The sequence below is a fragment of the Tasmannia lanceolata genome, unplaced genomic scaffold (genome assembly GCF_043159265.1).
Source record: "Tasmannia lanceolata isolate RefF3 unplaced genomic scaffold, GAP_Taslan_0.1 ptg000006l, whole genome shotgun sequence".
NCBI lineage: Eukaryota > Viridiplantae > Streptophyta > Magnoliopsida > Canellales > Winteraceae > Tasmannia > Tasmannia lanceolata.
In genome coordinates this window covers 18,364,889-18,509,067 of record NW_027518683.1, presented here as the reverse complement: position 1 = coordinate 18,509,067, position 144,179 = coordinate 18,364,889, and the positions used below count along the sequence as shown (strand labels likewise).

Below are 144,179 nucleotides of genomic sequence, written 5' to 3'. Positions count from 1 at the left end.
CATTGATAGGGTGTGCCCAAAAAATCAGCTCTATTGGATGATCCCAACCCTTCAAACTGTGGAGGCAAAAATGGATAGATTTGTGAAGGCTTTTACACGTCCATTTTTGCCTCCACAAATCGTAGGGTTGGGATGATCCTATGGAGCTGATTTTTTGGGCACACCCTATCTATGTGAGGGCCCATCAAATGAATGGTTTGCATCACCAAAACAATGTGGGGCCTACTGTATTTTAAGGCGTCGGTGTAGCTAAGTTAGCTACACGTATGTGTAGCTACACTTTTCTCATATATATATAAGAGAGAGAGAGAGAGAGAGAGAGAGAGAGAGCATCATTCCCAAGAAATCCAAGCAAATTCCACCCTTTTAGTGGATTTTGGCTTGGATATCATAGGGAGGGGACAAGGGTGACACATCACCACACATGCAATTAATAGCCAAGAGGCATCCCTGGGAGTCTCTTGGGATGTCAATGCTATATTGACAGCCGAACAAGAGGTTTCGCTGATGTGGCACTCAAATGCTAAGTAAAACCCCTAAGTCATCCCGGCTTTTGTGCAACTGACATCGGGGAGAATAGCGGAAGTTCTCATACTAATTGATGCGCGGAAGAAGGGTATTCTCACGTAGTTAAAGGAGGGATCTTGGTTGGTTAAAAGAAGAAGTTCTAGGTGGTTTTAAAGAATCAGTTAATCATAAGATGGAGGGTAGTTGGGTGAAGCAAACAATTTGTTCATAATCAAGCAGATGCAAGAAAGGTGGTAGGTGCTAACCGGTTATATGCTAAAGAGTGGCTGTGGGTGAAGCAAAATAATGGGCAAGAATCGATTGAAAAAATGTGGTTTAGAATAATAGAGAAAGGTGGTCGGTTAAGGATTAGAGGATTGTGGGAGGCTTTTAAAGAAAGGAAAGATGGTGTACAGAACACCTAAATTATGGGATGTAGGGTCTCTTTTGAAGGTGCTAAATCAGGGGGAAGTGACGGGTTGACAAAACACCTAATTGTTCTCAATTCTCACCTTTAATGCTTATCAGATCAACTGACGATCACAACTCACTAGATGACCTCCAAGAAATGTTGTTGAAAAAAAATCTAAGGATTGTTTTTTGAGGCTCTGATCTTGAAGTGGGAAAACATGGAAAACTTAAAAATCAAATGATATGTTGGGTCCTTGAAAAGAATTCCCTCCATAGTTATACTACTAGGAAAAACTGAAAAAGAGAAGACACATGTGTTGGGCCCTAGGGATCTCGCACTCTCCAATGTGAATCTTTAGGGAGTATTTCCGGAGGATAAACCCTAGAGATGAAGTCTATCATATGAACTTTTGCTTGATTTTAATTTGAAATGAGAAAGTTATGTTACTGTTACCTTTCAAAAAAATAAATGAGAAAGTTATGCAAACTTATGAGTTCCTAAATCATAGGGGAAAGGTGTCAGTTTTACCCTATGGCAGATGAGAGTGAAGGATATCCTAGTTCAAGAGGGCTTGGCTAAGGCGTTGAAGAGAAAGGAGGAGAAGCCAGAGGAGATGATAGATGCTGAGTGGGAAAACATGGAGTTGAAGGCAGTCAGCATAATTCGATTATGTCTGACAGATAACGTTATGTTTATCAGTGCCTAGGTCATGGGAGAAGTTGGAAAAGCTTTAAATCTCAAAAAGCTTGGCCCAACCGATTGTATTTGAAACGACAATTATACGGGCTGAAGATGCAGGAAGGTAGAGATCTTCTAGAATACATGACTGTGTTCAATGGGCCTGTGGATCAGCTTCATAAGGTTGAAGAAAAGATGAAGGAAGAAGAGGAGGCCCTTTTGCTTCTTACTTTACTTCATGATTTGTATGACAATTTGGTGACTACGTTATTATTTGGTAACGATACCATGAAGATGGAAGAAGCCTCAAAGGCGCTCTTATCAAATGAAACTAAGAGGGGGCCTAATAAAGATGTTGGTCAAGAGCAAGGGTTGATTGTTCGTGGGGAGAATCAAGGAGGAAGGTCGTCTGATGGGGATTAGTAAAACGTAGGTCAAGATCCAGGCTCCACATAAAGGACATGCAACTTGCAAGGAATACGACTGCATCAAGCTAGATTGTTTGATGCTAGTTGACAAGTCGGACATTGGTGCTACAAATATGGTGGTGGCCGTAATAGATGAGCAAGGCGAAGAGGTTGACGACATTCTCACAAGTAATCTCCTTATGATGAGTGGATTCTAGATTCATGATGCTCTATTCATGTATACCCTGGGAGGGAATATTTTGATATGTTCCAGGAGACAAGGGCATGTGTAGTGTTCTTGAATGACAGGTCTACTTGTGACATCATGGGAGTTGGAACGGTGAAGATCAAGATGTTCAACGGAGTGATTCGTACTTTAGGTTGTGTGGCGTATGCCGCAGAGATGTGAAAGAATTTTTCACTTGGTCTGTTGGACTCCAAGAGTTGCAGGTATTCAGCTGCAGGCGGAGCCATGAAAATCACAAGTGATTGTATGGTTCTGATGAAAGGTGAGAAGTGTGACATATTATACCGTCTGGTCAAGGACATGTTGACTAGTGTTCCTAAGATCTCGATGGCTAGTTAGAAATGAAGTGGTAGCGTGTGCACACATAGGTCTCTTTCGTAGTTGGTGCAGAGATAGGTCTGCAGGTTACAAATGATGGTGAGAAGGTGTTGGAAATTTTAAAGAATTTGAAAAGTCAAAAGTGCTTTTTGCCTTGTCTTTAAAATTTAGAGGGAAAGATTTAAAATTTGGTTTCCCTCTTATTTCAAAAGCTAGTGACTTTTGAGTATTTTTTTTAGGACTTGAACCTAAAATCTTGGAGTGTGTGTGTTTGTTGTGTTCTCTAAACCAAAGACAAATTAATAGTCCCACATTGCTTTGGAAGAAAATGCTTCACATCCATATAAGATGGAGAGTTGGAGAAAGGCTTGGATCTTCGCTTTAGAATTTGTTAGATCCTTGGGATATATATGAACACAAGCCCAAGTGTAAAAACACACGCGCGGGTCGGGCCGTGGCCGAGGTCCGGGTCCGGGTTTGGGTTTGGGTTTGGGTTTAAATGAAAAAAGATTCTTTTTAATGCCCAAAACGGTTTCCATTTTACCCCCACGTTTTTTTTATGGACACCCCTATTAATTGCTAAAACGTTTTTTTATATTGACACCCCAAACGGTTATGATAATAATACCCATTAAAGTAGCAAAACCATTTCATCTCCAACGGTCACAAATGTGAGTGTTGGAAGAGAAACGTTCAAGGCTCTTAATGGTGGCTTTTCTCAACATTAATACCCATAAATTGTGGCTCTTTCCAACAGACACTTTGGTGTCTATAAAAGGGAGAACAGAATACAATTTGGGTAGATCTTTGGACAGACGTTTGGGGTGGCTTTTGCCAACAGAAAAAGAAAAGAGATTTACACAGAAAAGGGGTTTTGTTTTCTGGTTTTGCTTCATATCCTTCCTTCCGTGTCTGAGCACAGTTCTAAGGTGGTTCTGAGCGGACCAGTCAGCGAGTGCACGTGGACTGGAGCCATATTTGGTTGTTTTATCTTGGAGTGTCGATTCGCGGATTCCGGTTGCACTTGTAGGGGGCGGATACGATTCTTAAGGAGAGTGACCATGTGGCACGACTCAGCCTTCTCTCTTCGAATCTGATATTTTTCAAACGGTTTTCATCAAAAGAAATAAGTGTAGTCTGTTTTCCATTTTTTATTTCAATTATAGTTTGATTTACAGTCATGGATTTGTGCCTTCGAGTTGCACTATTTTGAGGTCGAGTAACATGTTTTGGGTTCAAATAACTTGTTTTGATTTCAACTTTATGTTTTGGGTTCGACTAAGCCATATATCATTTTTTCATTATTTGTTTATAAGATTTGTAGAAATCTTATCCATCCATTTTATCAAACAATCTTAAGAATCATAATATTTGGGCTTCTTAAGATATGGATATTTTATCCAACAATCTTAAGAATCATAATATTTGGGCTTCTTAATATATGGATATTTTTCCAACAGAAGGTGACAGTATTTGCATCGGGGAGGATGGATCAAGATCCCTCTCCAAGGTTGACTGAGTTAACGGGTTGGCAACTACACATGTGCACTGGCAGGGTGATTCGATGGTATGTAGCAGGTACTTTAGAAGGCCAATGGTGGTTTGTAGGGACAGCAAACCAGTGGCGACATCAATGGGAAATCCTCAGGCGGTTCAGAAACAAGCGAAGGTGGAGATTGTTGGGAAAGTTTTGTTTCCCAAATTGGTGTGATTACCTAGTTTAGGTGAGAAACCATAATATATAAGTTCATTTTTATACTTTTGGAAAGGGAAATGATTTCTGTGCTCTAGTGTTTTGATAAACATGCACTCCACTTGTTTGTCGTGTAGTATTTAAAGGGATGTCAGAGGATATTACGGTTCTCAAAAAGCTCTTAAAACCTTTTAAATACTACACGACAAACAAGTGAGCGCATGTTTATCAAAACATTGGAGTGCTAAAATCATTTCCCTTTTGGAAAACCTACGGTATAAAAATCCCTTATTTGCACGACCATAGTTGAGTGGACGACGGCTAGGACTTGGGGCTACAGAGAGAGAGAGAGAGAGAGAGAGAGAGAGAGAGTTTTCTCTAGTGGGCTTTTCTCGGGCTTCTCTTGGGTATGATATTGGTTGAGAAGCAAGGGAAAGGGTTGTGGGTTTGGGTATTGTAACCCTTGTAATTTTGATTTCTCATAGTGAAAGATCGTGTTCTCGCCGATGGATGTTGGCATCTTGGTCGAACCACATAAAATCTCGGTGTTCATCCTGTGGCTTGATTTTCTTGTGTACCTTTCGGTTTACATGTACACAATCTCGAATTTGTCTTCCGGATTTTCTCAATAGCTACCAATCACGCTTGCCCTCTTCTGAGAATTTAACTGTGCAAAATGTAAGTATGACCTATTAGGACACTCTAATGGACGGTCCAATTTGAAATGGATTGTGACCGAGACACGGGAAGTAGGATCTGTAGAACACTCTGAATCCAATATGACCTATAAGAGATTTGAATGGATCGTGGCTAAGACATATAGGTCCATCTGTTGTCATCCCTACATTAACCTTTGGAGATTGTGAGTAGACATTCGGCACAATTATCCTGCTCACCCACCACTTCAAGTGTAGTACTCCCTGAATCATCGCCAACCTTGTTGTCAGCCTACTAAAGTCAATTACAGTTCATGTGACTATATTCCTTACAACGATAATATTACATGCCCTTTCTGCTGACCCTAGATCTTGACCTGATTTTACCTATCCCTTGTCGACAATCATTCTCTTTGATATTCAACACAAATAACTAACTCATGCTCTTAACTCCAATCAAGAACTGACTTCTTTCACGTCTCATTAGATAGGAGTGACGCCATGACCTCTTCTAACTTCACAGTATCCTTACCATATAATATAGTCACAAGGTATCAATCACACACACAAAAAAAAAAGAGTAGTCAGAAGGTTGTAAGATGAATCCGGAAGCAAGGTAAGAAGCATAAGGGTCTTGTCTTTTTCCTTCAACTTTTCATCAATCTTGAGAAGCTAGTCAACAAGTTTGTTGAACACAACTATGTGTTCTAGAAGAGAATGAAATCAAATCAAGATCAAATATTCTGAGATTAGAAGATTTGATTTGATTAGGCTATATTGGTTGGTCGGGTTAGATTAGGCAAGTGAATTAGATTAGGATAGTGTCTTTCCATTATTATCTTATTCTCTTGCTATGTTTATCATTTGAGTGTTCTATAAAAACACTCCTTGTGCTTAATGTAAATCATCCAAGATTAATATAATTTTCTATTATTTTACAGATTTTCACCTTGTAGCATCTTTAGCTCGTAAAATTGTTGCTTTAGATACAATCAATTGTCCAATCCAATCTTTTTGATATGTAAAGCATCTCCAACTTCTCACATAATTTGGCATCGATTCTTCTTCTCCAATGATTACTGTAACCATGATGCAAACACGGCACCCACGATTTTACTTGGTTCAGCAATGATGCCAGCAACTACGGTGAGAGCACGATCTTCCACCATGAGAAAGAAATAAATAAGGATTACAATGGGTTAACCCGAAACCTATAGACTGTAACCATCTGGATCCGTTGTCTTGTCACCCAAGATCACATACAAAACAAGAAACTCACAATTTCTCACCACAAAACTATCTCTTTGTTTTCTCTTACCACAACACCTCTATGTCGTTTAGTTTTGCCCTCTTAAAAGTCCGAAACCTATTCCTAGTCTAATTAGGAGAGCTAACCTAACTCTCTCTCTCTCTCTCATGGTTAAACTAGGATGGGCCCACTCCACCTGACTTAAAAGGAAGACACTAAAGTCCACAACTAACCAGTATAAGACACTAAACCCACCTCACACGGGAATACTGTAATATCTGTTGCCCTCTCGCCTCTCGGTGGATGTGCAATGGCCTGAAAATTCATGCCGTGCAAAATGGAAGTAAACATCGAGCAATAGGGAACTAAAGACCAAATACAGGCCACGAGTTTTTTGCGTTTAAACACAAAATAGTAAACTTCCGCTTAGCAATTCAAACAATGCATGGCTTGATGGGTGTCCAATCTAGAAAATTCCTGCAAGAAAAAAAAAAAAACGCATGTGGGGCAGGCCTTACATCCCATCACTTGTCCCATCTGTGTTTTTCATGGGTTAATTCCTAGATAGAAATTAACTTTTAGGCCTTTTAATGGTAACAAGTCAACAAAGCAACACAGTGATATTATAATGATTTTAGAGTTTAAAGTTCTCAGTCAACAAATAATTAAAGACCCCAAAAAGGCACTTCAACACACAGTTAAAGGGCACTTAGACAAACAGTTCTAATCGGTGTTAGGTACTTACTATAGTTTGAGAGCACCATCTTATCAAACATTGTCTTGAAAATGATTGTATAAAGAAGAAGGGTGAAAGGGATTTGTGATATTGGTCAAAGGGCAGTTTTAAAGTGACGGAAGGCACATAGTCAATGTCCAGATTCTCAAAGAACATATCCAAACAAACCTCTCTACATTTCCCGTGAATCAATGCGACATCTCACTCCATTGAACAAGGGTTTCCTCTCTTAGTAGTTTCAGTAAATAAGAGTGGGTGTCCACATCTTGGACCTTTCCTTATCTTTCTTTTAAATATTTCTCATCTTAGATAGACTCAACTCACATTTCTTTTGGCATTTTGCAATGCTACTTGATCTTCCAATATGCCTTTCCCTCCAATTCTCCAAAATAGACATCATCACTATTCCATTTTGTTTTCAATCTAATCAAGAGACTATAAACTACAGGAAAAGGACAGAAATCCAGTGGCGACTGTTTTCCAATTGCTAACAGCATGTTTGTTTTAGATTATGACAACGGATTGTGGAGTCCCCACCAATTATTGGACTCAAATTTAGTGCAATTTTCGGTCCAATAATAGGTTGAGGACTCCACAATCGGTTGTCATAATCTAAAACAAGGTTGAATCGAATCAAAAACTGATTGTTGGGGTCAAATTTAAACACAATTCAAATAACCTTTTTTTCGGACCGATTGGGGTCCAAACTGATTTATTGGACTCAAATCCATTTTGGACTGACAACCGATTGTGGGCTCCAATCCAATAATCGGTTTTGGCCCTTAATCAGTTGTCACATTCTAAAAAAAAGGGGGGGAAATCTAAAACAAATAGAGCCTAATATGGTAAGGAGCCTCACATCTGAGGAAATAGCATCCACAAAATGATAGGCCTTGCCGTGGATACCAGAAAATCTCATAAGTTGGACAATGCTGGCCATCATCAAATTACCTACGACGATTAAAACAAGAATCACCAATTGATTACATTCAATAATGTCAATGTGTGTCTTCAATTACAAGAGAATGACTATGACAATAAGTTTCCAGTCCGGACATGTATGTACAATCATGACCATTGATCCGGTAAACCCTCTCACCTCCATGGTCTTGCTTCCATTCCAAATGGACATCCTATTAATGGAAAGATACAAGATCTATTGGAAATTTAGAAAGGACTGATCTTCATTTGCAAACTTAGCTTAGATTTGTAGATTACTGGACTAATAGATCTTAGAGATGGCATGGCTTATACACCGAATCATGCATGCTCATATTTTTCCTTGAAAACTTATGAACAGGGAAAAGTTTAAGACCAGCTTGTTCAATGATCTAAACCATTAATCTATCAGGCCTTGCAAATAGGGGTGTAAATGGATATTCGGAAATTCGATTACCGTCCGCATCCGAATCCGTTTAAAGCGAATATTATTTGAATCCGTTTCAAGCGGATATTATCTAAATCCGTTTATGAGATATCCGGCTCTTAGCGGATGCAAATATGGTAAATGGTATATCCGATCCGTTTAACATCCGAATCCGAGAAGTAAATCCTTTTTATTTATTATTAATAATATCATTAATATTTATTTTTAGTAATGACACACTATCTTTTGTTTCTAAAAGAAAAGTGAATTTTTTTTTTAGAAAAAAAAAACAAAAACAAAAATGGCCCAAACCCATTCCATCATATATATTAAAAAAAAAAAAAAAAAAAAAAAAAAAAAAAAAAAAAAACCCAAAAACCACTACCAACACTATCATCCATCCCTCTCTCTCTCTCTCTCTCTCTCTCTCTCTCTCTGCCTTTGTTTTAAAAGGAAGAAGAGGATCTCATATATTTTAGGGTTTGAGAGTTAATTTTGTGAAGAGAATGTAGAAGTCTAGTTTTAGGGTTTGAAATATTCATTCGAGTAAGAAGGAGAAAAAAGATAAAGTGCCGCAATAAAATGTTCGAATTTACCGAATAAACGGATACGGATAATATCCGAATTCGAACAATATCCGGCGGATACGAATTCGGTAATAGATATTAAATATCCGTCGAATCCGAATTCGGATAGTGTATACTGTAATCGAATTCGGATATAGCCATATCCGCTCCGAATTCGATCCGTTTACACCCCTACTTGCAAATGGATGGGCCATGCACCAAAACTCACCCCATTGAATGATTCTATGAGACAGTTTTCACGCATTGATTGGATGATAGCTATAGCTTATAGACCGAGCTTCCTTGTAGAGCTTGTACACATTATCATTCCCCCTCCTGTATAGTATGACTTTCAAATATTAGAGATTTTTGTTTTGTTTTCTTCTCTCCTGTCTCCTGGGTTCATATTTCTTTTCACAAAGAGCACTACAACCAAATCAACTGCTGGTGAGATATTAAACAAACAAGGGGATGGAGGACCCAACAACCATCATTACTAAGTACTAGTTAGTGATGAAGTTCATGTGGGACATGGTCACCACTACAATCTCATCTCTGTTCTAAAATGAGAAAAACTTCTATAGTTCCAGTGAGTTTTTGGCCCATTATACTGAAATTTATTTGGGCCCACAAAACCCTATTTGAAAAGAAAAAAAGAAGAGAGGAGGGAAACCTGAAATATGAGTAGAGCATTGAAATGGAAAAAGCTGACCTTCCTTTTTCTTTTTGTATTTCATAATTCATGAGTAAAAAACAAAAAAGAAAAAGAAAAGGTGTGGAAGGTATAATGCAAGCTTAAGGTTCACTCAAACCCTAAATAATTAGAGCAACACATTCTCATTGTGCCCCCCTATAAAAAACAATTCGATTTCATCATTTCATTTTCCTCTTCATATACTATATCTGAATCAAAGAGGTCCTTAAACTTTATTGGAAAAAGATATAGGCAAGGGAGCAATTAGGTCCATCAACTGACTGAGCAATTGGGTCCACAAGCTGACATTCACATGACCCAGTATTTATTCATTGGATCCCATTACGAAGATATCACAGCTCAAAATTCACATGACCCAGTAAAACAAATTCTGCACCCCTGTCTAAAAGGGAAATGATATATTCGCCCCTTTTTTATCCACGGGCCACCCCCTTGTAGTGAAAAAGAGTACTCATAAATACATTAGAGTGGGTGGCCTAGGGAAGAAAAGGGGGTGAATATATCACTTCCTTTTTTTAAAATTATTTTAGGCTTTGCCTCTTCCACCATAAAGTGGGAGCAAAACAAATTTTACACTCATTTTTAAGGGGAAAATAGGAGTAAATAGCTACCTAACCAATACGTCAAAAGGCTCCTAAGCTAATGGACCACGTTAGTGTAGGTCCTTTAAACTAGTCTCATACCCGTCTAGGCCCCACACAGTCTCATACCTAGGCAAGCCCCACCCAGGACCCTAACACTCCACCACACTTCTATATATGTTGTTCTCGACGTCCGACTCTGTGCGGCTTTCACTCTAGCCTTTTTATCAAGTAGCCCTTCCCACAAGTCACCTCTTCCATGAAGACTCACTTTGTAATAACTTCACAATTTTATCAGGTAGTCCTTTCCAAGTAGTTGATCCTTTCTGCTGTGTTCTTTTGATTTTATTTCCCCCGGTTTTCTGCGGAAACACTGGTTTTTTTCCGCAGAAACCTCATTTTTGTGTGTTCTTTTAGTTTCTATGGAAACTTTTTTTATATTACATGGAAAACAAAAATAAATACGTGGAAAATACCTTTCCACGACTTTGCTCGAGGTTCGTTTACGAGCCCTAATATCGGAAACACCTCTTTTCCTTCACTTTTCCCCGACTCTTGCTGTGCCAAAAAAAAAAAGGCGACTTCGTCTTCAACCTCCGAATGCTTGTCTCCACGCATCCTCGTCATCTCCACCCTCTCCAAGCTTCTAACCATGTACGAATCTCTCTCTCTATTTCTCTTCTTTCTTCTCAATGTTTTTTTTTCCTTTTTTCATCTTCTAAAATCTCAGAAAATAGGGTTTATAAAAACCTGAACAAGGGTTTTTGTGGTTCTATGTTTGTTTTGGGGTCTGTAGAGTACTCATTTTTTGTTGTTCTTATGTCTGTATAGTACGCATTTGTTGTTGTTCTTGTGTTTTTTATTGGGTTGATTTTGTGGTAGTCATGCTTTGATGGGTTTTCATATAACTCTTTGATTCGATCGGTTTCTTCAATACCCATTTGTGGATTGTTGCTCATTGTGATGGATTGTTGCTGTTTGTGGATTGTAGGGTTTATCATTTTCATTTTTAGGGTTGGGGTTTCTATCAACAGATTAGTGGGTTTTTATGGGTGAGATTCTCGGGTCAAGATTTCGTGGGTATCATTTTTGTGTTTAGGGTTTTGAGTATCTTTTTCGTGTTTAATGTTCAACGGTAATTGTAAGCTAATAGTAATAGGTATAATTTTTTTTTGGGAGAAATTTGCTATTGTGTTTCTCATCTATGAAATTTGGGGCTTCTTCCTCTTGTTGTTGAGCACTATCCGCCTGATTTATATCTTGGCAATTCTATCTTGGCAACTCCATATTTGTGACAATTTGATTGTCATTGTTATTGTTCAGTTTCTGTTTGTCATGGTTTTCTTATTTTGATTGAATTCAAAGGGTTGGACCCACTTATTTTAGACTAGGTTCTATGTTGGCATCATTCTGCATGTTAGTTTGTCACAGTTTCTGTTTAACATGTTTCTATTGAGTTTCCCTGCAACGAAACGCATATTTTTGTAGTTTATGTTAGTTTCTGTGAGATCTCTGTCAGGTTTCTGTGCAACGAAACGCTCATCTGACAGGTTTTTTATCAGGTTTCTTTTCCTTCACTTTCCTTTCTGCCATGTCAGTTTCCTTCCCTTCACTTCCCTTTCCTTTCCTTTCCCGACAAGAGAACTGAGCATTCATGATTCGAACACGGGATATGGTGGCTACTCTGACACCAAATGTTACGTACCCAACTAATATGTCAAAGGTTCCAAAGTTGTTGTGAAGCATTAGGTTAGGCCCCTTTAAACGTGTCCCGTATCAGGCTAGGTCTCATCTTGGTCCATACTTGGTAGGCCCTCACTCAGGACCTTAGCACCCACTTTATGTCGAAAGAAATAGAGCCTAATTGTGTGGTTAGTAATTTGGAATAGTTTGGCTCGAGTGATCTTTTATGTAGGGGATCTCTATGAAAACACCCGCATGATAATCAATTCGAACTATGTTGATGTTGTTAAGGGTGGGGCCCAATTATTTATTTCTTAGGATTCTAATCTTATCGCTCATTTTTCGTTTGGCTTTTAACACTGGCATTTTAAATCATTTTCTTATTTCTTCTTTTTGTTTTTTGGTTTAAATTTAATGTTAGCTGAATATATGTTCTTTTTAAGCAAACTTCATCCCACCACCACCACCACCAACATCGGTAGTAACTGTAAGAGAACGAAAGTCACTTTTACGGCCGAACCGCTGATAGAAGGAAATTTTTGTGTCCTATAGGAGGGAGGGACTCACATGATCTTGGTTTGACCTTTTTTTCTTTTGCACAACCCTAAGTAATACTTCATTGATGAAGGGCCTAGGATCATCCAATCATGGTGTTCTCGTTGGCATTTGGTTATACTTATATACTTATAGAGTTATAGTTATTGTTTGGGTCAACATATCTGATCATGTAAACTTAGCAAGTGGACTCAATAAGATTAGGAAGGACCATAAAAGTGACTTTCTTTTCAGCATTTGCCCAATGAGATTTGTAACTCCCAAAGTCAAAAAATTGGGAAGAGGGTGTTATTTTAAAACATTACTTTAGTGATCCCTTTGGATCTTTGGCATTGAAAACAAAGAAAAACTTGAAATTAAACGAGATGGGTTTGTAGTGCCTTGTGCCATGGCTTGTTCTTGAAGGCGTGTAATCCGACGATCCTCGTAGCTTTTTCGAGCACGGCGAGAGGCTCAGAAACGCCCTTTGATTCTTCTCTTACCTTCACACCAAATGGTCTATGGGAAACCTCTCAAAGAAGAACTCTCTCTTTATGAGATCTCAAGGTCAAGGTGTGTTGTAAGAGGGACCAAAGCTCTCCTTATATAGGTAAAAAGTCCCCATAGAACTTCCTAAATTTACCCAATTCGTTTTGGCTCTTTCCCATGAATATAGAAAGTATATTTTGAGTTACTTTCCTTTCTAAACATTGCTAAACATGAAGGGTTGCCAAAACATGATGAAAGGTTGCTTGAATGCAAAGCCACAACCTTAGTTTGGCAACTCTAGAACTTTCATTGATATTCTAGAATTCCAATCTTAAATGGAAACTTTATATTTGGAAACCCAAATATGAGGAAACATCCAATAGTCTCCCAATTGGCTTGCATGGGCTTTACACATTTCTCATTAACCAACTTTACATTCTGTTCAATTAGTTATACTAACAACGGATCATGTAATCATTGGATTCATTATCCAATAACCTCCCCATGGTCACAAAGTTAGCAAACTTATCAACATGAATAAGGTCCACTTTATGTCATTACCGACATTCTGCTTTCAAAATATCGATTCAATGTGCACAATACAAATAATGGAAAAACAGATAACTTTATTTTATCATGATCAAAATCTCAAAAGTGATTACAATACTATGTCTATAAACTTTATGCAGACTCTCACTAATCAACACAATCGGACTTACTCACCAACCCCATACGCGCTACATGGTCATTAAAGACCTTAGATGGTAAGCCTTTCGTCATCAGATCTGCCTACATAAGTCTACTTATGTACTCAATAAACACTAATTGATCCTAAATCCTTTCTCTAACAACAAGATACTTCAATCTAATATGCTTCGAACCGTTTGATAACTTGTTGTTTTTGGAAAAGAAAACCGCGGCGGAACTATCACAGTACATCTTCAACGGCTTCCTAATGGTATCAACAACCTGAAGCCCGGAGATAAAGTTCCGCAACCATAAGGCCTGTGCCGAAGCTTCCCAGCATGCGATAAACTCCGCTTTCATCGTAGATGAAGCTCTCATTCCTTGCTTTACGCTTCTCCAGGATATTGGTCATGCTGAAAGCATAAAGATATAACCTGATGTGGATATCATGGTGTCCCGACAACCAGCAAAGTCGGAGTCAGAATATCCAACCACCTCAAGGCTATTTGTCTTTCTAAATGTGAGCATATAGTCCTTTGTTCTTTGCAGATAATGCATAACTTTCTTAACAGCTTTCCAATGATCCATTCCAGGATCACTTTGATATCTTCCAAGCATGCCGACCACGTAGGCTAAATCTGGATGGGTACAAACTTGAGCATACATGAGACTTCCTAGTGCCGATGCATAATGAATACTCTTCATTTCTTCCCGTTCCAAATTGTTCCTGGGACTCTGTGAACCACTAAACATATCTCCCTTAATCACAAGAGCAATGCCAGCTGCGCACTTATCCATGTTGAACCTTTTCAGGACTTTCTCAACATAGGCCTTCTGAGATAATCCCAGCAATCCTTGAGTCCTATCTCTGTAAATCTCTATTCCTATAACATAGGAAGCTTTACCGAGATCCTTCATGTCAAAATTCCTAGAAAGGAATTTCTTGGTTTCCATCAACATGCCTAAATTGCTACTGGCAAGTAAGATGTCATCAACATACAAAACTAGAATGATGAACTTGCTCCCACTGTCCACATCATTTTCCTTGAATCCGAATTCTTTGATAATTGTGTGAAGCTTTAAGTACCACTGCCGAGAGGCTTGTTTCAAACCATAGATGGATCGGTCAAGCTTGCACACTAAATGTTTCTTGCCTTCAACCTGAAAACCTTCAGGTTGTTTCATATAAACAATCTCATGCAAATGTCCATTTAGAAAAGCAGTCTTGACATCGATCTGATGTAGCTCTAAATCATAATGAGCTACTAAAGCCATGACTATCCTCAAAGAATCTTTCTTGGAAACAGGAGAGAAAGTCTCTTTGAAGTCTATTCCTTCCTTTTGAGTGTAACCTCTTGCAACCAGTCTTGCTTTATGTCTATCAATGCCGCCCTTGGAGTCACGTTTGGTCTTAAAGACCCATTTGCAGCCAACTGGTTTGACTCCATTTGGTAACTCAGTGAGTTTCCAAACTTGGTTCTTCTCCATTGAGAGTAGCTCTTCCTTCATGGCTTGAAGCCATTTAGCCAACTGATTACTTTCCATAGCTTGATGGAAAGAGACGGGATCATCATCCATCTCTCCTTCATATTCACACTCATTAAGATAGACCTCATAGTCATTTGGAATGGCCGATCTCTTTTCTCTCTGCGACCTGTGCAAAGGCTGATCAGTAGGAACTTCTACTGTGCCCTCATCCGTAGGGGGTGTTATGTCTGGAATGCCTTCAGGTTCGACTATGTCCTCATGAATGGGGACAGACACCACTTTTTCTTGGAAAACTGGCAATGGAATTGTAACACGGTTTTCCTCAAAAGTGATCTTCCTAGGCACAACACTCCCACTGGAGTCGCCGTCTTCCAAAAACTTGGCGTATCTAGTCTCTATGATACGGGTATTATGACTAGGACAATAAAATCTAAAACCCTTAGACCTATCAGGATAACCAATGAAATGACAAGTAACAGTTTTAGGATCTAATTTCCTTATTTGGGGATTGTAAATTTTAGCCTCTGCCAAGCACCCGCATATGTGCAAGTATCCTAAACTCAGTTTCCTACCAACCCATAGTTCATAAAGAGTTTTTGAAACTGCCTTTGTAGGAACCCGATTTAGTATGTGCACTGCCGTCTTTAAGGCTTCTCCCCAAAGAAACTCAGGCAAGGAAGAATTACACAACATGCTTCTTACCATATCCATAAGAGTATGGTTTCACCTCTCAGCCACACCATTCTGCTCAGGTGTTCCTGGCATTGTGTATTGAGCAACGATACCGTTCTCTTGTAGATACACAGCAAAAGCCCCTAGATTGCAGCTCGTTTCGAAGTATTTACCATAGTATTATCCGCCTCTATCGGACCTCACAACTTTAATTTTTAAATCAAGTTGATTTTCAACTTCGGTTTTATAAATCTTAAACATATCCAGGGCTTCTGATTTTTCATTGATAAGACATATATAGCCATAGCGAGAAAAATCATCAATAAAGGTAATAAAATATCTTTGTCCACCAACTGTCGGAGTTGGAAAAGATCCACAGATATCAGTGTGAATGATCTCTAGTAGACTCATACTCTTGGTTGCCCATTTCTTACTAGTTTTAGTGTATTTTCCTTTTATGCAATCAGTACATACACCAAAATCGAAAAAGTCAAGTGGTTCAAGAACTCCTTCCTTTACAAGTCGTTTCATTCTATCTTTCAATATATGACCCAACCATTTATGCCATAGAACTGAGGAGTTGTTGTCCATTTGATTTCGTTTATTACCAACATTTCCAATTTTATCATTCATATGAAGAGAAAATAAATTTTGAGCATAAGAGAAATATAATTTATTCTTATATAGATCTCCATCAAAACACCAGATCCAACCATATGGGATTCACGGAATAGAGTAAATTGTCCATTACTAAACTTAAATTCAAAACCATAGGAATCAAGTCTTGCAACAGAAATTAAATTCCTAGTAATCCTCGGAACATAAAGAGTATCTACTAAATCTAAGCAAAAGCCCTTATCCAAAATGAGACGAAATGTCCCTACGGCTTCCGCATCAATCTCTATTCAGTTCCCTACTTTAATGGTCCATTGTCTTTCGCTCAGTTTCCGACTTTGCACGTAACCCTGCATAGAATTTGTAATGTGAACAGATGCACCAGTATCAACCCACTAAGTATCTTTAGGTGCGTCAATCAAATTGGATTCAAAATATATAAAAACTAAATTATTACCTTTCTTTTCAAGCCATGACTTGTACTTGGCACATTCAATCTTTATGTGTCATCTTTTCCTGCAAAAGTAGCATTTGATACCCAATTTGCCCTGAGGGGTGGTGCCATCTGCAGGTTCACCTTCTTTGCCTTTGTTTCCACCTTTCTTGCCCTTCTTCTTAAAATTGGTCTTTGTGGGACCCAATGCGATATAGTGAGCACTATCTTGCCTTTCTGCTTTCAACATTTTCTCTTCTTGGACACACATGGCAATTAACTCGCCCATAGTCCACTTCTCTTTCTGCGTATTATAGTTAATTTTAAAATGTCCAAATTGTACAGGAAGAGAAGTCATTATAAAGTGGACAAGGAAACCTTCAGAAATTTCCATTTCCATCTTTTTAAGCTGAGAGACCATGTCGCACATTTTCATTATGTGTTCACGCACGACTCTGTCCGTCATACCTGAGAGTCAGCATCCGCATCATAAGGGTGCTAGCAAGTGCTTTGGAAGTCCCCTTGAATTGCTCCACAATTGATGCTAAGTATTCCTTGGCGGTCAATTCCTTTTTGTCTTTAGTGTCAGAAATTGCACCCCTAATGGTCGTACTTATGGTACTTTTCATTATCATAAGAATCATGCGGTTTGATCGCTCCCACTTGGCACGAAGTACCTTAGCCTCGGGTGTACTTGTAGTCGAGTCCTTAGGTGGTTCATCAATCAAAAGCGCACAATCAAGTTCCATGCGACCGAGGGCAATATACAAGTGTTCCTTCCACTTCCCATAGTTTGTCCTAGTTAAGTGTTCAATACAAGACAAATATCCAGCAACAGCTCCAAGTGAAATCATTGTCATTAGAACATCGTTATCAATTTGCTCAGTAAATACAACACTTGATCCACAATCGAGTATATTTTGCATTCATCAAAATTAATCTAACTCTTTCCAAAATGTTAGAATTTATATCACCGACAATTTCTTAGTGTGATACTTCAAGACACCCTTCGTGTCATTGTGACCCTTCGGTTGGGCTAAGCCGCGACACACAGTGGTTTCTTAACATGAGACAAACCGAAATCGAACAACTTAGCACTAGAGATTCTATCACCGTTGGGCTGAAAAGAATCCCAAGCCCAGTTATTCAATTCCAACCTTCTCATTCCACCCAATCAAACGGGACAATGATTTTCCATTGGGCCAATCACTTCCCTGTTCAAGTGGGCGCCAAACAATTATAATTTTATGTCACATACAACCATATGAAAGAGATTATAATATCCTCATTCCATCATACAAGAGAATATTTGATTAAAATTTATAACTATTATCCAAAATCACAAACCTGATATGATGCAATCTAAAACTTAAAATAACATAAGGGTTAGGATCTTCCGTTGGGCCGATCGAAACCCATTGCAAGTCCCTTTGTATGCTTTCTAAAAGTCTCTAATGTGTCTTAAAGCCAGCAGGGATCCTTTTAAAACCTTGTTACATGAATCCAAGAGGCCCTCCCATAACATACACAAATAAAAGATAATCAAAATATTTGAAAAACTTGCTTTCTTCAGATTTGTCTTGAAAAACAAAGCCAAATATGGTCAATATGAGATTTGTAACCTAAACCCGAAAGAGGAGCAAAGATGGGTTTATTAAGGGTTAATGCTCAGAAACAGGGTACCGAGCTCAAGTTACTGGATTTTGGCCTAAGAGCCAGAGTCTAAACCCAAAACAATAAAAATACCCATTTAAATTTAAGGTTAAGTAACATGGGCATACTAGGAAATAGCCCTCCAATATGTCACTTTTATTTTATTTCAAAAGCAAACGGAAATTTACTAACATCGCTTGCAAAAGAACTTTATGCAGGCAAAAATTACCATATCGCCCTTGATAGTGAAAAATACACATTACGATAAAATAAAACACTAAAGTGGCAAAATTGTAATTACAAACTAAACAACCCCCTTTTCTTATAGATATAATGATATTGCCTCCTGATTTAACTTGGACTACTTTTTTTGAAAAAAATAAAATAAAGTATCATACAGGGTGCTGTCCCATGAAAAAAATAAAGGGCGCAAAAATTAAAACAAGTCATCTTCCCCACGAGACTTGTTCTGAAACCAGAAGGAGTTTACAAAATTGCATAATCTGCCACTTGAACTTTGAGGGGCTCGATCTCATAATCTGACTGTCAAAACTCGTTGAAATTTTAGGGTGTGATCTTCAGATTAGGGAGAACAAACCGGCATCATCGGTTTGCCGGAAAATGGCGGCAATAAGCCTTTTCCGGCAGCCAAGAAGAAAACTTGCCGGAAAACGGCGGCAATAAGAGTTGGTTTTCCATTCTTTTGGCTATAAGCGGTCCGCTATCAAGAAGAAGACAATGAGTGGATGCGCTTCCAAAGTAACGAAACCTGTTACAGAAGGAAACCACAAATTGAGCGACGGCAAAATGAACAATGTGATTTTCGGTCCAATCCACAAAAAAAGGAATGGGTTGGATTGTGTGGATTATAGGAAACAAACGACATTTGAAGAAGAAAAATTAGGTTCCACAACTCCCCCATAACCACATGAGCCCTTGATTCGATCATCTAAAGTATGGAGTATGGACTACACCATCTTGAGTTTTATATGGTATCAGCTCCTAACTGTTAGTATTTTTAATAAAATAAGTAGTCGATGATTCAAACCATTCATTTGTTAAGGTCCAACTTAAATAGGCATTGCCCACAAAAATTATCTTCATAAGATGATCCTAACCTTCTGATTTATAGAGTGATGGCACATTATAGAAACCAACTAACATTTGAGGGTTGGATCTTCCTAACCTTCTATTTATAAAGTGATGGGACAACAAATGAGTAGGTTGGATCATAGAATGTAATTTAGGCCCCACTGTATTTATTTTCTTTAAAATACTTGCACGAATGACGAACCCTTCTGCATCAAGAATACGACCGTTAGCTTCTTCTTTTTTCATTTCGGCGGGTAATTCGAAATTTCTTTTGGTACCTACCTTCCTTCCACAGTCCCCCCCTGTATGGCTGTATCTGTATTTTAGTACTCTTTCCCCAAGCCTCGTACGACTCGAATGCAAAAGAAGAGTGGAAGTACCAAAACAAAGGGGTAAAAATTAGCGGTAAAATCTTCTCGGCTTTCTCTTTCATTCTTCTCTCGTGCAGTACGGTTGGGCAGGTGAGCTGGTACCCACCATTACTGTCTTTTTTTTTAATTTTGGGCGATCATATTTTCACCCCCTCTGCAGTACCCATTCGCCCACTGTAACGTGATTTGACGTCAAAAAGCGTTACAGGAGGTGAATACGTACTGGAGAGGGGTGAAAATATCCCTTTATTTTTTTTCGATTTTTAACTGAATTTAATAGTGGGGCTTGCGTCCAGGAAACGGAAGAGCGGGGCCTCGTTTCGTGGTTACATGGTTTGTTGCTGTCTTTCGAGGAAAGCGATTAAGCCGTCAAGTGTCGGCCGTTAAAATAGACGGAGTACTGACGGTTATTTGTAGAATCTGCACCACAGACACGTCACCCAGATTCAGATTCTGCAAGACGGGATATATGGAAAAAATAACGGAGAACGGTTTTGAACGTATTGTCTCACTACAAAAACCCAAAAAAAAAAAAAAACAGAATTGAGAATCTTCTATTTCTTTTAACGGGCCACGTTTCATTTCTAGTGTTTGTGTTAGGGCTGCAACTTGAGCCGGGTTTTACCCGACCCGCATCGACCCGACCCGAAAATAACCTGGGTTGGGTTCAAGTTTCATGGGTTTCGGGTCGAGCCGGGTTGAATATTCAAAAGCCCGCATGAATCTCGGGTCGAGCCGGGTTTGAAGGGGCCCGACCGACCCGACGCGAGTTACATAAGTTATAGTATGTACATTTTTTTCTATTGTTAGTTAAAAGTTAAAAGTGAAAACCCACACGCACCCACTGTTATTGTATGTGAGTGTAATTTCTGCTTCTATGAGTTGAGTTGATTCAAGTGTTTGATTCAGCATTGTTTGATTACAGCATTGTTTGATTCCAGTGTAATGTGAGTGTAATTACATCACACTGTTTGATTCAAGTGTACTGTAAGTGTAATTTCTACTTCTATGAGTTGAGTTGCCTTGCCAAATAAGAATTTTCCTTAAAAAATTGCGTCAACGTGAAAAAACCCGACCCGACCCGACCCGAGATATTTCTCGGGTTGGGTTGGGTTCTCCAAAACCCGACCCGCCCGACCCGAGTTGCAGCCCTAGTTTGTGTGAGAAATAAAGAAGTAAACCATCTTACCCTAAAGAAAAATGCTATGAAATAACTATTTTTATTCTTACCATTCTTCCTTTGGTTACCTTTTACTTAGGGCGTGTTTGGCAACCATTAAAAAATCTTCCATGAAATATTTGTGGGGCTAGTTGTTTGTGTGAGATGGGTGGGTGGGTGATAGGGTGGGTGTCAGGGCAGCATGAAAAGCATCCTAAAAAACAGGAAAAAAACCCAAAATTAAGTACGTTGTTTCTTTCATCATTTTAGGGATTTACCATGCTCTCTCCACTTGGGCCCTCTTAACTCTCTCTCTCTCTCTCTCTCTCCCTCCTTCTCCTCCTATCTCTTACAATTGTGCCTACAAATATTCCATGAAAAAATTTTCATGGCGTGGAACACATTTGGCTACCATGAATTTTTTTTTTCCCTAGAGTATTGGCTTAGAGTGAGGAGAGGGTAAGAAAAGACTGAAAAATGAGCAAACAAAAAACTCTACCCAAAATATGAAAGAATATTTCCTTGTTTTTTAGCCACTTCTCACCCTCTACTCATTTGTGCCCTCTCAGGTCTGTCCTCCTCCGACATTACTCCTCTCTCACCATTTGGAGAAACTAATTTATTATGAAAAAAAAATTCATGGTCGACAGACATGGGCTTAGATGAAAATAAATAGGAAAATTGAAGAGGAGGAAAACCTCGTGAAACAAGAAAATAAAGAAGATGAGCCATGTGAGACATTCACACCTTGTCTTGCTATCATGATTCATATATAGGGGTGCAAGTTTGGCCCTGTCAGCCCTGACCCGCCCTGAGCCCGAATAGGGTCAGGGCTGGATTTTCCAACCCTGAGGGCGGGTCAGGGTTCATTTTTTTTAGACCCTGACTCAGGTCGGGTCGGGTTCTGGGTTAATGCCTCGGGTACCCTGACCCCGCCCGACCCTAAGTTTTCTACTATATAATTGAACCATCTGTGCATGTTTATTTTACTAATGTTTTCTATTATCTTGGATTGGTGTTTCTTTATATTATTATTATTATTAATTGTCTCTGTTGCCCGTCATGTTGTTGAATTCATATTGTCTTATTTTGTTCCCTTTCTCTGTTTATTGATCATTTTATTCTATATGATAAGTGGTTGCTTTATTTTTGGCACTCTTAACAGGTATTTGCACTAGGGTCAATTAGGGCCGGCCCGGCCCTGCCCAATCAGGGCGGGCTAGGGCCGGCCCGGCCCTGCCCAATCAGGGCGGGCTAGGGCCAGCACTGACCCTGTAGGGCGGGCCATGGGTTGAGGTTTTTCGGCCCTGACTCAGGATCAGGGCAGGTCAGGGCCGAGATAGATAATGGGATCCAGGGTTGGGGTAGGGTTTTGAAAAACCCGACCCAACCCGAACCTGTTGCAGCCCTATTCATATCTCTTCCCTGGTGGGTGATTCAATGTTACAATATGCTGCGACCATGAATGATCAATTCTACCCGGATGTTTTGTGCTTCTTAGTAGGGCTGTCAATGGATCCCCTTCCCATCGGGTGCTGGGTCGGATCCTTTTCAGAGTGCTTTTCGGATTCTACCTTTTGAGTCTAGGTTGTAAAGAGTTTTCATTTATTTATGTCTATTCATGAGAGCATAATTCCTCTGGTTGTCTAGGTTGTAAAGAGTTTTCATTTATTTATTTTGTGGCTATGTTGGATTACGACCCTAAATAATTGTAGACCTTAGGATATGAATTCAATGGATGTGGGTCTATTGACACCCCTACTTCTTAGGTCTACCATGCACTAGAGTCGGTAGGGGTGTAAACGGATCGAATTCGAATCGGATAGTGCTATATTCGAATTCGAATTCGTTTAAAATTGTCAGTATCCGTATCCGTATCCGAATTCGACGGATAATTAAAATTTGTTACCGAATTCGCATCCGACGGATATTATTCGAATTCGGATATTATCCCTATCCATTTATCCGGATTCAAATCTGAATTCGAATTCATAAACGGATATCCGAATTCGAGTTCAGTATCCAAATCCATATCCGAATCCGAATAAATCACATCCAAATCATATCCGAATAAACCCCAAAGTGATACCCCAAAAACCAAAATTTTGATCGTTGGTCATACCTTTCCTATCCACAAATCCATTTATAACAATAAGAGAATCCAAATGAAGAGATCTGCCACGCACACCAAATACCATGTAGGAGGAAAAACAGAAATTCCTCTACACAAAAAAACATAAGGAATATTAGAAGGAACACAAGAAAACAAAGAAACATCAAAAGAAATGGCAAAAAAGGAAGAAAAAAGGGGAAATAAAGCCATACCTGTAAAAACCCTCTTTGTTTGCAAGCTTTAAGTCGGCATTGGACTGATATGTAAGCATTCACTTTTGGGCCTTTGGTTGCCCCCACGCCAAAACCAACCACTTCACACGTACATGTCGATTTTTTTACTCTCTAATCTGGATTATTGCATGCTTATATTTCTAATATGGATATTTTTGGAAGATGAATGCTAAACTGAAGGGTGGCCTTGCAAAGTGCATTTATAATAACACAGAAAAAATATTAAATTAGATGATTAATAAATGCGCAGTGGTGAGGTGGTCCAAATGGGGCACCCTTGCAGCTGATATTTTGCAAGGGCACCTTTTATTTTAGCATTCCTCTTTTTTGAATTAAGGTCTGTCAATCTTAATAATTTCTTAGGCAATGAACCTAAAAAGGTGAGGTTTTTTATGTGAATTGTGTAGATCATGTTACATGGAAGATTAATCGCTCCACTCATTAGGATCCCTTCCATTTACACATAGAACGAGATCCATAAGTGGATACCAAGCGAATAGTAGTGTCCCTCACTCTTACCCGATTACGTAAGTTTTCTAGCTTTGTTCTAGGTTCATATCCTTAATTAATTTATACAGAGCTTGAGGAGAGTCAGAAGCTTTAGCAATCATTGTTAAATTTTATTTAGACATCCTTGCACAATCACTATTAAGGGTGTGTTCGAAAAGCTTTAGATTTGTGAACGCAACCAATTACTCCAAAAGCTTAAGCTGTTCGAGACGGCGTTATTCAATTTTTATACTTTAACACTCCTCATCACATGTGGTTCCTCTCTTTAGGGTTGTCTGACTCGTGGAACATGTGGCCTCTCTTTTAGATTGGCCATTACATGTGGATTTTTAACATCGAGGTGATTTGTACCTACAACCTTGGCTATGATACCATGTGAAAACAACCAATTACTTCAAAAGCTTAAGCGGTTAGAGACGGCGTTATTTATTTTTTTATACTCGAACAACATTCTCCCCCGACAAAATTGCCAAAAATATGACAATGGGAATCTTTGGAAGAGTCGCTTCGGAAAATCACATCTTTTCTCATTTTTAGGCATACTAATGGCGGAAAAGGGAGATTCGAGCATGGCGGATCCAGGTTATCGATTCGCCTTCTTTCTATTTTTTATTTTGATTTTCTAATCTACCGCGCCTAAATAAGCGGGTGGAGATTGTTTGCCGAACGTAACCAATCAGATCAACGGTTCAGGATCATCTTATTAAGATTGGATCAAAGGCCATCGCAGTCTTATTACAATGGTCCAGATCAACGGAACCGATCAGATACACGTGTCCCAAGGAAAGCAATAAGACAAGAATCCCAACAATGATTCTTGTGATAACACTTTCCCTCTAGAACCAAAACCTAATAAATTCATAGATACTTACAAAATCTATTACACCACGATAAAATCCCTTTACAAGGATACTTTATAGCCTATACTTAGACAACCGTTCTGTCTTTTCATTGTTTTTTCTCTGACTGTAATGCCATTTTAACACTTGATATCTTTTCCATAGTTAGCCCATCAGGCATAGATTTAGTGATAAACAAGGGGTAACTTAGTCCGAATTAAAAAATAGTTTAACAAGCCCAACCCTAACCCTAACCTTAACCTTATAAATTTGTTACTATATAAAGATAGGCAGGAGTCTAAGTTACAGTGAGTCCTCTGTTATCCCAACACATGGCAGGTGAGTTGCAGAGAAGGACAAAGGTCTTCTCCAACCACTAAGAAGGAAGAAGAGGCGGGGGCTCCCAATTCTTTCATGTTTTGAGGGTTTCTCTCTCCTTTTCTTTTCTAAAGAGATATAAAGCAAGAGTGTTTGACAATCTAGACCCCATTCAAATCTCTCTGTTTCTATCTTTCTCTGTTCTTTTTATTTGGGTTTTTGAGATGGCTGAGAATTTGGTTGATGGGGAGTTTTGGCTACCTTCAGAGTTTTTGGCTGAGGGTGTTGTGAAAAAAAATGGAGGAAATGAAAAGGAAACAAGGGTTTGTTTTCCCTCTGAGTTTCCATATGATTTTGAGTCCTATGGATCAATCCTTAGCTCTCCTACTGAGACTGAGAGTGATGAAGGTGATTACATGGCCGGGTTGACTCAGCAGATGACTCACTTCACAGTTCAAAACCAGGAGAAAATCGATGATTCTTTTGCAAACGAGAAGAACCACAAGGTAAGAGTAAAAGCTGGTTTTTCCATTTTGGGTTTTTTTTTTTTCCTTTTCTTTTCAAGTCTCTGATTTTTTGGTGTTTTTGAAGACAAGGGTTTTGGCCTCTTCTCCTGAATCTACCCTCTATTGGTCAACTCACCGGAGCTCGGCCGGTCCTTCGCCGCCGGCGAATCCATTGGAACAGAAAGACTATGCTTTGGATTTACTCTATGCTGCTGCAGGAGAGGTTGTGAAGATGAAGAAGATGAATGAAGGGCAGAGTTTTGATGGGCGTGGAATTTTGGGTCCCCCTATAAAACCTACTAGTCATTATACTGTGAACCCAAATCAGGGTTTTTGTCAGCAAAGATTGCAGACTAATCAAGTAAGATTTTGTTGGGTTTTTCTTATTATTTTGTGAGTAGAGAAGGTAAAAGACTGGTTTTTTTTAACTGGGTTTTTTTTTCCCTTATGTTTTGCAGTTGAAACAGAGTCCAATGGTGAAACAACAATGGCAGAATAGAGTAAGGCCTGGTGGATTTGGAAATGGAAGGAAAAACAGACCCATGGGTTTGTCTTATTCGACATGGCCTTTGCAAGACCAGCATCAAAACAATTTGGGAATGAGAGCAGTTTTTCTTGGTGGTTCTGGTTCCAAAAAAGAGTCTGGTGGAACAGGAGTTTTCCTCCCTAGAAGAGCTGGGAGTCCCACTGATTTGTGCAAAAAACCAGGTAATGTTTTACCCTTTTTAGTCTCAATTTTTGGGTTTTTCTTTTCATGGAATTTCTAAAGGGTTCATGTTTCCTTGTTAGGATTTTTGGGTTCTTGTTTTTTAACTTTAATTTAGATTTTTGTTTTGCCCAGCTTGTGCTACTGTTCTTCTACCAGCTAGATTGGTACAGACACTCAACTTGAATTTGGATGAAATGGGCAATGCTCTTCCACGTTTTAGTGGAAGCTTTAATCATGATAATGGTACTTCTCTCACTTCTAACAACTTAATTCCCTTCTAATTTTAATTTAGTTCATAAACCAAAACATACTAATGAAAAGTTCCTTCTTTTTTACAGAACCCAAGCGCCATAATCTTCGCCCTCCACCTTCATCAAGTAATGAAATTCGCCTACCTAAGGAATGGATTTACTGAGAACCTTCATTGAACTAATTACTGACTGAACAGGGTTACAAATTCTATATTCGATTTGGGAAAAGAAAAAATTTGGAATATGTTATTGGTAGTGTTAGGAGAGAGATGAAATAAGTAGTCCTATTTTGTGGAGAAAGCTAAGATAGAAATCATTAAATCTGTTGGGTAATAAATCAGTATCTCATGTAGTAACTAGTAAGTAGTTCTTTCTCTATTTTGATGCTCTTGTTTTTGAAAAACAGGAACCCCCGTTGTCTGAAGAATAAGAAAAGTCTCTGATTTTTTTGGGTTAAGAAGGGAAAAGCTTTTCATGTTTGTACTGTTTCTGTTGTATTTGAAATGGAATAGAAGCTTTGTTGTTTAATACTGGTGGTATTTTTGTAAGTTTGAGTGGTTTTGGTTTGGATTGATTGTGTTATTTTTAGTGAAATTTTTTATGAATATCTAGCTGGAGACTCACTGCCCCAAAAGGAATCAACCTTCCTGTGTGTTTTTTCCTCCTTCCCTCTTAGAAAGGGAAAAGAAGGGCCTGGGTCAGTGGTTGCTTAGGCGTGAAGTGTTCTTCTGTGGGTCCATTCTGACTTTGGTACAGATCAGTGTGGTCCCACTTTGGATTCGGTATCAGAAATAGTTACTGGTCAAGGTTTCTTGACCTGGTCAAACCGGTTATTTTTTTAATCTTCTTTTTGTCAGGTGATATCTGTTCTATGGCTTACTTTGTTTGATATTGGAAATGATATCACCACAACTATATTTTAACAAACCATCTTGTTTAGGATTCAAAGAGCTTTCAAAGGTTATTGCATGTTTACATCTACCGAAAAAAAAAAAAAAAAAAAACTCTCACAAGCCAATTAGAGAAGAAAAGACAGCTTGGTTTGTGTGCAAATATCAAAATATGGTTGTGCTGATAACGTATTCTAATACACGTCAAAAGGGTATCATGTTATTCACTCACCCATTTCTTCTCCGTGCCACCCCCCTCTGTTTGGTTGCTTATTTTGGGGGGATTGTAGGAGTTTCAAATGCATGAGATCTCCCAGAGATTTTTCCAAAACATGTTTGGTTGTCATTTACACCTTTGACCACTAGACAATTTCTGGACATCATTATTGGTTTTTATACTAGGTGGCATCTACGTGGCGGAGATGTTCCCCCCCCCCATAATCTTCTCCCCTTTTTCACTAAAATGGAGAAATTTGTTAAGGGAATTAGGAGAAATTCTTGTCCTATTCTTTTTTTTCTCTCTCTCTCTTACTTTTCTCTCTCTTCCACCTATATTTTGATAGTGACACCCTACATCTTATGCTAATTTTCTCGCGTAACCAAACACTACTCGCAAATCTCCCTCCTAATAATCTCCCCATCTTCCATTCTTGTCTAATTCTCTTTGACTTATTTTTCTCCTCCCAGCCATCTACAAGCAACCAAACATAGCATAAAGGATGCGGCCGGGGAAGCAATGGAGGGAAAGATTTTGCTTCCCCAATCATTACTTTTCTACTCTATGGGTCCCATTGATTTTTAGACGTTTTGCCCTCTGTCTTAACCATAGTTAGCAAAACGTGATAATACGGGACGGGAAAAATTCGGGTTTAATACGGCATGGGTTAAAAAAAACATAGTAAAAAAACGGTAAAAAAAACGGAATCGTTTAAAAAAAGTTTAATGAATAAAACATGTTTAATACGTTTTGGTTTGAAAAAAAATGGATTAAACGAAAAAAATCCCAAAATGGGTTGTTATGAAGAGTTCCATCACATGAATGATTCTTTTCATGGAAATTGGAATGATATGAGTTCTATCCGAAACTTCACTTCTTTCATAAAACTAAGTTCCAGCATGATTAACATGTTTATTTTTATTTTTTCAGAGCATTTTGGTTGATAGATTGATGCGTGGAATATTAATGCTTCAGCCGAAAAAATGTGAAAAACTATGTATGGCAAGGGTAAAGTCGGAAAAAAGGTAAAAAACGCGTTTAATTTGCGTTTTAAACGTTTTACCCAATCTGCCGTTTAAAACGGCGCCCACGTTTTAAACGCCGTTTTATGGCAAATCAATAACCCGTGTTTTTTTCAAAAAAAGTAACGGCGTTTTGCTAACTATGATCTCAACACAGTAATAGATCAGTAAAAGGGGTGGGCGGGGACGGGGGAGGATGATATTTTCACCCCCCGGCATTACACATGCACTCCGCACCCCCACCCTATAACGTGATTTGAAGTCCCAAAGTGTTAAAGTTGCCCACTTTTCACGTCAAATCACGTTACGGGAGCGCATGCGTAATGCAGGCGGAGTGAAAATATCATCTCCTGTTATTTGGCTAATAGGCACTCCATGTAGGCCCTAATTTATTAAATGTAAGGTATTATTTTTGGCTATGAGGCACTCCATGTGGGCCCTAATCTATTAAATGTAAGGTATTATTTTTGGCTATTAGGCACTCCATGTGGGCTCTATTAACCATAACATACAATTTAGTCTCAATGAAATATTCATTTTCATTTTCCCCGTAGCATCACGAGTACCTTCTTAGAAAAATTTCTTCTTTCAGGCAATGATATTCCTCTGACGGATAAGAAATTGGCAATGGGGGATACCAAAATACGAGAATTGCCCACGGGCGACACTCTTTTGAAAAATTATAAAGGGGGATCGAAAACGGGTTATCAAGTCTAAAGAGGAGTTATCAAGTACGTAAACAGTGAAAACTTGACCAAAATGCCCCTGGGCGTTATCAAGTCTAAAAAGGGGTTATCAGGTACGTAAACATGGATTATCAAGTTCATAAAGACTTGATAAACCCTATCTAGACTTGAAAACCCCTTGTGAGACTCAATAACCCTGTTGAGAACTTGATATCCCCGGGCGAGATTTGAAAACCCTGTTTATGTTAGAGTTGTTAAATCATATTTAGACTTGTTAACCAGTTGATAACCCTCTTTTAGACTTGATGACCCCTAGGGGCATTTTGGTCAGGTTTTCCCACAAATTCCGTTTTCGACCCCCATTTATAATTTTTCAAAAGTGTCCCCCATTGGAATTCTCTTATTTTGGTGTCCCCATTTACAATTTTTCCAAGTTTTAAAAGCAAAGAAAAACGTTGGGGTGAATTTATCCTCAAGCAGTGAACCGTTTTTATCCGATTAAAGGTGTGTGTGTGGGGGGGGGGGGGATATCATTTCCCTTTTATTTCTTTTCTTCCTTTTTTGAATCCTTGGGGATTCTTTTTGGTTGGTGCACTAGGCTAGGCCCCTGCTTTAGGCACTGGCTTTTGTTTAACCAAACAATCAAAAGAGTTTTTTATGAAAGTGATGGAAAGATAAGGCTTTCTAGGAAAGCCCTTGGTGAAAAGATCATTCATCCCAACCAAACATACTCGTGATATATTTAAGTCATTGATTTTAATTCTGAGATCTCCAATCAGCAACACTACATGCCATGTGTGCACTAAGCAGTAAGCAATGTTCATTTTGGTTTATCAGGACCAGATCAGCTTGCTAGTTGATGCCATTGTAAAATAAGATTATTATGAGTTTGTATTAGAGAATAATTAAGGGAGGCAACTGTTCAAAAAAAAAGAAAAAGAGAGAGATTATGTTGGGAAGAGTTTGACACCACATGCACTTCTTATATGCATACCTGTTTTTCGAAATATGAAAATTAAAAATGTTCATGTCTTTTGTAAATTTGTTCTCAGAGTTCAATTTTTACTAATATCTGCAATAGTTTCAAATTTCTTAGTAGATTTACGAATAATGAGGGCCCATTTGGATCCCTCATATTTTGTATTTGGATTTGGAATTGAGTTTTGAATACCAAATGAGTAGATCCGCCAGCTCATGTCAAGGGAGACAGAGAGGGAAAGGGGTACTTCCTACTGTTGCGGAGAGGTTGAGGAGCAAAGAGGGTGAAGGAAACTGCCAATCTGTGGATTTCCAATTACTTATTTCCACAGTATATTTGGAAATCTGATTTTTTTCACTACTGTCAGTCGCTGATTTGGAAATCTTGATCCAGATCCAAATCACAACGCAAAAAGGGCTGCAAATGTGAGAAATCCAAATCAAAATCTTCTCGGCACCCAAATGAGCCCTAAGGGAAATTAATAATTTATTAGACAAATTCATGTCCAATTCAAAAGTCGTATTAATTAGAAAAAAAATATGAGTTTTATGAATTAGATGGGATATTTTATGTTTAAAATAGTGAATGTAAGTATTAATCGAAGAATTTTGTAACCATACTATGTAGGGTAGTCTTGACCATTCACAAAACAAAAAAAAATTAAGGGCATGTTTGGCAACCATGGAAAATTGTTCCTTGGACTATTGGTGGACCCAACTATAAAAGATGAGCTGAGAAGAAGGGAGGGAGAGAATTGATAGGGCATACGTGGTGGGTGCATTGATAGAGAAAAAGAAACCCCTAAAAATAGTGAAACATAGTATGCTACTTCAAACTGGGTTTTTTTATCCCTATTTTTAGCCCCTTTTTATGCTCCCCTCACCCCATCACAAGTAGCCGCACTAAATATTTCCACGGAATATTTTTTCATGGTTGCCATACACATCCTAACTGTATGGCAACCATGTTTTTCGCTCCACGTTTTTATTCATAGTTGGAAGTTCCCACGTTTTTCGCTCCACAAGGATCAAGATCAAGTGAATATTCATTCTCTTTCTGTTGAACATAGAGAGTTTTGACCTCTCAGTGAGTAAGGACTGAATGAGACAAAATTTGTTTAACATGAAACCATTCTGTTTCATTAGAGGTACGGGAATTCTGATTCTTCAAGTAAAACATGTGACACCATAAAATTATATGACTTTGTAACTGTAGAAAGGGATGCATTCTGGGGATTTATGTGCAAAATTTGATTTTTAATCAGTCTTATAAAGGGATGTAATGTTAGTTACAGTTTTTTCTTCCTAAAACACTTGTAGGTTGAATACCAACTTAGTTCTTATATTAGTGTATTTTTGTCATTTTACACTGACCGAGCAGCCCATGAAACATAGGGGTGCAACCCATGTGATTTTGGGGAATCTGGGTTGAGCTTTGACCTAAAGGCACATTTGGCTACCATTAATTTTGTTTTTTCATGATAAATCAGTGTCTCCAAGTGGAGATGAGGATGAAGTGGCTAAAAAAAAAAAAAAAAAAAATTCCTGGCACCCATACATGGCCTAAAATCTGGTCGGGTTTGGGTTGATTCCAATTCATTCTATAGCAAAAGCTCAGCCCCACCTGACCCAAGCTGCACCCCTTTGAAACATAAATGGAGGTGGTTATTAAGACTTAGACAGTGTCGGGCAATCATTTTTTTCTGTGCAGTGAATAAGAAAAAAGGTAAAGATAAGCATTTGGTGAACTCATCTAGCAGTAAACTAGAGTGAGGCATCAGATGGTGACAAGCCATGTATCCTCACAAATGACTGAAGTGGTCCTCTTAAATTTAAAAATTCGTTGCCTCCCAACATTTGGGGACCTCATAAATGAAATGCTCAGGTGGATGGGCCCACACATGTTCCCTTTAAATCATAGAAATCAAAAACTTCCCATCTTTTTCAATTTCCCTTTCCTTTTTATATCTTTATAAGGTGTGGCAGAAGAGAATGCTGTGGTAGAGTTTCATTCCTTTTTATCGACTAAGAAAGAAGATGGGGAAATCCAATGTTAGGTGAACCAACCCTCTTACTTTTGTCACTTGTGTACAACATTATGATTGGTATTGGTGCCATATTATAAGATAATATGTGGGTGTCAAATGGCAAGAATAAGGTATATAAACCCGGAAGGGTGTGGCTCTTTAGCGTACAGCCATGGGTTTGCTCCCCAGTGACGAGCGTTCGAATCCCCCCTTCTTACCTGATGCGCATGGTGTCCGGGTGATTGCGCGCATCTGTAGGGAAATAGTGGGGACACCCTTCGTTACCAAAAAAAAGAAAGAATAAGGTATATATTTAAGTAGTCTAAATTCACCTGAAATGACCTTAGAAAGAATAAGATGTGTTTTTATTAGATAATACACGGGTGCCATTTGGCAAGAATAGGGTATTTGAGTAGTCTAAATTCACATGAAATGACCTTAGAAAGAATAAAAATATTACAATAGTATATTAAGCGGCCATGTTTGACAACCATGAATTTTGTTTTCCATGAAATATTAGCATGCCCAACGGTGGAGTGAGGGCCCGAGAGGGAGAGACCTGAGAGGGACTAAGTGAAGAGAGGGTAAGAAAAAGGCTGTAAAGCATGGAAACAAAAAACTCCATTCAAAATTCAATATCCGATGGTTAAATCATCCTTAAGGTTAGATGCAAGCTGATCGGATAGTTAGATCATCACTTCGGTTATGCCAATTTCATGGTGGAGCCCCATTAGATCAACGGTCCAGCTCATGTCGACATGATGTCTGTGGACCCGATAAGGATCATCTTGATAGTGTTGCACAGTAATACCTCTCGAATCAGCATAGGATATGACGGTAGGAGGGTCTGGGAGGGCATTGACATCTTTATAAAAATAACAAAAATCAAAGAAGCCTCTCCCTATGTGAAATGAGAAGCTTTATCTTTATATAAGCATTTTATTCTTAATTAATTAGTTGAAAATCATTTACTTGCTCGGATGATTTGCAACTTCCGCGGATAACTTAAAGAAGAAAATAATAATCAAGGAAACTTCCCAATCTCACCTACCTGAGAAATTCTAAGAGAAGGCTTAGTATTAAGTATTTTATTCTGAGATTAGGTTTATTTTGTTTGGTGTAGGTAAATTAGATCGATCTATTTATCATTATAAATTGGATTTGAGACGTGATTTCTTATATTAGGTTTCTTTAGAGAATTATATGAGGAAGTAAGTTGTATAAAATTGGGGGGGAGTTTGGACTTTGGGCTTCCTCTCGTCATCTTGGGTTCAAAACTCAACAACTCCTTGACATTAAAAAGCCACGTGTACGGCAAACCCAAAACAGTGGCCACATGTGCCACGTGTACGGCTAACCCAGAAAAGGAGGGCTACACGTGAGGGGGAGTGGTGAAATATAAATTATTAAATAATGCCAACTCCTACAGCTTAAGCTTTTGGAGTAATTAGTTGTTTCGAATGTGTTTCTTTGAATTCAATAGCTTAGGAACTCATTAATTAATGAAAATTATCCCCATCCATAATTTAATGATTTATAACCGGATCAACTTTATTGCATAAAGATCAATCTTACCATACATGCTTAATTGTAATGTATGAAATAAAGCTTAGTTGATTCTCCTCAACTGATTATTTTGATGGAGTTCAGACTGTCTTAATGTTATTCAATCTCCACTTCATGTGGAAATCCTATTCAAATTAGGACCTAAACACCATTAGAGGTTCTGTTAGAAAAAAGTCAAACCATGAAAATAAAATTCATGGAATATTTGTTTACCCAAGGTGAATGAGGAGGAGAAAGGGCTGGTGAGAGAAACACTTGGGAAGGCAGTGACTGAGGAGAGTATACGATGGAGCTGGGAAACAGAGAGAAAAACTGTTTTAAACAAGATCAATTTTCTTCTCTGTTTTCCAACCCAAACTCATGCTCTCCTCACTCACCACTTCCCCATTCCTATCATTCTCTCACATATCTATATCTCTTACACTGGTTAAACAAATATTCCATGAAATATTTTTTCATGTTTGCCAAATTCTGGTTGATGAATTGTGGAGCTCCACACAATAGGCATGGACTATGGGGTGTACGGGTCTATCACATGTCGTCCCTTCTTTTACTTTCAGGTCACAAGTGAGCCCCACAATAGATGCGTAGATAGCTGCATGTGTGCCCCAAATTATGTAGGTGTCTCAATGCATGCTCTTAATTTTACATCTACTCTACCTTTCAATCCAACAAACAGTCTTCCTTGACAACCAAATACCCTCATTCTCCCTATTCTTCACCTTCACTCTTCCACTTCGCTCAGGGTCCTTTTGGAGATGCACCAAAAAGTTGGAAAAGCAAAGTAAAAGGACACTCTTTCCATTTCGTTGTATTGTTTGGGAGAGCCATTTACTGTTGACATGGCAGTCCTTGTGGCTGAAAATTTTCCAAAATGCAAGCGAGTTTGCACTGTTTGACTTTCCATTCAAATCAAGCGAAGAACGACAGTTAAGAAATGAGTCTATTTTCTTTCCATTTACCTCTATATTTCGTGCGACTCTTGATGCCATTAGACCTGGCAAACGCAACCCGTGCCCACCCGCAAATTTGTGGGCACAGGTCTGAGTTTTAGTGACCCGTCAAAATTGACCCGCGGGTCATCTGGCTTTTTTAAGGGTGGTGATTTTGTCATGCTAATCTAGTTAGATGGCTTTTTTTTCTAATGCAAAGGATGGTGATTTTGTCATGCTAATCTATTTTTTAAGGGTTTGATGCCTGAATAGGTTATGACTGGCACCATAGAATATAAATAGGTTGTGGCATGCACCATAGGTTGATCCCAACCCTCCGATCTGAATATTAGAGGGTTGATCACTTGATCCTAACCCTCTATAGATCGGATGGTTAGGATCAACCTATTGAAATGAGTTTTGGGGCACAACCTATTTAGGCTGTTGGCCATCTAATGGACAGTTTGGATCATCCCACGGTGCCGGCCATACCGCCCTCATAAAAAACCAGTGATTACATTTCCCAAAATAAACGACTGTTTGAATTTGCGGGTGACCCGCGGGTTGACCTGGCCCACCCACGGGCCACGCGGGTCACCTTAATTCTGACCCGACGCGTATGACCCACACCCGCATCACCCGTGGGTTGACCTGGCCCACCCGTTTGCTAGGTCTAGATGCCATGGTGGGAATGCAACTAGATGTAGCTATACACCAATACCTTCTACTTAAGATTATCTTCGGATTTTGTGTCAAGGATAGGGATGATGGGTTTCTTTCTTAAACTTATCATCTTTCTTTTCATTTAATAAACCAGTAGGGGTTCTGCCAAACCCTAGCTTACCTACCAAAAAAAAAAGATTCTCATCTGATAGGAGACTAAAGGTGCACCTTGGGCGCGGTTGAACCCGATTTCAGCTCTCACACTTGGAAAGGGTGGACAATTAACTAGACCAGCAGGTGCTGTAGCGAAATTGATAGTTAAAGAGGGTAAATCGGCCACATTAAGATTATCATCTGGGGAGGTCCATTTGATATACAAAAACTGCTTAGCAACAATCGAACAAGTTGGTAATGTTGGGGTGAACCAGAAAAATTTGAGTAGAGCCGGATCTAAGTGTTGGCTAGGTAAGTTTAAATTGGATTATGACCTAACGCTATTTGATGAACCAATCCAATTCCAATGAATACGCTTGTAACAAGGTCCTATATGATTTCTGGTAGAATTGGGAAGCATTAAGCTGGGTTGGAAATTCCAAGGGATAGATAGGCCCCACCTTGCCTTTTGAACACTAGAAAAAACTACGCGCGGACACAGACAGCAAGCAAAACGCGCTTCGATTTCTACGACTTGTCCATTACAGTGTCGTTCATGACAAATACACCCTTCTCTGTTGCGAGACAAAAAGAGATCAGGTATTTCTCGCCCAATCCCCCTTTGTCATGTAATTAGGGTTTTTTTAGATTCTTCATTTTTATTACGGAATTAGGGTTTTCAGAAGGTCTTCTCACACCATATAACCCTAATTTCTTCTGTTATGGAATCAGCTTATTTTTCTACGAGTTTCGATTTTGAGAGGAATTTGTAGAGGTCTTCTATTTTCCTGTTTTCGAGTAGAGATAAATGGCGGTGGAAGAGAAAGCAGAGCAGGAATATGTCCCTCCAAAGAAGAAACCTTCCAGTGCTGAAGAGAAAAGGTACTTTTTTTCTTCTTATTTTTATTTATCTCATTGTTTTGAAAATCTTAAGATTTACAATTCAAATCTTATGATTCAAATTAAATGTTATGGATTTTGATTTGAATCCCATGATTGAATCTAAATTTGTATAAATGTTGTGATTTTCGATTGAAACGATTCGATCATAAATTGTATGATTCATGTTATTTATCTTATTTAAGTTTTGTAAAAATGAAAATGAGTCTTTGTTTAGAAAGACCCCTTTCTTTCTTGCGTTGAAAGAAGCCTGATACGTATATGTTATGATGTATGGGAGGAGTTGCAAGGTAGTTATTGTAGGGATTTGCATTTTAGGTTTGTGATTATGTGGTTTAGAGTCATGGGTGTTAGTTTTTATTATGTGTCATGCTAGTGGTAAGTAGGTTGATGATGTGGCATTCTCATTGTACTTGTATTTAAGTTTATGTATTTCAATGAAAGGAGAAAAGAAGAGAAATTTTACAGCACAAAGGAAACTTTGTTCTTAGAGAGTTATGGTTCCTCTCGATTTGCACCACTAGGAGGTCCGGTTGCCTCGAATCAACCTCTCTCCCCCTCTTTTTCTATTTTCCGTTTGTTTATTTCCGTTACGGCCAATTAGGCACGTAACAACTATGTCACAAATGTTGGCTTCTTGGTGGTTCATTTGGAAAGAAAGAAATTCCCGAGTATTTGAATGAGTGGCAAAATCGTCTTACTGGATATTTATCAAGATCATTGCAGCAGTCATTTCTTGGGCTAGAAGCCTTCCTCTGTTTCATTTCGTCTCAGCGTATGATCTATGAGAAGGTTGGCAGATTATTTGCAAGGAGGGGGTTGGCAAAGTCAAAATTACTCAATCCTGGCTCCTTCCTCCTGATGGGATGTTAAAGATGAATTTCGATGGATCATCTCTTGGCAATCCTGGTGATGCAGGGATTGGGGGTTTATGCAAGAGATTCCAAGGGAGATGTTCTCTGGGCCTTCTCGGGCCCCATTGGTGTGGCGGACTCTAATGAAGCGGAAGTGAGAGCAGTTCATTGTGGGATCAAGTTTTTGGATAATTCTGTGTTAGATAAGGTGATAGTGGAAGGGACTCCTCTAATGTTGTTCTCTGGCTTTTGGGTGCGGCTTCTCCTCAGTGGCGGTTTTTATCTTTTTTCGAGGAAATTGATGATATAGTTCTTGACTCGTCTATATTGTTTACGCATGTGAGGAGATCTGCTAATTTAGATGCCGACTCCCTAGCAAGGGGTGGTGTTTTTAGGTTTAGTCTGGAGCGGTTTGATTATCACCCGCCATGATTTTGTATTTTCGTTTCTTTCTCCTTCTGTAATTTGTTTTGAACCTTCTCGGTTCGCCTTTTAATATATTCTCATTTTACCGTCTAAAAAAAAAAACAACTACGTCACAAATGTCGTTCTTGGGAATTTCTCGGCAAGGGAAAGTCTCGGGATATATTAATTTTATTCTTTTTTTTTTCGGGTTTATATCGGGAAATAAACGGTAAAAATAAAATTATTTAAAAATATATAAAAATATTAAATTTAAGAAAAAAATATAAAATAAAAATACCGTAAAAATATTGGGATAATATCGTGATATTATCGGGATATTTTATGATAAGAACAAAAATATCGCTATATTTTTAAAATCTCGGGATTAGTTCGGAATTTTGTCGTTTTATCAAAATCTCGCAATAAAAACGCTATATTTTGAAAATATCGGAGATATTTGTGACATAGCATAACAAAGCCCTCTAAAGCCCTCATGTGAGAAGGCAAGGAGAAAGAGAAGGATGAGGAGGAGTTTGAACGAATCGAAACAGTTAAACAATTCTGCAACCGTTTCGAACAATTTTAAAAAAATGAAGAAGACAACGACAAAGAAGAAAGAGAACTTATTTGGTGACCATATCTTGTTACTATTATTAAAGAGCTTCCATGGAAATATTTTAGAAGGGTTGCATTTTGGTGTCTGATGTTTTGAACAAACCTTTTGAATTATGGGATTGCCATTCCAAATGAAATTGTAAACTTTTTGTAAACTTTTCGATCCTATGCTGGATAATAGTGGAGACTCTAAACATAGATAGGTAGTAGGTAGGATGGTTAGATAGAGACGCCTTTCGAAGGGCAATGCTGCCAGGGAGGGACAGGTATCTACATTTCCAACTGTCAATTCCAACACTGGGTCCTAACTGGGATTCAGATTGCAGTCCTTAAAGAGAAGGCCGATATACTTCAGATGGCAACAATATCATCAACAATTGGGTCATCGACATTGATGCCACAAAACTATCTTTTTCTGTTGCTCTTGTGACTTGCGGTCTCCACAATAATGGTGATTATGGAAAGTGATGCCTCATATAGGTTGATGCTATCATCCACATAGGGAAGAATGGAAGATGGGATATGATGCCTGACCATTAAGAAACCCAGTTTTTGCACCGTTGGATAGACTATAACCAATGCTCTCTGCAATAGTTGTAAGCGGAAAAGGAGAGAGGGGGTTTCCTTGTCTAAGAGCTCTGGTGGCATCAAAGTGGCCCACTTGGCTCTTGTTAATAAGGACAATGCAGCAAACATTGGACATGCAACAATGGACCCATTGTCTCTTCTTAATGCCAAAGCCTGCCTTTTTCAGAATCCACATCAGTAGAGGTCACTCCATCCTATCATAAGTTTTCTCGAGGTCAAGTTTAACAAGCATACCATGAGCCCTAGACACTTTGGGTTTTTGACATGACCAATAATTTTGTTTGCCACCACGATACCATCAAGAATTTGTCTAGCGTCACAAAAAAACTTTGGCTGGAAGCAATTAATGACAGCTTACGTCTTTGATTCCGTTAGAAAGTATTTTGGCTATAATTTTGTAAATCCTACCAATAAGACAACATTCCTAGCTTTTGGGACCATTGCAATAAAGGAAGCATTAAAAGCCTTATTGGTGCTGTGACAAAGGAAGAATTCATTCAGGACATTTATGACATCCCTCACTATGGTCTCCAGAATTCTTGGAAGAAGCAAAATGAGAATCCATACAGATCGAGGGCTTTATCCTTGTTTAAGGTGAAGACCACTTTGTTGGTGTAATCAACAATTCCTTCCTACTAAGGTGCAAAGTGGCGAACGAAGAAGAATTACGATCGTCAACCGCAAGTCATAAAGCTCTAGATCCCTGCCTTGCCTGCAAAGTGTTGCTTCTTGATACATTTTTTTTTTGAATTAAAAGAAAAAGGGGGAAGGCCCGATGACCGAGAAGGTCGATACAAGGAATAAGAAGCCAAAAACAAAACATTAAAAAAAGAAGCAAAAAAAAAGAAAAGAAGAAGAAGAACGAATGAACAAAAAGCAGCCCTCAAGGAGGGAGGAAGTAAAAAAATCTCAAGCATGCCCCTGGAAACCCCAGCTTTGGCAAGCCTGACTGCCTCAGAATTAGCCTCTCTCTTTATATGGTTGTAGGATATGGATCATCCTTCAATCTCATCCTGGATCTCATCAATCTAGTGCATAAACCTCCACGGATGAGATAGGCTACCATTCAGCCACCCGATCACATTCAAGGAGTCTCCTTCACCTATCAAGTTATATAAAGACCTGGCGTTGATGAGCCTTAGTCCCTGTAGGACCGCTCTTATCTCTGCCTCATTGGAATCTTCCATCCCTATAGGGCCAAAGAAGGCTAGAGATGTTGCCTCTCTATCGTCTCTATTAAGACCCTCACTCCAACGGGGCCTGGGTTACCAATACTCGATCCGTCAAAGTTGAGCTTTAGTTTGCTCGACTCAGGCAGCTCCCATGCTATAGATGGATCCTCAACCTGCTCTCTGATGTTGCAGATTTCTCTCCAATAGTACTACATATCAGGAGCTGAGACGAACCTGAAAGAGGGGAGGACTTTTACCCATGCAATGGTCAGGGTAATAACCTTGGTGAAGATGTATTGAGAGCTCTTAACAAAGCCCTTAAAAACCAGGGTGTTACTTTCCTTCCAAAGGATCCAAATTGTATCTAGAAGGACCACTCTCCAAAGAGTTGTACCTTTCTTTTGCCATAGGGCAAAAAACCATCTGTCCAATATATCCCACATGCTTGACGGGAATACCCATAGAAAATAGAATCTCCTGATTACTCGGCACCAAACATCCCTAGCCAAACGACAGTGCAAAAACATATGGTCTACTGATTCACTATGCATAAGGCGCAATGATCAGTAATCCAAGTGGCGGCTACACAGTTGATCCACGGTGAGGATTTTGTAGAGAAAGGTTGTCCATCCAAATGTGCAGACTGTGGGAGGAGCCGGAATGAACCATATCCCGGAGAGGGGCAAAGGTGCATGACCAGGAGCCAGATTGTCGTAGAATGATTTGATGGTGAAGGAACCTGAGCACTTGATGCAATCCTTATATCTTCCCCTGTCCTCTTGACGTAGCAAGACTGACTTGTCTCCAACAATCTAGCTACCAAATTGATCTCTTTGTCAAAGAAGTTCCTTTTTTTTGTTTTTGTCAAAGAAGTTCCTCATAATTGCCATTCTGCATGATATCCTGTTCTCCTCCCTGTCAAAACAATCCTTGAAAGAGCTTCTTTGTCAGAGGCCACTGCAAAATGGCTAGAGAAAGCCTCCTTCAGGGCCCCCCTTGACACCAACTGTTTCTGAACTTGTCATCTGAACACCGGTCACCTGGAAGCAGCCCGTATTTTCTAGCAATGACAAGTCTAGAGGTGGTGGCTTTCATTCCCAAACCACCAGAGCCATTTTCCAAGCAGTGCATTGTTCATTTCTTTTAATTTTTTGATATTGCTTCTTGATACTTTATTGTCACTAACTCATTTCTTAGACCAATCTAGACCAATGCAGGGTCATCAAATACCTAGATGGAAAGATTGGAACGGCCCAGAATTTTTTTAACAAGATTGATAGTCCAAATCGTTTAACAATTTCCCAAACAACACTTTTAGTTTGCATAGGAAGTAATCGAGAAAAGTAGCAGAAAAATCAGCACCAGATCTGTTTGTGGGGGTTGAACTAAGCCTAGGCACTTTGTGGGTTTGAAAATTCCTTTGAAAAGAGTCCAAGACTACTTAGTAATGAAAGCTGGAAATCAATCAGGGTTGGAATCGAAGGGAGAAGATACTGAAATTTTAACAAAAACTCAAATTCCTTTAGCTGGAAGAAATAGATTAATAGATCACCAAGGGGCATTGCCATAAAAAAAAAAAAAAAGATAACGAGAATTTTCCACGGCAAGAAAAAATCGTGGCGCTATATTCTGTTGGAAGTGAAATTATCTATTATTGCATGGGCTTGAAGAAATAGGGGGATCCCGTACTCGGTTGGAACAATTTTAAGACAGTGGATCACGGTAACTCGGGAGAGAAGGAGTTCAAATCCGATTACACCGACATGGAATCCACCGCCAGAGGGTTTGGTTTAAGTTGAATTTTGATGGTGGCTCTCTTGGAAACCCGGATCCGGCGGGCGTCGGTGGAATTCTCCGGAATAGTGCCGGAAACATAGTCATGACATATTATGGGCTGGCTGGAGATTGTGACGTGAATGAGGCCGAGGCAAAATCTATTTTGGCTGGCCTAAAATGGTATTGAAAAAACCATTTAGGTCCGCTGGTAATTGAAGGAGACTCTAGTAACGTTGTCGGATGGGCATTGGGCAAAGGGGCGGGCCATGGTGTATTCACGTAATATTAGACGAGATTCGGGACCTGGTTTGGGAATTGCACCCTCCGGTCCAACATCGAAGGAGATCGGCTAACTCCGAAGCAGATGCGTTGGCTAAGGAGGGTATCAATCCACCCGACCGACATCTGTTTTGTCTCTTTGATCAAATTGGGCAATTTACCTCAATTGGGGCCCCTCTAAAATTGTATTTTATCTTTTCTTGGGAACACCTTGTCCCCACTCTGATATAATGGGTTCTCTCTATCAATAAAAGTTATTAAAAAAAAAAAAAAGGGGGCATCACACGGATGGTCTTCCTTGGGCATCACATTATAGGGTTTCAAGAGTTCAATGGCCTTTCAATTTAAGCATGTTCGGAGATCGGGGAATGAGGTGGCCAACAGTTTGGCTAGGTTGGGGTGACAATAGAATCCATGGCCTTATTTGACTCACTGCCACCGTGGTCCCGGCTGTTTTCTGTATTTGGTTTTATTCTCATCCTTCTCCTTCTACTAGCTATGCTCTCTCTTGTATTTTGAACAGCCCAGTCTTTTTCTAATATACACAACGATCATTCAAAAAAGCAAAAAAATCTACTCGATGGCCTTAAGCTTAAGGCCTACACTATCTAGACTTCCTTCACAACATCTAGAGACTTCTCCTAAACAACTTAAAACTCCAAAATGTGGACACTCTTGACTTAAGCAAATAAAATCGTAAGTCTAGAAGTTCCTCACTCAATACTAAAGAAACTAAAAACTTACAAAAAAATACTAACATGTGGGTAAATAGTGGTATGGCTAGTGAACTAATTTGAAGGGAAAAAACAGGTTGTATGTAGTGAAATAGATGGAATCCAAGATGAGATCATGGAGGATTTGAAGTCAGGTTCAATTTAGACTGATATAGGGTTATCCAATGCCTTTGGAAAAGTTGAAAAGGCCCATATTTTTGACCCATCTATTTGTTAGAAAACCTAACAGAATGAGTGGATTTTGGAGAAGTAACTTTCACGTACTGCTCATGCATTTTGCAAAAGTCCACAAAAATTTGATTGGTTTATTGAGAATTGTTGTGTTTCATGATTGCATGATAGTTTTTTTTTTTTTGTTTTTTTGATTTTCTCAAAATAACAGATTTTACATATAACCCTACTTGAGCTTTAATGGATTAGAGGTTGATTTTCTTAGTTTTTGAAGTACCGGTCAAGTTTATGGACTGATGGCCATGTACTTCACGGTGGCCTAATCATGATTCAACTATAATCTCCCTCTTGGCCATCTAAATGGAAACAAGTGCAAACTAAATCATACTAAATACTGACTGTGCAATAATTGTGGCATAAATCATAATAATTACTAATTTAAAGAGCCAACATAAATAAAATGCCAATACACTGATACAAACTTTTTGTTCCACATGTACTGTTGCATTTAGATTTTATACTATGGAGAAGTGAAAGCTTGTGGACCTTTTTATGTTAAAGCTTCATGATCACTACCGCCAGTACCAGCTAGCAGTGAATTTCAAGACTTTCTCTAGGTCCTTTACGTGGTCTCGACTCTTGGAAAAAATTGACCTTTATGGTTGAATTCTTCAAAGGATTGCCCTCATCCTAATTTAAATTTGTGAAGCATTGGAGCGGCTCACAAATTCCCTTGATAACTTCGTGAAAGATACATAAAATGACAAAGGGAAATGTTATGAAGGGTAGAAAGAAATAAGTCGATAGTAAGATAACTTATTTCCATTGTCTGTTTCCTAATTTTTTCCCTCTAAGATGCAGATGCTTCTTGCCAATCAGCTAGCCATCATCCAGTGTATGGTATTGATGGACTGATTATATTTTGGCGGAGGCCATGCTACACTAGTGTGGATTTAAATTTTATTATTAAGATTGAAGGAATGCTAGACTTAGGGGTGCCCTTGCAAAAATGGGATGCAAGGGCGCCCCCATTGGTTGCACGTCACCAAAGTGCAATTAATGTGCTTTGAGTTTTACAGATTATATATGCACTTTGGTGACAACAACCAATGGGGGCACTGTTTCATCCCATTTTTGCAAGAGCGCCCTTGAGTTTAGCATCCCTCTTAAGATAGAGCTTCATGTGTTATGCTTTAATTGCTTAAGTGCCGCTACTTTTTATTTAAAAGTCATGACATATCGGCAATATCCTTCTAACTTGTTACTTATATTGAAGTAAATTTACTGGTGATATCTGTATATCAGTATATCAAATCTTAGATTTCTCTTGTAAATTGATGTCATTATATTGAAGTAAATTTAGTGGTGATATCTGTATATCAAGACTTGATTTCTCTTGAAAATTGATTTACATTGTAAATGGTTCTCCTTCTATTTTTTTGATGATTAGGAGAAAGAATATTACACCGGGAAGTCTGATGAAAGCTATCATAAGACCCGGAGGGGGCACTCTGCAACCTGTAGACGGTGACCAGGTCTCTTTCTTGAAGTTTTTGCCATGAATTAAAAAAAAAAATTCTTTCCCCCTTGAAATGGGGAGGTTTTCCAGTGCTATTATCTTAAAGTCTGGATGTATTCTTAAGAAGCAGTTTTTGCATTTGCTCACAACCACGCACTTGGAGAATCAAAAGTTAATTTATGTATGTGTCATATGTGCTTCTTGTTTAGACTAGAGTTACGTTACTTATGTATTGGGCAATCTCTTATTATATCTTAGTGTCATTACTTGTGTTTCTGTTTGATAAAATGTTTCTTAGATCAAAAGAGAAAATGTTTCTTTTGGAAGATCTTGTGATGCTCTATTTTTTTGGTTTTTTATTTTTCACATTAAATATTTTTACACTGTTTCTCTTTTGGATATATTTTATTTTGAAAATTCCATTGGATTTTGGGACACCACGCTGCTGGGTAAGCAGCAATTTGCTAGGACTACATTGATACTTGTAGTTGAGAAGGTTTTGGCCTCTGGATTTTATTTGTTAATCTACAGTAAGTAATCCATTTGATAAAATGTGAGACAATTGAAAAAGCATATCAAAATCACCATAAAGAAAATAACCTATAGGGTGGTAGTTCTTTACCTGATGTCATGGTTGGCCTAACTCCCTGCTTGCCAGACTCTGCTTGCAAGAGTTTTGAGCAAGTATAGGACATTATACTGAGGATATAAGTCGTAGGTGCCAAGGAAAGGAAAGAAACTAAATCCCTAATAAATTAGCAGAATGATTAGAGGCTGGAGCATCATGCTATCTGAGGATTCTCATACTGAACGTGCTAATTTTGCATTGAAATGGAGCATCTTATTATGTCCACCTACCTTTCTTCGCACATTGACAGGATCATGCTTGGAAAATTTCCTGTTCCTAATGCCACGCATTTTGGTGATGTGGTGCAGGTTTGGAACATTAAAAGAATGATACCAGAACCACCGGCATAAAAAAATAGTGGGGCTGAAGCAATTCTAGAAAATAAATTTTCAATACTAATATTTATGTTGAGGAAGAGAATGAGAGAAATTGTGAGTTGGGAAAATCTCCCCCTCACTTATGTATTTATATAGAGAAATATACAAAAGACAAATATACCCATAGGCATATACATTCACTAACACTCCCCCTCAAGCTGGAATGCATATGTCAAACATTCCTAACTTTCTACAATTCACTCAATTTTGCTTTGTTCAATTGCTTGGTACACATATCCGCTAATTGGTCCACCGATCTAGTGAACAATGTGCATATTTCTCCTTTTTGAATCCGATGCCGGATGAAGTGGCAATCAACCTTGATATGTTTAGTTCTCTTATTAAAGACTGGATTTGTGCAATGTGAATCGCTGCCTTGTTGTCACAATATAACTGAGAAGGAGATGAAGGAGAAAAACTGATCTCTGACAAGAGAGCGTAACCAAATGAGCTCTCCACTTTTGTGTGCTATAGCTCTATATTCCGCCTCTGCACTAGATTTGGAGATAACATCATGTTTCTTACTCCGCCATGACACAAGGTTACCTCCCACAAATGTGCAGTATCTTGTGGTAGATCTCCTATCAGCTGGAGATCTGGCCCAATCTGCATCTGTGTACCCTTCTATCTTCTGATGCCCATGTTTCTTGAATAACAACCCTCTACCTGGAGCACTTTTTAAATACCGAAGAATCTGAAGAACTGTTGCCCAGTGTGAAGTACGAGGTGAACTCATATGTTGGCTGACATCACCAACAACAAAGGAGATATCTGGGTGTGTGACTGTAAGGTAGATAAGTTTACCAACCAACCTCCTGTATCTGCCTGAGTCATCTAACAAGTCTCCCTCTTCAGGTAGTAACTTCACATTTGAGTCCATAGGAATTGAGGCAGGTTTCACTCCAAGATAACCTGTCTCCTCAAGTAAGTCTAAGACATATTTCCTCTGTGAGAGAAATCCCCTTTGTCGAATGTGCAACTTCATACTCAAGAAGTATCTAAGACGACCCCAATCTTTGGTAGAGCTCATTTTGCAAGAAGGTCTTCAATTTCTAGATCCCAGGTGTATCACTGCCAGTGATGATGATGTCATCGACATAGACTATCAAGAGTACACACCCAACTGTAGATTGATAGTTGAAGGCAGAATGATCAACCGCACACTGCTTCATACCAAAACGCATAATGGCATCACTGAACCTTCCAAACCATGCTCTAGGAGACTACTTGAGACCGTAAATGGATTTCTTCAATCGACACACAGAGGATGACATCTCCCTGAGCAACATACCCAGGAGGTTGCTCCATGTAAACTTCCTCTGTGAGCTCACCATGTAGAAATGCATTTTTGACATCCAACTAATGTAGAGGCCAACCTTGATTGACTCATTGACAGCAAGAGAAAGTAGAACACTCACTGATGGAATCTTTGCCACAGGAGAAAAGGTCTCACCATAGTCCACCCCAAACGTCTGAGTGTGCCATTTGGCAACCAAGCACGCCTTAAGGTGCTCAACAGATCCATCAGGCAAATATTTGACCATATAGACCCAACGACACCCAACATGGCGTGCACCAGGAGGCAGAGGAACTAAATCCCAAGTCTGATTGGCATGAAGGGCATTCATCTCAAGGTCCATAGTAGCGTGCCACCCCGGGTCATCAAGTGTTGCAGCCAAGGACTCTGGCAAAGAAACAGAAGATATAGAGGATACAAAACTGCGGAAAGTAGGCGTGAGAGCATCATATGAAAGAACGGAATAAATATGATGAGCAGTACTATGAGAACGAGTGCGGGAGGCAATAGGAGAGTTGATAGATACCTCGGATGTGGAAGGAATGAGCTCTTAATGGGCTGGTGATGGCGCTGCCGGAGATAGATGAGCTGCAGAGGTATGACGGCTTTGATAGGTCTTCTTAATGACTGGAGCTGGAGGACGAGCAAGTACCTGTAAGGGAAGAGAGGTCTCTAGAACAGGAACCACAGAAGGGGAAGGTAAGAGAGACGATGGAGATGGACGGACTACCGGGTCAGGAAGAACGGGAATCGGTAGAGGAAGATCTGAAGAATGAGAGAGAGGGGTCGTATCCGGAGATCTCAAAAAGAAGGGTTCAGTCTAAAAAAAGGTAACATCTGCCGAGACATAGGATCAACACAACCGAGGCTTTTAACAGCGATAACCTTTCTGGGTCCGTGAGTAGCCGAGAAAAAGGCATCGTTCAGATTTAGGATCTAATTTATCCAATCCAGGCCCAAGGTTGTGGACAAAGCAAACACACCCGAATACCTGATGAGTAAGAGGAAATGGCTCATGATGAGGACGTGAAATGGAGAAAAGGGAAGAGCCGCCTAAAACTGAAGAAGTCTATTGGCCAGATAGTTAGCAGTCAGAACTGCATCACTCCAATAAGACTTTGGAACTCACATTTGGACGAGAAGAGTGCGAGCTCCATCCAATAATGATCACATCCTCTGTTTGGCAACACCATTCTGTTGAGAGGTGTGAGCACTGGAAGATTTATGAAGGATACCACAAGTAGAAAGGAACTCCCCAAAACCATTGGATTTTGAGAAATATTCCCTGGCATTATCAGTGCAAAGGCATTTATGAGTACAATTAAATTGGTTAGTAACTTCTGAATGAAAAGTACGAAAAACAGAGAACACTTCTGAGCGATCTTTTAATAAATAAAGGCAACACATACGTGAATAATCATAAAAAATGACAAAATAGCGATGTAAAAAAACAGAGGTAGTCCGCGAGGGACCCCATACATTGGAACGCACTAAATCAAAAGGGTGCGAGACTCGACTATTATGCCTAGACAGGAAGGACACCCTATGGTGTTTCCCAAGTTCACAGGCCTCGCACGAAAAGGGGTAACAAAAGAAGAAACGATAGATATCCGCTGCAGACGATCAAGGCTGGGATGTCCAAGACGGCAGTGCCACTGATATGCGTCGCTGGAGCTGTGTAAAACGGTACGAGGAGGGCTACAGTCCAGACGGTAAGAGGGATAAATGAGATAAAACAATTGAAATTTTTAGTAATCTGACTAACTGAGAGTAAACTAAAGGGTGACTTTGGCACACATAGAACATAGGATAATGTTAGACCAACACGAGGAGAAATATCACCAACACCAGAGATAGGAGTGGAGCTCCCATCGACAAGTGTGATGGACTGATCAGAAAGTGGACGAAAGGAACTAAGGGAGGAAGAAGTACCTATCATATGATTGGAGGCTCCAGAATCTATGATCCAGGAGCTGGAGCTAGTAAGAAGAGATGCATGGGAGCTACCTGGCTGAGCAAAAGTCGCAGTCGGGGGATGACTGGTAGACCTGAGACGCCGTAACTCATCATAGTCTGCACGAGACATAAAGACCCTATCAGCCTGAGGCCCAGTGCTGGGTGGAACTGAAGCAGAGGGGGGCTCAGAAGATTCTTGTGTTGCGAGATGTGCAGAGCGGCCAAAACGAGTCTTAGAGGAAGGACGAAGCTCAGGGTGCAGTACATAACAAGTCTCCATATAGCGTCCCTCATGACGACAGTGCAAGCAATATGGACCTGGACGACCACTACGCCCTGCAGGAAGATCACGTGGACGACCACCACGACCAGAGTCACGGCCACGACCAGAGTCACTGCTACGACCAGAGTCACGGCCATGGCCAAATGTGCCCCCACCACGTGTAGCACGATCACCGACGCTATAGGCCGCAATGGCAGTAATATCGACCGAATGAGCGGGCACAGAGTCAGTAAGAGCACATTGTTGGGCACGCAAGTAAACCTCTTGAAGAGAGGGCATCGTGCCAGACCCAAATATCTGCTGACAAATGTGCATGAACTCATAACCCAAAGTCTTGAGAAACTGAACAACACGTATCTGATCACCCTGCTGAGCGGCTGTAGTCAAATCAGTGGTAAGAGGCATAAGGACATCTAGCTGCTGGCAATGGGAAACAAACTGACTGTAGTAGGTCGAGAGAAGAGTGTCTCTGTGGCGAAGGTTCATCCACTGAGAATAGGTGTGTTAGATTCGAGATAGGTTACCTTTTCCGGAGAAGGTAGTAGCAGTATGATCCCAAACCTGGGGAGAAGTGGGAAGGTGTATCATGGTCCCTGCAATCTCAGGAGACAAACTCTGCCAGAGAGAGTACGAATAAGGGCATCATCCTGTTCTCACTTCTCATAAGTGGGATTATTGGAAGGAGGGGGGTCACGACGAAGAATAGAGATCTTCCCCCTAGCAATCAGATAGGTCTCCACACCCACTTTCCAATTCAGGTACAGAGGAGAGTACGAATAAGGGCATCATCCTATTCTCACTTCTCATAAGTGGGATCACTGGAAGGAGGGGGTCACGACGAAGAATAGAGATCTTCCCCCAAGCAATCAGATAGGTCTCCACAACCACTTTCCAATTCAGGTAATTGGAACCATCATGGGAGGAAAAGAACCATCCATCGAAGAGGGCGAGGGAAGGTATGAGGAAGAGGACGGACGAGTCGGAGGAGCAGTCGCCACAGAGGGTTGCACGCAAGAGGGATCCTCAATAACTGGACTATCCATGAGGAAATAATCGAAGAGAGAAAATCAACTGACAAAAAGGAATAACGCCGTGGCGGAGATCAGAGAAATCAATAATGGAGATCGCGGATCCGGAGAGAGAAATGAGAAATGGGGCATGAGAGAAACCCTGGATGACATGAAGAAGACAACGGATATAGAGATATGAAATCGAAGGTGCGGAGGAAAAATAGAGAGGAGAATATTGTTTGAGATTTAAGCCATTTGGGAAGGGAAGGGGGTTAGGGTTGTCACAAAATAGGGCAAAATTAAGTAAAAAAATATGGTTTTGGAGGGCCACGAGTGGGAAGGGAGGGAACGGGAGTGGAGTAATGAAGATGGGGAGGGAGGGTGGAGGTGTGGGTGATATGGGAGAAGGGGGATGGAAACAAAATGGGGCGGGGGAGGGGGTCGCTGGAGAGGGAGGGGGGTAATGGAGGAGGGAGATGGGGCCCGCGCGGGGGGGGGGGGGGCAGGAGAGAGGGGCGGGCGGGGGGTAATGGAGAGAAGGGGGGTGGGGTGGGGGGGGGGGCTGGAGAAGAAGGAGGGTGGTGGGGGCTAGGTGTAGGGTTAGGGTTAGGTGAGAGAAGAAGAAGAAGAAGGGATGGGGTTAGGGTTTCTATGGGAGGTCCCTAGAGATTCAAAACCCCAGGGCTCTGATACGATGTTGAGGAAGAGAATGAGAGAAATTGTGAGCTGGGAAAATCTCCCCCTCACTTATGTATTTATATAAAGAGGATTATACAAAAGAAAAATATGCCCATAGGCATATACATTCACTAACAATTTATATATCAGAATTAACAGTTGTAGAACTACTCCTAAAAGTGATGTTAGGCATTTGTGGTACATTAGAAAATAAATTTTGCAAATCTAATATTTATATATCAGAATTAACAGTTGTAGAAGTAATCCTAAAAGTGATGTTATCAAGGCATTTGTGGTACATCCTTAGTATTGGTCAGAATATATGATATATCATCAATCTCCTTCATCCAAAGGATCACAGAGCTTAATTACATTCTTGTTTGGGATAGATCGGATGCTCTTATACTGTAGCATAATAGCTTAATAATGCTTGAATATCTTATCCTTCTCAAGCCATCCAAGATACCTGGAATGGAAATAGAATACTGAGTAACACTTCTGAATCTGGTTTTATGTTTGCAGGTTATATTTCATTGTACAATTCGAACTCTAGATGGAGTTATGGTTGAGTCAACAAGACTGGAACATGGAGGTAACTGATTCCCTGTATTCTAGGGCATTCTCTTCAGAATCAGGGCCATAGTTCGTGAGATATATCTGATGGTTAGCAATTGGATTATTATGTTTGTTTGATCAGAGATATTGGATGCTTTTAATTTTCTTTAAAAGTATGAAACTGAGACATCGTCACATTAATAAACAGAAAGGGAGGTGACCCCATGTTTATCCTGTCCTATTCCCTGGAATTCTTTTTCTACCCAGTTACATGTCAAAATGTCTTGTGAACCTTCAACACATCAAGTGGATTTTTTTTTGTTTTTTTGTATTTGCTTGCCCTTTGGTCATGCTTTCTATGAAATGTTTGTTAGAAATAGTGGTACATTTGATACTACCCTTCATTCAAGGTAATACCACCTTCTTGTATCCCAGTAACATATACCTCATTTTGTACTCTTTTTTACATCATTGAATGAATTGATTCTCTCCCTTCACGGACTCTATCTTTGCTTTCATCTTATCTTCCATGCTTGCTTTATCTTTCTAGCATTAATCATAGAGGGGTGCGTAATATGAATCGACTGAGTCACAGCTTAACTTGTGGATTCGATTCTTTGACTTTGATCCATTGCCAAAGAAGAAATGTGAACATTTTTCCAATATATATCAGGAAAGGCTCATCATTTAACATAGATATCAAGAAAAACTTGACCTTTTTTGATGCTGTCTATTAGGGAATATTTAATGACATTTATGTTTTCCTAGGAACTGATATGATTGCTTGAACATTGAATTTATGTAACAGGGAAGGGAAATCCTATAAAATGTGTCATGGGAAAAAGCAAAATGATACTTGGATTCTGTGAGGGAATTCCCACCATGTTGAAGGGTGAAGTGGCAATGGTATATTCTCCCAAAATGTAGAGGCTGATTAATATGTTCTATATGAAAATAAAATGCTCTTGGATTGGATTTTTTTTTTATCATATCTAGAATATTTGTATGTCATTTATTTTCTTGTTAGATGGAAATCTATTGAGTAATTTTGTGATTATGTTAATTCAATTTAGTCTTATCCCTATTGAATATATTGTTTTCTTGAGATAAAAAATCTGGCTTGGAGTAGAACTTGGCTATTTCATGTTTGGTGCTATAGGAAATAAGGGTTATTTCTTGCAGGGGAATTAGATAATATTTGGGGAGTATTATGTCTTTTCCGCGTCAGGTAAGGTTTTATCATCAATATATAGGAATAGCCTAGAGAGGGAACTATCCCATTGACTTCGTCTCTTCTTTCGCTCTCTTTCTCTTCTAGCCTCTCTCCCTCTACTAATCTAACCTCCAACAACTCCGACTTCGATATCAGAGCAAGGGTTTTTTCACATTTTCCCCCAAGAGAATCAATGCCCTTGACTGCTCAACATGTTGGTGACTTCATCATGCCATTTGACTAATGTCAACAGTCGTACAACCATGGAGTAGGACTATTAATTTTTTAATTTCATTTATTTATGTCACCGTCAAACTACAACTTGGACAGTATGGGACTTCGGATAAGAAAAATTAACTCCGATACTTTTGATGATGATTACTTGTGTTTCTTTGGTGCTGCACATTAGTGATGAAGCCGGTATCATTGTTGATCATGATTATCCTAGGAAAACATGGCCTCTTTACTAGAATCTTTCGATCTAATGATAAGCAATTTTCGATGGTTCTGTTTCTAAGTTTTGGGATTCGGTTTTTTATTTCAGTTCAATATGAAACCTGAGCTGGATCTATTTCAATGTTTCGGTATTCATTTCTTATTTCAGTTCAAGATGAAGCCTGAGTTGCACTATGCCGAGGTTGATTGTCCAGTTGCAGCTCCGGAGGCCTTCCCCAAAGATGATGAACTTCATTTTGAGATTGAGCTGATTGATTTCTTTAAAGTGAAGGTAAGGATTATTTCCTTTTCTTATACGCAACATTTTTTTTTACCCTAAGAAACTGATTTGGTAAAACTTCGTCTTACAAATACTACTTCACCTGTTTTTTTTGGCCGGTCACTTTATGTCACGCATTATAGACTTATAGTTTGTTCAAGATCCATGAGGTTCCACCACTGGTTGAAAGTTGTGATCACATCATTGGCATTTCCTTTGTCATAATATGTTGAATTTTTCTGTTCTAGGCTATGATTTGGCTGACACTTCTAATTTATTGCCGACTCACGTGTCCGACACGACACACGTGTCCACACGTGTCGACACTCCTTTGGACACTTTTACTTTTATTGTTGGAAGTGTTAGACTTAATGTGGGCGTGTTGACATGTTTTTGTACAGTGTCAAGTGTGACATTCCGTTTTTTTTAATTGAAATTGTGTTTACCTCATTTAGACAACTCATATCCATGTCGAAACTGGACACACGAATCCATATCTACAAATCATGATTACATATACTTTCTATTTTGGCCGTGTCCCTGTTTCTAAAGTTTGGGGGTTTGCCGTGTCCAACACTCTGTGTTCGTGTCGACACGCGACACTCGTGTCCGTGTCCACAAATCATAGGTTCTAGGTGGTTAAATAGATGCTAATATTCAGGTCATTGACGTAAATCAAGATTGCCTACCCCCGCACCGCCAACCAACCAAGGATTGGGTGAGCGTCATTAGTGGTTGGAGGGCTCTTCCATTACAGTTGGGAAATGATAGCTTTTTTTCTTCTTCTACGTATTGTTTTTTGTTTCTTGTATTGTTTTGTGGTCATCTTAGATATTTCTCTGTACTTTCTCCTTTTGTGAGTAAATTACTTTATCGTTCAAAAAGAAACCTTTTGTGTTTACTTTTGCTTCTTGATGATAATACAAAGAAAAAAAAGATCTTGCTTTCATGTTATATGAGTTTTCCTGTTTTCACTACCTTTGACTTTGTTATCCATGAACCAAACATTAAGGTAATCGAGCCTCTTGAATGATGTTAATTGATTTGTTTCTGTGGCTTTTCAGGTCATCAGCGAGGATTTCGGAGTTCTGAAGAAGGTATTTCGTGCTTTGTTTTGTTATTGAATGCTTTGTTTAATTCTATTTGGGAACACACACCCACATATGTGTGTTATCCCTAAAGATCCACAAATGGTGACACACCCATACACATACCTACATATAAAATTACTAATTACTAATCATAGTTGGCTACTAGATAACTATGATATTTATTTAAGAAACTAATAAATCTTACGATTAAGCAACTAAAAATCAAGCAAACATGATATAATCAAATAACAATTCATTTATTAATCTAATTTAGTTCTCCTTAGTCTCCAATATGCAGCGATAAAGAGAGAACTATAGGATACAGTGAATGTATTATTAGAAGAGGAGTTTGTTTAGTTTTAGATTTAGGGAAGAGTTAAAGAAAAGTGAATAGAAGGATTAATAATAAAATAAAAGTTAATAATAAAAGAGGATGTAAATACACTATTAAAAAATAAAACAGTATGTCACACGGTACAAAAATGTGTTGACGTGCCCACATGAGGTTTGACTATTCTAGCAATACGTTAACAAGTGTCGAGAGGACTCCAGATATCATTACGTATTAGAGGTTACTATTGATGATTAAGTCTGCAAACAATGACTTCCATTGTTTAGCCACTTCATTCAACTGGGGCCTTATGCTCAGCAATTGTTATTGGATTTTGATCGCCCATCAGATAGGAAAAATAAAATAAAAAGACCTCTTGTTGAGCTAAGAAATTATGAAGATGTCATTGTTTTTATTTACCTAGAATAGTTCCATTAATTTTAAAATGGCAATAATTAGTTTTTGAATGATTTATTTTACCTCTACAATATCCATATTAAAAAAACATAGTGATGTAGGACGGTGAAGAGAAATTGAGAAAAGGGGAGAGAAATAGAAGAATAGGGGAAGAAGAGACGAATTTAGGGAGAAGTAGAAGAAGAAGAGAAGAATAGACGAATTTAGGGAGAGGAGAAGAAATCAGAAGAGGGAAGAAGAAAACCAGAATTAGAGGGAGAAGAATCTTTATTCAATATCAATCAAAGTTAACAATAAAGCTCTAAAGAGGCCTATATATAGGTAAATAAGCAACCTAAGAAATAGAAACCTTCTAAAATAAGAATTCCCTAAAAGACAAAACTTCCTAATTCTAAATAATATGGAAAATAAAATCCTAGAAACTAATAACATGGAAATAAAAATACTAGAAACTAAATAATACAAAAATAAATCCTAATATCTGCATCATTCTCCCATGCTTGAAAAAAGAACTCGCCTTCGAGTTCTAGTCCACCTGGGTCAAAGATGTATACAATCCGCTGAAGTAATAGAACACGTAAGCCGGCGGGAGCAATCATCATTTCTAACGCTCGAAACAATCGAGAGAAGCATCTGTAAGGTCGGCGGAAGAAGAGGAAAGAAAGGGCCCATGTAGACTCATGCGAACAGAATCTGCGCTGGAGAAGTAAACTAACTGGGAAGATCGCAACGTACTCCTCCTGGATCGGTGGGATCGGCATAACAGCAATGGGCAGTACCAATCCATAACTAGCCTCAACAAGGTCATCATCTACTGGTATCACATCGGGCGCAATGGAATCAACAACAAAATCATCTACTAGAATCGTATCCGGTATAGTGATATCAAACGGGTAATCCTCCTAATCAATCTGCATAACAAGTACCTCTGTGTCAGCACAAATCTCGACAATCTGCTCAACTGGCTCAAAAATAGTGCAATCCTCCATAATATATTCTCGATCATCTGTCTCAAGTAATGGCTCGTCAAGCAAGGCACTTGCCTCTGACTCATGGTGGTGCTCGGTCGACTCTGCCAATGGATCAACCTCATGCGGCTCTGCCAAAATATCTGTCTCGACTGTAGAAGTGGCAAAATCTCTCTCTAGATGCTCGGCAATCGATGCGGCATAAATCTCATAAGCATCATGTGCAACGATGTCGATATCGGCAATCAACTGAGTCTCTAACTCTGGATCGTCCATCTCAGAGCCTGAATCTGAATCTGATGGAATCAAAGGCTCAACGTCGATGATCTCATCAATACTAGCATCGTGCTCTGTAAGAATAGCCGCAACGTTAGGTGGGATGGATGAAGTAGTGAAGTGGCTCTGCAAATATGACTCGCGCATGCGACGCCGACATATCGCTTTTCAGCTACAATTTCAGCATCTCGTGCACGACGTGCTGCGGCTTGTTGTTCACGGCGAGCTGCTTCTTCCCGTCGAGCGGCTTTTTCATGTATCAATCTTTGGTCATACGCTGCTCGCTCACGTTTCAATCTCTGTTGATTTTGATAGTGGTATGTAAACCCATAACGAACATCCTCCCATCGACGAAATGGAGGCTTACAAAACTCACGACGCTCGTTAACGAAGAAATTCCATCTCGACTTGGCTTTGCGGCACACTGTATCCGTAACTTTGCGAATTGTGATTTGATGATCATAACCACAGTACCTATGGTATGCATTAAGTGCCTGGATCCAATCTAGACACGCATTCTCAACATCTCCATAGGGATAGGTGCAGTCATCATAACCATAGAAATATGGAACCTGTGGTGCAGAAGAATATCGATGATCATATCTATCAAAATATGGAGCAGCTGGAGGAGCCATAGGGATCGGCGTCAAAAACTGAAATCAACTGTCGGATTTGTTTGTCATGTCGAAAGGAACAAAAGGTCGACCGCGGATCTGAAATCGGATGAGTGAAAGATACTGATCGGATGATGGCACGTAATCGACGACGGAGATTCCTCCTGAAACTGTGCTGAAAGTCACTGTCCGCTGCTGAAAATAGGCTGAATGCGCTCTAAAAGTTGTCACGAATAACTTTCGAGTTGAGGTCGAGGGCCAATTTTGAGCAGAAATAGCTCGGGTGAGGAGAGAGAAAATGCAATGGGGTAGAGAGAGAAAGTAGAGAGAAGGGAGAGAGAAAAGAAAATTCTAATTTTTTTTTTTTTTTTTTTTGTGTTTTTTTTTTTATAGAAGGGGGGGTGCCTGAGGTAAAACAGGGGGGGGTTAAATCTAGTAATACTAATATGAAGGGTGTCCAAGGAGGAAAGGGGGTTGGTAAATAGGTACTTGTTAATGTAAGGGGCTGTGGGGAGAGACACTAGAGAGAGAAGAAAGAGGAGTGTCCAAGGTAACTAAAGAGGAGGTATAAAGATTGTATTGTTTTGCTTTTGTGCTCCGTGCCTCACTCACGTGATTGAAAAGTCACATGACAATTAAAGTAAGCAAGAGGGGGTGCCTGGGAATAAAAGGGGTTGAGAAATAGCCTATTTTTAGTGGCCGCATGAGCTAATTGAATCATAAAGTGAATGTGCTGGTGAAGGAAATAAACTCACGAACTGTATGCTTGTATTAAATGGGCAAAAGAGCAGTATAGGCTGGGTCCCACATGAGAGTGATAATAGCCTTTGACCAAGTCAGTTACTTTATTGGGAAGGAAATAAAGGTAAGGTAACTTACCTTTTTTTTTTTTAATTCTAGCTTCTCTAGCAAGTTATTTATTGACAAGGAGACTTCACACTTTATCTTTACTTCTTTACAGCTGTCACGTGACCACTTAAAGAAGGTTTCATCTATTCTACATCCTCGATTCCTTCAAGGAAAGAAACCTCCTTAGTACCAATCGTGACTTTCCAAATGAGTCTAACAAATTGCCTTCAATATAGGAACTTGTGGGTTTCCTATTACCTTACCCAATCGAAGGGCTGGAGAAGGAGATGTGAGGATGGAAGCAACGGCTGCTTCTTCCAAGGGCGAGAGTTCTGCTGGGGCTAAAATTTGATGTAGGACAGGTCTTGGCTGGGGCTAAAAACTATGGCAAATGACTGTGAAAGCATGAGTTTTAGGGGGCTGAGTTTATCTAAAGTCAAGGAAGAAGGTGGTGTAACGATGGGTTGACAGAGGATAAACAAAGATAGGTTTCAAGGGCTGATATGAAAAGGGCCATGGGTTGCAGATTTTCAAAAGGCAGCAAGGTGTGAAAATCATAAGAGGAAGGATGTTATGGCTGATATTTAGGGTGCAAGTTGCAGGTTATCTACTTGGAATCCTGCAGGATAATAGCTCACCACGGACGGTCTCCTTGATTGGCAACAAACTTGCTGTTGGTGAAGCTTGGGCCTGATAAAACAATGACCTTGAAACTTGGATCCTTCGCTTTAATCGTCGGAAGAAATCTTGGATCTTTAGCTATGATACCAAATTGATGTAGGACCGTGAAGAGAAATTGAGAAAAGGGGAGAGAAATAGAAGAATAGGGAAAGAAGAGACGAAAATAACCTGAAGAAGAGACGAATTTAGGGAGAAGTAGAAGAAGAAGAGAAGAATAGACGAATTTAGGGAGAGGAGAAGAAATCAGAAGAGGGAAGAAGAAAACCAGAATTAGAGGGAGAAGAATCTTTATTCAATATCAATCAAAGTTAACAATAAAGCTCTAAAGAGGCCTATTTATAGGCAAATAAGCAACCTAAGAAATAGAAACCTTCTAAAATAAGAATTCCCTAAAATACTAAACTTCCTAATTCTAAATAACAGGGAAAATAAAATCCTAGAAACTAATAACATGGAAATAAAAATACTAGAAACTAAATAATACAAAAATAAATCCTAATATCTGTATCACATAGTGGTTTACCTCTGATAATTGAAAAATTCAATTGCAATTTCTGGTTGCTTTGCTCTAGATTTCACATGGACTCTGGTGAGTAGATATTCACTAACAAGGGCTAAGCTATGATGGCTTACCCTTTCTTCCTTCCCCGGAGGGTCTACTTTTGGTAGCTAGTTGGGTGTGTTGTCTGGTTAATTACAGCTTACATCAGAAAGTTTTCGTCTCATGTTTTATGGCTTTTTATTAGAGGTTAGTGCTTGCTCCTTCCTGATTGATTTGTGGCAGGGATGTCGCCTTTTCTGCATTGTATGTGAGGGTGAGGGTTTCTTGACAAATCACTTTTTTCTTGATGATATGGAGGCACCTGAGCGCACGTTATCACGTTTTTGAGTGTGGCCTTTGGGGGAATCAGATATGATTAGGATATCCTAGGGGTTCGATGAATTGAGTCAAACTGCTCAGCAGATATGGACAACCTTTTAGAGCCATTGGATCTTAATCAGAACCCTCTCTGACGTATGGAATGTTTGTGGTCTGGTTTATGATGCTAATAGTGTAGTTGAGAACCGGTCTATGATAGTGTTCTTCTATGATTGTTATGGAGGAGTGTAATGGTAATTTTTTCAGCATGATGTGGCTAATTTTTTGGATGTGTTTTGAATGTTTATTTTGGACGTAACCAAACATGTGGTGTTATTGCAATGTTTTAAGGGATCTGTTTATTAGTTTTTTCTACTGGTTGGGATTCTTCATTGAACTCTTGGGTTAGATGTATGAAGTTATGTGAGTTTTTATATGGTGTTCTCACCATATATATATATATATATGTATATTCTTTAATGTCTTTTATATTATTTAACATTTATTTTTTAACTACCATTTCCAAGTGTTGCCATTTGTAGATTGTAGTATTCTAATACTTTTATGTAATAGACTGACACTGTTGTACTTACTGTCTACTAGTACCCCTTTGTTGTGTCACTCGTGATTGTTTTAGTGTATTATCTCCTTATATTTCTCATATCTTTATTTTTTCACTTGTTCCTGTTCTTTTCATTCAAGTAGTAGTAAAAATATTGGCATGCAAGCATGCATGACAGTACCATCAGTGCACTAGAAAATGTACACTTTCTAACAACAAATTTATAAGTCTTTGTAAATATTGGCATACAAGGATTTTTTGTTCCTGTTTTCACTAGATCCCCTTCATCTGTCTTTCTAAATACTACAACTAAAAATGTACACTTATCATATGTTTTGAGTTTTATCTATCTTAATAGTAAGTGTTTATATGAAAATAAATCTATATCTACTTAAAATACTAAAAGTCCTAATATATTGCCTGTTATAACCATATTATCATGTAAAAAAATAAAATTAAAATTAGAATTTGTTGGATAGAGTTGGATATATGTAATAAGGCCGAGGGCATAGATGTAATTATGCTTCTCCATTATTAATAAACATATTAGTGAGGGGGAGATCATCTCTCTAAGTCACTTTCTCTTCTCTAATTCTTTCTCTCAACATGGTATCAGAGCCCTATGGTTTTTGATCCCTAGGGAAACCCCTTAGCCTCCATCTTCTCCATTCCTCAACCCTAACCCTAACCCCTATGAAGCACGGGTACGGGGTGCGGGTATGACACGACACGGGTACATGATTTTCCAAAAAAACCGGGTGCGGGTACGTTCGGGTACGCCGAATATAATAATATATTTTAATATTTTATTATATATTTATAAAAAAATAAAAAAATAATTGGAGAGCAATCAAATAACAATAACATCACCAAAATAGAAAATTCTAATATTACTCTTCATTTCATAAGTGATTAAGTTCCATATTTCATAACATGAGGCATCAATACATCATTCATTTGAAAAAAGTCTGTCGCCAGTGTGTTGACCAGTGCCTGACAAGATAAATAATTTTTAGAGACCAAATTATGAGATTTTTTTTCTGGACTTTTGGGATTCAATAATGTTTGGACATGATAGATTTTATGAATTTTTAAAATTTGAAAAATACCCCACCGTTTGGAAGTTAAGAAAGTTAAAATTTTGACCTGACCATTTTTCTGGGAATTTTGTACTAGAACAGGAGAGTTGACTTTTTTTCCTTTTAGATTTGAGTCTTGAAACTATTTTTAATAAATCCAAATGGGGGGTATTCCGTTATTTACATGTAAATCTTAAGTAAATGGCATTTACTTAAATGGTTTACATGTAAATACTAAGTACATGAAAGGAGAGAGAAGAAGCAGGAAGGGTTTACAAACTAGGTAAGAGAAGCAGGACGTGTCGGGTACGAGTGGGTGCGCACCCCTAACGCACCCGACACGCACCCAATACAAGCAAAATGCTTTTTATTTTTTTAATTATGGGGGTACGTACCCGGGATGTACCCAGAGCGTACCCGAACGTACCCGCACCCCATACGTGTCGGGTACTGGTACGGGAGGCCCGGGAGAGTACCCGTGCTTTCTAGCCTAACCCTAACCCCTTTCCTCATCCTCATCTTTATCTCTCCCTAACCCCTTCCTCATTCTCATCTTCATCTCTCCCACGCCCTAAACCTAACCCTAACCTTCCCCATATCCAAAACAGATTTCATCTTTTTGCCCCCCTCAAACCCACTCGCGCCCCTAGAAACCCAAGCACGTTCAGCGTTTTGTCCCCCTCAAACCCACTCGCGCCCCCTGAAAACCCAAGCAGTGTTTGGATTTCTTTGTTAAAAGCCTTATTTCTTACCATCTTTCTTTGATGTGTTAGATTTCTCTCATCTTACTACGTCTTCGGCATCTTCCTAGTCTCTATATGGGTCTCTCTATGCACTTGGTCCTTTCTTGTGAGCTTTTTCTATGAGCTTCTTGGTGGATTAGTTACTTCTTATTCATCTTCTCTACGTCTCCTCGTTGGAGCCCTTGGTTATGGTTTCTATGTTTCTTGATCTTTGTTGTCTTGATGGAGCCTCCTGTCATCGTTGATCCATCTCTTGGCAGATCCAGGCTGTTCACTATCTTGAGAGCTTAGGCCCTGAGTTTGCTTCCTTCCGTCAGCAGGTCCTTGGCTCGGGCACTATTCCCTCATTACGGGAGACTTATTTACGAGCACAACAGTGTCTTGATGATCCATCTCCCAGCCTTCCGTATGAGAGTGCAGCTCTAGTTTCTTCTGACAGTTCTGGTGGGTCTCGACCACCTAGAGGAGGTGGCTACTCTACTCGGGCTCGTGGCTGTGGCCGTGGCAGGGTTGGTGCTGGCCGTGGTCATCCTTATTGTACTCATTGTCATAGGGATGGCCACCAGATTGAGACATGCTACACACTACATCCAGAGCTTTGCACAGGCCGGTCAGATCATCTCACTGTGACCGGTCCGTCTGACAGTGTAACCTCTTTGCCTGTCTCTATTTATGCTGATGAACCTTTCACATTCACGAGATCAGATTATGAGGAGCTGCATCGGTTTCGACAGAATGCCTCCTATCATACTGCTGGGTTTGCTCAGCCAGGTAGCTCACCCACGACCTTACTTTCTAGCTCCGGGTCCTGGATTATTGACTCGGGAGCCTCCAATCACATTACTGGTAACTCTTCTCAGCTTGCTTCTTTTTATTCCATTCCGACAGGAACTCAGACCATTACCCTTGCTGATGGGTCCACTTCCCCCATCACTGGTATTGGCACAATTTGTCCTTCACCTAATATTTCTTTATCATCTGTTTTATGTGTTCCAAAATCTCCTTTTAGCTTATTGTCTGTTAGCCAATTAAGGAAAAATCTTCAGTGCTCGATCTCATTTTATCCATCATATTGTGTTTTTCAGGATCTTTCGACTGGGAAGACGATTGGATCGGGTCGTGAGGTGGATGGTCTCTACCGCCTTGACTGCAGCAGTTCTCCTACAGTCCTGCATACATCCGTCGATGCATTTCAGTGGCACTGCCGTCTTGGTCATCCGTCTCTTCAGCAGACGTCTTATGTTTCATCTTCTATTTCTCCATTCTAGTGCGAGTCGTGTGAACTTGGGAAGCATCACCGGGTGTCCTTTCCTTCCCGAGTCCTCAGTCGTGTAGATAGTCCTTTTGGTTTAGTTCATTCTGATGTATGGGGGTCCTCTAGGGTCGCGTCCAATAATGGGTTTAGGTATTTCGTTGTTTTTATTAATGATTATTCACGCATGACATGGATCTATTTGATGAAAGACCGCTCCCAGGTCTTCAGTGCTTTTCAGAAATTTCATGTTGAAATAAATAACCAGTTTAATTGGAATATCAAATGTCTCCGTACTGATAATGCTCGCGAATATTTCTCTTCTACACATGGTTTTGAGGATTATCTTACAGGTCATGGAATTATTCATCAATCTTCGTGTGCCTACACGTCGCAGCAAAATGGTGTCGCAGAAAGAAAATTGAGATACCTACTTGAAGTTACTCGCACGCTCTTATTTCAAATGCGAGTCCCTAAATCTTTTTGGGGAGAGGCCGTGTTGACGTCATGTTTTCTTGCAAATCATCTCCCATCTTCCGTCCTTCGTGGTTCCTATCCTTTTCGTCTGTTGTATCCTCAACATGAGCCGTTTCCTCTCCTCCCTCGCGTCTTTGGGTGTGTTGTTACGTTCACCTTCTTGGACCTAGTAGGGACAAACTTGATTCTCGGTCAGAGCGTTGTGTTTTTCTGGATTATTCTAGGACTCAGAAAGGTTATCGCTGTTATAGTCCTCGTTTACGACGATGGTTTGTCTCCGCCGACGTAACATTCTTTGAATCAGAACCTTTTTTTGGGCCTTCGACTCCTCCTGCTCTTAGTTCCATCCCGGATTAGGTACCCTTGTTTCTTCCTTCGCTTGCTGACCCTGTACAGGTACCACTCCAGCCTGCGCCACACTCAGAACCGGCACCCTCTTCTTCAGTTCCAGTGGTTCGCCCACCCGTTACAAAAGAATATCAGTGACGAGTGGAGAAGACGAGGCCTCTACCTCCTTCTCATCATCCATCGAGGTCCCACTCATGCCTACTGAGGTATCTTCTTTACCATCATCTGCCATTATTTCTGATTCTCCCATTGCTTCTCGTACTAGGTCTCATTCTACAGCCCATCCTATTTCTCAGTTTGTTTCTTATGATAGATTAACGCCTTCTTTTCAAGCTTTTGTTTCTTCCTTGTCCTCTGTAGAGTTACCAAAATCATTACAGGAGGCTCTTGAACATCCTGGCTGACGAGCTGCGATAGATCTGGAAATGGGGGCACTTCGATCTAACCAAACATGGGAACTTGTTTCTCTTCCAGCTGGGACTCGACTAGTTGGTTGTCGTTAGGTCTTCTCCATTAAGTATTTACCTGATAGAAAGGTTGAACGGTTGAAAGCTCGTCTGGTTGCTAAGGGGTACACTCAGACCTTTGGGTTGACTGTCATGCGACTTTCTCCCCTGTAGTCAAGATTCCTTCAGTTCGTGTCATCTTATCCATGGCAGCTAATCATGGCTGGCCTCTGCATCAACTTGATGTGAAGAATGCCTTTCTGCATGGCGATCTACAGGAGGAGGTTTACATGGAGCAGCCTCCAGGGTATGCTGCCCAGGGGGAGATGTCCTCCTCTGTTTGTCGCCTTAAGAAATCTTTATATGGATTGAAACAGTCTCCAAGAGCATGGTTTGGTCGATTTAGTGAGGTTGTTATTTGCTTTGGTCTTAGACAGTGTGCAGTATACCATTCAGTATCCAGTCATAAATCCTCTGCAGGGTGCATCCTTCTGGTTGTATATGTTGATGACTTCATTATTACAGGAAACAACTCAAGAGGAATTCAAAGGTTGAAGAGTTTCTTACGGACAAAGTTTGCTACAAAGGATTTGGGTCGACTTAGATACTTTCTAAGGATAGAGGTGACATATTCTTCTAAAGGAATATCTCTATCACAGAGAAAATATGTGTTAAACCTACTGGAAGAAACATGAAATCTTGGAGTAAAGCCTATATCTGTGCGTATGGATCCTAGTGTGAAGCTTATTCCAGAGGAAGGAGATCTGTTGGAAGACCCTGGCAGATATAGACGACTAGTTGGCAAGCTCATATATCTTACAGTTACTCGCCCAGATATCTCCTATGCAGTTGGAGTAGTCAGTCAGCTCATGAGTGCTCCTCGTACTTCTCACTGGGCGGCAGTAGTTCAGATTCTCCGTTATTTGAAAGGAGCACTAGGGAAATAACTACTATTCAAGAAAAATGGACATGTCAGAATAGAAGGCTATTGTGATGCAGATTGGGCAGGATCTCCAGCAGATAGGAGATCAACCACTGGCTACTGTACATTTGTTGGGGGCAATCTGGTGTCTTGGAAAAGTAAAAAGCAAGAAGTTGTTTCGAAGTCAAGTGCTGAGACAGAATATCGAGCTATGTCCTATACTAGTGGGGAGCTCCTTTGGTTTCGTTTCCTCATGGCGGAGATTGGTTTTCCTTGTTCTTCTTCAGCTCAGCTTTATTGTGATAATAAAGCTGCAATTCATATAGCCACCAATCCTGTTTTCCATGAGAGAACCAAGCATATAGAGGTAGATTGCCACTTTATTTGTTAGAAAATTCATAAATAAGAGATACAGGTTTCTTTTACTCGATCTGTGGACCAGTTAGCTGACATATTTACGAAACCCTTGCCTAAGTCAAAGTTGAATGATATTTGTAGCAAGCTAGGAATGTACAATATCTACATTCCAGCTTGAGGCGGAGTGTTGGATATAGTTGGATATATGTAATAAGCCTGAGGGCATAGATGTAATTATGCTTCTCCTTTATTAATAAATATATTAGTGAGGGGGAGATCATCTCTCTAACTCACTTTCTCTTCTCTAATTCTTTCTCTCAACAGAATTGATTATAACATATTGGCGAGTCCATCATTTCTTTTTTTGAGGTTACTCGGATCCGACACTCGGTACCCATGTTGGATTCCGACACCCGTACCTGGCCCATGCAATATTTATAAAAAACATAAAAGGAAAAAAGTAAAATTGGTAGAAATTTACCAATTAATGGTCCTCATGATTAAACCATATCTCATGAAATTCTAAACCGAAAGTTTTCTGTAAATTTCAGGATATGTTTACGAGCTAAACCTGCTCAAGTGACATTGACTCGATGTCCTTAAGTGAGGGAAAGAGAAGTTGGAATGATTGGTTCAAGCTGGCATAGACTCCCTTTATTACCATATGTTCATGAAGTGAAAATGCTAGTTACTCAATTTTACTTAATTTTCTTTACATGAACAAAATGTTTTCTGAAATTGTGCACAGTTGTCTGGGATTGATATCCTGTTATCATCCAAAAAAACACAATATAAAGGTTAAATGGACTCAGATGGTGCAAAATGGTAACCATTATTACTGGTATTATTCTTTTTATCAAATGACACTTTAGGTATATTGACTCTCACATTTTTTTTGGATAGGTAATAAAGGAAGGTGAAGGGTGGGAATCACCAAGGGAACCATATGAAGTAAAATCATGGCAAGTGTTCTTTTTCCCTCTAAAAATCTCTTCTCCTTTTGTTAACACATGTAAATGCAATTTACCGTCACATTTTTCTTCATTATCACAGGATTTGTATGAAATTCTTTACATCTTCTTCGTTCATGATATATTATTTCTGTTAGTTGTAATAATCATTAATCAACACTGAGTGCATAAGAAGGCACGAGGCCTTTGATTAGTCGGGCAATCATATTTGCATGACTTATGAATTTCTACACCACGATGCAGACAATTTATTTCAAGAGAGTGCTAGCAACTGAACATCCAACATCCCAACCTTATTTTCGCACTTATATCACAACATTATTTTTACACTTTCAGCATGCCATGTATCAAAGGGAAACCTAGGGACTGAACCTCGTGCTAATTTTGATTTTTTATGACAAGTTGACAACAACAAATGAAGTGATTGAGCCGGGTGCAATTAAGAAAGAGGAAAAAGTTCCTACATACGTCTACATCGGAGAAGGAAAGATGGAAGTAGAAGAGTAAAACAAAATGAAGGATTAGTCATCTTCTTTGAGTCCTTGATCGTCATCTTTTGATAACATCTTATTTTACCTAATTTCCCCTATTTGAAATCCTTCTAGACTCCTCATTCGTAGAATTCAAAACCCTATTCACTATTATTTAAATACACCAATTCTTCACTTCTACCATTCACAATCCTTCATTGAACCATGGAAGCAGGATTCTTCCCTGGGAGCCTTCGATTCCCGCTTCGATTCCCGCTTTCGATTCCCGCTCTGGCAACCTTGAGTAGGATTTTTTCCTGGGAGCCTTCGATTCCCGTTTTGATTCCCACTTTCGATTCCCGATCTGGCAACCTTGCATTGAACTAATGCTTTTATAGTTACCTCTTAACTTAATTGCAAAACACTCCATTAGTGTCATCCAGTGATGGACCTTATCAAATTAACAAATGCATCGACTCTATTCGACTTAGAAGGATATGTGAGGGGGCCCTATCTAACTTAACCTCTTCAACACGGGGGGCCCCTCAAGTTAGTGCGTAGATGTTATCCATGTGCAGCTTCGAACAAATGCTTCCAAACTGGTTCTGCGCAAGTGCCTTTGTAAATATCTGTTACTTGATCTTTGGAACTCACAAAAGGAATAGATATCACTTTACTAGTTACTTTTTCCTGAGCAAAATGACAATCTACGTCAATATGCTTAGTCCTCTCATGAAACTGATGATTGCTGGAAATCTCAGTAGTAGCTAATCGTCACAATGCATTTTCTATGCATTGAAAACCTTGAACCCCAGTTCTTCCAATGGTGTTTTCAACCACAGCAATTCAGAGGTGCGAGCCATGGCAGTTGGCACGATGCTTTGCTTCTATACTGGAACGCTCAACCACATTTTGCTTCTTACTGCACCAAGTAACTAAATTACCTACAACAAGGTGCAATAACTAGTTGAAGGTTATTTGAAGGTATTCCTACCCAATCTGAATCTGAGAAGCTTTCTACTCTTAAATGGTCAATGTTTTACAAAAACCTTTTGGCTTACTGGTCAAGCTCTTAACTAGTCATGAAATTGACAAAAAGCTTTTGGCTTACTAATCATTATTGGGTGGTATACTATTGAATGTGTTTGTGTGATTGGATGTTCTTTGTGCTCAAAGATTTCTATCATGGTATTTGATATATGAGTTTTATGAGTTTCAAGGTAGCATTTTGGTTGCTCTGGCTTTTCTTTATGTGACAGTTGATAGGTTTTATGTTGTTTATAACATGGTACCAAAATTTGGCCCAAACTTGTCGGTTTTGGCTTAAGTTTTAAATTTCGGTTTCGGTCGGCACAGAAACAAAAACATTTTGTTTTCGGTTGGAAGTTTCGGTGGAAAGAAATCCTGTAAAATCACAAAACGTATGGAAACATATGCGAATGATAGAATATAGGCATGAAACTTCAGGAAATGCTAGAATAAGTACAAATACACACTTACAAGCCATCACATAAGCAAGACAACCATCCATGGTGGTTTAAAATCATCAAACACCTAGAACATGTACTGTCCCTGATGTTTGATAATTTAGTTCATACCAAATTTCACATGTAATTCATATAAATATTTGTACATAATACATGAACTACATTTCGCATGCAACTCATATATTTAATTATGCAATACATACCGTTATAGTATACCACTATTACATGTACAATTTTGGTTTATGCATTTCGGTCATTTTAGCTTTAGTTTCGGTGATGATGGAAACAAAAACATTTCGGTCGTTTTGTATCGATTTCAATGGAAATTTAGAACCAAGTTTTTGGTTTCGCTTTAGCTGAAACGATTATGCAGTTCAGTCAGAAAAATACAATATTTCATTTTTGTTGAAATTTCTACCATTTTTGACGTCATGTCGATGTTGTTTCAATTGTGTCGACTAAAGCGTTTCATCATCAGTATATAAATTACCTCATTTCAGTTGAAGCTTCGAAATATCGGCCGAAATCTTTCCAAACCGTTCATTTTTAACTACGACGGTCAGTTTTTTTTTTTTTTTTTGCATTGGCATTTGCATGCAGATTAATTCATGAAATTTCATTTTCCATAGATTTAATCATTTAAAAAGAGGATAATATATTTTGAAAATATAATTAGAAAATAAACATAATAATATTTTATTTTAAAAATCAATTATTTTATTTATTTCTGTTAGATGATTCTTTAAATGTAGGGGTAATATCTATTTCTTTATATTAACAATATAAAAAAATAATAAATAAGTTTTAAAAATAAATAAAAATAGAATTGACAAGTAACTTATATAAATAGAATAATTTATAACAATTTTAATTGTTTTATACTTTGAGTTTAGAATGCACCTTATTGTTCTAGATATGTGTGGCAACGCATTTCAATTGATTTTAGATGTTAAATCATTAGATGCGTGTCTTACTTATGTGATGGTTCTTAATAATAATAGGGAAATATTATCAGCACTACTGTATTTTGATGAGGGCACTCCTCACTTTATTAAAAGTACGGTATCGCCCGCACCATAGAACGATCCAAACCGGCCATTAGATGGGACACAGCCTAAATAGGTTTTGCCCCAAAAATCATTTCCATAGGTTGATTCTAACCCTCCGATTTGAATGTTAGAGGGTTGACCCTAACCTTCTATAGATCGGAGGGTTAGGATCAACCTATGGAAATAATTTTTGGGGCACAACCTATTTAGGCTGTGGCCCATCTAATGGACGGTTTGAATCATCCTATGGTGCGGGCCATACCGTACTTTTAATAAAGAGAAGTGCCCTCATCAAAATACAGTAGTGCTGATAACATGTCCCTAATAATATATTTTTTACTTGTTCTAGCATTTCCTTATGTTCCATCTTGAATTTCCACCATTTGTTTCCGTACATTTCGCCGATTTTACAAGGTATCTACCTCAATTTTTGACCGAGACCTATATGTTTCCATTTCTGTGGCAACCAAAACTGATATTGAAACCGAAATCTGAAACTTTGGTTTATAATTAGTGACTACGTGAGTTATCTTGAGTAGAAGTTGTAAGAGTAGAACACAGAGCATTGCTGGAGGATTCTGCTTTTTTGGAATAATTGTTCAATCTAAATCATAAACGTGCCATTATTTCTCATTAAAATTAGTTAATATATTGAATCTTAAAAACTTGTAGATTTATAATATTTTGTTTGGGAAGATACTTTTAACCCTTATGTTGTTGCTTTTTTCAGGATTACTGCTAACGCGGGTGATGGAAAATTGATTCTGTCACATACAGAAGGAGAACCATTCTTCTTCATCTTTGGGAAAGCTGAGGTTTATGAACACTTCCTATATCTGCTGTCATTTTTATGTTCCTTTATTATCTGTGGTCTAGCTCTTCATCATTTATAGAGGGATGCTTCTAGATGCACTACTACAAGATCTAGACCATGCTTCTAGATGGACATGAGATGCAACTTGCTGTGTGTGTGAGCCACGTTAGGCTCAGCCAACTTGAGAGAGTTGCTCAGTATCTCAGATACAGCATCGATTCATTGTTTTAAGTAGTTTGCCTGAATTTCTTGTTTTACCAACTTGGGAGTGTTGTTCAGTATCTCAGAGATGACATTTATTCATTATTTTAATTAGTTTGCCTGGATTTCTTGTTTCTATTTCTCTGGCTTGCTGATTAGTTGATTCAGGTGAGTGTAAGCAAGGTTTAAAATTTCGGTTTCGGTTTTGGACATAGCCGAAACCGAAATTTCGGCTGAAATCTTGTAAAAAATTACATTTTCCCGAAAATTTTGGAATATTCAGTTGATTTCGGGTTCAGTCCTGACCGAAATCCGAAATTTCGGATTTTGGTCGAAATTTAAAACCTTGGTTGTTAGTGTATTAAAACCCGTTCAGTGCATAATTTAAAATAAAATTTAATATTTATATATATTTCTTCTTCCTAAAATTCTAGCTTTAGCCATATTTCTTTGTTGAAAATCTGATCTTTGTTATTGTTTATTCTTTAGTTTAGGTACCTAAAGGGCTTGAGATGGGAATAGGAACAATGACACGAGGAGAGAAGGCAGTGATATACGTCAGCAGTCTTTACTTGACTCAATCTCCTTTCATGCCAGTGGTAGAAGGTTATGACGAGGTGCAGTTTGAAGTGGAGCTAGTCCGTTTTATTCAGGTGTCCCTCATCATCGATCTGAATCAGAAATTCCATTTCTGCCAACAGTGCATCTTCAGCAATATGAGATTGTTTTATGTTTGACACTCTGCCTCAACCTGTTAGAAGATCTGCATCATTAAAATTTTACTGCAAGAAGTCCGACTATATGTCTTTACATTGGTTTAGTTTAAGAATTGTTGCTCTCAGATATTTATGACATTATTATTTATGTAATTTTTTCATCTTCATCCATTCTTGGCATATTAGGAATTTATGATTTGGTTAAACTCTTGAGGCTGGTGTGGAAATGAAACTTTCTCTTGGTTGGAATTTATTTCTTCTAATTTTCAATTTGCACGTTGACAGGTGCGAGACATGCTTGGTGATGGTCGTCTTATAAAACGCCGGATGGTTGATGGCAAAGGTTGTCTCTTCTGACCTTTTGTATTAGTTCCAATTTCAAATTAATATAAGCTGGATGGTAATGCATGTGTGGACTTTTAAGAGTTTCATGTGGAACTGTAAGGATTTTTGTGCACAATTATGATGACCTTATGAGCTTTTTATCAAGCAAAAATTTATTATGTGCTCAAGTAAAATTGTAGAGTTCTAATAAGTCACATGTACTTTATTTGGAAGATATTTGCAATTCTAAATTGTCTCACCTAAAATGCTTAATTTTATATTATCTATTCATTTTGCACATATATACATATTATATTTATTTATCCACACACATACATGTATAGAGCTTATCTATATGGCTTATGGCCCCATGTTTTTTATAATCGTGCCCCTATTTTTCCTTTTTCTTTTGAGGATTGTACAATTTCATCAGAAATAACCATCTCCTCACCCTCTTCTCTTCGTTGTCTGCCATTTTTGTCATTTGGCTCACACAGCCTAGCCATTACCCAATTCAACATCGTGAAATTAATTTTTTTTTTTTTTTTAAAAACGTACGAAAACCTTGCTTCCTCGCCCAAAGATATCTTAAACCATTCCTCCTCTACATCTGATCATGGAAATAAACCCTCCATCCTGAATGCAAAAGTGGACAAAAAAATTGGATTGAAATAAGAATCCAGTGTTTTCGTGGGGGACATGAGGAAAGCCATAATTTTTGCATTAGGCTTTCAAGAGTAACAAAAGGAAAGCCATAATCCATCATATGGCTTATGGCTTACCCATCATAAGCCATAACAAAAGGAAACCATACCATGTAATTTTTGCATTAGGAAAGCCATAATCCATCATATCCCTATAAATGGTTTACCCATCCAAGAGTAACAAAAGGAAAATTTATGTTCTAATCTCCAATTTTTGTAATAAGTGGACAACTATATTCTCAGTTGTTGCTAATAAAACATTGCAATTGGAATGTCTTGCATTGTTTTCTTCAAGGTTTTAAATTTTGATTTCAGTTTCTGTCTCCACAGAAACAGTAATGTTTCGGTTTTGGTTGGATATTTCGGCAGAAATCTTGTAAAATCAAGGAAACATATGCAAATGAAAGAATAAAACGATGAAACTTCAGGAAATGCTAGAATAACACAAATACTCTTAGAAACCATCACATACCCAAGACAACCTCCTGTTTTACAATTCCTTTAACCGATATATCCAAGAACAACTGTCAAATAAACAATATTTGTAGATTCTGGCCATTCAAGGTAGTTTGATCTGTTGAGTTTGATAGTGGTGATATGGACTCTAGGGTGATCCATTTCAAGGTTGCCAGAGCGGGAAGCGGGAAGTGAAGGCTCTCAGGAAGGCGGGAAGCGTGAAGGGTCGGAGACTTTTTTTAATAGTTAAATATTTAAAAATATAAAATAAAAATAAAAATTACTATTACTAAAAAATATAAGAAATAATTATATGAACCAAATTATTAAAGGGTCCGACATTTACTTAAAGGAAAATCACTATCAGCTGAAATGCATGTGTTGACCAGTGCCTGACAAGAAGAAAATTTTTTGGAAACCAAATTATGAGATTTTTTTACCGGACTTTTGAGATTTAATAATGTTTGGATATGATAGAATTTATGAATTTTAAAATTGGAAAGATACCCCATCGTTTGGGAGTTAAGATTTTGACTCTACCCTTTTTTCTTGAATTTTGTACTAGAACTGGAAAGTTGAATTTTTATCGTTTTAGATTTGGGTCTTGGAACTATTTTTAATAGATTCAAATGGGAGTTATTCCCTTATTTACATGTAAATCTTAAGTATTTAAATAGCTTTACATGTAAATCGTAAGTATTTAAATAACTTTACATGTAAATACTAAGAAGAGGAAGAGAAGAGGACTAGCAAGTGACAAGGAGGGTAGATAGCAAACGCACTTCCCATAGAGTGGGATACGCATTTCGTATAGAGTGGGAATTGAATTTCCCATTGAGTGGGAATCGTGTTTCCCACGTTTCCGAAATGGGATTTCCAAAAATCGGGGAATCGAGAAGATTCCTATTTCGGAATCGATTTTCGAGGAATCAAGATTCCCCATTCTGAGTAGAGATTCCTGCTTCCTTGATCCGTTTAACTACTTCCACATATGGCTTGAATTTGTGTTTTTTTTTCTTCAAAAAAGTGACTTTCATTAATATAAAATGAGGAAAAAGCTGAAACAGAGCAAGGAAAAGGAACCAAATGATCGAAGCAAAAAAAAAAAAAAAATAAAAAAAAAATCAAAATTGATGAATTTGTAACTCTGGATTCTATCCCATTAGCAACATTTATCAATTGGCATCTTTTAACTAGAATAATACAAAATGACAATAATGTGCTTACATGACGTAATGATCTGCATAAATATAAATAATGTATTTCTCAACATAGCTGAGTTTTGAACTTTTTATTTATTATGTTCACCTTCTTTGAGTCGCTTAATTTTCAATTTTTGTTTCCTAAAGAATGTCTTGAGTTTATAGCTATCAACTTTTGGCTTCAATCTCTCTTCCTGCAAGATCCCGAGTCCAGCCTTCGTCCTAAGTGTCTCCCTGAATTTGATAAAGTCTAAGGATCGATGCCCCATTAGCTATATGGGTTTGGACTAACGTCATCCCTACTAAAATTGGAATTTTTTGTTGGCAGTTTCTAATTCAAAAAATGAAAGGGAAAGGTTTCAAATTGGTGTCTGGTTTCATCTATATTTTGTTAGGGGTGCGGAAGTTACTGTGGAACATCTTTTCTAGTTCCATTTTCTATTGGAAGTATGGATTTGGTTGGCCATTGACAAAAGATTTAGATTCCTTATATTTGCAGTTCATCAGTGAGTTGAAAGTTGGTTTCCTATGTTGACCAGCTAGTTTCCTAAGAAATTCAGCTTGGTTCTTGTGATTTGAATTGATATCAATGAGACATTACTGCTGGTGATGCCTTGAGTATTCTGAATTGAACTTATTCTGGTAGTGGTAAGTCTTATCCCAGATCTGGTACCGTGCTGTGCCACCTGTGTGGTTCAACGCATGGATTTAAATTTCTGTTTCTCGGTTTCAGACTTGGCCGAAACTGAAAATTCGGCCGAAATCCTGAAATTTCGGCAGAAATCTGGTAATAAAAAGTATTATTTTATTATTTATGAAAATTTGGTAATTTCGGCCGAAATTTCGGATTAATACTTGTTAACTTACCAACTTCTCCAAAAGCTTAAGCTGTTGGAGAAAGGCGTTATTTATCTTTTATACTTTAACACTCCCCCACACGTGTGGCCCACTTGGGAAACACGTGGCAAATGTGGTCCCACTTTGGGCCGACCATCGCATGTTGATTTTTGCTATCCGGGAGGTTTGAACTCGAGATCTTTGGCTCTGACACCATGTTAACTTACCAACTTCTCCAAAAGCTTAAGCTGTTGGAGAAAGGCGTTATTTATCTTTTAAACTTTAACAATACTATATTTTTTTAAAAAAAAAATTCAATTTCGCAGAAATTTGGTAAATCCGAAATTTCTGCTTTCGCAAAATTTCGGTATCGATCGCAACTGAAATCCGAATTGGCCGAAATTTAAAACCATGATTCAATGTCATTTTGAGTATTATTGCATCCAATTCATGTTGCAATACATCTTTCTATATAGATATATGGTGCCACCTGTGGTTCACTGTCATTATTTTCATTGGTTTATCTTAGGTATGACATTTTTATGGTGAATTCAGAATTACCATGGGTTGATGAAACTTCATATTTTTCACAGAACATCAAATATTAAGACAAACTTTGAGGATTCCTCTCATAAAAGGTTCAGATAATAAAATGCAAGCATGTTATTTTGTTCTTGGCATCGGATACTGCAGAGGGTTAGTTAGCCTTGGCGCAACGGTAAGGTTGCTCCATTGTGACCTGGTGGTCACAGGTTCGAGTCGCGGAAACAACCTCTCTGAAAAGTAGGGGTAAGGCTGCGTACATCTAGCCGTCCCCAGGCCCCGCAATGGCGGGAGCCTCGTGCACTGGGGTGCCCTTTTCATCGGATACTGCACAACCATCCATGTTTTCTTTTTTGATAGTGATGTCCACTCCTTTGGACTGTTCTGTTTTTTATGTTGTCCATGCTTACATGATTATGATTATTGTCAAAGTTGCTAGTGGATATCATTGATTCTTGAAAACAGATCTCTCATAAGTTTTAGGATCTTACCATTCAGAAAATAAAAAATAAAATAAAATAAGTATTGTGATCTTACTACAGTTTCAATTGTCTCCTGAGCTGGCAAGCATTATCTGACAAAATGTATGTCATATAAAGCTAATATATAGTCTCGAAGAACATTACTTGACTGAAAAATGGTATCTTTATATATAGATATGTAGCTAATATCTTAAAATAATTTTTAGAACAAAGAACATACTATTATTATCATTGTTATTTCATATACTTACTGGTTTCAATGGTATTTTTATCATTGATACTATTATTATCATTATTATCTTAGGCATGATATTATCATGGTGAATTCAGATTCAAAATGAGTTGAACTTTGTATTTTTCACAGTACGTCAAACATTAAAACAACATAAGGGAATTCCTCTCTTAAAAGGCCAGATAGTAACATGCAAACAATTTATATTGTTATTGTCATCGGATACCGAACAATTAACTTTGTTTTCTTTCTTATAGGAATGCCCTCTCCTTTGAACTGTTCTGTTTGATTTTGTTGTCCATGTCTACTTGATTATGACTAGTAACAAAGTCATTAGTTGATGATTACTGATTCCTGAAAACATTTCTTTGATATGATTTGTGATCTTACTACCAGTTTCACTTGCTCTGGAACTGGGATGCATTATCTGATAAATTATATGTCATCTACATCTAATGGATAGTCTCGGAGATCATTACCTGACTTAAAATTGCTGTCTTATTAATGCATTGATTTTAGTAGGATCCTGGCCTAGCCTGCATCATCGACTGTGAGATCTATGCATATGTCTATATATATATAATATATATCAGTTTTTTTCACATTAATGTATATACCATTTGATGCTGCTCTTGTATCATGGTAACTATTAGGTGAATTTCCAATGGATTGCCCCCTTCATGATAGTCTGCTACGCGTGCATTATAAGGGCATGCTTGCTAATGAACAAAGGACTGTGTTCTATGATACACGGGTTGATAACAATGATCTGCCTCTGGAGTTCGGTTCTGGAGAAGGGCTTGTGAGTTATGAATCTCTTACCTACTTGATTCTTCTGTTTTTGTCTTATTATACTGGCTTTGCAATTTTAGTCAAGATCATCTTCCAACTAAATGAGCATGGGGTGTGGGCTTAAACATCTGTGTAAAGAACCGAGAATACATTCTCGAGTAAGGATCAACCACGATGTGCAGCAAAAACACCAAAATTGATGCAAAGAAACACAATCACATAAGAAAAAACAAGATTTATGCGGTTCGCAGTGTGCCTACGTGGTTCGCAGGTCATCTTCCTGAAATTTTTCTTAAGGATTCATTTAGCTGACCCCAACTAGTTTGGGACAGAGGCTTTGTTGAGTTGAGTTGCAGTGTGCCTACATCCACGGGTGAAGATCTTCACTATTTCGGTCTAGGGTTACAATCTCTCTTCTTCTTGGCCAAGAAAACACAGAAAAAAACCCTGCTCCCGTAACCCTGACTTGCGACTTATAAATCAACGCCACTACATACATAAAATTACCAAAATACCCTTTATAGTAAAACTGTAAATTAAATTTTCCTTCTGGGCGTTACCCCGTAAACTCCAACAATGGCGCGCTGTCCCTTGCACCCCCAGCGAGCTAACTGCACAGCTCAACCCTTTTGTGCTTCACGCACATGAGTTCGTCAGGGGTCCTGTATAATGGCAGAACACAAGACATCTGCACAACAATCTAGAATCCTGATGTTTTATAAAATTGAAGGTGCTATATTTTTCAGATACCATCTAAGAGCTCCTATGTCCATGTTGATTTTTTGGCAAATGTCTCCATGAAATCAAGAAATTTGTAGAATATCTTCTTCAAGATATGTTTTTTTCATCTTCACAATCCTCTTCTAGAATCCCTAGCTACGTGGAACTTTACCCTTCCTTTTACAGTTTGTACTGTAGATAATGAGTCTTTGAGAAGAAAGAATCTCCATCTTGAGAATCTGTTTGAAAGCTATAATTGAAATGAACCAAAAAGAGTCTGATAAAGTGCCATCTTTGAAAATTGATTGTGACAAGGCGTCTAACTACTCGTTGGGAGGTTGGCTAGTGGAGGAGAGGGGTATTAGGCTATCAATCTCATGTGTAGGATGCAATGTTTTAAATTTCGGTTTCAGTTTCAGTTTTGGTCGGCACGGAAACAAAAACATTTCGGTTTCGGTGGAAATCTTGTAAGATCACGGAAACATATGGAAACATATGCAAATGATGAAATTTTAAGTTGAAACTTTGGAAAATACTTGAAAACCATCACATAAGCAAGAAAGCCATCCATAATGGCTTAATCACTTTGAACACCTAGTGACATGCATTGTCGCACATGTCTCGAACAGTAAAGTCAATAAAGAGGTACAATTTAATGAAGTATATGATAGTACTATGAGTAGTCTCCCCTCTAAGGATCCTAACTCTATGTCAATACCACAGAGTTACGAGATATTATTTGTCCATGCCGATCTGGCTTCCCTTGCATAAAATACAGTTATTTTGTTGTGCAATGCAAGGATGTTTCCTACCAAATATCATTCTCTACATTAATGAAATGAAATGAAATGCAAATCATAACATTTTTCCATTTTTTGTCATTCCTACTATTTAGATTGAATTGCAGGAATTTTGATCGAATTTCAGAAATTTCGGTTTAAATTTTGCGGAAATAATTACGAGGAAGGAATTCATGTAGATTTTGTTTCAATGGGGATGAAAATAAAAACATTTCGGTTGTTTCGGGGAAATTTAAAACCATGGTAGGATGGAGAGGCTCAACAAACGACGTCATAGCTTCTACAATTCTGGAATGATGGCCTATTAAGCAACAATCTCCCATGTAGCCTAAGCGGGCCTGGATTTACATTGAAGGTAATTTTGAGGTCCTTATCTCCAGAATCATTGGAACTTGTGAATGGATGGAAATGAGCAATTAGAAGTGAAAGTAGTGTTGAAAAATGCAGATGTGGCGCAGAACGTGGATGAAGAAAATCCTAGTTGACTCGGCACGGTGTGGTCGAGTACTCGGTTGACACGTCATAATTCAGTAGAGCCAAAGGAGTTTTTATTGACTATAGGGCAAAATGTGGAATGCGGATGCGGCACAATGCGGAACTTGGCGAAGGTAAAAAGAAGTTGACGAGGACGCGGGGGGAGTTTTAAAACTATGGGTGAAAAGTCAATGGGTTCATAGTTTCAGAGGGCATTGAAAACCCTCTTAATGTCAGTAGAAATTTTTTTTTGTAGAGAAAGTCAACTAAAAGATGAGTGGCTTCAAAAATGTTTTTTACCATGTATTCGTTCAGTATTTACTAATTGTTTATACCAGATAGAAGAATCTTCAACTCTACTTTCTGAATTTGCTACCTTTTGTTCCTAGAAGGCATACCAATGATGGATGGATCTTTCCCTAGTTAGCTTTTTAGCATCCAAATATGATACACAGATGCTTGTGTATTCCCAATGTAACGCGAAAGACCAAAGACGATATTGGATATTATATGGATAATTTTGCTGATTAAAATAACTATCATGTTTGAAACATATGCCACTCCCTTTAAATTATCTATTTCTTCCTTGTTAGTGTCCCATATCTGGGAGTATAATTTTGAATGTTTGAGTCTTGTATGTTCTACAATCAATGTATTATTAGTTCCATCTTCTAGGTTAAATCTAGATAACTTTATAATATTTTTGGTCTCATATATTATCCGCCGACCCCAACTAGTTGGGACAAAGGCTTAGTTAAATTTTGAAATATACAAAGTCGTGTCTCTGTTCCCGCTTCCGTATCTAGGTATGATAGGCTTCCAATGCTAAATTGGTTATAGAGCATCTACCTTTCTAGTTATACTGTGTCCATATTTGTGTTCTAACTTTTAGAAAATATAGAGTGCTATTTCGGTTCCTGTTTCCTTTGAGCTATAAAATTTTGCAAAAAAAAAAAAAAAAAAAAAAGAAGTAAAAACTCGTGGTAAAAGGAAAATTGGTCTCATAGAAATTAAAAAAGGAGATTCCTAAATTCAAGAAGTATAAAAGAACAAAGCAAAATAAAAGGCTTTAATAAAAAAAGAAAAATGGTAGCTTTGACCATATCTAGGGTATAGACCATTCCTTGTTTCAAATTTGTGTCTGCTTTTGACCTTTAGAACAGGTGGAAGGAGATCTGCCGAAGTGTAGAGCAAAAGCATAAGCTTGTGCAGGTGGAAGGAGATATGCCCCAGTGTAGAACAAAAGCATAAGCTTGTGCAGGATTGGGATCCTGGCCCATGGCTTTTTGAAGCTTAATTTTGATGGGTCTAGTTTGGGGAATCCTGGTCCCACTGGAATTGGGGGTGTCCTAAGAAATGAGTTAGGGGAGGTTCTTTGGGCGTTTGCAGGGCCTATTGGCATTGCAGATGCAAGTGAGGTAGAGGTGCGTGCAGTGCACCAAGGCATAAAGCTATTAGATAAAGATAACCTGGATAAAGTTCTGGTAGAAGGGGATTCTCTAAACATAATCCATTGGATTAGCGGTTCCCGTCATCATCCATGTAAATTTGATCTCTTCTTCGACGAGATTCTTGATTGGATGGGATCCTCATCTATTGTCTTTCAATATGTTAGATGATCAACAAACGGTGTTACTGATAGTCTAGCCAGGGAGGGTGTGGTAAAGGAATCATTAGAAATGTTTGATTCTTTGCCACTCTGAGTTTTGCTCTTCCATCTTTATTTTTGGGTTGTGTATCTTTGTGTTGTCTTTCCTTGTCTCTCATTGTATCGACCATCTCGGTCTCTTTTCCGATTAATTAGTTTATTGCCATTCAAAAAAATAAAAAATAAAAATGGTTGGAAAAACCAACGACTAAGGCTAGGAAAGGGAGTTCCTAAATTTAAGGAAATGTAAAAATATTAAAGTAAGCTTTCACGAGGGAACGAATAAGTCATCTCCATTTCATAAAAAAACATTGAAGTTGAATAACTTCTCATGAGGGAGGAAATTGAGAAACATGAAACATAAAGTAAGGGATTTGGTGGTAGTTGCTAATAGGAAATTGAGAAACATGGAACCTAAAGTGAGGGATGTGGCGGCAGTTGCTAACAACCCACGTCAAATTTTATTAATAGAAAGGGGATTCTTTTGGAGACTGGATCGTATTTTTTGGAGAAAAGCTACGCTCAAGGAGAAAAACAAAAAGAGGAGAAAAAAAATAGAAAGGTGAGAAAGATTTTAATTTCTTTCTTTCTTTTGCCTTTGCAGTTTCATTGCGTTATAGACTCCTCTTCCGCAAGATCTGAGATGGAAAAAACTTTCTCTGGAAAGGAAAAGAGGTATGTTTAAAGTTTTTTCCTGCCAGAGATCCGAGAAGAAAAAAAGACTTGTTTCGGGAAGAAGACACATGTTCAAAGCCTTTTCTTCAAGGAGAACAAAGTAGACTTCCTCTAAGATGAAGATTTCTTTCCTCCGGAAGATCTAAAATGAAGACTTCTTTCCTTAAAGGGGAAGTAAGACTCAAAGGAGTTCCCTTCCGGGAAGACCTTTTACAAAAGTATAATAAAAAATACAAGTCAATGGAGTCACTCTTCTAGGACTCCTCTCCTACAAAAGTTGAGTAAAACCTAAGTTGTTTCTCTATGACTCAAAGGAGTTCCTCTCCCGGGAGGACTCTTTTACAAAAGAAGAGCAAAAATGGCTAATACATCTACAACTCAAGGAGTTCACGTTTCGGGATGTCTAACGCTTCTACTAATTGAAGGAGTTCATTTTCCGGGAGGACCTTTACAAAAGAATAGTAAAAAAATTACAATTCAAGGGAGTTCCTCTTTCGGAAGCACTCTCTTAGATAAGCACTCTCTTACATAAGCAGAGTCAAAAGCGAAGTCGTTAATATTGTCTATGAGACACTCTTACATAAACAGAGTCAAAAGCGAAGTTGTTAATATTGTCTAGAACCCAAAAGAATTTGTCTATGGGGATGTCCCTTTTACAAAGAGTCATATTGTATAAATTCTCTTATGATTCGAAAGAAGCTCCTCTTCTTGGATGATTCTTATAAAAAAGGTCGAAATCTATATTTAGATATGGAACCTCTTGTTGAATAATCAGAGGTTTTTCTTTTATTTTCATTTCATGCATGTAAATTTTGTTGCGAACATCTCTATCTAGTTATCATAATCCTCCAATGCTAGATTGGTTATAAACCAGCTACCTTTCTAGTTATACTCATGGTTGCTGATTAACTTATCTACTGTTTATTGTTGAGACGGACTTGTTATTTCTCATGTGTGATAGGTACCCGAGGGACTTGAAATGAGTGTACGTCTCATGTTGCCCGGAGAGATAGCTCTCGTTACGTGCCCCCCAGACTATGCATATGACAAATTTCCGAGGTTACTTCTCCAAATCATAGTGTTTTTTTTTTTTTTTCAAATTTGGGAAGCAGATTTGGACTCCATGAAGAAACCCCTTCCATAAGATCACTCGGTATAAGTTTTCATGGTCAGGCCTGCCAATGTTCCTGACGGTGCTTACGTTCAGTGGGAAATAGAGCTGCTTGGTTTTGAAATGCCTAAGGTATTAAACTGCCGTTTTAATCATCAGTTCCTTTTCTGTTAATTATAAGGATTCATATAAATTTTCCTGGAAATTTGAAAATGGTAACAAATTCAAGATATGATTGATTTTGCAGAAGTGTTTATTTGCATCAGGTATCTTTTCTTGATGAGTGATCCATTTTCCTGTACTTTCATTTTGTTTTGTGGCACTGTCATCTAACTTGCAAAGCTGATGGATATGCTTGGATGTTAGTTATTCTTAGTATGACTTAAGACTGTTATAGTGATCTGTTATACTGCTGAATTTTTTCCTATCAAAATGCTTGAAAGATTTGCTTACTGTAATTCTAATGCTATGGTTTTGATTATATTAGTTTGATGTATATTCTCTGTTTGTACTTATGTAGATACATACACCTGAGCAAATATTCATGTTTGCTGCATTTACACACAAGATTACACACAGTAGGTATATGTAAGTCTCTGTGTACTCATGTTGTCCCCTCCTTGTGGCAGAGAATTTGTTGCTTCCCATTACTGGTCTAATGAGTTTGAATTGGGTTGCATCTAGGAGAAATCAGCTTTATTGAAGCAATCAGGGATTATGTTTATTTATAAGCCTCACATAAATCTGACGAGTTTTCTTTTCTTTTCTTTTTTTCAGATTTAGTTTCTTCTTGTTTTTTTGATTTTTTTTTCCATTTTGCAATTTTTTGAAACAATCAGGGATTATGAAGCTGTCATGTTTCTTTAATCTGAAATTGCAGAAATTACATGTGTTGAAGACGTTAAGTTAGATAGGGCCCACTGCCACCAATCGATGTTTCTAGTTGAATTAAAGGTACTACTTTATGTACTTTAGATAATGCCCATCATTGGATGGTCCTAATGGAATACTCTGCAATTAGACTTATGTGAGGATCAATGTTTTAAAATGCGGATGCTGGTCAACACGCGGCCAAAACAAATCCTAGTTGACTCGGCACGACACGGTCAAGTACTCGGTTGATGTGGCTGAGTACTAGGTTGACGCGGTCATAACTCGGGAGAGTCAAAGGTGTTTTGATTGGCTTTATAGGGCAAAATGCGTAATCAGACCAGAACACGGCCAAGGTAAAAAGTAGTCGACTCAGGGGAGTACATGATGACACGGGGGAGTTTTGAAACTATGGCGAGGATTATAAATAGGATGTATTCTTAGGGTTGGGATGAACTTACACGAATTCTTTCTCCTCTCCTATCTTACTCAATCCTTGTCATCGGTTTCTTCTTCTTCTTAATTTGCTTCTTCTTCTTTTGCATGTCAATACAATATTGGGACGTATCTTCACTTCAACGTGGTATTAGAGCCAAACAATCATGGATTCATGAATGGAGATTAATGTTCTCTTTTTATTTTATTTCCTTATTTATTCATCTTTTGTTATTTTTCCTTTTCTTAAGGACAAGGATCTTACGTTCTTCACTTATAGAGTCGTTGGGATTTTCATCATTTCCTACACCAAGGATCATATCTTTCTCCACTTATGGAATCATTGAGACCTAAGATTTATGTTCTCTTTTTATTTTATTTCCTTATTTATTCATCTTTTGTTATTTTTCCTTCTCTTAAGGACAAGGATCTTACGTTCTTTGCTTATAGAGTCGTTGGGATTTTCATCATTTCCTACACCAAGGATCGTATCTTTCTCCACTTATGGAATCGTTGAGACCTAATCCTAAACCCTACATTTGAAACCCTCACTCATCTCCCATTCTCATCCGTATAGCTTAATGCCATCCCTTAAAAAATCAAACCCGGGATTGGGCCTGTAGCTCGATGCTTGAGGCTTTGTTTCTCAACCTTGAGGTCATAGGTTCGATCCCAGCTTACCTACCCAAAAAAAATAAATAAATATCAAACCCTACTTTCTCGGTCCTACACTACACTTCTTAAATTGTAATACCCAATCCTCTACCTACGAAACTCTACACACCATCAGGGCGTCACCTACTTACATAGTACACCCTAAAACCCTAACCCTAACCCTCATTCATTTGTGGGTAGTAGGCGTAGATAGGTAGTGCCTAAAAATCTTCTCCTTGGGATCCTAACCCTCATATATGTGGAATTTTAAAATGAACAGCACAATATAGAAACCTCTTCAGATCAGAGGGTCAGGAACTTCTTATGGAGAAGATTTTCAAGAAACAGCCTATCTATGTTTGGGCTCAACAAATGAATTGTTTAGATCACGCAATAATATGATGGAGGCCATTGAGTATACATAACATTGCGGCTGGAAAAATGGAAAGAAATTCCCTTGATTTACTCACAGAATAATGAATAGCATGAGCTAGCACACCAGTAATATTTTTATAGGCTGTATACCTCCAAACATCAAATTAAATTTTAAGTAAAACTTAAGTTGCTATCAGCAAAATGGCAATCAAGTGGAATTTAGTGCATAGATGTATCCTTGTCGAGATTACAAAACTACTGGGCAGAAAACGAATAACAATAAGCTTACTTGATGCATATGCTTGTTTAGAGTTCACACTAACAAACTGTTAAGAACTTTAGTACACCTACAGCAGTACTTTAACAATCCAATCAAAAGTGACAAAAACAAAGGCATGGGATGAGGGATTTTCTCTGTTTTTTTCCCCTTTATTGAGTTGTCTTTCCTGTATAGGTCGTTTCATCTCCACCACTGATTCCTATGGGCACCACACTAGATTTGTTGTCCTCAATGAACCACAAGCCCGCAACTTAACATCTACTTCTATTGAATTTGCAATTCATGCAATTTAATCATCAGTAACTCATAAGAATAAGTTATTTATGTTACTAAGATAATTAGCTTATTGTTTAGTTAGACAGGTACATATCAATTCCCTTGTATTCTAATTAATAAATTGGTTTTAAAAGATTTAAGTGGCAAAATTCACTTTTTTATTCATGGCTGAGATTCATATTGCAGGACTGGACTGGTTTAAGCTTCAAAAGTATAATGGAGGAAGCAGACAAAATTAAAGACACGGTATGGTATCTAATTTAAATTTGTACATAGCATTTTTTTTATTTTTCTTGCTCTATTACATCATCTTTCCTTATATTTAATTTTGTATATATCATTTATGATTATTCTTGCACTATTTGGTTATCTTTTCTTGTTCTTGATCATTTGGTAGCTACTGGAAATTGAAACAACTATCGTTTTGGCAAATTCGAGAATTTAATGTTAGTTTACAATGTTTAAATAGGACTATTGACTCCATCAATGCCCTACTGCAGGTTGAATCGAAACTAAACTCAGTTGATTATTTTTGACACCACATTTTATCTAGAGGCCAAATGATGTTGCAGATATAGGAGAAAGAGAAGGAGATCAAGCCATCAAAGTTTATTTCATTTGAAGGCTCTTTGGAACAGATCATGTCTCTGATTACTGTAAAATTAAAGAACTTAAGTTGAGGTTGAACTTGTAGAGACTACCCTAAACACCCGCCAAGAAACTACTTTGGTAATCCCTAAACTCTTAGTCCATTAGCCTCAGGGAATAGATCCAAACTCTACTGGACAAAGACTGCTAGGAAATCGAGTAGATGAGTAGCACCCATTGAGTTCCCAATCCTACTTATCACACCCTAAAGCTTCCACAATATCCATTATTCAAGTGAAAATCTGAATTTTAGGGTCATGGATTTAGGGATAAATTTCAATGAGATGTAAGCCATTGCACTTCCTCATTATGAATGATAGAGCCTCCAATTTGAGCCCAAAATGATAAATAAATGGTATTAAATTAACACTGAAACTTACCTGAAACTCAAAATGATATCTAAATTGAAAATTTTCAGGATCTACGAGGATTTTTTGTCCTAAAATCTAGTTGGGAGCCCTTTTACATGGAAACCTGCATAATCACCCTGTTAGACTCAAATTATGGGAAGAATTCTTAGTGTATAAGTAAATGTTTTGAGCCCATAATGATAAATATGTGCTATTAAATTAACACTGAAACTTACCTAAAACTCAAAATGAGAACCAAATTGACAAATCAAATTATGAATGGATTATTTTTTCACAACTAGATCTCTATATCCCCATTCTCCTCCCCACTCCCTCCCTCCGCTGATGTAGGAACCGTCCAGTAGCAACACAAGATGGAGATCATACATGGAGCGACTATATCAACTCATGGGGGTTTTAAAACCCATACCATGATTTTGGAGGAAAAATTTCAATATCACACATGAAGAAGCAAAGCTCCTTGTACCACGTGAAAGAACCAAGGCTCTCTTCATAGAGAATGTTCCAATAATTAACTTTATTCAAATTTTATCTTTTTCCTTCATCGTATTGTTACATTGTATAGATGGCCAAAACCCAAAAATAAAAACCCTAAATGCTAACTTATGACCTAAACATTTAATCTCAATATGAAACAACACAAATAAAAGTTAGAAACATCACTAAAATAACTCTATAATAGAAATCCCGTAATAGTTATGTAGCATGTCTGTAAATTATCCATAACTTTGTCAAATCACATCCAATTCGCATGATCTTGGGTTCGTTAGATAGGTAATCGAAAAACCTTTCTAATGATACCAAATTCAAGTCAAATGAACAAGATTTGATGCCCAAAAAACATGTTATACATAAGATGTCAAAAATAGAAGTTGAATGACTTGTTCCACGCCGCACATTTTGCATCATCCCCTCTCCCTTTTTTCTGACCATGTAATTCATTTAAGAAAACCACAAACAGTGGTGGAAACGTCTATACAAAAGGGCCCCAAACAAAAGGAAAAAACAAAAAAGTACAATACAGTCATGTAATGCCACAAAAGCACTTCTCAACAAGAAACATCATGGTTCGAAAGACTATCAGCCTTGAAATTATCCTCTCGGTGGATGTCAGTTAACTTGTACTCAGAAAAGCCCAAAAGTAAATGCGACATCAGTCTAAAAAGGTCAATAAGCTACCATAGAGACTTGAAATCAAGCTTAAGTCACTCGATAGCAATAAGAGTATCGTTTTCAATCTAGACTTTGGATCATCGAAGGGTCTCCAAGCACTTCAAACCAAACCACACTGTTTTATCCTTTACTTTGGTGGCTTGGTCTTCACCACATGAACTTGCATAAGCCAAGCCAAGCCCACTATTAGTGTCTGAAACAATTCCCCAAAGCCAAGACCACCCATTTGTAATAACCTATTACCCTACCAACATACATATTATTGGTAATATGTAACCAATATAGGTCCTCACCAACAAAGACTCCAATGTTTTGATCTCTTGAATCAGCTAGCCACTTATCTGCTACTTCCAGGCAAGATATCGTTGAGGTTGATGTGCCATACTTTGAGGCATGCCTTTTCAATTGCTGCTTTCACTGCCTAATTATAATGCACATGCACCAAATTGTCCAACTTTTTTTGCTTCAGGTGATTTCCCTTTTTTATGTAATTTGGTCGAATGTGCTCCACTTTCATTATCAATCAGATGAGCAATTTTCACTTGACACAAATTGTAATGAGTTTGATTTTAGAGGTTCCAAAACGATAGCATTGCTACGAAGAAGGTGTGGCTTAAAATACAGATTTAAATGGTAAAGTTAATAAGTGTACATTAGAAAGTTATGATTTACCATTACATCTAGATTGAAATTCATTCGATAGACTTTTTAAGGCTGTTTAGTTAAATCCATAGCAGATGGTGCCTATTCATCACCATCTACCTATTGCAATGGTTTTTTGTGATGATAAAAGCAGTTACATTAATATAAAATAAATCATGAAGTAAAAGAATAGAAATTACAAAGAGGCGATGGGGTATTCCAAGAAGAAACTTAGGGTGTGTTTGGATGTGTAGAAAGTTTTTTTCATAGAAAGTATTTTTTTTTTGGAAATTTCTAGTATGGATTTCTTCTTGGAATTTTTTTTCTACTGTTTGGTTCACATCCTTAAGAGGGTGAGCCTTGGAGCGACGGTCAGGTTGCTCCATTGTGACCTGGTGGTCACGGGTTGGGTCACGGATACAACCTTTTTGCAAAGTAGGGGTAAGGCTGCGTACATCTAGCCCTCCCTGGACCCCACAATGGCGGGAGCGTCGTGCACTGGGCCGTCCTTTTTTTTTTTTGGTTTCACATCCTTCAGTTTTCTAGGATTTTAAATTTTACTTCTTGGTTGATGTTGGGCAGCATTTTCAATGAAAATTATTTAGAGGAATGATAAAGTAAAGGGTATCTTTGCAAGAACCCAACATGGCCGCCCCATTAGATCCATGTCATTCACCGCAGCCGGGACAACTCTACCTAATAAAAATGACCAAAATACCCCTATATTAGGGAAAATGATCGGAATAGTCTTATTCCATGAAAAATGACCGAAATAACCTCACGGAAAACAACAAAAATACCCCTATCTCATAGAAAATGACCAGACTACCTATCTATCTGATAGATAATAACCAAAATCACCATAATCCCTATTAGATACGGCCACATGGGTAAATAAAAGAAGAGGGTATTTTTGTCATTTTTTACAAGATAGGTATTCTACTCATTTTCCATGAGTTAGGAGTATGTTAGTCATTTTTTCGTTAGATAAGGATATTTTGGTCATTTTCATGGAAAAGGAGTGTATCATTTTTTATATGAGTATATTGGTCAATTTCTATGAGATAAGGGTTGCCGATATAGCATTGAACTCCTTGGAGATTCCCTAGGATGTCTTCTGGCTAATTATTGCATATCTGCTGATGTGGCATTCTTGTCGCTTCCTTATAACATCCACGCCAAAATCCACAAAAGGTGGATTTCTGCTTGAAATTTCTTGGGAATTGTGTTTTATCTCTCTTTCTTCCTTTGTTTTTTGCTCTTCCTTCGTTCACTTCTCTCTCTATATCGGTAATGACACCCCCTACTTATTCCCCTACTCTAAGTCTATGCCGGGCAACCAAACAATACTTACCACTATTCTCCGAGGTACTTCCAGGCAAATCCAAAGCTTATCTCCTCCCTCTTGGCTAGTTATTCCACTACTCTCTGAAGGCTTGGCAAAGAGGTGAATGCGCCTAAAGGTTCCGTAGCCTATATGGGTTCCGTAATGCTTGGCAAAGAGGTGGATGCGCCTAAAGGTCAATGAAGTTGACTTTAAGGGGAATACCTTTTCCTTGGTTCTCAGTAATATGTAACTCACCTGATTCTTTACTGAGTCGAGTTGACTTGCCAAATTTCTTCAGTATTCTCAGCGCTGGCTAGAGTATTGGTACTTGTAGTGTTAGCCTCCATGAAACAAGAGTCTAGCATAATGGTCTGCGGACAAAAATGAATATCATTATGCAACTCAGTTTGCAGCTCCTTGATTTGCTATTTCTAGCATGTGATTTGGAAAGCTTTAGCTATTTGTTTTTTGTTCAATTGGTCATACATTGACAAGTTACATTTTTATTTACATCAATGATATTGCTATTTCTTTTTTGCTCAATTGGTGGTACATAGTCAAGTTCCATTTTTATTTACATCAGTGATTTTGCTCTTGATTTTGCGCATTTGGTGATACATTGACAAGTTATATTCTAAAATTGCTTTTCCTGTTTATGCTTCCTTGAATGTGGAAGTCAAATAATCGTGCAAAGGTTTACTAGTAGTTTAACTGTTTTCTGGAAGAAAGTTCTATCATGACATCTATTGTTCATATTCAGGGCAACCGGCTCTTCAAAGAAGGAAAATTTGAACTTGCCAAGGCGAAGTATGAGAAGGCATGTATTGTTTCATAGACACCTTGTTTTAATGATGTAGCAATAATCATTTTGTACCAATGTAGCAATAAACCACCTTTCTATGTTGTACCGCAGCTAAAAATATCAATTTCGAGCCAAAAGTTTGTTTCTTCTCAGGTTTTTGAATACATTTGAAGTCTATCATCATAGAGTATTCAAGTTGTCTCTTTTGAAAAATTGATGCATCAATTTTCTATGTAGATTGGTGCCCACATATATCTCCATATGCTTGAACATCCATTTTGTAGAATACACAGACTGAATTGATTTCTTAAGATGTTATCACTGTCTTTTTAAATTTATTTGGTGGTTGCTTGGCAGGTTCTTCGGGAATATAATCATGTTAATCCACAAGATGACGAGGAAGGGAAAATTTTTCTGAATTCAAGAGTAAGTGCCTTCATAAATCATTGGAAGGAGTTCTATTTGCATGCAATTTATTCCACCTAATTTTAGGGTTATACTTACTCAACACTGGATTTTTTTCAAGCATATGAACAATTAGAAATTCCCTTTCATGACATTAAAAACCAATAAAATGGGGCACTAGCAGATATAGGCTGCTTATTTTCCAAGCAATTTCCATCTCTGCCTCTGATTTTCTCCTTCTGATGTTTGCAGAATTCCTTAAATCTTAACGTTGCAGCATGCTACCAGAAAATGGGTGAATTTAGGAAATCCATTGAAGCATGTAATAAGGTATGTTTCGGATTCCTCATGAAAATGAATATGGGGCAGATATCTAAGCCTTTTTAAGTTTTTATTATTGGATTATGGCCTAATATGCAAGCCCGCACACCAGAAAGTTACTCTCAAATACTGCACACACCCTTCTAATATGCATCTTAGCTGGTGCAACTAAAGTAGGATTGTGTTACAGAATTTGAGTACTGGGGAGTGGAATGACGTTTAATGCCTAGGGAAGATGAATAGAATTTGAAATACAAAAGGATTTGTTTCCTCTTGATATTAAAAACTCAGGTCAAGTGACCAGCAAGAGAGGAGAGGCGGGGGGGGAAATGGGGTTTGAGTACATTACTTTTACATTATCCAGATTTAGTTTTGTTAAAAATAATTATTACCCAGTTTTGTTTGAGATGTTCTCAGTGAGATCCTAATCAATTAAGACTTAAGAAGGCTGGGCTAGATAGGACTTAATTGATCCTCCTCGAGGTTTGAAATGCAGGGATTGGCAGTATGTCTGTGTATGTGCATGTGTGAGGTCAGTGTGTATGTGTGCAAGGTTTTAAATTTCCACCGAAATCGGTACGAAATGACCGAAATGTTTTCGTTCCATCCCCATCGAAATCAAAACTCAAATGACCGTAATGCATAAACCAAAATCTTAAGTGTAATACGATACTATGTCAGTATGTGTTACGTAATTTATTTGTATGAATTGCATGCGAACTGCGGTGCATGTATTATATATTATGTATAAATATTTATATGAATTACATGTGAAATTTGGTATGTATGGTAATTATCATATGTGCGCAGATCATTAGGTGTTCAATATTTTTAAACCATTGTAAATGGTTGTCTTGCTTATCTGATGTTTTCTAAGTGTGTATTTGTGCTTATTCTAGCATTTCTTTAAGTTTATTTTTCAAATTCTATTATTTGCATATGTTTCCTTATGTTTTTGTGATTTTCGGGGATTTTAACAAAAATTTCCAACCAAAACGCTTCTGTTTCCGGGGCGACCGAAACCGAAACCAAAATTTAAAACCTTGTCCGTATGGTTAGTGATTGTGCATCCTTGCATGCATGCTGCTTACAGATGGATGATTTATTAGTCATTTCCATGTCTGATTATTTCTCTAGTAAGTGTAATAGATTTATTTGTGACGTATCTAGTTTTACTTTTAAGTATTTTATATTTTCTAGGGGATAAGTTTGGCACTTTGCACATGCAAATGCACTGACATCTTCTGGTTACCTGGAAATTAGTTCCACTGTTTTGCTTTGACTTAAATTATAGTTGATGAGACATCATATACAATTCACCATTATCAGTAAATCATGTGGCGGCCGCTTGTCCAATATTTGATGTCTAATATTTTCAATTAGTGGTTAGTTGGAAATTTGATCTTTGCATCTTGATTTAAATATTCTCTTTGAATGTAGGTGTTAGATGGCAACCCCACACATGTCAAAGCTCTCTATCGGCGCGGGATTGCCTATATGTCTATTGGTGAATTTGATGAAGCAAGGAATGATTTTAACATGGTATTTGTTCACTTTCTGTTACTGTTACTGTTTAATTCCGATGGATAGTAAGTCTAATTTCCAAAGGAAACAATATGTATTTTCTTGATGCTTTCAGATGATAACTATTGACAAATCGTCCGAGCCGGATGCAACTTCTGCTCTAATGAAGCTTAAGCAAAAGGAACAGGTAGCTTATAACAGCCGAACCTTTCTTTTCTTACCTAATTATAATTTGAGGAGTTCTAAAATGAAGGGTGCCCCCATTGGGCGTAAATAACCAAAGTACATTAAATGGGCTCAAAAGTCAAAGAACAGTAAATGCACTTATGGTGATTTACAACCAATGAGGGTGCCCTTTCGGCCCTTTTTTTGGAAGGGCTCCCTTCAGTTTAGAACAACTCTTATAATTTTATTCTGCCTTAGATGTTTTATTATTTTCCAAACATCTATCTGTACGACAGGAAATCGAGAAAAAAGCTCGGAAACAATTTAAAGGATTGTTTGATAAGAAACCAGGAGAAATTGCGTATGTTGGAAGCGATCCAACAGAAGATCATAATCCCAAAAAGGAAACCGACCAAGATGAGATAGTGACTTCAGATAGGGATGATGAAACTGAGCAAATTCCTGAAGCCGCTGCTCCGATGGGCCTGTTTGCACGGGTTTGGCCTGCTAGTCGAAGGTTCTTCACGGCGCTAGGACTACAAAAATGTTCTATCTTGTGAGGTGGTTATAGCCATAGTTTTGAAACTTATATGCCCACTTCTTGCTAATCGATCTAACTCCGTCATTTCGTGCAAGGCGACCAAGATTAGAGTAAATTCAGGGAGGAATGAAGGTGAGTCTGACTGGTCTGCTGGTAGAGGATTCTTCGCGGTGTTGGGGCCTACAAAAGAGTTCCATCTTTGAGGGGAGAAATTTATAGCCATAGCTTTGAAACTCATGCCCAATTCAAGCAAGTCGAACTACCTCAGTCTGAGAATAAAACGCAATAAGATCATACATTTCAGGTCTGTAATGAGTTTCAAACTACATGGTTAATGTCCTAATTATCTGTGCTCTTATAGAATCCCTCTGTAATTTACAACTTCTCAATTTATAAAAATTGATAGGGTTGTCAGGAAACAACTCCTTTGCATACTCTGATTATATATAAGGATATTAGGTCATTATATTGGGTTATTAGTTCATAATCATATTCTTCTTTAATCAAATTTCTTGAAAATTTATTCGGTCAATTTTGCATTGATAACCTTTTAATTAACTCTGAGAGCCACCAAATATTCATGCAAAAAAATATGCTTTGGTGAATAATGTTTTTCTCGACCTAGATTTTATATGCTGTGCGGGCGTGAAGTACAGTACTTTTCAGAAAGTACAGCGGGCCCACTTCATATGATGAACTGTTTGAATCATCATATGAAGTGGGCCCCACTGTGCTTTCTGAAAAATATTGGAATTCATGCCCACACGTCATTTAAAATCTGTGGGCCCATTACTGTGGTACCCAATAGTTGACGTGAATGGCCTCATGGAGACCCATTTCTAAGACCAATGCCTAAAAAATATCAATGGCTTTTGCTTATCTTGGCAAGTTATGTGATCATCCATTGTGTTGAAGTAGCACTTGGGATGGATTTGCCTACTAGTTGTCCATCCTATCAAGGAATCCAATTATGCACTAGTGACATACATGGGTCAAGACCCACCTTCCATATACCTATTTTACATTGGCTGCTTTGAGCTTTTTGGGAAATGTAACAGCTTTTGACATCTGGTTAAGAAAGTGTAGAAGATGCCCATGCTTTCTCGGAAAGACTTTAAACTTCCACTTCTTTTCATTACCTTCACTTTTTCTTTTTGTTTTCAATGGAAATGCCTAAACTTTCACTTCTTTTTCCCACACATTTGGCATAAAATAAAGGGGAAATGATAAATGCGCCCCTTTTCATTACTTGGGACACCCAGCTACGGTGTATATAGGACTGATGTACTTCACATTTGAAGGAGTGAACGGACCTGATTGCCACGTACAATGCAGCTGGGTGTCCGATGAAAAGGGGCACATTTATCATTTCCCAAAAAATTTCCAAGAAAAAACTTACTCAGAAATATTTTTCTTGCAATCTAAACTGGTTGTAAAGGGGTGGAAGTATCATCCGTCTAGCATTAAGTCATTAACCACCTAAACATTACTTCCTTGCAGGTAATAAACAGTGTCCTCTCTCTCTCTCTCTCTCTCTCTCTCTCAACGATCCTTTCATTTGTCCTAAAAAGCAGGCAAAGAATACAACACGTAAGTCTTAACTTCCAGGCACGTAACATATCATGTTATACCAGCAAGCAAACCTCGAATATTTCTTGGAAAATTCCTCTTTTGAACCTTTTTTTGCTGGTTTTAGGAAAAAAGCATCAAGAAAATGAAAACTAAACTCCCCCATTATAGCAAGAACATAGAAGAACACTAGAACTCCGTATACATAACAAACCCAGACACCTAAAACACATAGATAAATAAACAACATACTTAGCATTTTATAGGAGGAAGTTGGTTATTGGGTTTCTCACTACTTTCCTCCATCTTGAAAACACAACTCCCAAAAACCAAAAATCCGACAGCATGTCCGGCAACAGCAACTATCAGAACGCCGGCGTTGAATGACATGACGGCAAGCATGACCATGTAAGCGAGACCCATTCGGAGTGCATGCAAACCGGTCTGAAAGAGCCCGGTCTGGACCCGGTTCGACCTTCCAAGTTTGATGAATCTTGAACCGGAAATCCACTCCACCATAACTGAGAGGGTAAAGATGAAGAAAAGGGCTAGAAAATACATTCCTAGACTGTGACCTGGCCATCCATGGAAAAGGATTTCCACATCTTTTCCCCAGAAAAATGTCATGTGCATCATCATCTTTTTGTGAGGCATGGCCATCGACCCTGTTGTCATGCCATGATCCATTTCACGATCTGGGTTTTGTTGGGTTTTTTTTTTTAGAGGAGTGGGGGGAGATAAAGAAAAAGGATTTGGGTTCTCGATGCAGAGGAAAATGGGGAGAGAGAGAGAGAGAGAGATGGTATTTAATCTGAGCAGACCCACTACAGTGTCATCTATCTGACATGAAGAGGGTCAATTTGGTTAGATTATGGTGCAAGTGTTTGGATCTTAAACAGAATTAAACAAAATTGGATCCTTGGATAGTGATCCTGACCGTCCATTGATACATCTCTTATGATTTGATAAAATGCACTTTTTTTCTTTTTTTTTTTTGAGATGGGGTTCATTTATTAGGCAATCCACTTGTTGGGGTTCATTAGGATCCAGGACGATCCATCAAATTGTGTGGTAATGTATAGGGTACAATCAAAATAATTTCAGACCTTAGGATGTGGATCCAATGGACACCATTCAGATCCAATTGATATGCACTAATCATTTGGATCCATCGGACCGTCTGTCCATTAACAGACCTAAAGATTTTCTTAACTTCGTCACTATGGGTAGTATCTATCTATGTTTTGTGTGACTCTTCCTCTTGGTTACTGAGGCAGTTAGTTCCTATATGTATCAAATGATTTACTATGTTGGAGTTAAAACTTTGCTTCCCTATTTTTCTGTAACATTGAATCATACACATGTGCATATGTAAAGCAAAGCTTCCATTTTAGTAAATTCCAAATAGAAAGATAATAAATCGAGGCTTTTCCATCACTTGTACTTAAAGTGGAATCAAAGTAACTTCCTCCAATTGATTTCCTCGAACAAAGTTTTTTTGTTGAGAGCTACAACTAGAATAATCTGCTGTTGCGCAGAACACTAACATATTAATTATAAACTTTTACAAGTGCACAGCAGGCTAGTATAATGGTGGATTCTCAAAAGGGGCCTGATTTTGATGTGGGCCGCTTTATTTTACCCTTGTTTTTCATTGGATGTTAAAATTTGCAACAAGCTATCCACAGCCAACCACAAATTTATAGGCAAAATAAGGCTGCTAACATAAAAACAAGGGAGTGTGGATATCAAGTCCCTTATTAGGTCAGTGTCATTTAAACACTTGAAGTATCCCCATAACCAAGTACGCACCCAAGTGATAGCACGGTTTGTATTACTACTTTAAAAATGTTAGATATTGGTCTGATCTTTCATTCAATTTGTCAATATCTGAAAATATCACTCCCTTTCAGATATTTAAAGAAATCAAATGTTGGGCCCCACCAACGTTTCATGTTTGGGGTGATGACTGAGGAGAAGGAAAGCCGGTTGTACTAGTGTTCTACCGGGGTGAGGAGAAGGAGAGAGAGCGAGAGAGCCCGTTTTACTAGTGTTCTACCTAAGGGTGCCAATTTTGGCTCGGGCTCGGAAGCTCGCTCGAGCTCGGCTCGAATCCTTAACGAGCAGAGCCGAGCCGGCTCGCCAGGCTCGTTAAGCTTAACGAGCCGAGCCCGATTTAGGCCAGGCTCGGCTCGGCTCGGCTCGGCTCGTTAAGAATTTAATATATTTAAATATATATATTATATATAAATATATACACTACTAAAAGGGTTGTCCATGGAGTGAAAGGGGAGGCAAAATATGTCACTTCATTTTTGGAACCCCATTTATTACTTGGACCACCCCCCATAGTGTAAAAAAAGTAGTCAAATTACACTAGATAGGGCTGTCCAGGGAAGATGAGGGGTGTGAACTGAATATAACCCGAGCTCGGTAAGGCTCGCGAGCCTGGCCGAGCCCGAGCCGAGCTTTTGAGCTTAACGAGCCGAGCCGAGCCTGGCCAAGCTCGGCTCGGCTCGGCTCGTTTACACCCCTATAGTTCTACCGCTTGTGGCTTTACAAGAGGGTGAATTTATCCTAGAAGGAGTTTCTCTGTTTTAATTGTAGAGAGATATTTCTTTCTAATTTCGTTTCCCATCTCACATCAAGTAAGCAAGAAAGGGCTAGTTTACCAACATATTCCCCCATCAATTAATCGAGAAACACTGGATCATTCCTCTATATATGCGGTTGAGTGTCGTGCACAGGGGTGTCAACGGATCCACTTCGGGTCTGATCCACCTATGTCACAGTCACGATCCATTCAAATTCCTTATCGGTCGGGTAGGAGTCAGATTATTCTTGGGATCCTACTTTCCATGTCATGATCACGATCCATTTTAATTCGGACCGTGCATCAGAGTGTACTATTATGTCCCACTAAGCTAAGTAAACAATTAATTTTTTATAAAAGAGATAGAATGGCAGTTCACTATTAGTGTGTCTCTATGCATTTTTTTCAACTTAATTAAAAATTTATCTATGTTAATCTATGTATATAATAATGCTTGTAAACAATAAAACTAATCAAAATTACATACACAGATATAATGTATAACTATTATCAAAGAATATGATGGATAAAGAACAGAACCCCACTCTCTTTTCCTTCGTTAAAGTATAAAATGAAACTTCTGAAATGACTGAAATCACATTCCCATCCGATTTATTAAGTGATAAGAGAGGTTTTGACCAAAATACACTTCATAGAATGGTTAGCATTAACAAAATTTGGAGGGTATTTTTGTAAACCATTTCGGATCGTGTCTATCCAATGGGCATGTGGCGTGCCTATACACAATCCAAAATTTTTCGGATCCTAGATTTGATGATCCGAAATATGCCCATTGATCCGTTTAAAAGAAAAAAGAAATATGCCCATGGATCCTATTCATATGTTTAGATCCCGTTCAATAACGTTCGGATTCAGACGGTCCGAGTCTGGATCCATTGACACCCCTAGTCGTGCATCACCTTATCATTCATCCTCTCTCTCTCTCTCTCTCTCTCTCTCTCTCTCTCTCTCTCTCTCTCTCTCTCTCTCTCTCTCTCGGCCCAGTGCACGAGGCTCCCGCCACGCAGGGTCTGGGGAAGGCTAGATGTACGCGGTCTTTCCCCTGCTTTGTAGAGGGTCTATTTCTGCGACTTGAACCTGTGACCACCAGATCAGAATGAAGCAACCTTTCTGTTGCGCCAAGGCTCACCCTCTAAAATGAAAAAAAAAAAAAATCAAAATGAAAAAGAGATAAAGAAAGAAGAAACTTGGAGAACATAACCATATAATCACCATAAAAATAAGACAACTAATATTTCACTGGAAGAAGATCTTCGTTGGAGTTTTCACTCCCCTCCGAGTTTAAAACAGAACTCCTGAAAAGTAAAAATCCGACAGCATGTCCGGCAACGACAACAACGAGAATGCCAACGTTGAATGACATAACGGCGAGCATGACCACGTAAGCCAGAAACACGCTGACCGTGTGCAGACCGGTCTGCAAGAGCCCGACCGAGACCCGGTTAGAACCGCCCGGTTTGATAAACCGCGAACCCGAGAGCCACTCCATCGTAAAGGAGAGTATAAAGACGATAAAGAGGGAGAGTATATACTAGGGCTGCAACTCGAGCCGGGTTTTACCCGACCCGCATCGACCCAACCCGAAAATAGCTTGGGTCGGGTTCAGGTTTCATGGGTTTCGGGTCGAGCCGGGTTCAGCATTCAAAAGCCCGCATGAATCTCGGGTCGAGCCCGGTTTGAAGGGGCCCGACCCGACCCGAGTTACATAAGTTATAGTATGTACATTTTTTTCTATTGTTAGTTAAAACTTAAAGGGATAATTACATTTACACCCCCTCTAGTTTCTGAATCATCCACTTCCACCCCTATAGTTTAAAACGTGACAAATACACCCTTGTAGTTTCAATTTGTTTAAGGTAGGCCCCCTCAGCTGAAGGTTCGTCCATAGATTGAAGGGTTAGGATGATCCGATGGAGCTGATTTTTTGGGCACACCCTATCTATGTCAGGACCCATCAAATGAACGCTTTGGATCATCCAAACAATGTGGGCCCACATTATTTGGATGATTTTTTGGTAGTGTTTGGATTCGGGTAGGGGCCCACATTATTTGGATGATCCAAAGCGTTCATTTGATGGGTCCTGACATAGATATGGTGTGCCCAAAAAATCAGCTCCATCGGATCATCCTAACCCTTCAATCTATGGACGAACCTTCAGTTGAGGGGGCAAACCTTAAACAAATTGAAACTACAGGGGTGTATTTGTCACGTTTTAAACTATAGGGGTAGAAGTGGATGTGTCAGAAACTAGAGGGGGTGTAAATGTAATTATCCCAAAGTTAAAAGTGAAAACCCACACACCCACTGTTACTGTATGTGAGTGTAATTTCTGCTTCTATGAGTTGAGTTGATTCAAGTGTTTGATTCAGCATTGTTTGATTGTAATTACAACATTGTTTGATTACAGCATTGTTTGATTCAAGTGTGATGTGAGTGTAATTACATCATTGTTTGATTCAAGTGTAATGTGAGTGTAATTTCTGCTTCTATGAGTTGAGTTGCCTTGCCAAACAAGAATTTTCCTTAAAAATTTGCGTCAACGTGAAAAAACCCGACCCGACCCGAACCGACCCGAGATTTATCATGGGTAGGGCCGGGTTTGGGAATCGTGGGTTTTCCGAAAAAAAACCCGACCCGAGATATTTCTCGGGTAGGGTTCCAAAATCCGACCCGCCCGACCCGAATTGCAGCCCTAGTATATACATCCCAAGGCTGTGGCCTGGCCATCCTGAGAAGAGGAGTTCCATGTCTTTTCCCCAAAAGAAAGTCATCATGGTCTTGTTTGGCATGGGCATGGATGTGGTGTTGGAAATGGATGTGGGCATGGCCATGTTATTCATCCCACCCATTGATGGGATTGGATTTGGAGGATAAGATATGGGTTTTGTTGGATTTATTTGAAGGATGGTGAAGAAAACAACAGAGAGGGGAAAAAATGGACGTGGGGGAGTTAAATTGGGGGTGAAAGAGAGAGAGAGAGCAATGAATGATAAAATTCATATGATCATTTTCTATGGGGAAATAATGTCGGCATGATCTTTATCCGATATTTGCACTCCAAGGAAATAATAAATGGCATGATCTTGTTTCGATAATGGCATACTGTACAAGTTATTCCCAATTTTTCCTATTATTGAGACTTATGGATCCCACGACAGGAAATGTAAGTGCAATCGACACCGTTGATCTGGACCATAGTTCTTGTAGGATATGATGAGCGCATTTACTTGATTTTCTACGGGGAATAATATTGGCATGATCCTTCATCGGATGATAGCACTCCAAGTAAATAATATCAGCATGGTATTGATTCGAGAATGGCACTCCACAAGTTATTAGCAATTTTTTTCTGTTGAGACTTATGGATCCCTCAAGGACATGCAAGGGCAATCTTAACCATTGATCTTGTACCATATGATGAGCATTTGGTCTTTGTTCATACCTAACGCCCATCCCATATATAGTACTATCAATGGTTTAGCTTTTGCTGACATTATACTAGAAGAGGTTTGATGGCCAAAGACCTCGGATCATCTATCAAGATGTTATCAATGGCATTTGGCGGGACTTACAGTACCCATTTGGACCAAAGGATCTGATCCGTTTCTTGGCCTCAATACAAGTAAAAGAATCTTATCTGTGCTATTTTTTGAGCTGTAGCTCATTCACTTTGCATCGGACACATAGATCCTCCTTGTTTATTGGGGAATATGACTCATAAAGGCCATGGGTAAGAAGTTTATTAGAAGCTTCACTTGGGTGAATTTGCATGACATTGGCGTGATCAAGACCTTTCACTTTATAGGCCATATCACGAAGAGGATGTGGTTTTGGCCCCAAAACTTAAAGCACCTCTTCCCTTTGGGTCGAAGACGTTTGTGCGAAGGCATGTTAGAACTGGTCACAGTTTATGTTACAATTGGGTGACCGGGGTTTACATTTGCCGGATTGCTCACTTATCCAAATCAAGCAATTAAGAGAATTGGGACCCTCTAGAGTATAATTGTAGGACAGGGAGTTCTTAACCAGGTTTTAAATTTCGGTTTCGGAATGGGTTTCGGTCCTCACCGAAACCGAAATTTCAGCCGAAATTAAATGAAGTAATATTTTAAAGTAAATAGTAGTATTTTTTTCCGGTACCAAATTTCGGCCGAAATTTGGGGATAATATTAAATAATGACTACAAATCTGATTTTTTGGAGATATTCCAAATTTTGGGGGAAACAAAATTTCCATCGAAATTTTGTAACGTTTCGACTTTACCCAATTTCGGTTTTGGTATCCACCGAAACCTGAAATTTTTTATTTCGGTCGACATTTAAAACCTTGAACGCGATGTGACTATTGTTATGTACTTGGCTGATGACCAGATATGGGGGATGTGCGATAATAATAAATGAATTTGATTAGCATAGAGTAGTTGCTATAGACGGAGCATATGAAGAAGTGTGATACTTGTAGTGGCAGGCGCATGTGCGGAAGGAGGGATAAACTTATGATTCTTGAGACCGAACATGTGTACATTGCACACACCCAAATACATGAGGGGATAACTCAAAGGAAGGCTGAGATAGAAAAGGCACTGAGAAAGGTGTGCGGCCTTTTAAGACAAATGAGAAAAGAAGGTTAATTAAATGATACGCACTTAATACAATATCCCCCCAAAATAGCTTCAGAATATGTATAAAAAGAGATAAGACAATTAACATTTCATTGAAGGACAAGATCTTTGTTGGAGTTTTCACTCCCCACTGGTTTTAAAACAGAACTCCTGAAAAGTAAAAATCCGACCGCATGACCGGTGACGACAACGACGAGAACGCCGACGTTGAATGACATAACGGCGAGCATGACCACGTAAGACAGACACACGCTGACCACATGTAGACCGGTCTGTAAGAACCCGGCCGAGACCCGGTTCGAACCGCCCGGCTTGATAAACCGCGAACCGGAGAGCCACTCCATCGTAAAGGAGAGTATAAAGAGGATAAAGAGGGAGAGTATATACATCCCAAGACTGTGTCCTGGCCATCCTGAGAAGAGGAGTACCACATCTTTGCTCCAATAGAATGTCATTTGCATCATCGACATGCATGACATGGGCATGTCGGTGGTGTTCGACATGGAAGTGGGCATTGTCATGTTATTCATCCCACTCATTGCTGAATTTCGGATTTGAAGCAATGGTGAGAATGGATTTCGAGGATATGTTGTGGGTTCTGTTGGATTTATTTGAAGGATGGTGAAGAAAACAAGAGAGAGGGAGAAAAAGAGGATGTGGGGGCGTGGAGATTGAGGTTTTCTAAGAATATATAAGAAAATTGGGTGAGAGAGAGAGAGATATTTACTATGGGAAATGATATCAGCACTTCAATGTTTTGACATCCACGCTCTCCTTGCTTGTCTTCTAGTATTTAATGAGCTTGTGAGAAATATTTGGTGACTGTAAAACCTGTTGACACCCTTTTAAATACTAAAAGACAAGCTAGTAGAGCGTGATATGAAAACATTGGTGTGTTCTATGGGGAAATAATGCCGGCATGATCTTTATCAGTTAATGGCACTCCAAGGAAATAATATCGGCATGATCATATTTCCACAATGGCACTCCACAATTTATTCACAACTTTTCGTATTGAGACTTACGGATCCCACAATAGGACATATACGTGCAATCGAGATCAATCGAGATCGTTGATCTTGACGGTTTTTCTTATTTGATATCCTGAGCATATTTAATTGATTTTCCACGGGGAAGAAAGAGCACTGCTAGGAAAACGGGAATCCGTTTTGTGAATAAAAACGGGCGATCCTTGACAAATAAGGGAGCTCAAATCGCCAAAAAAACAATAAATACATGTTCAAAAGGTTGAATCAACCGTCACATCACTCCCGTTTTTATTTCCCACACTTTATTAGAAGTACGGTATTGCCAGCACCATAGGATGATCCAAACCGTCCATTAGATGGGCCACAACCTAAATAGGTTGTGCCCTAAAAATCATTTCCATAGGTTGATCCTAACCCTCCGATCTGAATGTTAGAAGGTTGATCCTAACCCGTCAAATTCTTCAGGTGGTGATACTAAAGGGAAGTCCCAGGAGAAGGACTATAAGAAGAAAAGCAAAGCCAAGTTCCAAAAGATAGAAGGCAAGCCTTCAAAAGAAGTGCAGGATGGGAATGTTACAGCCAAGAAAATTTTTGGATGTTTCATATGCAATGGTTCCCATCAAGCCAGAAATTGCCCCAAAAAGGAGAAGCTCAACTAGACCTGGCAAACGCGACCCGTGCCTGCGGGTTGACCCAACCCACCCACAAATTTGCGGGCAGGGGTCGGGGTTTTAGTGACCCGCCAAAACCGATCCACAGGTGACCCAACCCCCAAAAACACGGGTCGGGTCGGGTCAACCCGCGGGCACCAGCAAATTTTTGGATTTTTTTTTTATATTTTTTATTTTAAAATAGAAAGTGAGATCAAGGGCTAAGAGCATCTCACTTTTTGAGCTGGAATAATGCACTTGTGTTTGGAAATCAGCCCTTCTAATAGCATCTCACTTTTTGAGGACTCCCAACTTCCAGCAACTCATGAGCATTACTAATTTACTATGCATGAATACACTCCCTATTTTTAAAAATGGATGATTGGAAAGTACAACCCACACCATAGGATGATCCAAACCGTGCATTGAATGGGCCATAATGTAAATAGGTTGTGCCCCAAAAATCATTAGCATAGGATGATTCTACCCCTCCGATCTAAAGAGGGAGTGACAATATGGAAACTTCTATAGATCGAACGGTTGAGATCGTCCTATGGCAATGATTTTTGGGGCACGATCTATTTACGTTGTGGCCCATCAAATGAACGGTTTGGATCATCATATGGTGTAGGTTGTACGGTCAATTTTGAAAATTAGGGGGTGAATTCATACATAGAATGGGGTGAATTTATCACTGCCCAATAAAAACTCTGTTTTGGAAAAACATGCGCGTAACCCGCGACCCGACCCACCCGCACTGGGTCCGGGTCACCTGGTTGCTGACCCGTAGGAATGCAGGTCATTTTGACCCGCGTGACCCGCACCCGCATGACCTGCGGGTCGACCCGACCCGATCCAGCCGTTTGCCCGGCCTAAGCTGAAAGTGAAAGTCCCTCTACATCGAGCGAGCCAAGAAGAAAACAAGAAAAGGAAAAAACAGACAAAAAAAAAGAAAGAATACATAATATAGAAACACTAAAAGAGGTTTGTGATAAAAGCCCTTTCACTCTGTTGACCATGACCTGGCAAACGCAACCCTTTTGGCGTTTGCGTGCGGGTGTGCCAGACCTGGTTGCAGTATCATGTGTTCGATCAATTTTGTCAAAAGAACCAGATCGACCCCACAATTGCTTGCAATCAAATGACCTGGGTTGTCATTTGCCAGATTGGTCACTTGTCTAGATCAGGCAATTAAGAAAGTCTAGGTTCCCCTGTTGTGGGCTCCTCTAGAGTATAGTTGTGGGAAAACCCCTTTTAACAAAGGAAGTTCCTAGGCGATGTGGCTATGGCTATATAGTTGGCTGATGACCAAATACGAGAGATGATGTAAGATAAAAATAAATGACGAGTAAACTAAACTGTGTGAGGGAAAGTGAAGGACTATAAAAATATATGTACGCTACATCCCACCATCGCTACATAATCCTATCACCTCCATCTCCTTAGTTGCTTTCATACTCTTCACATCCACTCATCCCTACAGCAGCTTTCACGTCCTCAACTTTTCGCGCCACCAACTATGCCTCTACTTCAACAACAGATGGTTCCAATCCAACATCGATTCTGCTGGCTGACTCTATTTTTCCCCGACTCTACCAGGCTCTCTGCATTCTAGTGGTTAAGAGAAGATTACAATTAGAGCACAATTGGCTACCTTGAATTTTTTTTCATGATAAGTTGGTGTCTCCAAGTGGAGATGAGGGTGAAATGACTAGAAAGAAGGAAATCAATCTCCAAGTTATGAGAAGTAGCTACTTCTCTCACCGCCCAAAATAGGATCGAGTTTTTCCTGATTTTTAGCCCAGGGCCATCTCAATCATGCCCTCTCAAATCTCTCTACTTCTCCCACTGCCCTATACCACTCTCACCACTTGTAGACACTGATTTATCATGGAAAAAAATTCCTTGCTGCGAGAGATGGCCTCAATCGACAGGATTTTTTTGAGAATAGTAATACAAAGATGGTATTTTGGGAACAAATGCTATAAATAAATAGTTGGAATTTTGAGATTTTATATGGTGCAAGGCCTTGCAACAATACGGTAGGGGTACCGCCCTTGATATTTGATCCAACAGCAGCTCACTTTTTGAGGAGCTGCTGTTGGATCAAATGTCAAGGGTGGTACTTCCACCGTACAAAGGCTTTATTGTTGTAAGGCCTTATGCCGTATAATTTCTCTGGAATTTTTAAGGGTCACGCGTGACACGGGATATGTTTGTGCGTCAGTTGAAAGAGTTAAAACATATACAAGAGAAACATGGTATAGCGGCTAGGTATTCCGTCGCCATTTGCATGTCCATTTCCCTAGATGGTTTCATGTCCATTTGCCCTAGTTGGTAATCGCATTGTCTCTTGTATGCTAGTCGATTTCCTGAGTCAGTAATTCTGTGGGTTGTCTCTTCCTTACGGCTTTTCAAGTGATTTTTATTTCCTATGACCAATGACAATGCAAGGCATCAAGTCAGTAAACTTAGTGATGATGAGAGTTGCGGTCTCGTTTGAAACGTGGAGAAGGTAAAACTAGCACTCGTCCGCGTACAACCCCAACTTTGTTATTGACACCGGCCCTCTACATTTGAATTTCTCATCCTATTCTCTTGCATTTTGGACTCCCCTCATTTTTTTGATGACACTCACCTCGTCTTAGGTAAAAGTATAACACCCAAATTTGATAGAGGCCGTTTCACCTGCGTCGCGACGCAGCAGAAAACGCTTTGTCGCCTAGGTTTAAGTCGTCAGGTCAAGTGAATGGTGCAGATTAAAAGTTCTGAAAAAACCCATAGAAAAGGTAGCTAGTAACCCTTTTTCTTCTCTATTCCGATTTTTTTGGGAGAAAATCGCGCCCTGCTCACCCTCTTCGTCCTGACGAAAAACATTGCCATTTGACGATCCTGCTTATCGCTCTTTCTCCCTTTCGATAAAAAACAAGAGCTAGTAGTCCATTTCACCTACAATCCTCTTCATCTCAATTTCTGCTCATCCCCATCTCCTCTTTTTAACATTAGGAGAAACTCTCCTCTGTAGCATTTTGGGAAGCAACGCTCCATTCCACAAACACCAACCATTCAGATGTGCCATAAATATTTCGGTGAAATTCACTGTATAGTTGAGTCAATAGCTGAATTGGACAATGTTTTGTGCTTCAACCTAATGAGATTATGGAAGCCATTTCTTGTCAAAATACTAGTGAATTAGGGTTTACCAGTTTTTTCTATTTGGGTCGAGAATCAGGGTTACTTAGGGTTAGGGGTGAGAGTTGAATTACAGTTTTCTTTTTATGTGTAAATATGAGTCAAGGAAGGAGAGTGGATTAATAATGTTTTAAGGCACTGTTTGTTTTGAATTTTGAGAACCGATTGTGAGTCCAAAACTGAGTATTGGACTTGACAGATGGTTGCTGAAATTACAATCTCTTGGATGCATAAGGGAGGAAACTTTTGCTGTTTAGATCAGCCGTTGGAAAAACAAAGACGATGACCAGAAAATGAAAACTACTGGCCTTTTCTCAAGAAGAAGCGACTGTATTTCCTGTCATTATCTCCGTCCGGAAGAATAGGAAACAAGGGAAATGGCTTACCACTTTACCTATTCAACCCGTTTTAAACACCTTTAAATCCAGACCGTCAACGTGATCGTACGTTGTACATTGAGCGACGAACCCATTTGAGTAAGAACAATACCCAACAAAAATACATCTCGAACAAATCCAGACCGTCAACGTGATCGTACGTTCTCATCCAATTTTTGTCTTTTCTCAATATATAGGAATGTGAGCATAGCAAATGCAGCCAAAATTTTTTAAATGGTTTCAACCCAGTCCATGCTTCAAAAGGGGGTTGTTTTATCTCGAACAGCTTGTGTAGGAGATCTATTAAGCAAATAAACAGCTGTATTTACAGCTTCTGCCCAAAAAGACTTGGGCATTCCTTTTTCATTCAGCATGCATCTTTCCATTTCCATAATTGTCTTGTTCTTGCGCTCGGCAACACCATTTTATTGTGGGCTACATGAAACTGTCAGTTGGTGATTAATTCCTTCAGATTCAAGAAAAATTTTAAATTCTTCTGAAGTATACTCCCCACCTCGATCACTCCTTAGTGTCTTGATGGCATGTTTACTTTGTTTCTCAGCAAAGGCTTTGAATTTTTTGAAAATCAACATGGCTTCTGATTTTTGTTTCATGAAGTAAACCCAAGTAAATCTTGTAAAATCATCAGTAAAGGTAATGAAATACCTGTTTTGATCAAGAGACAGTGTTTGCATTGGCCCACAGATATCAGAGTGCACCAGCTCTAACGGTGATTTAGCTCTCCATGCCTTTCCTGTAGGAAAAGAAGAACGGTGTTGTTTTCCAAAAACACACCCTTCACAAACATCAGTATCACTTCTAATTGTTGGCAACCCTCTCACCATAAAGCAACTTTAATCCTTGCATGTTTAACCGATAAAGCAACTTTAATCCTTGCTTGTTTAAATGACCATATCTTTTATGCCAATGCCAAGTTTCATCAACACCAAAAAAATTTATTCTTTTCCATATTCACCTTTGCCAAAACTTGATTCTTGATCTTGTTATAAAAAATAATTCCCGAATCATCTTTAAAATGAACTGAATATCCTTTCTGAATTAATTGACCAACACTTAATAAATCTTGTGCCAAATCAGGAACATGTAAAACATCATGGATATACTTAATACCTTGTTTAGTGTTAACAGCAACCGTACCTTTTCCTTTAGCCTCAATCACAGCTCCATTTCCCATACACACTTGTGACTTTATGGAAGTATCGATATCAAGAAAAATTCTCTCATCACCTGTCACGTGATTGCTACAGCCACTGTCCAAATACCAAACATCACACTTATTTTCATTAGCAACATGACATGCAAAAAATATAATTTCTTCTTCTTTTCATTTTTCTTCAGAAAAATTTGCTTGGTTTTTCTTTAAGTAGCAATCTTTTTGTTCATGCCCAAATTTTTTGCAATTGAAGCATTGTGGCTTTCCACGATGCCAACAAATTTTTTCATCATGTCTGGACTTTTTACAAATGTCACACACATTTTGAGAAGATCTAGCATCAGTCTCTTTCTCAAAATAGTGTTTAGAATTTTGAGAAGATCTGAAATCGTTACCTTTCGTAGAATAGTTTTCATTCCTCCCTTGAAATTTGATTCTCTTTCTTGTCCTCGAGCATTTTTTCCACCAAATTTAATGCTTTTCCATTTGTCACCTTTTTGTACTTTTACAGAAGAACCTTTGAAGCTAGTGGTTAGCTTAGTCTGAAAAGCATGCTCAATTGATTTATCAGTATGACGATTCATTCTTTGTTCATGCATCTCAAGAGAACCCATCAATTCACTAACTGTCAAAGTAGAAAGATCTTTGTTTCTTCTATAACTCCAACAATAGAGTCATATTTAGCAGGAAGGTTAATGAGGATTTTTTCAACTTATCAGAAATTGTTTCCCCATATGACCGCATCTGATTAGCTATTTCTAAAACTTTAGAAAAGTACTCCTTCAAGCTTTGGGAATCTTTTCATATGGAGGTTTTCTAAGTCTCTACGAAGAGATTGAAGTTTGATGGTTTTTACCTTTTCATTACCACTGAATTCATTTTTGAGAAGATCCCATGCTTCTTTGGCGGTTGTAGCTCCAATGATTCTTGGGAAGATCGCTTCAGAAACACTTTGTTGAATGAAGAATAGAGCTTTGTCATCCTTCTTCTTGTTGTCTCTGTTTTGCTCCATTTGTTCATCATTTGGAGGATCATCATATCCATTTTCTACCAATGTCTTGAGATAGAAACAAAGTCTTCATCTTAATGCTCCAAAAGTCATAATTCTCTCCGCCAAAGACCGGCATGGTAGGTTGAGAAATGTTGAGGCTTCCACTATTGGTTGCCATAAGAACCTTCAACAACACCCAGATTTTATCATTCCTGGAGTGCTCTGATACCAATTTGTTAGAGTAAGAAGAGTTGCAAGTGCAGTGCTCAAGAAAGGAGAAAGAGAAATCTGAAATTTCTAAGACTTGCCTTTTCTTCTTACATTTCAAATGATGGCATACAACTGTTTATATAGACTTTTCTTACACTCTTCTCATAACACTCTTAAATGCAAAACATAAAGTCGAACAACTTCCTAGACTTAGACTACTCATTTCCTATGCTTGACTTATCATTTCCTAGACAAAGATATTTCCCACACACGTCAGTTTCAATGCTCTTTCTTTTTCACACACCCTCTTAATAAACTAAACATTTGCAAGACTTTTACAAGACACCCATTTCCAAAACATTGACTCAAACTTATTTTTAGAAAGGACATTAATTTTCAACATTGCCCGTCTTGAATCGTTGATGAATTATGTTTAACTTGTATGAGTTGTCAGCATCTGAGAAGATTGAAATCAGTCAAGTAGGAATTGTTGAAGGGTATTTTTGTCTTTAACTGTACGTTAGGTTAGCACGTGTGTAGGGTAAATTGTTTCTGTGCTCAAGCGCAGATAGCTTATCTACGTTGGCCGTTAAAAAAACATGTGGGCCCACATTTTTTTTTTTGAATGGTCAAAAGCATCCATTTGATAGGCCCTTATATAGATTGGATGTGCAGAAAAAATCAACTACACAGGATCATCCTAGCCCATCCATTTGTGGAGGTTAAAAATCGGCTAGTTTATATCTAACCTCCACAAATTGAAGAGTTAGGATGATCCTATGGAACTGATTTATTATACACACCCGTCTATCTTTGGACCATCCAAATAAATGCTTTGGATCATCCAAAAAAGTGGGCCGACATGAATTTTTTAACGAGCCATCGCAAATAAGCTATTTGCGCATGAGCGCAGAAACAATTTTCCCATATATATGCTTACATAAAACCCTAATAAACATATCTCTCACTTTCTCTTCTTTTTAATCAAGCACACTTTTTTCTCTCCCTCTAGAACACAAAATCTTCTTTCCCTCCCCCACCCGCGCCCCTCTCTCTCTTTATTCCAACATGGTATCAGATCACTACGTTTCTTTATCCATCTTACTTTCTCTTCCTTATGTCAGTTTTTTTTTCATCTATTTATATCTATAAAACTGAATGTGGTAAGCTGGGGTATCGCCACGTGGCACCCCCACATGTCACCCCGAAATTTAAAAATGCTTGCATTCCCTTATTTAAAAAAACATTTTTTTAAGGATAATACCACAAGGAATTCCAAAAGTTACTCTTTCCAAATTACATGGCACGTTTCCTAATGCTTAATCAATAAGCTTAATGTCGTAAGCTAGGGTGTCACCACGTGGCACCCCGAAATGTAAAAACGCTTGTATTCCCTTATTTAAAAAACGTCTTTTTTAAGGATAATACCGCAAGGAATTCCAAAAGTTACTCTTTACAAATTACAGGGCACGTTTCCTAATGCCTTAATCAATAAATTATCGATATTTAAATTGTTGATAATTTATCTTTCACTAATTTGGTAGACAACCTATCTTATTTTTCTCCGTTCCCGTATCAAATACGTTTTATATTCCTAAGCAAGAGTCAAAACCCAAACGACACTTCTCTTTCTCTCTACCTCAACGGAATACGCCCCATGCATCGCACGGGACTGCAATTAGTTTCTTCGTATTTTTTCCTTGAGATTTGTAACACACAAATACAAAGGAAAGGGAGTCACTCTTCTCTAGGTCGACATCAGCCCTCCAATGTGTTAAATAAGAGATTTCTTATTAATCTTGTTAATTACAATCAACGTTAATCACTGCTTATATAAAGCACTAAAGCACCTATAGCTAAACATGGCAAGAGATAAGGATTTGACTAGGAAAAGATAATTCTAATCTAAACTACTTACCTATTCTAGCTATGTAACTTTCTTGTAAATCTTAATCTAATCCAACAACCTTTCATTTAATCCTTAATGATCCAACGGATTGCATATATAAAGCACTAAAGCACCTATAGATAAACATGGCAAGAGATAAGGATTTAACTAGGAAAAGATAATTCTAATCTAAACTACTTAACTATTCTAGCTATGTAACTTTCTTGTCAGTCTTAATTTAATCCAACAACCTTTCATCTAATCCTTAATGATCCAACGGATGAGATATCTCACACTTTTTTTCTCTCCCTCTAGAACAAAAAATCTTCTCTCTCTCTCTCTCTCTCTCTCTCTCTCTCTCTCTCTTTTCCAACATGTTATCAGATCACTAGGGTTCTTTATCCGTCTTACTTTCACTTCCTTATGTCAGTTTTTTTGTCATTTCTTCGGATTTTTTCCTCCAAATTTGTAACACACAAACACAAAGGAAAGGGAGTCACTCTTCTCTACATCGACATTAGCCCTCTAATGTGTTAAATTAGAGATTTCTTATTAATCTTTCTTAATTACAATCAACATTGATAACTGCTTATATAAAGCACTTATGGACAAACATGGCAAGAGATAAGGATTTGACTAGGAAAAGATAATCCTAATCTAAAATACATACCTAGTCTAGCTATCTAATTTTCTTGTCAGTCTTATCTAATCCAACAACCTTTCATCTAATCCTTAATGATCCAACAGTTGAGATATCTCACACTCTAACTATGCCCCCTTAAACATATTTGCATTAAAATTTACATACGTTTGATTACAAAAAAATTCCCGTTTACAATTCACTAATTTGATGCACAATACTGAATATTGATGTACTGAATATTGATGTCCAATATCCGCTGAAGATGTTGGCTGAAGACAAATATTCACAGATGGTGATAATTGATAGTTGTTGCCATAGATATGTCTCGCTTGAAAGATGAGCTGCAATGGACCTGATGAAATTTGATTATCGATGAGTGAGTTCTTCATTGGTCAATTTTAAAATACTGATCCTCATGGAAATAGGTAATTATAGACCAATACCATAAGTGGCGAGAATGAACTTCGATGGGAAAGTCATCATGGCTCTCAGCTTTTGGTATCGATCCTTATGTAATTAGATACCATGAACGCCTATTTGTACACATCCTCATAGAATTTGAAACAACTCTATGAGGCAAGCACCTCAACTGAGTAGAGTAGCTATTTCAGGCACTTACCTCAAGTGAGGCATCTCAATTGAAATATGCTAAAGAAGAAAGATAGAATTGACAAAATAAGAAAAAAAAAGTGAAAAATGCGACATCTAACAACTATGAGTATGACGGCAGTTATCGCCAATAGGGCGAAAAAAGGGAAGTGATACATCTGCCCCTTTTGATTACCTGGGACACCCAGCAGCGGTGTACGTGGCAATCATCCCCACTGAATCCTTCGGACGTGAAGTACATCAGCCCCTCTACAGTCATTGATGCACTATTGCTGGGTGTCCCAAGTAATCGAAAGGGGAGGATATTTCACTTCCCAAAAAAAAAAAACATAAGGAAGATGAGAAGACTAAGTGATATCTATCAAAGTTGCAATTTTTGTGTGGTTGAACTAGATAACTTTGAAGAAGCAACCAAGGAAGAAGAAATTGATGTGATTGAGAAGAACAATACGTGGGAGTTGGTGGATCGTCCTCAAGGAAGGGAGATTATTGGCGTCAAATGGATTTACAAGTGCAAAATGAATCCTGATGGTACCGTACAAAGACACAAAGCTCGTCTTGTGGCTAAGGGTTACTCACAGCAGTCATGTATTGATTTTCATGAAACATTTGCTCTTGTTGCTCGATTAGAAACAATTAGAATTCTAATAGCTTTGGCTGCACAAAAGAAATGGCTAATTCATCAATTGGATGTTAAATTTGCTTTTCTAAATGGAATTTTGGATGAAGAAATTTATGTTGAACAACCACAAGGATTTAAAAGTAATGAAGACAAGGTGTACAAGTTGAAAAAGGCTCTTTATGGCCTAAAGCAAGCACCCCGAGCTTGGTACAGTCAGATTGATGCATATTTCACAGGCAAAGGATTTCAAAGAAGCACTAGTGAGCCTACCCTGTATGTAAAAGGACAAGGTACGGCTAACATTCTTATTGTGGCATTATATGTTGATGACCTTATTTTCACTGGTAATAATGAACTGATGGTACATCAGTTCAAGGAAGATATGATAAGAACATATGATATGAATGACTTGGGCTTAATGCATTACTTCCTTGGAATTGAAGTGGATCAAAAGGAAGATGGTATATTCATTTCACAAAAAAGGCATGTTGCTCAAGGAATTCAGAATGTTGGGATGTAAGCCTGTCAGTACACCTTTAGTAACAAATGAAAGACTTGAGAAAGAAGATGGTACTCAAAAGGTTGATGGAAAAATGTATAGAAGCTTGGTTGGAAGTCTGTTGTATCTTACTACAACTACGCCTGACATCATGTATGCTGCAAGCTTGGTCTCAAGGTTCATGCAAAATCCCTCTCAAATTCATTTTGGTGCTACTAAACGAATTTTGAAGTACTTGCAGGGAACAATTGACTTTGGATTATGGTATGACTCATTTGAAGAAGCGAAGTTGATCGGATTTACAGATAGTGATTGGGCAGGATCAATTGATGATATGAAAAGTACTTCAGGATATGTATTTACTCTTGGAACAGGTGCCTTCTCATGGTCGTCAAAGAAACAAAGCATTGTTGCTCAGTCAACAGCAGAAGCAGAATACCTGGCGGCATCAAGTGCTACAAGTCAAGTGATTTGGTTAAGGCGGATACTTGAAGATTTGGGCGATCAACAAGAAGAAGCAACCACAATTTTCTGCGACGGCAGGTCTGCCATTGCAATTGCCAAAAATCCAGTATTTCATAATCGGACAAAGCACATTTCTATAAAGCATCATTTTATTCATGATGCTGTGGCAAATGGGGAGATCAATTTGAAGTTTTGCAAAACCAATGAACAAGTTGCAGATATCTTCACAAAAGCTTTACCAAAGGAGAAATTTTTCTATTTCAGAGAAATGCTTGGAGTTGCTGAGAAAGCACATTAAGGGGGAGTGTTGAAAATTAATGTTCTTTCTAGAAATAAGTTTGAGTCAATGTTTTGGAAATGGGTGTCTTGTAAAAGCCTTGGAAATGTTTAGTTTATTAAGAGGGTGTGTCTGGAAAAAGAAAGAGCATTAAAACTGAGTGTGTGGGAAATATCTTTGTCTAGGAAAATGATAAGTCAAGCGGAAATGAGTAGTCTAAGTCTAGGAAGTTGTTGGACTATATGTTTTGTATTTAAGAGTGTTATGAGAAGTGGGTAAGAAAAGGCTATATAAACAGTTGTATGCCATCATTTGAATTGTAAGAAAAGACAAGTCTTAGAAAATTTCGGATTTCTCTTTCTCCTTTCTTGAGAAATCCGAAATTTAACAGGCAAAAGGTAACACCCAACAAAGCACAAACACACAAGCGCACGAGAAATAAAAGTACTCTCACAAAGATCAAATCAAATCAGCAATTCATGGGAGGAAGATCAGTGGAATATGTTTTGCCCGACGGCAGTGGCTGCAAGTTTTTAAAAGTCCGACTCCTAAAAGGAAAGAAGCCGAGAGTGTGCCCTGCAACAGCAACAAGGAAGATCCCAACATTGAATGACATGACTGCAAGCATGACGAGGTAGGCTAGTCCAATGCGAACCCCGTGCATAGCCGTCTGAGCTATTCCAGCTGCGACATGGTTTGCACCAAGCTTGAGGTTGGTCAATAAGGAGTGAGAGAGCCACTCGACAAGCAGAGAGAGGACGAAGAGGAATAGCAAAGCCAATGCGTACATGCCTGGCAGAGAAGAGAATATAGAGAGAGAGAGAGCCAGAAAAATAAAGTGCTGTTTGTCATTTTATGAAGGGTTTTTAATGTCAGAAAACTGCCCCTCATGAATATACATAAATGGACGAAAATATGATGACTATTTTTGTTCGCTGGCGTTCTCTATTTGGATATTTGGGAACGGGTGCAACTCAGGTCAGGTTGGATCGGGTAGAGGCCAACCTGGCCCAACCCGAGATAGCATCACCTCAACCCTAATCCTAAACCCAGCCTGAGCCTCACATCGAGGATGGTCAACACTAACCCAAACCATCTAAGTAGTTTTTTCCAAATCGGGGGTTCACCTAGGGCCAAATACAACAATACAAGAAAAAAAAATTGTAACCCTAAGAAAATCACAATAAAATTAGAGGACGGAGGTTGACCTGTTGGGTCACGTTGCGAAGGCTGTCGGGTCACGTTGCCAAGGCCACCGTAACCCGGCCCAACCAAAAATCACAGTATGTTGCTAAGAACCATCGCAGAAGGCATTACGTGAACGGTCTGTGGTAGGAGAGAGCAGCAACCTCATGAATAAAGACAATCTGTTGAGAAGTGAGCCTATGTGGCTGCTCTCTTATGCAACAGACAATATGTGAAAACACCTTCTGCGATTGTCCCTAGCAAACTCTTTATATATTTCATGCTTAGGTAGTTTTGATCCTTTCTTAATTAATTCTAGGATTTATATAGTTTCTAAGCAATCTTTAGGCTAGGATATTGCTTACATCGTTCTTTAGTCTTATTTTAAATGTAAAATGCTTTTCCCAAAGAGGAAAGTGTTCCTGAGATATATTCGGTCCTTTTTTTACTTGGGACAGTCATATCTAGTGCAAAAGAGCAGTCATAAATTCATAAATTCACAAGAAGGGGCTGTCCCAATTAAAAAGGAGGGCCAATTTATCCCTTCCCTAAAAATAGATGTAGAATTAGGGGTGACAATCCAACCAAACCTGAACCGATACCGAACTGAAACCGAACCGAAAATTCGGTTTCGGTTTGGTAAATACAAACCGATTCAAATTTCGGTTTGGTTTCGGTTTGTTAGAACCAAACCGATTCAAATTTCAAACCGAACCGTTGCCCTCGATTTCCAATGATTATGAGTAAGGGTGGCGAAATTGGCCTAACCGAACCAAAAATTCAAATTTCGGTTTGGTTTCGGTAGAACCAAACCGATTCATATTTCGGTTTGGGGGTCAAACCGAACCGTTGCCACCCCTATGTGTAGAATATATTGGAAGACGAGAGAAACGAGTACTAATTTGCAATTACAACACCCATCGCAGCCAAAAAGATTCAAAAGAAACGACTAATTTTATTATTCAAACATGGGTTCGTAAAGACCTCTTCACAAGAAACCAGAATCCATGGCAGGATTTTTTTTTTCTCAAAACACAAACACACGTTTATTTTATAGTTATATATTTATCCCACTCAAGTCTAACAAATTTCAACCAGAGACTTCAATTGCTTTGACATCAGGCTTCTTAACATCTTTTGGCACCATAACAGTAAGAACTCCATTCTCCATCGAAGCCTTCACCTCATCCACCTTTGCATTATCAGGCAACCTAAATCTCCTCATAAACTTGCCACAACTCCTCTCAATCCGATGCCACTTTTCATTCTTCTCTTCTTCCTCTTTCTTCCTCTCTCCACTTATCTGAAGGACTCTCCCTTCCTCTACCTCTACCTTCACTTCTTCCTTCTTAAGCCCCGGAAGATCAGCTTTGAATACATGGGCTTCTTGGGTTTCCTTCCAATCAATCTTGGTATTGGCGAATGCTTTTGTTTCGGTTGAGAAAGTAGGGTGAAATTTGGTAAGTGTGGAGTTGAAGGGGAATACTTCGAATGGATACCACATGTCTAGAGTGAAGGGATCGAAGGGGGTGGGAATGATGGACATTTTGTTTGGGGATTAATGAGATTGAAAAGAGTTGGAATGTAATATAACAAGAATGCAGTAGAGGTTTTATGAAGAGATGGATTTTCTTGGGATGGATTTGTGGGGCAAGAATGAGGTATTTATAGGAGATGGGTTTGTTTTTTTCTTGATGATTATTATATAGAGAGAGAGTTCTAGAGAGAACGAGAGGGATTTTTATTTTTTTTTACCTTTTCTTTTGACATTGGTTGGGACAAGGAAAATAGGAAGTTCGTTCTACGAGCTTCTACCACCTTCTTGACATGGCCATGTCCGCACTTGTGCACCAACCTTCTTCGATTTTCGGGTCTTTCACTCGACAATAATTGTCGATTGAAATCAATACCGTTGATCTTGTAGAGTTTCCATGTGTAAGATGATGAATGACTACAAAAATTAATGATTTGATTTTTTGGTAGAGCCTTAAATGAGGAATGCTCGATCAAGGGCCTACGATCATCCAATCAAAGTGTTGTTAGCCATAATTGTCCACAATGTGGGCCCATACCCCAATCTAAACACTACGAAAAACACAGTGGGCCCACATTGCTTGGATGATCCAAAGCGTTCATCTGATGGGTCCTAACATAGATAGTGTGTGCCAAAAAACTCAGCTCCATCAGATCATCCTAACCCTTCAATCTGTGGACGAACCGTTTTTGCCTGGACAGGCTAAGGAATGGGCATGCTTTGGGCGTTTTTGCCCGGATAGGCACTGGAATGGGCTGGTTTTGGGCGTTTTTGCCTGGATGGGCTAAGGAATGGGGCATGCTTTGGGCGTTTTTGCCCGGGTAGTTCTAATCTATAGGGGTAGAAGTAGATGCGTGAGGAGGTGTAAATGTAATTTTCCTATATTATTATTACGTAAGCACGTGATTTTTTAACTGACTGTTTTTTCACAACAAAACAAAAAAAAGCCCTTACCTCTCCATTTTATTACAGCCAATGCCCTTCCTATTTAAGTATCTAAATGACCCAAAACTTTTAAAGATTTACAATTTGTTGCCACTCAACCCTAGAACACTTGATTTCTCCTCTCCAAACCCATCTTTTATCCCTAAAGTGAAAATTTCCAAAATCACAAGCAAAAAATCACTTGAATCTCTCCCAAAATCCCAACAAACTTTCTGAAATCACATACTTACCCCATGATTGCCTCTCTCAACGGTCATTTTGAGCTCGATTTCTTCACCCATGGCAATACACACGCTCTTTCATTCTTCAAGCAAGTTCTTCTATTTTTTCTCTTTTATTCTCTGCATTTTTGTTATTTAAACTCCGGGGTAGCAACTTGGATGGCGTTTACAACGTCTTCAAACATCCCAACGTACTCTAATACCCACCCCTCTTGACCCCAAGTGCAAAGACCACGATTCGGCGTTCGTCTCTGTAAACCCTTGATTTCATTTTAGTTTTATCATCTTATATCTGATTTGTTCACACTGATTTATATATTGTTGGCTTATGGTTCACTGATGCTGATTTTATTTAGACTTACTTGCCATGATTTTATCATCCCCTTTTGGATCTACTTGCATTGATAGATCACCACTCTTGTGATTTACGTTCAGGTCATTTATATTGATTCTACCATTTTCTCAGAGTTGATTCTTTTACACTAATTTCATCATCTTATCCAAGTCACACTAATTTTTCACCATATTTATATTTTATTTTACTGATTGTTTTTCACAATTGCAGATAGTTTGCTTCTACTCCTCTTCTCTCCATCTTTGGTTTTGAAACGCTTATTTGAGAAATTATATGATGCCCGACCCTGAAAATGTAAGGGCGGAAGGACACAAAACCTGCTGCCTTGGTTTTTGAACCAAGGAAAAGTAAAAAATTGGACTTTCCTTTGGATTAAAAATCAAAGGGAGTGAGATTTTCTCTCGTTCCTCCCTTCATTTTCACGGTCAGGCATCATATAATTTTTCCTCTCCGCTTATTTTACATAACAGTACACCATTCTACTATACTTTTATCTGTGATTCATTATTTAAATCAAACTTTAAAATTTTAAACTTTCTTGTTTTCATATTACAATTTCCAAAAAGATCTCACAAGCCAAATTAAAAAGGAAAAGACAAGCAGACTTTGTGCAATTATTAAAATATGGTAGTACAAAAAAAAGGATATATAATTTTAGATGGCTTGGGCAGTTGGGCACTCCTTTAGTGGAAAGTGGGCCCTATCTCACATAGTACTAACCCTCATTGGGTTGTCTCCAAATTCGGTTAAGCTTACTCTACTGGATCTAAATTCTAGTTTTTTTGTGTTGTTCCTGAGTTTTTCTCGTGTCAACAGCCCGTCTCGTTAAAGTCGAGTCAACTCGACCGAGTATCTAAGGTTAGTTTTCAAAGTGGGTTTGTATATGCATATTGGCTAGAGTTCCTCTTTCTTGGGAAGTGATATTTACGCCCCTTTAGATCACTAGGGACACCCAAAGCCAGTGTACAGGGGCAATCAAACCCACTGATTTTTCTGACATCAAGTACATTAGCCCCCCTTTCATCATTGATACACTGACCGTGGGTGTCCCTGGTGATAAAAGGGGCGTAAATATCACTTCCCTCTTTCTTCTCTCTTCATTTCTTCTCAGAAAAAAGGCTCAGAAATTGCGTTAAAAATTTTGAAATGTTCGATGAATGGCACTGAAAATCAGGGTGGATGGATTATGGAGTCGTACAGTACAAAAGACAATTTTGCCTTCAAGTTCAGATGAAAAACAAAAAAATGCCATCTTCTCCACTCTTTTTTTCCTAGTTTTTTCCATCTTTACAACTCGAAAGAAGAGGAAGACGAGGATGAAGAATAAGAAGAAAAAGATCGGAAGATTAAGAAGATATAAAAGAGGAAGAAGAGGAAGAGGAAGAGGAAGAAGAAGAAGAAGAAGAGGAAGCAAAGAGGATGGAAGAAAAATGGAAAAGAAGAGTAAGAAGAAAAAGAAGGGAAAAAAGAAGAATCGACTCGGGGTCATCTTGGTATGACTCGAGGTCATCGCTCAACTTGGTCTTATTCGTAATCATTTTGGTCAAACTCAGGGATCATCACGGTCTAACTCGGGGTCATCGTTCAGCTCGATCGACCTAGGAGTCATTCTAGCCGAGTACAACAAAGATGACCGCCCCGAGTTACACAGAGATGATCCCACTTTATTTGACAAGAAGTTTTCCACGATTTCCTGTTTTTTGATTCATTTGCTCTCCCACAGCTTTCTCGTTAAACATCAAGTTGAGATCATGAACCTCAATAGAACGAGATTGATCTTCGATCGATTTGATCAGTCAGAGAATCATTGTTTCCCAGATAGGTCGTTCTACCATTTATAAGATTTTTGAGAGTGATTTCCAATCCAATGGAAGCACTTTCACTTACTCTTTTTGAGTTGTCTTAGTCTTAACCCAACTTTCAGCCCAAATACCAAGGCCATGGAGAGTAATTACCAAGTCCATATATTAGCATTATAGGTTCTGGGGATGGGGGTACGCTAGCTCATACTTGTCTGTTGCCCATTCCACATCTATAAGGGGACGTTTGGATGTCTATCATTTTAAATATTAGTTATTAAATCTTTAATTTTAAAATATGTTTCTTGGATTCAAAAACTTTGGATTTCAACAACATACATAATACCTTGGATTTCAACAACATATATATACATAATACCTTGGATTTCAACAACATATATAATACCTTTCAAAAACCTTGGATTTTAAAATATGTTGCTTGGATTTCAAAAACCTTGGATTCAAAAAACCTCCAAAACGAGAATCCCAAGAACCGACAAAAAAAAAAAAAATTGGGATTTTGATCCCAGAAATTTGAAATTTTGATCCCAAAAAAATCCACGTAATCGTCTTCCTTGTTTTATGGTCTTCATAGTTTTTAAAATTGGGATTTTGATTCCAAAAATCAGGATTTTCATCTCAATTTTGATTCCAAAAAAACTCGTCCTCCGTCTTTTCTGATCCAAGAGAAGCTAAAAAACTAAAATAAATCAAAATTTTGAAATGAGCCTCTCTCTTCCTCTCTCACTCTCCAATTTTTTGTATCTGGTTTTTTGAGGAGAAAAATAGATGAGAAAATGAAGAAAAAACCTAGAATCTTGCAGCATAGAACGAGGTTGATGAGTTGAGATTTGGGAGGAGGGAGGAGTGAATGTTTGGAGTGATAGAGAAGAGAAAGGTTGCCATGGAAACATAGGCAGAGTGATGAAGATGAATACTTGTAATGTTTTACAACCCACATTGGCGGAGGAATGAGTAAAAAGATGATACATGAGGTTTTTCCAATCCCAATATTAGAAATTCCTGTCGGGGTACAGATTTGTAAATCAAGAATTCTTGGTTTAAAATCCAAGTTAAAGGATTGTAAAATCAAGGATTTTGAGTATCCAAACACCACTTTCAAGCAAAGTCAGGATAATCTTTCTATCTAGACGGCCCCTATGAGTTTTGTAGCGGCTCACATCCGGCAGAGTGCGTGATCAGGTCCCTCCTTCGCCTCGTCCAATCCGCATACAGCTAAAGGGGCAATCTTGGGGTGCGGCCTGCACCCAAAAGAAACAAGTTAATGACACAGTGCTGGAACTCCGGGGAAACCCTTCGACACTGAATTCAGCTCCATGGCAACAGATGAATTTAAGCACAAAAGGGGAAGAGCTTCGTTGGGGAATGGAATTCGAGTGTGTGTGTGTGTTACCTTGAAACCGGAGTGGTGGCTTACCTTTATAGATGGAGGTTCCGTGGTTGGGGAGAGGTGACGGTAGCGTGCTGCTGGGTCAATCGCTAGCATTGGCGGCAGTATCGGTGCAACAGGGAAGTTCAAGCATCTCTTGACGATGGTGTGACCAGTTACGGGCGTCGCAGGGTGGTACCATGATTAGCAATGATGTGCTGCATGGCTGGTGGGAGCTCATTGGACACCGGTATGGCACGTGGCTTACTTTGTGTGGCTGTGACATACTGTGCGGGTTGAGCTCGCCGTCCATAGGGCTAGTCTGCTATGCCCCATGGCGGTTGCCTGGCAAAAGGTGTTCCTGGACCTGAGCCACCTATCGTTACATGGTTGGGGCCTGATTTTACCCCCAACAGGTTTGAATATTTTGCAGATCCTTTTAAACTAAAACATCTTATATTATGTTATGGGATTTGCTAGCCACTTTCGTAGAAGCTACTTCACACCCTGTCTTTTGCATGTGATAACAGCCGCATATGTTGACTTTTGCTTTACTCATTTGATTCATCTGACATGGCTGTCATCTCATGCAAAAGAAGGGGCACGAAGTAGCTTCCGGGAAGGTGGTTAGCAAATATTTATATAAACTAGGGCAAATGATGAAAAAAATGCAAAGTTTTATGGAAATTGTTAATAAAGGGTAGGGATTCGAAAATTATAAAATAAGGGGTGTGAGGTGAGAGAAAATGTGTTTGAAGACAAATATACCCTTTTGTAACTTAATTTTTTCTTACTTTCGTTTTTTATCTTTTACACTGTTTTTTTTTTTACCTCTCTCTTCTCAGACGAGACTTCTCACCGTCGGTGGAGAAAAGAGACGGTTGGGAGAGGAAGATAAGTAAAATACCCTTCCATCCATTTAACCTCTCGTTTTACCCTCTCACCCTCTCACCCTCTTTTACCCTTTTTCAATCTTTTTCTCCTTTTTTTCACTCGTTCTCTCCCTTTGACCTCGCCGGAAAATACTATTCTTGCCGGGAAGGTTGCATACGCGTCGGAAAGTTTAGGTTGTCGCCGGAAAGTGTAGCTCCTCTTGCCAAAACCAGTACTTCAACTCTCCAAGGTATTTTTTAAACCATTTAATGTAGGGTTTCATTTTTTGGGTTTTCTTCTTGGGGTGTTGGAGATGAAATACTTGGAACCATTATTGAAATTGTATAAAGCTATAATTAGTTCCTGTGTTAGGGTTTCAAAAGGTTTCATTTGATTTCTAGTTTATCCATGGTTTGTAAAGGGTTTCATTTTGTTGATTTTCGTTTTGTTAGGGTTTCGATGGATTGAAAGAAATCAATTTTAGAAACCAAATTAGGGTTTCATTTAGGGTTCAAAAGGGTTCCATTTGTTTTGAAAGGTGTAACTGTGGTTTGTTAGGATTTGATTCAGGATTTGTAGGTTTTGAAGGGTTTCATTTTGGTAGTGAAGGGTTTTATTTTTGTTTTCAAAGGGTTTCATTTGATTTTATTGGGAGAAGGACCGTTATCGATTTTGTTTTGCACTCTTTTGACAGAAGGGAAAGAGGCATAAGCATTTATTTTGGGATTTTTGAGACTTTCGAACCCTTGAAACCAGTAAGTATGGTTCCAAGGATCCTTGTAAGCAATGATTTTCATTCGAACTGTCTAATAGTGTGTTTGAAGTGGTTCGAAGTCTGAAAATAGTGGTTCCTATTATTCCTTCTGTGGAAATAATTATCTCAATTGTCAATTTTGGTTCAATTGTGGTTGTAACTATTTCTGGTTCGAACCCTCATATTTGTGGTTGCAAGGATTGTTACGTCTTTCTCTTGGATTTTCCTATGGTGAAAAATGGCTACTTGGAGGGAGCCAACCTCCACGAAAGAGTATACTTTTTAAGAGAAGAAAGTTGTATATCTTTCATTCATGAGAGAAGAGTTTAAGTAGAATACAATTCTCCAAATGACAAGTACGACAACTGACTCCACGTACTAGTAACAGGACTCCATAACTGACACCACAATGACTAAAAACAAACTCCATTACATACATGGGTCTGACCCTACAGAAAATAACTAAATAACTGGTACAGATTGTGCACGTAACATTCCCCTCCACTTCAAGCAACCTTGTCCTCAAGGTTTGAATCTGGAAACCTCTTCAATAGATCATGGTAGCGCTCCCATGTTGCATCTTCAACTTCAGCTCCTTGCCATTTCACTACCACTTCAGTCATGGTTCGATTCCCACGGTTCAGAACTCGACGATAGGGATTTATAAGTCAATACAACTTTCCCAGACCTACTTACTTTTAGAAGCATTTACCAAAACTTTCTTGAGAGATATGTCTTCACTTAATATCAGTTCCAAGATTAGCTTACGCTTCAAGTAAATATAAGAAAAAAAGGAATATTTTCCATCTCAAACTTATGACAACCTATGCAACAATTTAGCACTCTAGCAAATGGAAACTGAAGTAGACAAGAACCATGTCAAAGTTGTTCTATATTACCCCCTCTCAAACTTGTTCTGTATTACCCCCTTCAATTCCATTAAATGTTTAATCCATGCCATAGTTTCAAAACTCCCCCACATCATCATGGACTCACCCAAGTGAACTCTTTTTAACTTGGCTGTGTTCTTGGCCGAGTCCGCGTTTTGTCCTACAAAGTCCATCAAAGCTCCTCTGATTCTCCTGATTTATGTGGGGGAGTCAACCGATTACTCAGTCTCATCAACCAAGTACTCAGCCGCATCAACCAAGTCGACTAGGATTCACTTTCGCTGCATTTTCACCCCATCGGCATTTTGAAAAACTGATCCATACTGAGTTACAGAACAACCTGGTAATCATGGAGCAACTTTGGCTGTATTTTTTCCCTTTTAAGATTCCCTCCTGTTCTTGAATTTCTTTTTGTTGGTTAAGGTAATGCTAGCCTCGAACAAAGTTGATGATTTGAAGTTCTAATTGGCATTGTGATGAATATTTGTTGTCCCTTTTGTTCTTCAACATCTATAATGAAACTTTCATGTAGTTAATGTATTTTTTTTAAAAAAGGGAAAAATACAGATACACCCCTTGTGGTTTGGCCATTTTCCACTTTTAACCCCGTGGTTTGGAAGTTAGCAATGACACCCCCTCAACTTTATGACATTTTTTAGTAGACCCCCGCTGTTGACGGTCCGTTAGTTTAACCTGACGGAATGAGTAAAACTAAACATGGTTAATATATTGAGGACAGAAATACCCTTATCAGTGGTTTGAAGCCATTTGCCACCGCCACCTCCTTCCACCGCCACCTTCGCCATCTCCGGCCACCGCCGTCACCTCCACCACAGACAATGAAACCCCACCCCATGGGTACATTAAACCCACATTTTAAGAAAGAGAACATTGATAAAAACAAAAAAAGCCCTAAAATATTAGGGTTTTTGTGGAAATCATGATATTTGGACGTGCTCATTAACGGGAAGACCACGAGGCTTCAGTGTACATATGCATAACTCGCAACTTCGTGTTAGAGGATGGTATGCCGTTAGGCCTACAATTTGCGAATGACTTTACACCCGTGAAGGTCGTAAACTTGGAGGCCCACCCTAGGGTGGAAAAGGTGTGGAAGTAAAGTTCGTAGAGTTCCATCAACCTCACGACAATGCCCTTGTACGACTACCAGGTGATACAAGGAATGGAGTTCTCATGTGCAACAAAGGTAGGTAGTTCCCATACCTCATCTTGTAGTGGTAAGTACCATGGGCGAGTGGTTCCCATACATGTTCCCCATTGTACATACGAAGAATGGCAAGGATGGGAGAGTCTCAACCTTACAATTAGTTGAAGGCCCTATGATGGAAAGAGCAATATGGGCAACAAGGAATGGGCGCTTGGAGTGTCCCAGTCGGTTGAAGAGTCGATGGGAGGATCGAGCTCCTCATCGGAAGAATTGATGGAGGAATCGTTGAAGGAGGTGGTATGCTGAAGGAAAGAAAAGGACGTCAACGAGATTTGGTAGGGGAGGATTGTCCTGCGATGACAATTGGTCTCCCTTCATATCATTTTATAGGCCTAAACGAGGCTCAACCAAGGTTATGGTTATACCCCACTTCAGTTTTGAATTCGGTTTCAGTTGTGAGAGAAACATAAATGTTTTGGTTCGGAATTTTGCTGGAAATCCTGATAAAATCATGAAAACCTATGGAAATGCTGGACATGTAAGATGAGATTTAGGAAGTGCTAGAATAAGCACAAATATCTAATCTCTGCTATTACGTCATCTTGCTTCCAAGGTCCTGACGATTTAGTAGCAGTCCAAGCGATGGCGTTAGAGGAGTCCCCTTCGATGATCAGTGGCTCTAGTGTAGCATTCGAATACCATTTCAGCCCCCATAGTAAGGCACGGGCTTCTCTTGTTTTTCTGTCCCTGTAATCTTTGGAGTTTCGACCATCTTGGTCTTCTTCCTTTTAATGAAAGCTTCAACATTCAAAAAAGAAGAAGAATTAAGGCATGGGCTTCTACTTCATTTGCATCACATATGCCCAGTGATACAGAAAAAGATAAGATTTTTAAAGATATTTTTTTAATGGCATGGGATTGTTTACCCATCGTAGTTACGGAAGATTACCCCAATCCTTACCCAGCCCGGGCTTCCTTTGTAGCTTCTGTCAAAATTGAATTTGATTGATCCAAGGGGTGGGGTGTACCACTTTAGTGAGGTTTTAGGTTTTCCACTCTTCTCCATGAGATTCGTTGTCCGACCCCTTAGAATATCACTCACCGTGTTTGTGGGTTTGAGCTTGTTCCCTCTTCCCCATAGTATAACAATGTTGATATCTAGCAGTATTCTTCCTATTTCTCTCTCGCGCTCCTTCACTATTCAGTTGTTCCTTATTTCGAAAGTTGACATATCAAAACAAATGGGACATTCTTCCATGTGATTCAACCAGCTTCGCCGAAAGGGCGTATACTCCAATTAAGAATGACTTTCTTGATTGATCCTTGAGATACCCTACCTATGCCAAAACTCTTGATAACGTGCATCCACAGTTGATAGGAGAATTGGTAAGTCAGCAGGAGATGATCTTAGGATTCTTCGCTTTTGTTGCATGCCACATACCTGGTGGTGTCGTTGGTAACTTCCAAACCACGAGGTTAAAAGTGGGAAATGGCCAAACCAGAGGCTTCTGTCTTAACTCCACCAAAAACAAGAAATGTAACACCAAAATAAGAACTCTTTGTGCTCTGTATGGTTGCCAGGTTTTTTTTGTTCCTGGGAGTTATGTGGGAGAAAAAAATACCCTGGGAGATAGGTGGGAAAAAAAAAGTCGTAGAAGTATCCCGGTAAAATAAAAATCCCATGTTTGGTTATGTGGGAGAAAAAAATACCCTGGGAGATATGTTGGGAAAAAAAAACCTTTGTTTGGTTGGTTGCACTGTTGGGTAGAAAAAATATCTGCTGAAGCTTATTTTTGGTTCCTGAGTTTATTTTTGTTCCTGGGGTTATCTTGGGATGGGATGACATTTCAATCATTACAAAAGTGGGATTAAAAATTTCACCCCAGAAGTAATCATTAGAAGAGTGGGATTAAAAAAAACCTAGTGCTAAAAGGCAACCAAACATGGGATGGGACCAAAATTTAACTTACTCTCCATAACTGACACCACAATCACTCAAAACCAACTCCATTACATAGATGGGAGTGACCCTACGGGAAAATTAACATAAAGGAAAATAACTAAATAAGTGGTACAGATTCTGCACGTAACAAGGATCCTCTATTTTGGCATTTTTCAATAGGTTCATCTGGTTTCTCTTTTTGTATATAGTTCGAACCAATTTTAGTTCCAAAGGGTTTCAATAGTATAATTTTTGGTTTGAAAGGGTTTCAATGGTTTAGGCTCGCATTTATGGTTTCAATGGTTTGGCTGGTTTCATTTAGGGTTTAAATGGTTGCATATAGGTTTCCAATGGTTTCAAGGGTTTCATTTGGGGTTTCCATGGTTTTCAATGCTTTTCAATGGTTGCATTGTTTTGAATTTGTTTGAAGGGTTTCAATTAGGGGTTTGAAAGTTAGAACCGTTATTCCATGGAAGTTGCATCCATGAAACCACTTATTCTGCCGAAGTTGGAACCAGTATTCCATGGACCCTGTATCCAGTATTACTGGTTCAAACTGTGTAATTTGTGGTTCTGTACTTCATCTATCCAGTTATTGTGGTTTGAACTTTCTAATATGTGGTTCCACTAATCATATTTGTGAACTTTCTAATATGTGGTTCCGTAGTTCGTCTATCCTAACATTGGTTTCAAGTGGTTCGAAGTCTCTAAATAGTGTGTTTGTACAAACTTTCTGAAACATGGTTTTCTTTGAAGTATCTTTAATTTCAACTTTTCAACTATCTCCTACTTAAAGTATCTTCCCCTCCAAGTTATTCTCCTGCTTTGTGCAGATAAGGACCGGAAGCGGCTCCCCTTTTACTTTGTGAACCCCACTAACCACCTAACCCAAAACCCCTATAGTCATGCAGCGCGCGAAGCAAAGAAAGAAGAATGTGAATGTAGATGCAGGGTCTTCCACCCGCAAACGGCGTGGGAAGGCTATCCGTGAGCCCTCCCCTAGTCCTCCTGCCTCTGATGAGGATATGGGCAATGAGGATGCAGATGTAGAGGTTGGGTCCCTCGGTCGTATAGAAAGGAAGGGCATACTCCGAGGTAGGAAAGTCATTTTTAAAGATGCCGAAGTTTATAATGTGAAACCCTTATTTCTGGCCTTTCGATGGGTCAATTTTCTCGAAATTCACTGTGACTCGTACCCGACTCTCGTCAAGCAATTCTATGCCAATTACAGATTCGACAGAGATTTGAAGGTTTTCCAATCCAGAGTAAACAACAAAACCATCCATATGACAGTTCAAAAGTTTTGTGAAGTTGTCTCTCTTCCCACCACAGGCGACGAAATCTACTTTTGGCCCGGAACCATGGATGACATTAGTGCCTGTATAGATGATCCGGTCGCCGCCTATGGGGAGCTTGGTTGCGAAGGCCCACCTACTGACGGGTCAACCAACGTATCCTACAATTCCCTGACCCCTATGTGCAAAGTCCTACACAAGATTCTGACGAGCAATATCACGCCTCGCGGAGGCAATGCTGACATGGTCCGGCCTTTTGAGGCTTTTATTATACCGACTTCTTCGCGGCACGCCCCTTCACCTTGGCTATATCCTCCTTAGGTTCATGGAGGACACGAGGACAAAGGCCTTGGCTAGTCTACCATTTGGGATGCTTCTCACGCATGTCTTCAACCATGAGAAGTTGATACAAGGTGGTGAAGAACGCCTTAGTCCCGCAACTGTGTTCAATGCTAAAACTATAAAGGCCATGCGGCTTCATATACAGGGCCCTGCTCCCCCTCCTCGTCAGCCGGCTCAGCGTTTTGCATCACAGGAGTTTGTTGCGCAGGAGCTTCGTGCACATCGTCAGCACCTTGACGGGCACTTTACCGCGGTTAATCAGCTTTTACAATCCCATCATCAAGAGCAATTGGCGACTCAGCAAGCTTTGACTGGGGTACGCACCGAGATCTCCACCCTCCGCCAGGACTTGGGCACAGCGGTCACCTCACTCACGGAGCAGCTTTCTTCACTGACCAACTTGGTCCACCATCTGTTGCCCCCAGATCATTAGAGCGTTGCTGTGGTTGATTTATGGATAGATGGATGTTATGTTTCTTTTAAATTTTTTTTTTTTTAATGGTTCATGGATGTTATGTTATATACGGGTTTGATATATTATTATGGATGGATGGATTAAATGTTATTATCGTTATATTGTGTGTCTTGCTTGCATGATATGTTTATGATGGTTCTTATGAATTTGATTCAAGTATCTATATAGCTATGGTTGTTTTAAGTGATTTTTGGTGGTTTAAGTTTGAATGGTTTTGCTTGACTCTCGTACGGTTTGTTATGGTTGCTATTACTTGGGGAGCCATATGTTGTTTGAACCGATGTTTGATTGTTTAAATTTGAAGGGATTAGCTACGGTTGTCATATATGGTGTTCATGATCTTTACGTCTGGTTGTTTCCAGTTATTTGGGGAGCCCTGTGTTGTTTAAAGTGATTACATATGGTTTCTTTATCCTTGTTGTTTCAATGGAGTAATACTGTGTTTGAATAGACTAATATTGTGTTTCAAGTGATTGTTGGTGGTTTCGACAGATACAGACGAAGTAAACAAAATTGTTGATCTTTCCCAACAATTGTTTCCTTTTTCGTGATGGTGAGTAACTGTTATATTTTCCGTCTGCATCTCCTGCTGTTTCTCGCTCAACTGTTTAATAGTGCCATTTTTGCAGGCGAAATATGTCTTATCTAGATGCTGTCCATCACGCTTTCACGAGTCCCTACAAAATATTCGGTTACGGGATGTGCATAGGGATTTCATAAAGGATACCCCATTTATAGATTTGGTTCTGCATGAGGGCCTCGAAGATGTCGAGTTGCGGAAGAAGATTTTGACGACAATGGTAAATAAATGGGATCCCAAACGGAAAGCTTTTTGTTTGGGCGGCATCGTAGTCCCATTTCTAGTTAGTGATGTAGCTAAAATATTAGGTTTAAGTATGATTGGGGAAAGGCCGCAATTTGATTGGTCTAGCAGTGATACTGTGGATGGTTGGAGGTTTGGGGGTCCAACCGCCACCTATGACGAGGTGGTCAAGGTTATTCATGCCGATATGGATTCAGACGAAGAAGACTTGGTGAAGTCGACTGTGAAGCATTTGATATTGTTATTCTGCAGCACTGTCTTGTTTGCGCAGAGGGACCAGAAGGCATGTTCTTGCCTCTTCCCGTATATTGATCTGCAGACTATAGGAAATGTTGCATGGGCTTTTCCCGTTCATGAGTTCTTGGTCAGATCATTAGATTCACATGCTGCACTCGGTGGAAAAGGGACATATATTGGGTTGCTCTATCATTTTACAGGTAATTTTCCATTCATTGCATATAGTTTTTTTCTTTCTATCTTATGCGGATCTAATCTACTTTGATATCAGGTATGGCTATTTGAGCATACCACGTTATGGGCACCTAATTCTCCTGATGCGTATCCGCGTCTATTTAAGTGGACCGCTCAGATGAATACGAAGAAGATGGAGCATCAACAGTTGATTAACTGTATTATTCATGGGACGGTGAAAGCCGCAGAGGTGAGAGTATAATGCATGTTGGTCGTTGTATGTCTTTCGTGTTATTTTTACAGTCGTATTTGTAATTAGTAATATGGAATGTATTCCAGGTGGTTAGGAGGGTCGAAGCTACGGCAAGGGAAGAATCTCTACTTCGACTCGATGATCAACACGACGATGGTAGTATTCCTTGCGATTCAGTCGGTTCAATTGTGGTCCCAGTGGGGGATTGCAGGGGTCAAACTCTGCCTGTACTGAGGGATCCAATGAGGCCAATTGCGACATATCAGAGGAGGGAACGAAGGAGGAGAAGTACGAGAGGAAGAGGGGAACATGGGAAGTCCGAAGTAGATGAATCTGTTACAAATAGTTCATTGTTGGAGAGGTTAACCAGAGTTGAACGTGAAATGAGGGAGGTAAAAATTCATTTGTTCGGGAGAGGTTCCAGAAAGAGGGAAGGTTTGGAGTCAGGGAATAATATCCCAACGAAGATAACGAGAAAGAGGGAACGAGAGGCCGACAATATGGATGGGGAAGCCGAGATAGTGACTGCGAAGGGGGAAGTAGGGGATGGTGTTTTTGTAGATGATATGGGGAAACACATAGTTGATGATAGCGTAGAACATATCTCTATTGATAGCCTAATTACTAGGGATGTCAGGGATGCTGCAGCTAAAATGGTTATCTTGGTTGACAGTCCTGATTTGAACCTCAGTAAGAGTAAGAAATCAAATAAGAAAGAAGATGAAAAAGTTATTGGGAGCATTGAAAAAAATGTGAAGCAACGTCGAAGGAAGTTACAACCTAGTAGAGCAGTCAGTTCACCGTATGTCATAAGCAACCGAAAAAGCATGTATGCTCTTCGCAATATCACCGGGCCTGCAGCGATGAAGGTGGATGCATTGGCAGCGCTACCACCTAGGTAAATTTTCGTACAACCTACATTGTTTTTTAATTCTAATATCTCCGATTAATTGCATACATAGGTTGTTTAAGTACAATTATATGACCAAAGGACCATAGAGGTAGGTGACTTTTTACTCGATTTGCAGTGAGAGAGTCATTCACAGTGATGGGTACCACATGTGTAAAGAAGACTTGCTTATACTAACCGATCGTAGAGGGTGGATATCATCTCCGGTAAGATGTTATATGGTTCAGTTAGTAACGTAAAGCGTGAATAATGCGTTGGTACACATATCTTCTTAGAATTCCTTCTCGTTGACCTATGGTCTGTTCTGTAGATTGTTAATGTATATACAGATTACTTGAACTTGCGGGACGAATGTTGGCGAACAAAAAAAAAGGGATCATGCATTTGCCTTGCTACCCATCTACCTGTGAGATTAAATTAACTTATAAGTAGTGATTTTTGTTTCCCAAGCTGCGGGCAATTCTAACATTTCTTTTTTTGGTTGCAGTAAGTTATTCTTGACGAAAGATGTGAACGTCCCGATGCATGTTCCAGATTCGTAACTCGTGTAGAGAACACCCCTCTTCAAGAGATACGAAAAGTACTCATTCCAATTAACATTGATATGGTTCATTGGGTACTTCTCGTGTTGGATATGGGGCATCTTACCTTCCTTCTTTACGATTCTCTTTACAGTCACACAGATTCTAGGAAGGTGCAACCCCTTGTGAGTACTACTCTTTACTTGATTCGTATGGCAATTAGTAATTAATTTTTTCTTACTACTGCCCTAACGTACGGAATTCTTGATTTGTAGGTCGATTACTTTGTTAAATGGTTCAGAATGGTCAAAGACATTGATATAAGTGCATTCCCCATTGATGTAGTGGTCGATCGGCCCCTACAAGGTAACAGGTATGTTACGTGCAATTACTTCAGTTTACGATACCTCCGTAAACGATTAATTCTTCTTCTCGGTTTTGCTTGATGTTTTGCAGCCACGACTGTGGGCTGTTCGTTTTGAAAGAGATGGAATACATTACCCGTGACGCTAGCCTCGATTTCATCCAGAAAGATATTACGGCTATGCGAGCTTCCCTACTTTCGGAAATGTTGAATGGGGTCTATGGGAAAGTATCCCTATAAGTTGTTCACATTCTTACCTGGGAGTCATTGTTGTTGGTTGTACATGCATTAGAGTTCAATTGCTTCGCGGGTGATCCGATACTTGCTCTCCTCGTTCCTGAAGTAGGTGGCGGAAATCAACCTGCTAGGGTGAGTGGATATTTTGCACACAATTGGGAAACACCAAAATGTTCTACTTATTCATTATGATAATTGTGCTTGTTTGCAGGTAAGGCTTGTTCCAAATCCGGGCTCTCTTCAGCGTTTGTGGCAACTTGAAGAAGTCGTGGATGAGGAATGACTTCAACATCTGGTCCTTGAATAGCAACCTTCTGGATGAGGATTGATCTATATGGTCTGCAAGTCTCCCTTGGGCAAATCTTTTCAATGATCAGAAATCCACCCCTTCATCTCCAAGCTATTCTGCCCCTACCAAACGCAAAGAAATCACTTCAAGCTTTGTTTTTTTGTTTTGGGCTGTTTTTGCAGGTTCTGTCCTGTGTTTGGATGTTGTTGTTTGGGCTTCTTGCCTCTTTTTGTTCCCCCATTTTATGTAAGGAGGTTGTTTTCTTCCTTCATGTATATCTTTGGTTTCCATAAATATATCTGGTCGGGGTCCTGCCTAACCCCAGCTTACTCATAAAACATATTTTAAAAAACAACAAACACAAAAAAGCTTCTGAGTGACCAGGATCGGGAAAAAGCTCTTTCTACTGGGGGTAAAGATGAAAAATGTAGTGGGGACCGGTAAACTGACATGTTCCACAATTCCACTCTTTTCTCCATCCGACACAAAAGATATGTGCTTTAAACATCAAGTTCTTAACATTACGAGTTCATCACCCAAATGATCATCATTAATATATAATCTGAATGATCTTGCGCCACAAATGATGTATACATGTGATCAAGCCCATTGAATTGGTAGATCCTCGTGTAGTAACGTACATGAACCCGGTCCGGAACCATATATGCTGTTGTACTGGACTCCTTCGGACTACCGATTGAACTTCGGACTTCCGCGTCGGAATTCCGAACCAACTTCCGGACTTCCGAATTATGTCCAGTAGAGTTGCCAACCTAGTGGACTTCCGTCGGAAGTCCGGCAATAATTCGGAATTCGGACGCGGAAATCCGAAGTTCAATCGGATGTCCGAAGGAGTCGGAATGCCGAAACAACAGTCGGACTTCCGAATGATGCCCAGTAGAGTTGCAAAGTCTACTGGACTTCCGTCGGAAATCCGAGTACTGGTTCGGAAATCCGCGTCGGAAATCCGAACCAACGTCCGGACTTCCGAATTATGTCCAGTAGAGTTGCCAACCTACTGGACTTCCGTCGGAAGTCCGGAAATTGGTTCGGAATTCCGACGCGGATTTCCGAAGTTCAATCGGTAGTCCGAAGGACTCGGAATGCCGAAACAACACTCGGACTTCCGAATGATGCCCAGTAGAGTTGCAAAGTCTACTGGACTTCCGTCGGAAGTCCGGAAGTTGGTTCGGAATTCCGAGTCGGAAATCCGAACCAACGTCCGGACTTTGCAACTCTACTGGACATAATTCGGAAGTTCGGACGTTGGTTCGGACGTTGGTTCGGAATTTCGGTTCGGACTTCCGACTCGAAATTCCGAACCAACTTCCGGACTTCCGAGGGAAGTCCAGTAGACTTTGCAACTCTACTGTTCGTCCGGACGGGAAAGAAGTGATATTGCGCTTCCGCTCTCGTCATTGGGAAGTCCAACGCTAGGTTCAGACTTTCGAGTAATCGTATGTACACTTTGTTCGTCCACAGATGGAAGGATTACCTCCATTCGATGGACCTGATTATTTGAGCACACCCAATATATGTGATGGCGTATCAAATGAACGATTTAGATGATCCAAACAATGTGGGCCGACTGACTTTTCGGTAGTGAGTAAAAACCAATGATATTGCCAACACCAATGATACATTAATGATAAGTTTTACAACAGTCACGGTCAGCTGTACAACCAATGTAATACTATAAGTCTATAATAACGTTTAATTTATACAAATTCTGTGTGAGTAAATATTTATGTGCAGTATGAAGAGTCCCAAAATCAATGCCACTTTGTACAAACAAACCAACAACTCCATCCCTAAGCAAAGAAAGGAGGTGCGAATGAGACACCGGACCTACAAGAAAAACATGCAACAATCAATAAAATGATGGGTTTGATAGAGAAATCATATCAAGTGAGTCATAATGGAACATACGTATTTTCTGTAGGTGCGGATGGACCGATGGGCGTCATATTTAACTGAAGATTTACAAGGGGGGGATTTTTGCACGTTCTTTTGTTGTGTCCAGGTTCCCCACATGATTTGCAGTTGTGATGTTGTCCAAATTGTAGCCCTCTTTCCATTCGTACTTTTTTGGGTCGTCCAGGCTGTCTTCTTACTCGTGGTGGCAACACTACTTCTAAAACATGGGATGGCTCCGGCCATTGTGTGCGATCTAAAGTAGGGTGAATCACGTCGTCATATGTAGTCCGATAAGTTGAAGCCAAAAACCAATCCTGACAGTACCTATATTTGTCCAGCTTGTTGACTCCCATGGCTGCTATGGCATGCCCACACGGCAATCCCATAATTTGGAACAGACCACACGTACACGTTCTCTGCTCTAAGTCCACACGATCCGTATTAGTTGACGATATAACTTCATATTCATTCCAACTACACGGCCGGGGTGTGAACTTACTGCCATACAGACATGATCTGGCTAACCATTTTTCTGCATTATGGGTCAAATGCATTTTCCATTCAGAAGCAGCCTTGCGGCGAAGGTGGAAGTACTCTTGTACTTTCCATCTAGTGTGATCGACTAGAGCCGCGATGGGTAACTCCCGTGCGCCCTTTAATACGTTGTTGAAGGACTCCGCTGCATTAGTTGTCAACATATTCCACCTAGACCCTTTAAAGTATACATTAGCCCACTTTTCTTTAGGAATCTCAGATATCTATTTCTCTGCTTTTGCATTCTTCTCTTTAATACATTCCATCGTCTCCTTATATTCTCTCTCCCTTAAAGCATATGCGGCTCTCGAAAATAGTTTACAAAGTATTTGACTCTTAAAGGTCTTCAGAAAATTAGCATTGAGGTGACGAATACAGTAGCTATGGTATGATCCCGGCAATGCTTCGTCTATAGCTCTAGGCAAACCCTTCATCCTATCAGAGGAAATAGTGAATTCGTTGTTGTTTTTTTCGGCTGGTATCACCCTTTGGCGAAGTAAACGAAGAAACCATAGCCAGCTCTCATACATCTCATTCTCAACCACTGCATATGCTAACGGAAATAATCCACCGTCACCATCTACTGCAGTGGCAGCTAATAAAATTCCTTTATACTTGCCTCGCAAATGTGTCCCATCAATTAGTATCAGTGGTCTAATTGTTCGACTGAATGCGCGAATGCTAGGGCCGAATGACCAAAATAAACGAGCAAATGTATTATCTCCACCGGTCCATAGCTGACGACTTCGATATACACACATAATGGTGCCAGGATTGCATCTCTCCATCTCTTCAGCATATGCAGGAAGGATGCGGTAAGACGCTTCGGCATTTCCACACATTTTTTCGTGTATAATGACCTTCGCATTGAAAGCCTTCACATAGCTTATGGTTATACCCCACTTATCCTTGATGTATGCTCTTATCAGAGTAGGCCTCACGTCTCCTGGGCAGGGAAATAACCCAAGACAGGTGTCTGCTGCCCAAGCTGCTGTGACAAGGGGATGGTCATTACCCCTCATAGTACCTGAGCATGTATGCTCTGGCACAAACCGTTTTACCATAACATGATCCAAACAAATTCTCCCACTGATTCTGAAGGGGCAACTTTTATCCTTGCATCTAACAGCATACTTTGTAGGCTTTGAATCTACTGGGACGAATACAAACTTCCGTTCAATTGCGTACTCTTTCACTTTGTTCTTAAATACTTTCAAATTCGGGAAGATTCCCCCCACCTTCATCTCCTCAAGTCCTATACGTCCCTCATTTAATTCATCTACAACCATCTCATCTACTTCCAACCGCTCCCTTCTATATGTATTACACAACGGGTCGCCCACAACGTTCTGTAGACCAACGAGGGGGCGTACAGCTTCACACTCATCTTCCTTACCAAAGTCACCTTCGCGCACACTGTCCTCAACGAAGTCATCATCACCAAATGAATCATCACCCTTTATACTATTACCATCCTCGCATTCAATGCCATTACTAACATGCATATCACTATGGAAATCCCTGCTGAACTCTGCATCGTGCCTGCACAGTAGGGACTACGTTAGAATGAATATTGTATGAGAGAAACATAGAACTGGCGAAGTAAATGTAATTAGTAATTACAAGATTACATGGCAGTGCTCATATGTTACCATGTATTTTCGTCTGCCACATTAAAAATAGGGTCCTCATAGTCTTCGTTCAAGTCCACGGAATATCTGTTCGGATTCCGAGGAATATTGGTATCTTCTCGGTTTCTGCCCAATATTTGTATGTTCTTCGGAGCACCAACGTCATTTCGATTAGGTGTTGCTGACGCTGCACGGATGGATTTATTTATGAGGTTCAATGGCGGTTCAAGAGGACGAGAAGAAGGTTCTCAAATATTTCCATATAAAATAGGATATTCATAATGTTGAATTCGATCCCTCATATTCCTGAGCAATGACAAATTTCACATCACCTAATAGTGTAATGGAATGAGAGTTGAAAGAATGAAAATTTCCACCTTACTGAATATTTTACCTCCGGATGGGGATCGGTGCAGAACTAATTCCTCCTACTCTGTACTCTTTGGTTATGTACAGGCTTATACAATTGAAGAGGCTATTCTCAAAAAGCATCATCACCATAGCTATGTCATCGTCATTTCGAATGTCGTACAACACGATTTGATATGGATCCACGACATATCGACATTGTATAGATTGTGAGATACCGGTTGCTGTGGTATGGATTTTTTGGTGAACTAGAGACTCAAATTCTGCAAATTTTATATTCCGATTCACAATTAAAGACATCTTCGTCCCGCCAATATACTCAAATGATACTTTATCCTTCAAGTACCCATCAACGTGTAACATAAAAGAAGCCATTCTTTCCACCATTTTCGCAAACCCTATTAGGATAAGAACCAATATTAAACCCCCATAAAATTAGAATACAAAGTAATATATGAACAACCATTTACAATGATACAACCACAATTGGAACAATAAGTTACACTCATGGAAGCACACTTTAATTCCTTCGAACCACAGCGGGTCCACAATTTATACCTCGGAACAACATTTTATACCCCGGGAACCATTACGGATTCACATTCTATACCTCCGAACCACTACGGAACCACATATTATACCCCACAACCACTATGGAACCACATTTTCTACCCTGGAACCTCTAGGGAACCACATTTTATACCACGTAACCACAACGGGATCACATTTCCTACTCCGCAACCACTCCGGAACCACATTTTATACCTCGGAACCACTACGGAACCACATTTTATACCCCGGAACCACTACGGAACCACATTTTATACCTCTGAACCACTACGGAACCACATTTCCTACCCCGGAACCTCTAGAGAAGCACATTTTATACCCCGGAACCACTACGGAACCACATTTTATACCCCACAACCACTATGGAACCACATTTTATACCACGTAACCACAACGGGATCACATTTTCTACTCCGCAACCACTCCGGAACCACTACGGAACCACATTTTCTACCCCAGAACCACTAGGGAAGTACATTTTATACCCTCGAACCACTAGGGAACCACATTTTCAACCCTCGAACCACTTCGGGACCACATTTTATACGCTAGAACCACTACGGAACGACATTTCATACGCTAGAACCACTAGGGAACCACATTTCATACCCCAGAACCACTACGGAACCACATTTTATATCTCGGAACCACTACGGAACCACATTTTATACCATGGAACACTACGGAACCACATTTTATACCACGTAACCAGTACGGAACCACATTTTATATCTCGGAACTACTACGGAACCACATTTTCTACCCCGGAACCACTACGGAACCACATTTTATACCTCGGAACCACTACGGAACCACATTTTCTACCCCACAACCAGTACGGAACAACATTTTCTACCCCGGAACCTCTAGGGAACCACATTTTATACCCTCGGAACCACTACAGAACCACATTTTATACCCCACAACCACTATGGAACCACATTTTCTACCCCGGAACCTCTAGGGAACCACATTTTATACCCCCGGAACCACTACGGAACCACATTTTATACCCCACAACCACTATGGAACCACATTTTATACCAAGTCACCTCTACGGAACCACATTTTATACCTCCGAACCACTTTGGAACCACATTTTCTACCCCGGAAGCACTAGGGAACCACATTTTCTAGCCCACAACCACTATGGAACCACATTTTATACGACGTAACTACTACGGAACCACATTTTATACCTCCGAACCACTAGGGAACCACATTTTCAACCCTCGAACCACTTCGGGACCACATTTTATACGCTAGAACCACTAGGGAACCACATTTCATACGCTAGAACCACTAGGGAACCACATTTCATACCCCAGAACCACTAGGGAACCACATTTTATATCTCGGAACCACTACGGAACCACATTTTCTACCCCGGAACCTCTACGGAACCACATTTTATACCATGGAACACTACGGAACCACATTTTATACCACGTAACCAGTACGGAACCACATTTTCTACCCCGGAACCACTACGGAACCACATTTTCTACCCCGGAACCACTACGGAACCACATTTTATACCTCGGAACCACTACGGAACCACATTTTCTACCCCACAACCAGTACGGAACCACATTTTCTACCCCGGAACCTCCAGGGAACCACATTTTATACCCCCGGAACCACTACGGAACCACATTTTCTATCCCGGAACCTCTAGGGAACCACATTTTATACCCCCGGAACCACTACGGAACCACATTTTATACCCCACAACCACTATGGAACCACATTTTATACCAAGTCACCTCTACGGAACCACATTTTATACCTCCGAACCACTTTGGAACCACATTTTCTACCCCGGAAGCACTAGGGAACCACATTTTCTAGCCCACAACCACTATGGAACCACATTTTATACGACGTAACTACTACGGAACCACATTTTATACCTCCGAACCACTAGGGAACCACATTTTCAACCCTCGAACCACTTCGGGACCACATTTTATACGCTAGAACCACTAGGGAACCACATTTCATACGCTAGAACCACTAGGGAACCACATTTCATACCCCAGAACCACTAGGGAACCACATTTTATATCTCGGAACCACTACGGAACCACATTTTCTACCTCGGAACCTCTACGGAACCACATTTTATACCATGGAACACTACGGAACCACATTTTATACCACGTAACCAGTACGGAACCACATTTTATATCTCGGAACTACTACGGAACCACATTTTCTACCCCGGAACCACTACGGAACCACATTTTATACCTCGGAACCACTACGGAACCACATTTTCTACCCCACAACCAGTACGGAACCACATTTTCTACCCCGGAACCTCTAGGGAACCACATTTTATACCCCCGGAACCACTACGGAAGCACATTTTATACCCCACAACCACTATGGAACCACATTTTCTACCCCGGAACCTCTAGGGAACCACATTTTATACCCCCGGAACCACTACGGAACCACATTTTATACCCCACAACCACTATGGAACCACATTTTATACCAAGTCACCTCTACGGAACCACATTTTATACCTCCGAACCACTTTGGAACCACATTTTCTACCCCGGAAGCACTAGGGAACCACATTTTCTAGCCCACAACCACTATGGAACCACATTTTATACGACGTAACTACTACGGAACCACATTTTATACCTCCGAACCACTAGGGAACCACATTTTCAACCCTCGAACCACTTCGGGACCACATTTTATACGCTAGAACCACTAGGGAACCACATTTCATACCCTAGAACCACTAGGGAACCACATTTTATATCTCGGAACCACTACGGAACCACATTTTCTACCCCGGAACCTCTACGGAACCACATTTTATACCATGGAACCACTACGGAACCACATTTTATACCCCAGAACCACAATGGAACCACATTTTATACCACGTAACCAGTACGGAACCACATTTTATATCTCGGAACCACTACGGAACCACATTTTCTACCCCGGAACCACTACGGAACCACATTTTATACCTCGGAACCACATTTTATAACCACTTATCCACTACGGAACCACATTTTATACCCCACTACCACTATGGAACCACATTTTATACCTCGGAACCACTACGGAACCACATTTTCTACCCCAGAACCTCTAGGGAACCACATTTTATACCCCCGGAACCACTACGGAACCACATTTTATACCCCACAACCACTACGGAACCACATTTTCTACCCCGGAACCTCTAGGGAACCACATTTTATACCCCACAACCACTATGGACCACATTTTATTCCAAGTAACCTCTACGGAACCACATTTTATACCTCGGAACCACTTTCGAACCACATTTTCTACCCCGGAAGCACTAGGGAACCACATTTTCTACCCCACAACCAGTACGGAACCACATTTTATACGACATAACTACTACGGAACCAAATTTATACCTCTGAACCATTAAGGAACCACATTTTCTACCTCGGAACCACTAGAGAACCACACTTCATAGCCCGGAACCACTACGGAACCACATTTTCTTCCACGGAACCAGCAGGGAACCACATTTATTACCCCGGGACCACTCGGGAACCACATTTCATACCCCGGAACCACTAGGGAACCGCATTTTATACCCCGGGACCACTACGAAACCACATTTTATACCTTGTAACCACTACGGAACGACATTTTATACCCTCAAACCACTAGGGAACCACATTTTGAACCCTGGAACCACTTCGGGACCACATTTTATACGCTGGAACCACTAGGGAACCACATTTCATACCCCAGAACCACTAGGGAACCACATTTTCTACCCCACAACCAGTACGGAACCACATTTTATACCTCAGAACCACATTTTATACCTCCGAACCAGTAGGGAACCACATTTTCTACCCCGGAACCACTACGGAACCACATTTATTACCCCGGGACCACTCGGGAACCACATTTCATACCTCGGAACCACTAGGGAACCACATTTTCTACCTCCGAAGAAATACCGAACCACATTTTCTACCCCGGAACCACATTTTATACCCGGGAACCACTACGGAACCACATTTTCTACCCCGGAACCTCTACGGAACCACATTTTATACCATGGAACCACTACGGAACCACATTTTATACCCCACAACCACAATGGAACCACATTTTATACCACGTAACCAGTACGGAACCACATTTTATATCTCGGAACCACTACGGAACCATATTTTCTACCTTGCAACCTCTATGGAACCACATTTAATACCTCGGAACCACATTTTATACCCCAGATCCACTTGGGAACCACATTTTATACGCCAGACCCAGTAGGGAACCACATTTCATACCGTAGAACCACCACGGAACCACATTTTATACCCCTGAACCTAGTATAGAACAACATTTTATACTCCGGAACCACTTGGGAACTACATTTTATTCTCCGGCACCAGTACGGAACCACATTTCATACCCCGGAACCACTACGAAACCATATTTTATACCCCTGAAGCACTACGGAACTACATTTTACACCTCCGAACCACTAGGTAACCACATTTTATACCCCGGAACCACTAGGGAACCACATTTTATACCCCGGAACCACTACGGAACCACATGTTATACTCCAGAACCATTATGGAACCACATTTTATACCTCGTAACCACTAGGGAACGACATTTTATACCCTGGAACCACTAGGGAACCACATTTTCAACCCTGGAACAACTTCGGGACCACATTTTATATGCTGGAACCACTAGGGAACCACATTTCATACCCCAGAACCAGAAGGGAACCACATTTTTTACCCTTGAACCTAGTACGAAACCAAATTTTATAACTCGGAACCACTTGGGAACCACATTTTATACGCCGGAACCAGTACGGAGCGACATTTTCTACTCCAAAACCAGTACGAACCAAATTGGGTAGAAACAAGTAATGGTCTTTCTCCAACAGAGAAAATGGTGGTTCTGACTTTCTTTTAAAACGCAAGAAAAGAATGAAAACAACTATACAACCTACAACAACTTCGGTAATTTCTCTGTTTTTTTCAACACAAAACAATTGGGCTTTTCTACTCCGGAACCCCTTTCGAACCACATTTTATACCCCGTTTCCACTACATTCTAACATGTAACCAAACATGATTGTATGCTCCCTTCTATCTATCATTCCTCCTAATGAGAACTCGGTACAGGTGAAAAGAGTCTAATTGTACGAGTTTATGAACTGACATTGCCAACCTTTTACTAATTTAGGCCACCCAAAAGGAAAAAAATTTTGATTGATTTTGTAGTGAAAAAACATGGCCAAAGTAAAACCTAGTCGAGTCGTTCAAGTTAACGATTAACTTAGGGCACTATTCAACCAATTACCAAACGGTCCAAACTCACATCATGACTGGGTTAGCATTCATAAACAGCTAAATATAAGAACCGATAGGCTTTTTTGGGCAATACTAAATCCAATGAAACATGCTAGTAATTAAAAGGTCCAAATGCTCATTGACTCGATGACTCGGCCAGTGAGTTGTTCACTCTTCAATAGCGCTTATAGATTCCAAAAACGGAATGTCACAGTGAGCAGGGATAGCTGACAACCACCAAGCACCAACTTATGCACATGTATGATTTTCTCATTTATTTACCTTACAAAGTAGTCAAATACAGGAAGGAGG

General features: G+C 39.2%; 7 protein-coding genes and 1 pseudogene across 11 annotated transcripts; 3 read left to right on the top strand and 5 right to left on the bottom strand.

Annotated features, from left to right (window-relative positions):
* Positions 1 to 17,175: 17,175 nt before the first annotated feature.
* Positions 17,176 to 17,658, bottom strand: LOC143878793 (uncharacterized). Its single transcript, XM_077381025.1, has one exon. It carries the CDS (start codon positions 17,656 to 17,658, stop codon positions 17,176 to 17,178), a length of 483 nt encoding a protein of 160 aa, XP_077237140.1.
* A 7,343-nt stretch (positions 17,659 to 25,001) lies between these two features.
* Positions 25,002 to 27,014, top strand: LOC143878456 (uncharacterized). 2 transcript variants are annotated; one of them, XR_013250971.1, is made up of 5 exons: positions 25,002 to 25,526; positions 25,612 to 25,887; positions 25,985 to 26,234; positions 26,351 to 26,478; positions 26,574 to 27,014. XR_013250971.1 is itself a non-coding variant. In XM_077380748.1 (5 exons), exons 1-5 carry the CDS (start codon positions 25,245 to 25,247, stop codon positions 26,648 to 26,650), a joined length of 996 nt encoding a protein of 331 aa, XP_077236863.1. In that variant the 5' UTR covers positions 25,002 to 25,244; the 3' UTR covers positions 26,651 to 27,014. The 2 variants fall into 2 exon arrangements, 1 of the variants encoding a protein (XP_077236863.1); XM_077380748.1 differs by having other exon boundaries at positions 26,368 to 26,478.
* A 9,049-nt stretch (positions 27,015 to 36,063) lies between these two features.
* On the top strand, positions 36,064 to 93,584 carry PAS1 (FKBP-type peptidyl-prolyl cis-trans isomerase family protein). Of its 2 annotated transcripts, XM_077382744.1 has the most exons (22): positions 36,064 to 36,220; positions 36,353 to 36,502; positions 44,565 to 44,649; positions 51,385 to 51,454; positions 52,226 to 52,323; positions 53,235 to 53,357; positions 54,410 to 54,442; positions 66,521 to 66,579; positions 70,325 to 70,409; positions 71,104 to 71,262; positions 71,611 to 71,668; positions 76,759 to 76,907; positions 82,176 to 82,273; positions 82,388 to 82,457; positions 85,402 to 85,461; positions 90,137 to 90,193; positions 90,536 to 90,604; positions 90,836 to 90,913; positions 92,345 to 92,446; positions 92,544 to 92,615; positions 92,890 to 93,154; positions 93,230 to 93,584. In XM_077382744.1, exons 2-21 carry the CDS (start codon positions 36,429 to 36,431, stop codon positions 93,151 to 93,153), a joined length of 1,863 nt encoding a protein of 620 aa, XP_077238859.1. In that variant the 5' UTR covers positions 36,064 to 36,220; positions 36,353 to 36,428; the 3' UTR covers position 93,154; positions 93,230 to 93,584. The 2 variants fall into 2 exon arrangements, with proteins under 2 accessions (XP_077238859.1, XP_077238858.1); XM_077382743.1 differs by having other exon boundaries at positions 92,890 to 93,584.
* Positions 93,585 to 94,849: 1,265 nt separating this feature from the next.
* LOC143878792 (uncharacterized) lies at positions 94,850 to 102,926 on the bottom strand. Its single transcript, XM_077381024.1, has 2 exons — positions 102,041 to 102,926; positions 94,850 to 95,549 (listed from the first exon to the last, which is right to left on the bottom strand). The coding sequence occupies exons 1-2, from the start codon at positions 102,476 to 102,478 to the stop codon at positions 94,956 to 94,958; spliced, it is 1,032 nt and encodes a 343-aa protein (XP_077237139.1). The 5' UTR covers positions 102,479 to 102,926; the 3' UTR covers positions 94,850 to 94,955.
* Positions 102,927 to 107,291: 4,365 nt separating this feature from the next.
* On the bottom strand, positions 107,292 to 109,608 carry LOC143878455 (uncharacterized). Of its 3 annotated transcripts, XM_077380747.1 has the most exons (5): positions 109,178 to 109,608; positions 108,717 to 108,863; positions 108,306 to 108,418; positions 107,814 to 107,901; positions 107,292 to 107,592 (listed from the first exon to the last, which is right to left on the bottom strand). In XM_077380747.1, exons 1-3 carry the CDS (start codon positions 109,331 to 109,333, stop codon positions 108,410 to 108,412), a joined length of 312 nt encoding a protein of 103 aa, XP_077236862.1. In that variant the 5' UTR covers positions 109,334 to 109,608; the 3' UTR covers positions 107,292 to 107,592; positions 107,814 to 107,901; positions 108,306 to 108,409. The 3 variants fall into 3 exon arrangements, with proteins under 3 accessions (XP_077236862.1, XP_077236860.1, XP_077236861.1); XM_077380745.1 differs by having other exon boundaries at positions 107,814 to 108,418; XM_077380746.1 differs by having other exon boundaries at positions 107,292 to 107,582; positions 107,814 to 108,418.
* A 4,269-nt stretch (positions 109,609 to 113,877) lies between these two features.
* LOC143878791 (secreted RxLR effector protein 161 pseudogene) lies at positions 113,878 to 114,546 on the top strand (annotated as a pseudogene).
* Positions 114,547 to 114,994: 448 nt separating this feature from the next.
* LOC143878790 (copper transporter 1-like) lies at positions 114,995 to 115,315 on the bottom strand. The gene has a single exon (XM_077381023.1). It carries the CDS (start codon positions 115,313 to 115,315, stop codon positions 114,995 to 114,997), a length of 321 nt encoding a protein of 106 aa, XP_077237138.1.
* Positions 115,316 to 116,643: 1,328 nt separating this feature from the next.
* Positions 116,644 to 117,360, bottom strand: LOC143879996 (18.1 kDa class I heat shock protein-like). The gene has a single exon (XM_077382742.1). The coding sequence runs from the start codon at positions 117,254 to 117,256 to the stop codon at positions 116,801 to 116,803; it is 456 nt and encodes a 151-aa protein (XP_077238857.1). The 5' UTR covers positions 117,257 to 117,360; the 3' UTR covers positions 116,644 to 116,800.
* Between the last annotated feature and the right edge of the window lie 26,819 nt (positions 117,361 to 144,179).

Coding starts and splice junctions, on each gene's coding strand:
- LOC143878790 (XM_077381023.1), bottom strand. CDS start 115,315: ATGTACGCATTGGCTTTGCTATTCCTCTTCGTCCTCTCTCTGCTTGTC.
- LOC143879996 (XM_077382742.1), bottom strand. CDS start 117,256: ATGTCCATCATTCCCACCCCCTTCGATCCCTTCACTCTAGACATGTGG.
- LOC143878455 (XM_077380745.1), bottom strand. CDS start 109,333: ATGGAGCAAAACAGAGACAACAAGAAGAAGGATGACAAAGCTCTATTC. Junction 108,864..109,177: donor AATTCAGTGGTAATGAAAAG/GTAAAAACCATC, acceptor CATGCTTTTCAG/ACTAAGCTAACCACTAGCTT.
- LOC143878792 (XM_077381024.1), bottom strand. CDS start 102,478: ATGAGTGGGATGAATAACATGACAATGCCCACTTCCATGTCGAACACC. Junction 95,550..102,040: donor AAAACTCCAACAAAGATCTT/GTCCTTCAATGA, acceptor TGACCCTCTTCA/TGTCAGATAGATGACACTGT.
- LOC143878793 (XM_077381025.1), bottom strand. CDS start 17,658: ATGCAAAATATACTCGATTGTGGATCAAGTGTTGTATTTACTGAGCAA.
- PAS1 (XM_077382744.1), top strand. CDS start 36,429: ATGGCGGTGGAAGAGAAAGCAGAGCAGGAATATGTCCCTCCAAAGAAG. Junction 52,324..53,234: donor TGAAGGGTGAAGTGGCAATG/GTATATTCTCCC, acceptor TTCTTATTTCAG/TTCAAGATGAAGCCTGAGTT. Junction 82,274..82,387: donor GCATATGACAAATTTCCGAG/GTTACTTCTCCA, acceptor TTTCATGGTCAG/GCCTGCCAATGTTCCTGACG.
- LOC143878456 (XM_077380748.1), top strand. CDS start 25,245: ATGGCTGAGAATTTGGTTGATGGGGAGTTTTGGCTACCTTCAGAGTTT. Junction 25,888..25,984: donor AAAGATTGCAGACTAATCAA/GTAAGATTTTGT, acceptor TATGTTTTGCAG/TTGAAACAGAGTCCAATGGT. Junction 26,235..26,367: donor TGATTTGTGCAAAAAACCAG/GTAATGTTTTAC, acceptor TGTTTTGCCCAG/CTTGTGCTACTGTTCTTCTA.